This window comes from Anopheles nili, chromosome 2, assembly GCF_943737925.1.
Source record: "Anopheles nili chromosome 2, idAnoNiliSN_F5_01, whole genome shotgun sequence".
In the NCBI taxonomy this organism is placed as follows: Eukaryota; Metazoa; Arthropoda; class Insecta; order Diptera; family Culicidae; genus Anopheles; species Anopheles nili.
The window spans coordinates 21,430,033-21,574,211 of record NC_071291.1 but is presented as its reverse complement, the minus strand read 5'-3'; the positions used below and the strand labels follow the sequence as shown (position 1 = coordinate 21,574,211).

The window sequence follows — 144,179 nt, the reverse complement described above, 5'->3', positions numbered from 1 at the left end:
AGCTCGGCTCGGCGCAAATACAGACGCAAACGCACCCACCCCATAGTGCCGCCATAGTGTGAGGGGAAATCCCGGAGCACGCTTGTTGGGTTCGGTCGTCTTTTTTCTAACCAATCCAGCGGGCGCAATGTAGGTGGAGCTTAAAAATTCTCCTTTTTTGTTCCCACTCGCTTCGTTGTTTTTCTAACCGTTTCGGCCATGTTTCTTTTTTCCCTTTTTTCGGTCGTTTTTGTCCCGTGCGTCCTTCGCGAGGGTATAGGATTTGTCTCGTTTTCTCTTGAGCGCGTGCGCGCTCTCTCTCTCTCTCTCTCTTTCGCGTGTGCTACGCTTTGCCTTCGTACATGGTGCCTGTTCGGTCGCAGTTTCCATTTACTTGCCCCGATGGCGAAAGCTGGCAGAAGGATGAGACTAGCGCGGTTTTTGTTCCATCATTCCTTGTTCGCCTGTCCGGCGTTCCACCCCAAGTCGCTCGGACAACGGCGCTACCCCGTGCTCCACCTCGGTGGTCGCACGTTTTTACGCTATTTTTGCTCCTTTTTGCGTGAAATACATTAAGAAAGAAATTTATATTTTACCATTTTTCCCTTGGCAACCAGAACCGCGCGCCGGTGATGAATGGTTCAACCGACGGAGGGAACCGGTTGTTTGTGTATGTTTTCAACGTTTAGATTATCATTTTACATAGCAGGTGGTAGGGCGATGTGGTGTTTTTCCTGCTTTTCCTTGGCCCCATGGTACCCCACGCACACTTTTCCCAAGGACTGGGCTGTGTTGGTGTGCTGGTTTACTATTGCGCGGCACATAATGCTACCGCTAATGCAGGGTTAATGTTTGCTGCAAAAAATATGCCTCTGATCATACTGACGGGCTAGCAGTCAGCCATGGGTTGCTAAGGTCTATCAAGCCGCGCATTGTAGGGGCGCTATTCCAGCGACATAGCTGCACTATGGGAACGTGCCGATCAGTGCCGAAGGACTCGAATGTTACTGCATCTTGAATGTGCATGTGCATGCATCTTGATAACCAATTGTCAAATTTTATCCATATTCCATTTTCAATTTGTTTCATCGAAACATCGAAATTTCATCGAAAGAAAAAAAATCATCCTTAAAGGCCCAGAAAATCTGTTTAAGCCAACTAAACGTAATAAAATTCAATATTGAAATAAAATCCACAGTTTTCATTTTAATAACAGTTCTACGGGACTATTCCCAACGACATTCTAAGATATATGTCGAAAGTCGTAGTTTAAATAGTTTAAAAACCAACGTAACGATTATTTACAGTAGTTCATATAATATATACAGTGATGGTAGTAGAGTACTTATAAAAAGGGCTTACTTTTCAGTTTTTTTAAAATGTTCTCAATTTTTGTGATATGGTAGCCCATATCACGTAATTCCTAAAATAAATTGCAATCAACATTGCGTCTCGTATCGTTGTTTACTACAAGCTAATATCGTGTGAGGATGGTAGCGTTATGATAAGTATGTTTGTAATTAAGGATATTCGGTGAGCGGCTGATAGGAAGCATCATTCACATTGTGGCCTTGTAGGTTTCCTATGTGCCACCGAGTGATTGAAAATGTTGCTCTCCAATACAACCATGCAATTATAGCGGAATAGATATGTAGGTTCATGCTAGGCATATTTGTCAGGCGCTCAATTTTCCACAAACCGCGTATAAAGCCAGTAGTAACAGAATTAATAAACTTATATACCGAATACAGTGGTATAACAAGTATATAAAAATGTGGCATGTCTCATTATTGAACAAATTAATTGTTAAACATTCCGTTCCAAATATAATCTAGAAATGTGCGAAGAAATAGAAAACCATAATAGTGATGGAAAACTATCAAGAGATTTTCTTTACATTATTATCCACAATTCTGTTGCAATTGTATCAATGATGCTATCTGACAAGTCTTGAGTCTTGTTTCTTCTTCAAAGTCACCCTGCTCTTCGGCACCATTTTGCGTACGATATTTTTCTTAGCGCGCGCGTTGTTGGCGCTATAATAACAGAAAGCGAAAAGCCATGCTTCGGCTGCTAGACGACAGAGAGCGCTCGCGTACACCGACAGGAAAAGCTGAAGTCGATGAAAAATCTCGAGAAAAACACACCCCACAGCAAGCGCGCGAGGGTAGCAGAGATCCGCCTCACGGACGCGCCATTTTTCCGGCCTCAAGCCATCCCTTCGGGTGCCTTTAGCGACCCACATCGCTGCCTACACCGAGCGGCAACAACATTCTGACGGTCCCACTGTCCCTGTGCGAGGGTAAGCAAGTCCCAGCCGTACATAAAACCACCCCGGTGCCACACCGACCGCTACGCACATGACTGACCGGGCGTTTGCGTGTGGGTTATTTGTCCGCAACCCTCTCGCATGCTGTTGGCGAAGGGTGGGCGCACAGCAGGACCAAAATTCGTGCCGAAAAAAAAACTCCACCCCATCCATGCCGCGACACACACGTCGTGCAGGACACCCGCTTCCAAATGGGGATGAAAAAAAGGATACCCCCCAGAATGGTTGATTAGAAAAAAAAATGTGTCGGTATTCGGCGCCCGTTTCGCGGATACATAAGCGGATTCTGGCCGTGCGGATGTAGTTTCCGGGTGGCCGCACGCATACACGGCGAGCCAACAAACGCACCAAACCCTTCGCAGGACGATTCACGCGCGTTCGTGTGTTGGTGAGCGCGAAGCCGCGGCACTTTCGGAGCCCATCGGTGGCGATGCTGATGAGGTGATGAGCTGCTTCGCGATCCCAAGAACCCCGAATGCGCGACGCGTCGCGAAAATCGAACGCGTCCATAGAGAACCCCGTGGTGTTGATTACTGCATTTCATTTTTATAAGTTTTTCGGTGCGATTTTTTTGTCCTGCTGTGTGGTGTGTTTTAACCAGCGATGTAAACGAGTGAAAAATTCTATGGGAAATAATAATTCCAGGCGCCAGTCCGGTAAGTAGCGGTACGAGTGTGGCTCAAGTGTCGCTGGGTTCGTAAAGTGATCACAAAGTGCACGGCCGACGAGTTCCGGCCTGCCATCTCAAGCCAAAGGACCTTTTGCAAGTGCGACATTGCGCGCTAGCGTGGGCCGAAAAGGGCACCGGATCGTTAACGTGTTGCTCGAATGACGCTGCTGGGACATTAACGGCCAGAGCCACTGTTGCACGTGCTCTCGAACCCCGTTTCCATCGGTGTATGCACCGATGGTGCAAGTGGAATGGCGAGAGGAAATGAATAATATGTCGAAAAAAAGCATATCATTATAAAAACGCATCGTCTGGCGCATTCACTCCGCACGGTTGGCTCGTCGACGGAAGCGAGATGGCTTTTCGATGGCACGTCCTTTCCCAGGGAGCCATTTCCGTGAAACGACGAGCAAGGACGAAGCAGGGGAAGTGCCGTGTCGTATTATTTTTTTAATTATACATAATAATGGCGCGGAAAAGCGACGAAAATGAGCAAAATACTATGCAGCATTGTTCGGACAGGCGGATTTTTTGGCAATACGCGACGGCCCCGCCACTGGACGGTCCCTCACTCGGTGACCTTTTTTAACTTTAGTGGTTTGTTTTTTACCGTCTGATGGTTTATCAATGTGCCGTTTAAATTTTCACTCTCACCTACATTTTGCAATATTTGGGTGGTTTCGTTTTGCTTCTTGTTTCCCAGGGAGCGCATGTCACGCGCACTGCACCGGCTGATAATGAGCAGATTCTCACGATGGTTTTTGCTTTATTTTCACGGCTGGCGATTAACGTTGGTGCGGCTGTCGATGTTCGGGCTTCGATAACTTATGCTATTCTTTTGCCGAAATGATCAGCTGAAGGTCATTCTGCTTCGAATGGGGTGAACATTACTGACATTTTACTAGCTGGCTTGGAAACGGCGCAAAACGTCACGTCTTTGGGGTTTCATTGGGCTTGGGAAGCATTGCATGTAATTATCACTCCGTTTTCAATCATTACGAAACGTTTACTAAACTTGCAGATCATCATTTTGTATGCCAAATGATTTTTTAAATCGACAGCTGAAAATATAACAAGCATTTGCGTACGCTCAACATGGTGCGTGTGAAATAATAGCAAAAATTATGTTCCCCTCATCATTAGGCTTCAAAAGCCTTTAATGAAAACGCGTATTTACACTCGAACACTTGATGAGATAATTTCGGAAGCCATCGCGGTGCAATTCAAACAAATCTAGCAGCCCCATTGGACGGTCCTCGAACGCCACCGACATAATGCACCGTTCGGCCATTATCGATCATCAAAATTCAACCGAAAGCCTGCCCTAATCCCTGCCGCACTAATGATGGCAAAAACAACGTTCCACCCTTCACCCACGTATATCCTCTATTCAATTACCGGAAAGAGTCCGGTTCAAATATTAATTCTCTCCTTCCGCGGCGCTAGGTGGCCCTCGCACGCACCAGTCGGCGCCTGTGCTGGCGCTCGCGCGAGGAGCGTGTCTGGCGATTTCGAATATTCAATATCCACCAATTTATCGATCATCACTCTTCATAATTATGATTGTCATTATAAAGTGGCGCGAGCGGTGCACCTGTGTCATGGCATTGATACCGGAACGTTCCGACCGGAATGCGATATTGAGCCGAAAAATGTGCACACGCACGCAGCCCAGCCTCCGTCAGCAGGCGAAGCAGCATGCAAACGAAAAAGTGAGATGAACAAAACGAAAACTGGCAAACACTTTTCCAGCTGATAAACGGCCCACCCTGGGCTGGTGGACCGGAACCTTTCTAGCCAGCAAAATCACCGCTGCCAGAGCCAGAGCATGGTGGTCGAAATGAAATTTAATTAATATTGCGTACCCTTCTTTGCCGACGATTCAGCCGGGCTCGTCGATAGAATGTGATGAGCTCCGACGGGAGCAGTTGACCTCACGTGGTGATAATTGCGCTGGTTTCGCGCAATGTTCATGTGGTCAAAAGATTCTAAGCCGAACGCCCCACCTGCATTTTCGGACATTCATCCCATGCTACTCTAAACGAAAAAATCGAATCATATCACTATATTACAAGACGCTCATGCATGCTACTCAGCACAACGCAAACACTATGACTCGACGCTACAAAGCAATACAACACGAAGGCAGCGGTAGTTTATGCTACAAAAGCGTTTTATTTCAATTCATCGAAAGTCATCACCTTTTAATGAAATGCAGCTAGCAGCACGAAGATAGAGAGAGAGAGAGAATGAAAGAGAGAGAGAAAGAGAGAGAGTGTGTGGGTGTGTAGGAGAGTGTAGAGAATATGCTGCGGATGTTGGACGCAGTGTGGCGCTCGCAATATCCTGGAACAAAAACAAAAAAAGAAAATCATGATTAATGAACCTAAACGACATTCGAGCGGATTGTTTGCTGTTAGGAGCTGGTTAACGGTTCAAGAAAGGAAAAGTGAGAACGCATCCCAAGCGGTCGAGGGGATTCAATTCCTACGCCATTCGCGGCACACACGACGTCTCGTCCATTTTGGTCCCTCTAAGAAGAGGCTGTGTGCGTTTCAATTCATTTAAGGACCGCTGCCATCATGACGAACCCACACTACGCCGTCTGTTTTATCTTTATCGTCGTTATTGAACTGGCGCCTTCTCATGCAAAACGCAATCTTGCGTGTGGAAAAACTGGCCTTAAAAGCGTTGGCTTATAGGCTTCACAAGAGCGCGTGTGGTACGGTCGCAGGAGAAAATCCTCACGCATACGTACGCACGTACGGCTGTGTGTTATTATTTTTATCCGTTGTGTTCCTGGTTTTGAAGGCACATAAAAAAGCGCACGCGCACTTTGGCCCAGATTCACGCACGAACGCAGGCACGCAACTACGCACTACCTGCTAGGACGATGTTAAAAATGTTCCCAATCGGAAGCAGAAAAAGAAGAGTGAACATTCCACAAAGCACATCCGGAGTTAATAGAGAAAAGTGGCAGAAACCATCTTCTAAGGTTTTTTTCTCCCCCAAAACTCGCTTGTCTTGACTCCTGCCTTTAATGCTGTTTTCATACGCCGTCAGCACGCAGGCCTGGAGCCTGATACCGTTCCGCATAATGTAACACTGTTCCGTGTCCGTTTGACATACTTTTCTCGGTATTTATTTTCGGTCCGGCGTGCGGTGGCTACTCGTTCCTTTTTTTTCGACTTTTTGGCAAAAGAACCATTTTATTTTAATTCCAATTATCAATCAGCTGTGTTTTTCCTCGCGAATGCCGCCCGGCCACCCCCTTTGGTCGGGCGTCATCGCTTTCGCTTTTCATGAGCGCATTACCCGCGGGAGCCCGTCTGGTCGTCCGTTCGTTAATGTTTTGTTTTTTCGGCAACCAATAAATCGCCAAAAAATGACACTATAATGATATATGGAGGACTCGCGCAAACAAACACACACACACACATCAACGGGACGCCAGTATGGGAAACATCACTGTGCAAGGAGCATGTCCGTGGAAATGTGGGTGAATTCACGTGGAGTGATAATTTAATACCGTTTGTAATCGATTTGTCGAAACTTCCCCTGCTCTATCTCGCTCTCTCTGACGGGCTTCCCTTGTACCCTAGGGCAAAACCTTGAAGGGATGCATTCGCTTGAATTTACAAGTAAAAACATTTGTACAACTGGGATGGAGTGTGTGAAAAGCGTAGCCGATGTGACGCGTAATGGCACAGTTTTGCTAATTATCTTCTTGCTTGAGACCCACCATGCGCCTCCATCGCCACCGTTTATAAATTAGATTGCCAAAAAGCACCCTTTAAGAGCTTTTCGTTAAGCTCACGGCCGTTGCCTGCAGAACTCGGGCTCGGAACCAGAAGATCCGTGATCATAGCTTTTGCGTAGGTTGTTTAATGAATCGTTTCGACGGTACATGGTGAGAAAAACTCAGTTCGAATCACCCTCTCGACTCGCAGTCAGCACTTGTTGCAAGTGGGTTGGAGAAATTGGCCAGAAATATGGCGTCACCACGTGTGGGCGCTGAAGCAAATCAGCCTTCGCCCTGTCTGTTCGATCCATTTTGGGTGCTTTCAAAATCATTAGTGTAATTGCGCTTCGACCATTCCACCCATTTCGCCACCGATGATGGATTCAAAGCAGAAACACTCAATCTGGATGATTTCCTATTGGACGTAGCGCTAAATATAGCCATCGAGATTTATAGGTCTGCTGGGCTCGAATAAAAGAGGGCGGCATTCACCACGGACTCTATCTGCCAAAAAGGTCCAAACTATCGACGTGAAGTAGGAAAATTAATTTAAACGATATCTCGAAGTACATCAGCTCCAGCGTGCAACGGGACGCATTATCCGTCGCTGCCATCGTCGATGTCGACTCAGTGTAAATCCAACCGCCCGCCTCACAATGGACAGCAATTTGCTGAATTAAAACCCGATGTAGATACAAATATTTGTCCTGCGCACGTCGTTCGCCGAAGCAGCTGGAGGGCCGTTGTTGCTCATTCCTTTATTCCCCATCGCGGAAATGGAGCGAGCCAACCGAATGCGACGTGCGAATGGGTGAATGGATTGTGGCCCAGATGGATGGCTTAGTAAGACAGCCAGACGACAGGAGAGAAACAACGGAAAGAACAACAATTTGCATCATCGCTACACAAAACATTTAATTCATTTTCCATTCCCTCCGAGTATCGTTCGTCCCGTCGCGGCTCGCAAGAAAGAAGCCTTACTCGAGTTCTTTTCGATCCATGGAGTTGTCCGGAGGTCCGGCAACAACGGCGAGTTAGTTTCCAATGAATCCTGCTCCAAGCCAACGTACGAGTCACGTGCACAATCGCTCACTCGACCAGTCGGGGTGGAGCAAACCGCAACGAGCAGTTGAAGCCGTCCTGCAGTTCGAATTGAAATCCGAATTTAAATGTCCTGCATATTTGCACAATTTGATCCGATCACACATACACCCTTATCGCAGCAGAGGAATGACAAAAGGAAGCAGAGCTTCGTTCAAATGCTCTGCAATAGCCACGTCCGAATTTGAGATATTACAAGCTTTCCAAGATCCTTTTCTATCCGTACCGGTTTGACGGCTTAAAACAATGGTAAAAGATACGGAACCAGGATCCTCATGTGTGTGGGATTGGCGCCTAGCGGGCTCTCCGCTTCCAAATCGTGTGGTTGGGTGGGTGCACCATTGTTGTAATATTTAAATGAGATTTTTTTTCCTTCCCTTTCTCCTTACTTCTTTCCCGTCAACCCTTCTCGAGGGACTCGAAAGGTCCTTGCGTCGTTCCGTCATTGCAATGCCCAACGTAAAGTCCCTTTCCTCTCGGGCGCTTTCATGCTCACACGAATGCACATTCCTCGAGTGAGATTCTTCGAGAGAAAAACATAAAAACACACACACACACACACGGTGGCGCGCACATGCAACCACTCCAGTGCCTGCTCGGTTTCCTATGAAATGCATTTTATCTTTTCTGTTTGCTGCAAAACAATAGAAGCCTCTTCATAATCAGCGCAACGTCCGACGGAAGTGGGCGAAAGGGCCAATGCAACCGATGGCGAAGCGGGAGAAGATATAAAATTCTGCACCATATAACGATGAAGGGCCGGTACTGTGAGATTCACCGGGCACAATCTTCACCCTTACGCCGGGTGAAGAATCTCGTACACCGGAATCGTCCTGCCAGACCATCAAGAGACGTCCTCTGAGCCTCCGTGGTTTCCCATCTGCCCGGCACGTTCTGCTGGACATGGGCTGTCAGGGAGACGAGCACGAGCGTGTGTGCGCTTCATTTCGAGCCCGTTATCGGTCGAGACTGCAGCCACCCATGCAGTCTGGATCGGGGGAAGGTTGGACATACGTATGGAAGTTTTCCTGCATTTCGTCCCGCTTTGTGCTGCTCGATCATCGCCATCGTGTGGGCTATTGTTTCAACATTTGATATGAAAAGCGACAAACTGATGCCGAAACGGCGAGCGAGAGAGAGAGAGAGAGGCATGAGAATGACAGAGAAGGAAGAAGATGCATAATCGGAGCAGGCATTGCGTTTTTCTTTCATGTCGCGTCGGGATGAAGGGTTCCTTTGCTGAACTGTCACTCGAGACTGCACAGCAAAAGTAGCTTTTTTTTTACCGAGCACGTCATTACGATGGTCGATAGTAAAACAAAACAATGGAGGTTTGAATGTACGAACGTATAGATTTTAATCGATGCTTGTACGAATGGAATTGTGCAGAAGTTTTCTTACGCCGTACACCATGTAAAACATTCCTCCGTTTTTACTAGAAAATGATTTTTTTACCGTTAATCAAACGTCATAAACCGAAAAGTTTGCGCAATAAACACTACGTTTTCAATTTCCTCTTGCCGGTGGATTATCGGCAGGCTAAAATGCCATCCCTGGAATGCGTTGTATTCGAGCCGATGCATAACAACGGGCTAGGCGTAGCCAAGCGATTAAGCATAATATTCGTCCGGCAAACTTGGGCTTGCATTTTTATGCCCACTCACCCGGAAATAGAAGCCGTAAGGAAGCAAAAGTCATCGCTCTACGATGCCCTTCGTCGGGACGGTTTGGTTTGGCTTGGCGCCGAATGGAATAACGACCGTTTCGCCAGCAAGCTGAAGTATGTAAATATTAAACTTTTATGATTATAGAATTACCACCCGGCCTGCTGCCGGTACCGGGTCTGCAAGCCATTAAATGGCACCCGTCCGTTGCCTTATTGGCGGCGTGGTTTGCTAAAAACCTCATGCCTGGGGCTCCACGTTCTCTCTCTCTCTCTCTCTTTCTCTCGTCCAGTGCCGTCGCAGTGATGCTGAACAAAAAAGGACGATCCAGAAGTGCAGAAGAGCGACTCTAATTTTGGCCCAACATTCCTTCCCTCGATGGTGTCCGTTTCGGAGTGCCAAGAGCTCGAGCTCGAGCTGCTGCGTGATAGGCGGGAACGCTACTCGAATGGTCCTCAAATCTTTACGAGCCATAAACTTCACTTCATTCGGGCATTGACGATGCCACCGGGCAGCCGGCCATGGTTTGGCATGCCAGTGAATGGGGTTCAGGAATGAGCGAATTGTGTCATAAAAAGAAAAACGGAACGATGTTGAAAAGGATTCAATTTGAATCGCAGACTGAACGACCCCCACGTGATGCTGCCGTGGCGATATTCGGCCGAAAGGATTAGCCAACGGGTTTGGTGTGTCTGCGGTGCCAATGCCGTGCGAAGTGTCTTAGATGGACGAGATTCGGCAAAGGAAGCGAGTCACGAGACAAGCAACAATTTATGTTAAACTAGCTATGCTCGTGCATTGATTGAATATTGTTCATTAGTTTTATCAATTTGCAACGATATTGCTCTATGCTTTGTGTTGACACTACTGCCAAAAACGATTACAATTAAGCGAAAAAAAAAGAACGTTGGCAAATTTCTTATCATAGTTTGTGTCAACTTTTGCACTCGCGGCTTTTCTACAAGCACTACGTAAGGATTGCTTCTGATAAACAAATATTGATTAACGTTTGCGCACATAGTAATGGCACACAAACCAAACAAATCATAGCCCTTGGTTTCCCCAAAAGAAACCAACATCACTTTCCATAAGCAATGAATCTGAACGTACGGTCCTTTTCGTACCGCCAGCAGCAGCTATTAAAATACAGCATGCGGTGACCGACATGAAAAAAAGAAACTCCAGTTCAACTAAGCCCCAACCCTTCAGCGCCGACATTACATACGCCTTCTTCATGAAAGTTTTATACATTTTCCTGTCGTCCCACACACCTGTCGTCCCACACATCGTGCCACCGTCCAGGTCACGAATGGAAGCGTTTTTATCTTCGACCGAAGGGCCACGTCGGCACAAGCGACAGGAACACGTGGCCAGGCAGGAATGCATTGCATAAAGAAAAGTTAGTTTTCTCCAATATCCCAAACCAAACACACACCGCACTGATGACCATCACTTCCACCGGCTGTCTACGAGGGGTTGTCCTCGTCGTCCTCGTCGTCGTCGTCGACGTCGTCGGTGGTAGAAAACAAACCCTTTGGTAATCGTACACACTGAAACTTCATCATTTTCTGTGCCCGGTGCTCGGTCAATACTTTATGCTTGCTTTTCCACACCCGCTGGCTGCCCACCGAGCCGTTCCGACCCGCATTCGAGGGCTCTCCGTTGAAAAAGTTCATAAAAAGTATTACATTTTCCTGCCTTCCTGCTGGCGCACGGGTTTTCCCGGTTTCACCCGGTCAGTTCTCGCTCCAACCGGATAGTTTTCCCATTCGCCAACCCATCGGCGATGGCGAACAAGTTACACAAAGTGAACTAAAACGAATGAGACCCCGTTCCACCTTCGGGCGCCGTCGTAGCAAGTCTTTGGCACCGGCAGCCGGCAAGATGGGATTGCTTGACCTGTAGCGATGGAGGATTCCCTTTTATATTTATCTTCGGATAGAATAATTAAACATTTCGCAATCAACCGAGGGTGGTAGCTTTTCACTCGAGTGGGCGTACATTCGCCGGACCCGCATGGCGCTCATTTCGCCCCAGAGCACCCTGTCTTGTAAATCAAGCGACTGATGGTCAGACTTTCTTTTCGCTTTATCTGGCTGAGTAATATTTTCTGTGTACCTTCTGCGCCTGGTTGACCATACTCCATTTATGTGTGTGTGTGTGTGTGTGTGTGTGTGTGTGTGTGTGTGTGTGTGATTTCATTCAGCTTGATTGCAGACGGTTTAGTTGCAGGTTTTTTTTGGAATCTCTGGACTTGTTTTTCTTTGCCAAACCGAACGGTTATGGCGTTTTAAAATCATCTATGCAAATTGCACCACTACGTAAGACGTAAACCACTGTGCATGGAGTGATTGGAAGGCGGTTTATTTTTATATCAACTGATGTCCGCACTCGTGACTCTATATTTGTATTAAAAGCAAAACCATAGCCAGTAATTTACAAAGCTCTAAATGAATAAGCCGTAGGCTAAACCACCCCAACACGTGTAGCTCTTCCCAGGCGGTTCATCTCGCCAGTAGTCAATCATGGGACCGTCCATCGGATCGGTACCGAACCTACGTATTTTAAGCAACATCGACCCTTCTTCTAGCGTAGCTCGTCTACGTACTTAGTTTGGTCCACCCAAAAAGCCCACGCCCAGCTTGTCTTGCCGCAAAGACCGGTGGCTTTGGGGATGTTTCTAATTTCGTGGAGAATCATTAATTTTCTGACTTTTCACACCCGTGAAAGGCCATTTTTCTCCTGCCACAGACCCTTCGGCTTGATTTATTATTGAACCCTTTTTTTCCGTAATCGAGCACCAAGTAAGAAGGGCATCGTCGAGTGGACGTTATGGGTGGGTTATCGAACGAAGCCGATCGTTTGTTTTACATCACGCGCGTCTCAGTCTCCCATTTCTAAGGGAGGGTTTTTTTTTTGGAAAAGACATTAAACTCGGCAGCCAGCTTCGTAACATTCGCGCTTTAAACTAGCCGACTCGAAGCGCTCATTTCAAATCTTCCCACATCGGCCAGGCTGCTGCCTGGAATCGAACGCCCGGAGAAGATTCCACGGGCTGTTGGGAAGCGAAAATAGTCACCCTTCAGTAGAGAGGACGCGCAACGGACGGACGGTCGAACGGTGGTTTTGTTGGACGAACAAATTCGCCCGGGTGACCACCGAACACGAAAACCTGAGACTCACGGCTCAAGTTCTAACCCAACCCCTTTCTCGCCGTGCGAGCAGTCTAGGGAGCAGTCGGTGTGTTTCCATTCGACGGTGCCCTCGTACCGAGAGTGGTAATGTTGCAGAGAAAACTATTAGAAAATGAAGGGTTGCTACACTCCGCCCTACGCCGGTCGGACAATGCGAACCACTGGGAAAGGGTTGGCACTCGGTTCGGTTGGTCCGGAAACCACCACCCTCCTCGTAAAGGTGGCGCTTGTATGCGGCCCCCGGGTGCTCCGAATCGAGCGAATAAACGAAGCCCAACCCCGGTCGGCAGGAACTAAGCTTCGGTCAGCAACTGCCAACACTACGGCAACCGGAGCGGGCTGTGGCCTTCTTCTGCTGCCACTGCTAATGCTTCTGGTGTTTTTCGGGGCACTGTCAAGAAGGGTTTTGTTGTTAGTTTAGGCAAGCGTGCCCGCCCGCGTGTGCCTCGCAAGACTGCCTCAACGCTTGTGGCCAGAGTTCCTTCCAAAGCGAACGCGGAAAGGGCCGTGTGGGTTGTTCCGGAGAAACGGAACCAAGCCTGGCTAAGGTTCGAATCGCTCCTCGAAAAGGCCACCGTACTGGCAGGGGAAGGTGTGCGAACTTTGCGAAACCCCCGAAAGAAGGGCGTAAAGGCGCGAGGGCGAGTGATTTGGGAACATTTTCGAGCAGTCGGGTCGTTTGTTCGCCACCGACATGCCGGCCGGTAAGGCGGCGTGAGGAAGAAACGGGATGAAAACTCGGGCACCCCCGGAACGATAGTTTTCCACCGGCTACGCCCTCGCTTTGCTGGGTGAGTGTGGTTTGGTACCAACTTTCCAGGAGCAGGAGGAGTTAGCCCATCCACTGCCCGGTACGAAGGAGTTTTCGCTCGCCCCATTCGTGCACCACGGCCGCAGGCCCGATAGGTACTAAGAACGGTACGAGATTGGTACGATATTTTGTGCTGAAATTACTAATTTATAGTTTTAAAAAGTGGTCACTGGATCTGGTGCAATGGCCGGTGCCGGTGGCTGCGTGCTCTCGTCTGCCTGCCTCGGTCGACCGACGCCCTGCGCACGCCGTTGTAAGGCAATATATTTTCCTCGAAGAACCGCTGCAAACCGCCCTATGCCCTATGCTGGGTGCTTTGGGTGTGGATCGGTGGGTTGAGCGGTTCCTCGGGCTGCTTACCGAGAAGCCGAGCGCTCGGGTGAGTTGAGCTGAGAATATTAGAAAATTTTGAACCATAAAAGTTAAACCGCTTCGAGTAACGAGCTGTCCGGAAGGTTTCGTCGAAGGGAACGTTGTTTAATAGCTGTGAAGCGCTTTGAAAACTCATTGCGAACCGTGCCGGCAATATGGTTGGCGTGCTTCGAGCAAAGAGCAACGAGCTGGTATGCCAAAAGTAATATTGCACCCCTGGCTGGCAGGAGTAATGATTGTCCGTGCTGGATAAATATGTTACCGTACCGAAGGATGAAAGAGTACACTTTTTTTATTTATATTCGGAAAGATGAAATGTGAGCTTTTATGCATCACCCGCGGTCTCGAAGCCTCGCTACATTACACTCGCGGTCATAATGCACAGTCAACATATTTCACCAGCGGGTCACATTCATCAGATCTATGCTCAACGGGCGAAAAGACAATTTCTCGCTGGTCAACAACACTGCAGCCAACGCGTTGCGATTTCACACTTGCACATAAATAATACTAATGCATTTCCATACAGGCATCATCTTCGCGGATCGGCACGGCACGCGCTGCGAATGCAACAGCCACCGAAGTGCAGCTTTGAAAGCGCATCAAATGTCATGCACACCGTTCACACGTGGTGCATTACATCACCGCTAAGCCCACCGGGTGTGGCATGCAAATGCAGCGCATCCATCGCACGAAAGTATCATCTATTAATCTCCATTGCTGATTTCTGGCCTGTTCCGAATATCGTGCCCGGGCAGCGCATTATGCTCCATCTGCCTGACGGCTGTGCGTTGGCCAGCGTTGCACAAATGGAGTTGCATCTTCCCACCAACACCTGCTAATTGGATTTGATTATTTTGCGCCACTTTTTGGTTTGCTACGTTGCGATGCAGCAAAGTAAAAATGACGAAGTGGGTCAATAAATCAAACCCTCTGTGTAAGCTGCCCACGTGCTATAACACAAGCAAAGTGTCCTTTACAGTGGCCACAAGGCAATGGTAGACTGTGAATGTACTATTGTACATCATAAAGTGAACCATTTTACGACTGAAACTTATCATCTTATACACTGCTTTTGCCATTTGTGTTGAAATTTTACAAATTTCACACTCTTTTGAAATCGAAAATATCCATATAGACTGTTCGATGTCACCATTAGTTTATCAATAACATTTATCATACAAGTGTACATCTAAAACTGAAACTTCTATATTCGTTTAAATAATAGATAGTAAAATAAATACAAAACACAATAATAACTTATACCAAAGTCACGTGGAGTGATGTCAAAAATTGTCCCTTTTTTATAGCTAAAGCATACCACGAATTAAACCATGCTTTAAGAACCCCCAAAAGACTTCATATTATTAGCGAACGATAAAAAGTGAACCAAAAACACTACTGGCAAACGTGCGCGAACGGCAGCAGTTCTCATGATGTGCGAATTAGAAAGTCGTTTTAGATATGGCTCTGCTCTACCCAGTACCAGCACGAGCGCTCCGAACAACGCTGCCAATCTCTCTAGCAGCAAATCAATCGGCGTCCTTTCACCGGGACAATCTTGCATTGTGCTCATTAATTTATGTTGTGAGTCAACGGAAGCCGAAGCCAACGGCAGCACCACGTAAACGGTTCAGTTTCACGGTGTACACAGCGAGCGACCGGCAACGGAACGTGTCCTTAGCGGGAAACGATATCGTCCGGATTCGGCTTTCATCCGGTTGCATCCTGCCACCATCGATTCGTCACGTTCCACCAGCGTGCCAAGCTGTACCGCCTGCAGTCGGCACCAGCGGCACATTATCTGAAGCACCGTTAGATGCAAAACGCCCCTATCGCACCCATATCCTGCCAGGCTCCAGGATGCGTGCATTTTCCATCAAACCGGATGAAACGCATTAGTGCTCGCGGACGCGGACGCAAACGCGAATTTTCAGAGCCGCGAATTTTTTTTTTTTCGTTTTGCGATCCTCGAATCCTCGTATCGTCCTTTTTATTTTGCCTTTTCGCCCGGGCCCACGGGCCTGCGGGCCCGTCATCGCCAAGGACGCTATCGGGACCGATCTGCTGGACGCTGGACGGATTTCCACGGCTGACCCTTTTCGGCTGCTGCATTTTCCGGATCCTGTTGTCGAGCGGCGGCGTCGTTGATCCGTACACAGCAGTCCACAGCAGTGAAAGGCGCTGTTGTCGGGACGAGTCGGGTTTTCCCGGGCTGTTTAGGCAGCAGGCTTGGCGCTGCAGTGGGCCGTTGATAATGCTTGATTACATACCGGCCCACCGACGCACGGTTGAGGCGAAAATCAACCAAACTTCAGCCATCACCGGGCATGCAGAGTGTGCATCTAATGGTGCACGAGTCGCAGTCGCTTGCAGCATCGAGCACGCGAGCACCCCCCGAGGGCTCGGTCGGCATGTTAGAAAAGCGCGCCCATGGCACGTCGAATGCGATCTCTTCCCTCCGCACCAAATGCAAGTGCATATCGACGAGTGCAGTGCGAGTGCGTTTTCGGGTTCAAGCCGCCGTTCGCTCAGCGTGAAGCCTGCGTAGCGCAAAAACGGGCAATATATAACGGACAGCTTTCAGCCGCAGTTCGGTCCCGCTGCCGGCGCCTCTCTTATCGGTGAGCGTCCCGAATATTGCACCTGGATTACCGGGACCCCCGAATGCCGTAACCCCAAAGACCCCCGGAGCGGGTGCGGAGTCGAACCGAATCAAGGGTGGAATTTTGAATCCCTTTGGAATTGAATTTTTCACGTCCGCTGCAAGCTGGAAGCAACGAGGTCCTGTGCAGGCGGGTGCCCGCGGTGTGGGAAAATGCAGCTCCAAGCGCATCGGGCGGATGACCGGCCGGATGTGAGGTTGCTATTTGCACCAGAAACCTCGAAGCCTGCCCACTACATCGCACTTGAATGGGATGGTTCGAGCGATGCTCGAGAACGCACACCAGTACCGTGTACTGTGGGCAAAGACGATGGCCGTCGGGATGGTACAAGGGCAGCTTGCACACACACACAGAGCACACACACCATGGTGCTGGCCAAACATTGCATGGATGCAGCAAACGGTGCACCGAAAGTGCATCGTCAGGGAAATGCACCGGGGCGGAAAGCCGCACAGCAACGCACAGGAAGTCCTGGCGCTGGAAACACCGGGCGCGCTAGATGAATGAAGATGAAAAGTGCATGAAAATTGTTCGCTACCTTCCCGCGTCGGTGTGCGTGGGTGCTCCCTGCATACACACACGCAAAAATGCGCTGCACATAAATATGCATTTGAGGCTCGGAAAATTTACAGGCCTTTTCAATTTCTGCTGCTCACACCACGGGAGGGATAGCGAGTCTAGCGCTAGGCGAGGGCTGGAATGCACTCTGTCAAATGCATCAAAACGCATAAATTTTTCCCAGAAGAAGCGGGATAAAATTCCGCACGCACCATGGCACTCCTACCTACCCCATCTCATACCGGGTGGCGCCCGGAAGTCATTGTAAGCCTCCCCCCCAGTGAAGGATTTTTTAGATGAGCTACAATTTTACAGCACACCCGCAGCTGCGCGTTGACCTTTTGCTGGACAAAGTTTTTGTTGCAATATTCGCTAGTTTTACGTTTTGCCGCTCCGTAAAATTTAATAAATGTTTTTTCCTCCCCTCTCTGATGCAGCCCATTTTAAGGGTTGGAATGTTCGCGATGAACTCGAGAGGGCACGATCGTACTCGCGTACTCGATAGATAAGCTGAAGCAAGTTCAATTCTCATAGCAAAACACTCACATCTATTGCTGCAAAATCCACGGCTGCGATTTGGGCGCTTCTGCGTACGAACACTTCACACAACAGCGCTCCAGTTTCTGGCTGCCGCTAAGGTCACCGATCTGATCCACACTCTGCGAACGACTGATCGTTCGAGAGGATAGATTTTTCTCAAAAGCATCCGAAATGCCGTCACGCGCACCAAAAGGTCCACTCTAATAGATATCTCGCCTTGCAGCGAAGACACCGAACCGGTTGCATGCGGGAGCTTCCTTGAGATGCTGGCAACAAGACACCAACCGGTTGGTTTGCCTTCGAAAAGTCTCACGCGGTTAGGCGAGGGCTAACCCTAAGGGCCCTGCTGAACCCCGAGTGACCACTTTTCCAAACCTGTCTTGCCTGTGACCATCTCATCTCATTGCAAGATCCAAAGGCCCAAAGGCCAAGCAGCGAAGCGTCCTAATGCACGCTGAATGTCCTCGTTATACGCGTATCCTGCGCAAGAAAAGGGTTTTGGGAAGGCGCGTTTCAAAAAAGCCGAACCAAAAAAAAAAGCGGAATGTCATCTTTGGCTCGTATTTCGTGTTTGCTTGCCTTTTCTCGGCACGTTTGTTTGGTTTGCCCTTTCCGTGTGCTTGGGTAATGCGTTTAAAGCCGCTTTTCTCAAACACTCTCCGCCGAACGAGATGGGTAGCGATGCTGCACGTCATTAACTGCTGAAAACGTTCGCATAATAGCGCAGCTAGGTCGATCATTTAGAGCGGATACAATTTCCGCTCGGCTAAGGGCGCCTCCACACAAGTTGTTCTCGTTGGTTAAGCTGGACGACTGATTAGAGCGAACGAACTGCGTGCAGCGCCGGTTCCGGTTTAGCCCTGATAACATTTTACCGTGCGCAACGGCGAAAGGCAGCAAGAAAATTTCAAACCCACGATAAGGCTGGACGGACCCTGTAAGCTCCCCGGGCCGAGAAATAATACGCTCTAATGAGTTTCGGTGTAGCGTGTTAAGGAAACTTTTCTAAACTACCGCTGGGCAGCCTTCGGTCCGGCGTATCCTTCTCGAGGACAGCTAGGGCTGGGCTGGGCTGGCTATTTTCTCGGAAAAACTAGAGAATGAAAAAAAAATCAAAATAATAAAAGTTTCTCGTGCGCAACCGTGAGGCAACCGGATCCCACGCGTCCGAGCGTCGGCTACACGCCAACGGTAATTTCAAACTTTTCCTGCACCACAACGCCGCGCAGGTCCTAGCGCAAAAAGGGCTCGGACGATTGAGTGTTCGCGCGGACCCCAGGAGAAACTTTCCTTGTCGCTGGTTTGGCGTGAATTGAATTATTTATCCAGACAATTTGCCCGCAAGCTCATGCTCCAGATCAATGCGAAAAAGGTGAGCTTGCTTGTCCGCGTTCGCCTCCGGTCGGTCGGTCGGTCGGCAGGAGCGTTAATTGAAATCGTGCCACAATGGTGCCTGCCAAGCTCACAGGCCAGGCGTTGGGGTCTCTTTGGTAGCCCTCGGTGGTGAAACGTCGGTGCATAATTCGGACAGGACCCTTCGGAAGGGCAAATCAAACGCATTCCAATGACGAACAGCTCGACCCGGGATTCCGGATCAATACCGGCGCGAGGCTCGGTGGGTGAACTCGACCGGGTGTGTGTGTTAGTGCCACCTACGAGCACGTGTGAGCCTGCATACACACACATACACACGCACACACACACGCACAAGCTCCGTCGCAGGACTAAACCGACCGAACGCACCGCACCGCAAACCCATGGCCGGCTCGTGAGGAGGAAGGAGCGAATTTTTAAACAACTTTCGCCCCCATTTAAAACAACTACCGTTTTTTCATCTAATTCCTAAAAAAGAGGAAATAAATTTAATACTCTCCGGCGCTCGCTTCTCCTTCCTCGACAGGATCTCGCCCTCGTCCGGTAGCCGCCAAGTCGATCCTTGCGGTGGCTCTCATTTTGTTGTTCTTCGGCAAAGTACGAGCCCGGCCGGCCATCTGTAGGTGACGATGACGGTCCGGGTGGCGAACCCATTTCTTACAATGCGCTGCCACACGCCATGACCCCCGCCTTGATTCCGTTTGCCTGCTGCTGCTGCTGCTTCCACTTCTGTCGATTGCAAGTGCGCCTCCATCCACTGGCGAGTCCTCACATCCCTGCCCTGGAGGTCTGGAGTTCGGTTTTTGGAAACCGGAGGACAAGCCGGCAGGACGTTCAAACATGACTTTCTCGAGCATTCCGTCCTGAATTGAAGAGACGAACCAAGGGTGGTGCCAAAGGATGGTCGTAGCTTTTCAGCGTCGACTTGGCACCCGGATGGGGCCTCGGTTGTGGAGGCGTTCTTTTATCAAACCCAACCTTCCCGACTAGCTTTCCCGGCGCATCGGTGATCATCAGCACGATTATTGCTCACCACTTTAATCCCATTGTGATGGTACTCTGTCGGACCGTGCATACGGTTTTTTGGAAGCGTATTCGGGAACTATCAGGCCACAGTGAGGGTGCCCTTTAAAAACGCCGGTAATCAGGTTCTTTTTTTTTCCCCCCCGGTTCTGCCGTTTGCTACAGGAATGGCTGGTTTTTGTTAATCAATGCGTTCGTTGAAATGCGTGTGGCACATCAGTGCTGGACGGAATCGGGACCCCGTTTCCAGACAGCAGCGGCAAAAGTTAATCCCTGGACGGAAGCATTCAACCGAACGGATATCCTTAAATCCGGAGGTCCGTTAATAAAATTCCCATAATAAAACAATGCATATTTCATGCATTTAACATTCCATTAGCCAGCAATTGAAAGGCGGACCCTGATGGTGAATCGATTGGGCCGAGCGTGACCCCCGTCGTGAATGATGCGATTTTGCTTTGCAGCCCGGCGGATGATGGCTTTCTCGAAATTAGCAGCAAATTTCAAAATCAAAAATTAGCAAAAAAAAAACAAGAAAACTCCTAGTAACACGTCCTGCGCAGGACGCGGCCCTAAGCGTGCCTCAAAAGCGCCCCAAACCCAGGGGACATTTCTCCGAAGGGCACTCTGAATCTTAACGACGGGCGCGTGCGGATCCCTTTTGGTATTTTACAACGCACTCATAGGCGCCCGGGATCGACCCCGTGCTCGTTCCGGTGGATCCCGCCCGTAAGGCATAATAATCCGTAAATAAATTATTGTAATAAAATACTTTCAACCCAAGCCTGCTAAGCGCGCGCGCACGCGTGTGTGTGTGTGTGTGTGTGTGTGTGTTTGTCGTCCCGGCGAACGAGCATGGCACCGACCATTTACGGCCCAAGAACAAGATGAGCTGTCCGGAACGGATCATCCTGGGACCGGCCACAAGGGTGCGAGCGAACCGTGCGGGATAAAACCCGGGGTGAAATAAAATCTCACCGCCCGGGTTCTTTACCCGAAAGGGTTATTCCCCGTTGGCTCACTTAAGGACTCGTCCCAATGGCCAAAGTTCGTCCGTGGTCCTGCGCGGCCACGGGACACACGGATCGTTGCGATGGGGTCGAGGTCTTCTTCCTGCAGCTCCCGAGACGGTTCGGGGCTTACGGCTTTTGACCTGAGATGGGTTGCGTGTTTCCGGCGATTTTGGGACAGTGGGCGATCCCTCGTGAGGCCGGCCCTTATTGATGGTGCTGACGATGATGGTGATGGTTGGATGGTAACAAAAAAAAAAAAAAAAACTAGAGCTAACACGTTCTCTCTGCGGGCGACCTCTTGGCCTCGGCAGCCTCGGGATGGGGAACACGCGTCCGCCATCACGTCCTGCGCTGTCCTTCCGCCAAGCCCGAACAAAGATGTTACGAGCCTAATGGACCGTTAGGAATGGGACGAAAGTACGAATGGGAATAGTTGTTTTTTATTATTTTTTTTGCTACGGTGCGGTAATGCTACTGCGTGTTTCACGCGTGCCACTCCGCGCCAATGAAGATGGCTCGTTCCGATGGGATTTAAAGGGTTAAGGGATAACGGCGCCCTTGCAAAACCTTGGTGGTGTATTTCTGGCGGGTGTTACAGCACTTTCTACGGTTAATAGCGGCAACCCTCGCAACCGACTCTTGCCACGCCCGGTTTTTTTGCGAGGGTTTTATTTGTCGTTTGGAGGAAAGTAGGTAAAGCTTTGAGATGTCCTTTTATGATCGTGAATTTGAATTACTTGAAGAGGAAATGTATGTGTGCAATGCATTTTTTGTCCGTTTGTTAACACCACAGAATGAGTTTTTACGCAAGAAAACGTCGTCTATAATTATTTGAAGCTTACGTTTGTTGCAAAAATTGATAACACGAAGGTAGATACGATCTCAAAGACATGTTAATATGTGCAAGCCAAAGGAAAAGTCTTTTCCAATCGTAGCTAATTTACAATTTCCTTATGTGCGACTAGCTTTTGGCTTCATGAAGAACGCGAGCCCTGAAGCCATTCCTTGCCAATAAGCACCATTTTACCCGTCTTGTTCTTTACCTTAGAATTGGTCAACCTCAGCAGTTCCGGAAAGGGTCCACCATCAGAAGGGTCCTGGAATCGAATCTGCCTGGTCCGTGACTCTCGCAACCTGACTCTCGTGTACTTGATTACATCGGCCCTGCCCCGGACGGGTCAGGGCGAAGAATAAATTATCCCTTCTGCCGACAGCAGGGCCAGCAGTCAGTGATGGTGATGCTAAAAGAAAACCGACCCTAGATTAGTCTCGGGGCTATTTCGAGGCACGGGACACAAGTGTGTTTATTCATCGACGAACGCATATTCTTCGCCGGGCCAGTAATTTCCACGCGAACGAAAAAGGGACTGCGGCTATTTACATAAAATTTGATAGTCCGGGGCCCACGTTGACCGCATCGTACGCCAAGGGACGAAGAAGAAGTAGGGTCCCATGTGTGAAGATCCCGGGTGGTATTTAATTGAGTGTCCCTGTTCGGTAGGCACGCGTCCTGTTGTTTTGCGCACATGGACGGATTCCGTGACTTTTTATTTGCTGCCGTTTTTCCGAGTCTATTAGGCAAATTAGTTTGGATTCTAGCGCGAGCGCGCGTTTTAATTTCAAATAATTAGTCACCGTGGAAGCGCAGCTAGCGATTTTGCCAGCTCGCTAACGGTCGGTTAAAGTGTGCTAGCATTGCAGCGTTTAAGCTGAGTTTGGTAAGCCGTGAGCCACGAGAAAAAGTTGCACCGTGAGAAACTCTTGCCGGGTGGAACCTGCGCGACGAGTTTGGCTCTTTTCGGGGTCAGTTTAAGCAAAATCCAAAGGGTCACTCGGCACGGCCGAAAGACGCTGACAAGATTATACAAAACAAGTACAAGGGAGCTATCGAACAAGACCACCCGGGACCGGTTCGCTCGAGATGCTGTTGTGTTCGAGAACGCGAGCACAGCTGCCTTGTGTCACACGATGGAAATCTTGCAAAGACGTGGAAAATGTATGCATAACTGTTTGGATTAAATTTAAACGCCACTCTGTGCATATGCGAGACAACTCAACACGGAGCCTTTTTGGGAAGTGCATCGAGCGCAATTATAGCGCTTATTCTCGTGCAATCCTTTTTTGAAAAAAAAAAAACAAACGCGCCTGTATGAAGCAACAGATTCTACAACACGAAAACACACTTTCCCGCGCGACTGTATCTCTTTCTCTCTATCTTTTTGGCATGGTTGCAACCCTTTCTTTTCGTTCTGGTGCTTTTCCATTCGTCGAAAAACCATCTTCTGAAAGGCCGTTAAAAATTGCAACGAACGTGCATTTAGAGCTCGAGTCCGCGGGAAGAGAAATAATTTGCTGTAATTGTTCGCTATCGTTTGACGAAGCCGCCGTTCGGAAATTGCTTCCCGAAAGGACACGTGAAGTTAATTTGAGGAGGCTACCGGTTTTATCGTCGGCTATCGCTTCCCGACTAGCGAGAAAGCCACGCATCCGCGGTTGGCTACGCGGCCGCGGTTTTCATCGGATCGCGCACACGGACGAACGAGAGCGAGAGTTGGCACAAAAGACCCTACACGTTTTAATGAAAAAAAAAAGGATTCGCCGCTAAAGTGCACTAGCGCGCTTTCACGGATTTGGCCCGGCTATGGAGCGACGATCGATAGAGAGGCTGGAGCAAACGTAATCGCGTCGCACTATTTTGCAATTCAATTGCATTTGCATTGGAGATGCACTCGCGGAACTCTTTTCAATAGACTTCCCGTGGCGGATCTCGTTCAACTCGGTCCTGTCCGTAGCTGTTTTTGTCGCGATTGGTGCTTTTCCGTGGACCTGTGACCGCAAAGCAGACAATAATGTATCTGCTGCTATGTTTCCGGCTATCGGAGCGGGTTTCCAATGTCGCGGGTTATAATGTCGAGGAAATTTCGCACGGAACAATGATCGAATCGAAAATGCTTCGTCATGAGACTGATTTGATCTGAACTTTAAACAAATCTTTTTTGGTTGCATAAAATCACATTTCTTTTCAGTACTGTTCATTGCATCAAACACATATTAGAAAATGAACAGCACATTGAACTGACTAACATATCAATCGGATCCGAACCTAATTAATTCTAGAAATTACTTCTATTGAACAAGTTATGTACTCAAAAGCCACCAGAAACGTTGGCTTGGTCGTTTTGTATTTGAATCTAATTTAACATTATTCAATTTATATTGCAATTTTTTCCCTCGAATACATTCGTTCTTCTCGACCAATCATGAGTTTTCCTCTATTTTTCCCTACAATTATTTGCACTAGGACTAATTTCAAATCCCATTCCATCGATAGACGTCATCTCAAGTGGCATGTCGTCAAATTTCTACAAATAAAATTATGCTGCATCCAACCGTGTTGCGTCAATTCCCGGTATCCCCGATGGGTGGCAGCTGACTCTGGGGCGCATAATTAAAACCTTTCGTCAAATTATACCCTATCTGCCACGTGGGGTTTGGTGCTATTTTTTTTTTGCCAGTTTGAAGCTACCTTTACTAACCCACTCCCATCCCAAGAGCTCGGCCAACCCACAAGGCTGCATGGCATGTGCCTGGAATGCTCGGGTGGGTAATGCAATAAAGCACCATTTTCTCGCTCTCTTCATCGCTTCATCCACGACAACGGCGCCAAGTCACTGACGTAGCGAGTCCACAGTGGCGACGGTTCACCCGAGAAAAGGATCCATCAATCGATTTTTCATCCATCCATCATAATGAGTGTAAGCCAAGCTGATCACTTTGGCCTTCGGTTTTGGGTAAAAATAGGTCCTTCTGGCGGTCGGGGTGACTTCTCGCTTGCCTTGCCGCTGGCAAAGAGACGAACGGGTTGAAATTTCAATTTTAGCGGAGCGAGAAAAAATTTAATCAAGCGTAATGAATGGCATCCCCATGCTGGCGGGCTTCGTAACAGGCCGCACCATAGCCGGTAGCCATAGACGATGCCATTGGATCAAAGTCCTCACACGCGCAAACGGGCGCTCTAGTTACTGGTCTTAGATTGCCACCGCAGCTACCGAGCAGGGACATCCCAGCCCTTTAGCGTGCGGGCCATCGAACACGATCGTAAGGAAGTAGTACGAAATTAAAATTAGTTTCCAACGCAGGAAGGGAGCCACATAATTTATAAAGGGCCAAATAATTGGATTGAGCATTACACAGCTATCGGGGTGGAGATGTGTCGCACCGAGATCGGTTGATGGGTTCTCTCTCTCTCTCTCTCTCTCTCTCACTCTGTCTCTGCTTTGCTCTTTCAATATTCCTTTTGAACGTACAGCATCGTTGTCTCCGGCTTCTGCTGCTCGCATTACTTTTTTTCTACGACACTGGAAAACGCACAATCCGGATAACGAGCGAGCAATCTATCGAGGAAGAATTAGAGCTAATGAATATGTATAAGTTTTCCCGCTGGAAGGTGGAGATGTGTCTCTGCATGTTCTCTTTCCCCCAGGCCGAGTTCGCATGACGAAAAGCAATGGTTGATTGGCTCCCGGGTGTGCGTAGGATGGGCAAAAGGATATTGTAATTATTTTTCCCTCCTTCGTGCGGCGATAAGAAACAATATCTGCCAGCTTGATCAACCCCCGAAACGCGTCGCTGGGTGTGAAGAGTCGTACCGGCAGTTTTAAAATAAATTGCCCACATTTCGAGAACACTCTCGCCAGCGCTCGGTGAAATGCTGACGGGCACCTAGGCCGTTATTTGCGTGCGATCGAAATTAATAATTCTTCCAGCGAAGGTTTTCTCACGTCGCCCACTGAAAGCGGTCGAGGCCCTTTAGGGGTTGCCCATCCTCCCGAAAGGGGGTGGGCCACGGAAAAACTGTCCCTTCGTTCGTTTTGTTCGCTTGGCTCGCACCGAACAAGTCAATGAGCGGAACGGTTTGGGTGGCCCATCCTCGACGTCGGTTGGTCCGGTGTCCTTTGAAGAAATTCGGGTCCGGATCCGAAATTAACATTTTCCGGCCCTCCTTCCCGGTGAAAGGTCCGTCCCATCCACCCGCAACGGTTCCCGGATCATGGGACCGCATTGCCCGGGCACCAAAATGGAAGAAACCGGCATGGATTTATTTATGGCGGAATTATTGTTAGTTTTCTCAATTTTTATTCAAATGAAGGGAGCGCTCGGGTGCCCGGCCGTGGATGGGCGCCCCTTGCGAGAACACCGAAGATGCAAATGCGTGGGCTTACAAGTGTGCGCACCGATGTGGAAGCCCTTCAGCCTGGCACGGGTGTGCACGTGCCGTTTGTCCGTGGGTTCGTGGCGCAGGGATACGCGCGCGTGCGAAGGGTTTCAGACACCGTGCCCGTAAAAGGGATCTTCCAAAATGGCCGATAACCCTTTCCGGTTCGCGTGAGGTGGGTTCGTTCGTGGCACATTTGCTTTAATGGGCCTCGGCCAAGAAGAGGCACGTTCCCGGGTGTTTGCAAGCGATGGCAACGAGCGCCGGTTGCGGTATTAAGATAAATGAGGCGATTGTGTTGAAGGGAGCCTTAGCAAAGCCACGCCAAGGGGGAACAAGGCGAGCTGGGCGTTTGAGTGCGGTTTGAAGGAAAGTGGTGTCATTTTAGGAAAAATCGCCAGCCCATCGTCTACTAGAAGCTGGCCAGCAATGCTGGCTTTGCGTCAAAATAATGAGTTTGGACCATAAATCAATACAAGCTTTAGAGAAAAATGTTTGTGCATAATTGATTACTCTCACTAAGGAGCGGCCTCTGGTGAATAAAGAAGGACGAAAGCATTAAAATATGACCGAAAAATTAATGAAGAATAGCGATATGAAGCAAAAAAAGAAGAATTCGAATACACGAAGTGGCGCTTCAGCTCTTAAACATGCTGGAGCTGATTCGTCCGTTCAACTGAATGGCATCTAGGTGCCCAATCGTCGGCTCAAATCAAGCCGGGAGGAGAATTGCAATATTAAAAACGGTGTCCCCGTCGGTTTCCAAGGACCACGGTTACTAAAGCAACCTCAGATTCACAAACACTGCGCTGCGTAAGGTACTGGTGAAATGTTGTCCCCAATCCCCCGAAGCCCATGCCATACCAGCGGATCCTTGCGGCGAACATTTCAATAAATCACCTGCTGTCCGCTCTGTTTAGGCCCGCATCCGGACAGACCCTTGGGCACAGACCCTTTTGCACGAGGCTCGATGACCAAACCGACCACTGGCAGCCGTCCCGTTTCTGCACACGTCCAGGACGAATCAGCGACGTCACCCGTCAACGGTGAGGACTCGCTGCATCGAAAAGCCGTCGCTCCATAAATTGCATCCATCCATTTATCAAAGCCCGCGCTGTCAGTTGCGCGCGAGTCACCCGAAACATTGCGATGCACCGCGCTGCAGTTTGATGCAACGCCAAAGGGACCACACCGAGCCGCAGCACCGTGAAAAAGGTGCATGTTGTGGTGCCCCGGGACATCCCAATCTGGGCTCGGTGTGAGCGAGTGTGCGAGCGAAACCTCGGGCACTGGTGCATCGCAACGCCGATGCACCAACCATCCTGTCCAGGCTGTTCGAGCCCATGTTCATTCTAATCGCAAAACTTTACCGCTGGTCCGGCTCCCATGCTCTCTCTCTCTCTCTCACTCTCTCATGCCGGAAACGGTTGCACTGTGTGGGCGAAGCGGAGCTTCGAAGAACCAGCGAGTAAAGTGGAACCACGGATGATCCTGCATGCAGGATGCAACGGACGGGCGGCCATGGCGACGTCGCCGCTGGCAATGCAATTTGGCGAAAGGATAGAAATTTGCCAACATGCATTTCGGAGCACAGCAAATACCCCGCCACGTGATGGCGATTCCGCTTGTGGGAAAGTGCATCCGGCGGAAAGTCGACAGCCATTGTGCGCCGTTTCCCCACTAGGTGCATAGGCCGTTGCAGCCCTGCCCGGTCGATGGCGTAGTGCCCTTTTTTTGTCTCGTCTGTGCGCGTTTGACCGGCATCGGGTGAAAGGAAAACAAAAATGCAACGCGAAATGAAACGCATCAATCGCATCGCGCTGCAGTCCGCTCGAAGAGCTCGAAGCCGTTGGCCAAGAGTCCGGTACGGAATGGGATGAAGTTAAATTTTATCATCCCGCTGATGAGCCGTTGAAACGCGCCCCCGTTAGATTTCTCGATGTCGATTTTTCACCATCACCTTTTTCCGGCCGGCACGGAATGCCGCGGTTTCCATTTCTATAGAGCATAATTAATCCCTCATCTCCCCTTGTTTTGCATTGTCGAAGACGCGTTCAACTCCTACGACCAGCAGCGTAACGCAACGGAACTACACGCAAGCGCCCCAGCGATGGTCGCGGGAGTCCTAGCGATCATGACTCGTGCGTTGGAAAATCAGTCGACAGCAGACACTCCTCGGAAGCGGCCGCACGTTCCTGGTCATTGTGCGGTTCGTGGTCCGATTTTCCTTTGCCGACTGGCCTACGTCAAGGGTTAGTCGACTTCAGCAAAGCTTCATCCGAGGCCAAACCCGTACCCTACCGAGCCGGGCGAATTCATTTCTAGCAGCTCTCCGCTACCGCTCAATAGATGCCGTTGACTGAGGGAAGGAAAACTTCCAGCTCATTGCCAGCATCGTCCTTCCAGCGGCTCAAACTAGAAGCTAGCGTCGTCATCCCCTCTACCAGATTTTCCAATCGTCCTTGCGCGACAGCAGTCATCCCCTCCACTAGAATTGCAGCCCGTGTCGGTTGTGCAGCTCCCTTCCAAAATTAGCGCTCGGGTAGTTTTTATTATGTAGAAGAAATTCCCCTTGGCCGGGTGGCGTTGGAAACTCACTTGCAAAGGGGAAGAGCAGGGCGTGCGATGAATTAAGCAGGAGAAGCATTTCCCCTTTGAAGGAAAAATTTAGTTTTTCCTCTCCCTCGCAACCGCGACGTCGATGAATGTGAATGAAAGCCAGTCATTCAAGCGGCAGCGCAGCTCAATGTCACGTTGTTTACTCTGATCTGGTGGGCAGGGACTATATTTCGGTTCTTTTTTTTCATTTCGTTGCGATGACACGCTGGATTTGTTCTAATTCAGCCGGAGAATGTGAATTTTCCTTACTGTATTTTTAGCTGGTGGTCAAAATGTAAGTAATTGATAATTTTTTCCAAATAATTGTCTCTCGTTGAAGTAAATTTCAAGCTAGCCGTTTCATTGAGCGGTTAATAAATAATGTTTCACCCCCTGATAGTCTAAGCTAATTTGCAACGAGTTGGTATGACGAATGATGATGTCATGTGGCAGTTTTCGTGATCGTCGATTCAGCTTAGCAGGGAAAGGACATCCATTAACTCAACTGTTACTGATGGACTGTTTTTACTCAATACAAATACTTATAAAACACAACATCCATAAGCATATGATAGCAATGCAATAATTACAAAAATAGAGTGCAAATAATTATAGCTACGTGCTGAACGTCGAAAAAATAAAAAAAAAAACGAAATGTTGTTAATGCTTTTTCCATGAATCATTACCGCATTTTTGCAGATATATTTCATCATTTAAATTTCAAGTATCTGCCTGACCTATATACACTTTATAAAAATTTATCATTCCTAAAACTTCGAGCATTCTTAATAATTCGACAAGAGCTATTAACTTATCGCTAGTCGTTAAAAAATCCTTATAAATGTACTAAATTTAGTACACAGTAAAGTAATGCAGCTCAATTAATTATATCAAAAAAAAATCGTCAAGTTATACTTTCATATCTAGCCTTTAAAATCTAGCTGAAACATAAATATATAAATGTGATTGATATTCAATTTAGATGTTACTGATATGATCAATATGTTCAAAAAACTAAAGAACATCAATGAATCCATAAAAAAGTTTAAACATATTCAATCTCGGTGTCACATTTGTAAGGTGGATGGCATAATGTAAGGTGGGTAATATTCGCAACAAACCAATCGGAAAATCTTTTAGTCACATTGAGCCGCAAGACTGTTTGGCAAACCATATGGTATCTAAATGTTAAACGCGTTAATAAAAGAAAGAAACAAAATAAAGCACGCCCTCGCCTGTAGACCCTCGACTAACTCGCGAACTCTACAGGAAGGGCTAAAGCGCTCGATACGCCCTCCTCGAACGGCCAGCTCGTGTGCTGCAGAAACAAACAATCCACACATGTCTCCTTCACGATTCCGCGGTCACCCTTCAGGGGCCGTACGCCCTACGGTCAGCAACGGTTTGGTCGGGACACCAAGCGCGCCTTCGGTACACCTTTGCGTTCCATACAACCCCCGATGGACGGGTCGAATGGGTTGTGACTGTGTAATCACTTAAGTATGGGAAATGGCGGCGTGGAGCGTGGAGATAAGATAAAAATCTTTTTATGGTAGGAAAAACGCAACACGTTGCACGCCCTCGGGCCGGAAAACGCCACGAAGACACTAACGCTAATGACAGCTGCCGCTCGATATGTTGTGTCCGTGGCACCGACTCGCAGGTAATCGCTGCCGGCGACATGACTCCAACTCCGGGTGCGCTAAAACAACATTCAGCTCGATTTCTTATCGCCGATAGCACACCCGGAGGGCACCGGTAATAAACCGTCCATCCCCACGGCTATCCTCGGTCAGGACAGAGCGCGAAGAGATCGCTCCCGGCATTAACGTTCCTTGGAAGCGAAAACCCTCGTGGGGTCCCCTGGCGTTAGCGGACATATGGGCCGTTTCCACGCCGTCGCCCGATCGATCGATTGTGTCAATATGTGAGCGATAAGAACCGGGAACTGGGGCGATGGCAAACAAATTACAAGTGCAAGATGGTCTAATTTTCCACAGCACCACACACCGCTCGAAGCTCCATCGATATCGTCTAATCGACGTTTCAGCCGCACTTCGTAAGGTGAAAAATGTGACTTTCGTGATGCGCCTTATTGGCGATGGAAAAATCCTTGAAGCGTACCTCTGGCCGGGCGCGGTCGCGGTCGCGGAAGGATGTAATTGATTACATCCCGAGACCGGGGGGTGACGTCGCTTTTACGATCGCCCGCTGTCTTCGGCCCTTTATTGGATCCACTTGATTGACTTGAGTGTCAATCGAGGAGCGCTCTCGACACACAACATAAACTTGTCTCAATTGGTTGCAAGATTTTTATGAACCCTATGAAACCCGGTTTATCGGTGTCGTTGGGTGATTAATCGTGCCTCCATTGACCAGCACACAACCTGTCTAATTGGCTGGCGGAATTAACAGCCTGGCTTGACCAGTTCTCTTTCTTGGGTGACTTCTGGGTTTCTTTCGTCGGTCGGGAAGGTAAAACAATCCATTTGTTGCAGTGGTTGGGGTGTGCGCTAGGTGGCAAATGTGTTACAACCTTCCCAACCGCAGGGGAAAACCGCTCAAACAGCTCATCAGCTGCGGGTGGAATTGATGGCTCGGCGGCCTATTCTCCTGTGCCCACTGCCCGACTCGTAGCACCCTCGCAGGCACGCCAATTCAGCGGAAACACCGTTTGATGTCGGCAATCGATTTGAAAACCGATGCTGCAATCGTAGCTCGGCACCGACCGGTAACCACGGAGAGAAAATTCAAATTCCACCGCATTTTATGGTCACTTGAGACTACATTTCCATGGCAAAATTGCAACCTCGTGGCGTGTTTTATTCTCACACACATTATTCGCGTCTTGTTTTGCTTCAATTTCGAGCCCCCGCCACATGGCAGCGCTGGGCTGGAGGCAATTTGCAACAGTCCGCTCGCTAACGGTTACATATTTATGACCGCATGCTGACCGGGCGCAATAATCACACGATTAATAGTCCGTTTTCGATTACATCCATCATCGACCATGAAACGCATCCACAAACGCCCTTCGGCGTTTGTTTCAAAAAACAAAAAAAAGGGCTCGGATGGCCGCTGGCAGCCGTAAACATCGGCTAAGACGGGCAACGGCGCCGGGTTTATTGGCGTCATAACTCTGATAGCCGTTGTTACGGTGAGGGCAACGGCAAAGGACGCAAAGGACAGCATTGTAATAAGACTGTATCCTGGTTGCGAACCGGGAAGCATCCGCGCGAGCCATCAATGTGGCTGCTCGTTATTAAAAGCCGACATTAACGAGCCTGTAAGCCGCCGTTTCTGGATTGCTGGACTTATCTACGTACACAGAGGCACGAAAATTGTCTCCAGCAGCTCAACTCATGCCAAGAAGTAGTCAATGTTGGGCGGCTTAAGCGGAACGAATGAAATCAAAAGTTGATCTCGCTGGTGGGAATGAATTTTCTTCTTAGATTCTGGAATTCTTAGATAAATACGATTACAAATCTTCGTAAATCAGGCACCCGTTTTTTCACCTAATTTAACATATAGACCGTTCAATGGAATGGACTTATTCATCGTGTTGTTGAAATACAACACAGTAGCCTCAGATTGTGATGATTATTTTCTGCTCTCTTGTCGAATCTTCCAGCTAAGGAGCGCCTTTTCTAGTGCAAAAGCGGAAACAAGCTATCTTCGCCACGAGCTGTGCAGACGAAGAAGATGTAGCGAAAGACAGCCCAAACTGGTGGTGTGTTGTGTGTGTTGGACAGAGCGATACGAGCCGCATACGACGCATCAACTTCGTATGATGGAGTGTGGAAAGCGAAACCACATTACCGGTAAGTCCATCAAATATTTCTTTCGCTAGTATCAGCGCCATAACGCTCCCTGTCATTAGCCGCGTGTACGTTTCCTTGCCATTGGGGCCACGCGGAGCTCACTTTATCGCCTAATGTACATCAACATCACTCGCTGTCTCGTCCATCCGAGGCGCGGGTCTCAAAGGCTCGCACGGTCAGCCACTAATTTATTCATAAATCACGTAAAGACAATTACGCTCACTGCCGTCGCATTCCGTGCAAGGTTCCAATTCGTGCCGGGGTATGCTGGCAAGGCGAATAAGCCCACACGCCAAATGAGGCTTACTCACACACATACACAGCCACATGAAACACAAAAAAAAAGCTGGCTTCCCTTACGGTCCCCAAAACGCATCACGCGCAACCCCAGGAGTACGGGAAATCGCACTTTACCCGACCGCTTCCGGGTCGAGGTGACCGTCCGTGTATGATAAATTTAATAACAATTTTCCATCGAGATTTCCGGAAACTGATAAGTGTGGCTCACCCCATCGCGAAGGCTCGCACACCGTCGGGTGCTTTCTTCGGCGACAATGCCGCAGCCGAGGTGTTATTAGACCGCACCGTCACCGCTGCCACAACACGCTGCCCTTTCTAATGGTTGGCTGTAACGTGAACGTCGCGCGCGTGCAGTTAGGGTTTGCCTTCGTTCAGGACGCAAACGAAGGTGTTTGTACCACCGCGTGGTGTTGCATCCTCACACCATGTGCCGGAATTAGCGCATTAGGCTAATGTTTGTCTTCTGGCCCGTACGGTCGATCCTGTAATCCTTGTGAGCCTTGTGCCTGGTGGATGGTGTCAGGCGAGCGGGTCAACACGCACACATGCAGTGGGACAGTACAAAAAGTCGAAAAAAAACACCCCTCATGGGAACCGTGAGAGTGAGCAATCAGGTGAATTATTAATGCGCGCTTTCTCCCGGTCCTTGCGTGGCGTTTGACTGTCCTTGGCACGAACGGGACACACACAGTTCATAAGCTCACAACGTTTCTGCTGAAGAAAGTTGGGTTAATAATGCAACCGACAACTAGGGACACTAAGGACGATTAAACGCGTAGGATGGGTGGGATCGATTCGCGTGCCAGGATTTGAGGACATTCCGGACGCAATCGCAATCGCAATGACTCGCTTTCCATCCGCTGCACGTTTTGTTTTTTGGGTGCTCCTTAAAGTGAATTAATTATCCACAATCTATTACCCACCTTTTAACGCAAACGGACCCGGCACGTGGAACGTTCTTAGACGCTGGGTGTGGCTTAACGCGATGACGCGGAAATGAAACAAATGACCATCGTCACTCGCTGGGCTGGGCAACCAACCCCTACGGTGTGCTTCGTGCACCTTGAGAAACATTAACCGAACCCGCGCTTTAAAGTTTCCCATTATACGAGGCTCCGTGAGTCGCCCGTACCAGCGCAGGCTAGCTGTTGGGACTCATTTCCATACATAAAACCCAACCCAATGACTTCAGCTCAGGCACGGTGACGAATGCATGCACGCGTCTTAGGTGCGGCCCCGAACACGACGCCGGCTATCTTGACCACTGGCCGATCCTTCCCCGGGGAGATCCTTATGGTTCGCCCGTAGCTGTGGGCATTACCGATTAGCAAATTAGTTCGCGTTACCACACCAACCGAGCGCTCTAATCGAGTGGATGCGCCCCGGGTTGGGTGTGCGTACACGCACATAAGGACCCCACCGCCCGGCAAGACCACCTCGTCCGGAAGTCGCTTATCTGCGTGTTAACGCGCACCTGCGAACGCGTTACGCCCCAGGGAGCCTCTTCGACTCGGCTAGTAGCCGGTAGAGCCACACGAACCCAAGTGTGACGAGAACAAAGCGGGTGCTGCTTACCGAACCGAGCCGTCTTCACACGCACCGGAATCAATCACAGGCGCCACCGTGAGCGGCTCATCAAAGGCCGTCACTAACGCGTGTTTTCTAGCCGGATGGTCAAAGAATTAAGACTGAAAGAGCCCCGTAAGGCGAAGGATCTTCCGCTTCCTTCCGGAAGCGCCGGGTGGACTAAGGAAAGGCATGGCATGGCTCGAAGGGTGTATTTTTAGCTCACCCCTAGTCTGTCGGCAGGGAAGCAGCACGAGGGATAATAAACCCCTCAGCTAGCGGAAGGATGCGTATGTGTGTCCTGTCGACACCTCTCGTTCCAACTGTCCCCTTTTCTCGGGACGCTCGGAGAACCGGGACCGTGTGGAAATGGTTTAATTAAAAGGTGTTTACGATTAACTTCTTCCAGCGCGACGATTCACCGAGTCCTGGCGACACGGGAACACTGCGCTTTCCAGGGAAAGTGCTCAAGAAGCTACTGAAGCGACACAATTTGCTTTCATGCGACTTTCACGCTCAATCGCGCCGATTTATCCGTTAATAGGCCCTGGTTGCGTTTTGGGATCGTGCGTGCGAAGTTACAACTCCTTTTGGAGGGACCTACCGGTCGACCTGTTTGAATGCAACGCAAGAACGCCCTTCGGAATAGCATCTCTCTGCGTCTGACTACGGTAATCGTCATAAACGGTTCTTGGTGCCGGGCTAATGATGGTAGACTCCACACGGAATGTCAAACGCTGCTAATAGTCTCCAACAAACAGTGGCAATAACATTGCAGCGGCTTTTCTACAGCTCATCATTCGTGGAGAAATAATCAAGACACATTTTTTGCTGCCCCACACGTACGAGCTACCTTGCGTAACAGTTGCTGTTTCAGTTCAACTGCACAGGGTCGCTGTGTTGGAATGAAGCACATTTGCTTGAGAAGTTTCACACTCGGAACGAGCACTTCTCGGCCCAACGCCCGGAGTTCCTTTATTTGCAGGCAAACATGTGCCGACCAAATCGCCACGTATCACGTAAAGCGGCCCTCAAACAACTCTCATATGCAAAACAGCCGCCCTCTCCTTTGCTTCGTTGGGTTGGAACGAGCGGTGCTGAAAGTTCTTTTCACCAGCCATGGTGCAATCGACGGACCCAGTTTAAGACAATGGCACTGGGTGGGGTGCTTTGCCATCCTGTGAGCGCCACAGATGGACTTTCGAGCACATACACGGTCGCATCTTCTGTTGGAGCTGCCACCGAGGCAATTTACCATAAGATCTTATCGGCGTAGCCAAAGTATTTTATGTCCTACCGCCAAAGACGAGGGTGTCGCTTGAGCTGTCTTTAGCGCTGTGCGAATCTGGGAGCAATTTAATTTAGTCCAAGGATAAAAGACTACAACACGGGCACCCACCGGATAAGCGTTCTTGCTTGTGGTTTTGGTGGAGAAAAAAAGGACCTCAAATCCTTCTGCACGGCCACGTGGTGACATTGTACGGTCATCGATCGATGAATCGACAGCACACGCTTTCCCATAGTGTGGACCAACCACCCAGTTCAGTTTTCTTTAGTTGTCGGGCGCATTCGTGAAAATTCCATAAGAACCCCGAAGTGGGAGGCTCGGAAAAATAATTATTTTAAGCCATATGGTCCACCGTGAGGAAAGAAATGTGCCACATCTTGCTACACTTGCCCAGGAACGGCGTATTCTCGTTAGAATTTTTCTCACCATACACTTGTTGGGCTGAAAAGTGTTGTCCGTCGCTGCATGTGAAGTGTTTGTGCTGCCCAGGCGTCAATTATTCAACCACCATAAACACCACCGTCGAACAGTACAGCGGTGGCCGAGGTATATTAAGAAATTAAGGTGCCTTCCTTTGCTGGTCGATCGATAATTGGTCCTTAATTGCGTCGTTAATGAAGCCTCGTGGTACCTACACGAGCCCGGCCCATATGCCCCTGTGGAACCTTTTTTTCTCTCTTCCCTGTCATGTGTGCGGTCTCCGACTGCTGGCTTTCGTAAATATGTTTTGGGGAAAAAGCAATCATGCCTATGGTGGAAAAGCACGGTGTGTTTGGATTCAAGCACGCTCCTTGCGCCTATGATTTGATGGATTGTCAATCTTGCAGGTGGGGTATTTTTAACTTATTCATGAGTAAAGGAAACACCGTTGTATGCCGGCAGGTTCCCGTTAGGAACTCGTTCTGTAGCGTTACTTGCTGTTCCTGGCGAGGGCTACTGTAATATTTACATTTCACAGTGACGCTGTTCGTTTCTTTTCGATGACATGAGTAAAAAATAAACCCCTTAAATCGATTGTTTGAAGACATCTCAATTCAATGTATAGTCTATATTAGCATAAGATCAGTGGAACGTATTTCGTTCGTTGGTTATTAAATCAAATATGATAAAACACCTCGACTTAGCCTCCTCCGTTAGGAGAACATAGCTTGCCAAATACTAAAATATGCGTGCAAGGATAATGCCTTCAACGTTAAACATGTCGCTCTCTGAAATAAAACAACACAGTTCAGCGAGCAGAATGAAACAAAAACGCGCAATCATACTCGGAGCTATTATGTGACGTTCCTAGCATATCCCTTGATACTTTCTTGATCGACACTTTTTAATCAGTTGACAAGTGGCCCGACGTAGACGCCACAGAGCGATATGCATTGGACATCTCGGACACATGCAACTCCGCAGGGATCGGCTTGCAAAGTGCATAGCTGCAATCAGCGCCATTCCTGCACCGCTGCCCCGTACACGGGACGGCTTTCCACAACGCTTCTGAAAAAAGTGCGAAGCGTTGGCTTTTGTCGCGTAATTTTACTAAAATAACAAAAGGAACACAAACCTTCGCTCAATCGCATACCTTTCCATGATGATTCGCGGTAGGTATGTCATTGTTTTGTACTGTTGGTATTTTTTTTCCAAATTGTACGGGATGAAGTATTGAATTGGTGAATCAGTTGAAATTATATATTAGCTATACCTGTTGTTAAAAATGCCAACGCAATGGCTACCAATAGCAGCGTGAAATAATTTCAAATGTCAAATATTTAAATATTTTTAGAATTTTATAAAAATCCTACGAAACATCAAACACCCTGCGATGGATGAAATTTATCAATAATAAACAGCTGGTAATGCCAGCACGAATAATCGAATCTATCAGTTCTAGCGAAGGCTGGATTCCATCGATCCTGCGTGCCTTGTTACTAGTGGTTATTGATACCGGAGCTTCGGTTGCCATGAAATTAGAATTAACTCGAACAATCTCCGGGAATACCGTGCCGACGTTCGGGGTTTGTTTTATTTACGTTTGTTGGTAGTATTTTTTTTTCATTAGCTGCATTCGTTTTTTCATCGTTCCCTCGTCTCTACATGGAAACGCGCGACCACGAACCGTAGAGCCACCTGGGGATGCTGCATCACCAGGGCCTCGAGAGCCAACTTGAAGCAAATGCAATCAGAGATGCACCGGATGGCGCACAGCGCATTCCTGTCCACATTAGAGCCGCGGCGGAGTGAGCGCGCAAATATAATTTGATTATGCGGTGCGCCTATTGTTCTGGGAAGGGTGCAATTTTTCCGACTCTTGATGCACTTTTCCACCGTGCGTGTGCGTGTGTGAATGTTTCATTTTTTTTTTTCGCTTTTCATCTCGGTATTTCGCTGCACTATGCATTCGCGCCTACCTCGCAGCTGGACTCGAACCGGTGGTCGGTGGCGTCTATGGCCCACAAACGTTAACACGTAGTGCGTATTCCAAGCATTTCCCATGTACCAGCACACGATAGTGGTAGTTTTTTCTCTCTCTCTCTCTGTTTTGTGCTGTATTCGGAACCGTGGCTTTTTGTGTGCGGCGAATTTGCACTATCCGATGCAAATTTACGGTGTGCATTCTTTGGGCGATGCGCTTGCAGGGCCGCATGGAGCGTATACAGCCTGAAACTGGAACGCCCACTAGCAAAAAAAAAAAAAACACCCCAATAGGCTTCCCCCCAAACGTGTCCTTCCCATTGCTGCCGACGAAGGGATGGACAGAGCAGGTTGAACCGCGAGTGTGGATAATACTCCGCATTTGCAAGGTTAAAGGTATGTTAGTTTAGCGATATTATTCTCTTCTTTGTTGATGTTGTTTCTGTTGTTGAGGTGCCGGCACTTTCCACCCCCACACACGGGGTGTCGAGCGCTGGGAGGAGCAGACCGGAACAGACAATCGATTTTGAAAGGCGCACCGTTGTGCAAACACAGGCAATGCTCGGGTTGTACGCTGGAAGATGCGATGGTGTTGTTTGTTAGATTTTTTTTTTCAATTTTCAGCCCCCCATTTTCCAGTCTCCACTCGTGTGCAGCGTGCCGAGAGAGTATTAAAAATTCATGCCGACGTGCAAGGAACGCAAGGCATCAGTAGTAATCGGGTACAACCGTGACAATAATTTGCTTCCATTGTCGATTTTTGCTTCCGTATCGTGTGGAACCGGATGCGCCAAGTTTTGCCCTTCCAGCTTGTCTTAGCCGTTCGGTGTAGAGAGATTTTGTGGAGTTACATGGCCAGCTAATTTGCTCGTGCTTGTGCGCACCGGAATCATCAATTCGCTGTCTGTGTTCGACGATGCTGGATTGCATCTCGAGCAGAAAAACTGAAATGCTTTATTCGATTATCAGACACCAGAATCCAAGGATCAGATTACGCCCGACCGACACGGGGATTTTAAAAGCGTTAAACATTCATAGCGATATCGGTTAGAGAGTGTTGTTGATTTGAGCACAAAGTTACCTGTATTCATTTCACTTTCTAGAAGCATGGAAAACGAACTTATTGAACAGTTTGTCACCTCTCGAGTGCTGAACAATATGTTAGGCTATGCAGTGCGAAAGGCTCCCGTAAGTTGCTAGTTAGCCCAAACCGCCCTTCAACCGATCGAAGGAGACAGTTCCGTTAAATCGATAGCGAGCCGCTTGGCTAGGTGCGCCACCAAATTGACAGTTTTCTTTAAGGCACGAGTTCTTCAAGCCCATCGATTGGTGTCAAAAACACGGTACACAAACCGGGGCACAATCGGCGCAATAAAGATAAGAGTCCTTACGGCGAAAGTAAATTCGAGGAGATGTAGTCTCGGCTCGGCTCGGCTCGGCTGGGCAAAGGTGCCCGGTGCGGTTCAAAACTAACCCAAAAGGAAGAGCGGATCCCGAGCGGCGCGTATCCTTCGAGTCGGGGTTTTCCGTAAGCGGTGGCGCTTGGGATAACGGAAGGGTTGATATACGTTGTCAGGGAAAAAAGGTAATTAAAACGGATCAAATCAGCATTAAGATAGTGGCGCCGTGAGCGGCCGCTCGTATCGTCCTCGCACGGTCGTGCGTGCTGTGGTGCGACCGTTGCGCTTACGTAACCGAACGACTCGGCAAGAAATCAACACAGTACAGGGCCCGATTTGCGGAGCGAAACAATGACGACACACTTGGTACCCTGCCCGGCCAGCAAAGCAGGGTGGGCTTGTTTCTCTACCAGGGGTTGGCTCAATAAATTTCGAATAATTTCCGTTCGAGATAGCCTCTGGTCAAACCCCAGCGAAGAATAATGAGCCACCGTATGGACCGGCTCAGGCTCTCTGGGCACAGCTTTTCCGAGTGCTGTGGGTGGGCATTTACCAGCAAAGAATAAGACAATTGTCAGCCACCGGTGGTAATGGGAGCGGACGATTGTCCTGTCGACATTTTCCGACCCATTGACACCGGCAATGACGGGATCCCGGGCTGTGTCGTAATCTCTTCATTTCTTTTTACCCCTTTAATGGCCGCCGGCTGTGCCGCCTGTCCCTGAGTCACCAGAGACGAGCGATTCCAAACGAGTGATGGTAAGCCCTTCCTTAGAGCCCCGTCGGTCCGCAGCGGATGTCTGAAGTCCTTCAGCGATTCACCATTGTGCCCGAGCCGGCGGCATACACGGTTGCGGCACACACTTATTAGCATATCTCGTCTAATTATCTGCCGCTCCTTGCTGTTTTTCCCCGGCAATGACCGGCAAGGCCAGGATGGTGCGTCCCGTCTGTGGATAAGTAAATTAAAAAGATTACACGCAGCGCCGCACCTTCACCTTTAATATGGGCAAACCCGTATGGAGATATCCGGCAGGATCTTGAGCGAGCCACCCAGCAGGTGCTGCTCGAATATGTAAATGTTTTGCGCGAGCTGGGAAAAACTTTTGGCATGCTTAGCGATGGTTTTTGTTAGGTTAACTTCGCTACGAAATCCGACGCAGTTTCCACACGTGACGTTGCCTGGCCAAATTGCCAACCCATTCGAGACAGATTCAACCGTGTGCGTGTGTGTGTGTGTGTGTTTGCATGAGGCGGTTGGATTCGATATCATCCCAGCTCGTTACAATGCTGTGAGTGGCACTCGAACCTTTTTCCGCTAGTCCGCCGACATTAGACCTGTTGATTGCCGGTTGATTCGGGGTTGATTTACGGTCCACATTACTAGCTCGCTAGCTACGGTGACGACCCGTCCTGTGTGTGTGTGTGTGGAGGTTTTTTTTTAACGCCCTTTGCCCGGCCATGCCCTACAAACACGGTTTCAGGGTTGCACTTTGCCGCGTGTAACAGAGTGCACCAACACCTACGCCCGGGTTTTCATTAACGAACCACCAGACGGTGGCAGTGGCCTTAATGGTGACGTAATCTGTGCCCACACACAAACACAAGCCACCCTCCACGTTCCAGGCCCAGAACTGGACGGCCATGGACCATGGGGATGAGCCAGCAACCGGCAGTAGTAAACCGTAGACTCATTCAACGTTTCACGGATATGTTGGATTGTCCCAATTATGTTCCCCATTTTCCGGCGTAAACAGTCACAACACAAAAACAACAACAACAACAGCAGCGGCAGCAAAAAAACACAACGAAACCGAAACGAACCAACGCGATTCCCTGAACATCAACGACCTCCACGTTGTGGCCGTGAAAATTAAAAGTTGCCAAAAATGTGCACATGGCCCGGTTTCTGATCCGAATCTGGCGGGCTGTGCGAGGCCCAAAATATGTGCCCTCTCGCTCTGGTTCGTTTTTTTTTCCGAAGGACGCCCGCCGGCAGGATGGAAAAACATATGTTTTCCCACGTGCGCGGGGTTGTGAGGTTTGCGGCACCGCGCCGATGGTGCCGATGTGCGAAAGAGCAGTTAATAATTGAATCATTGCCCAATTTTCCCAGCGGGCCAGCTCCCGTCTCCGGCCCACCCACGCCAGGTGGCGTCGAGGGGCATAATCACGCCCTGTCCGGTTGGGCGGGAAAACCAAACGTGCGACCTTCCCGGATGGCCATCGGCATGATGCAACCGTCGGGACGTGGGAAAAACAAAACAAACAAAAGCAATCTTCCAAAACGCAGCATCCGAACAAACAAACAAAAAAAATGCAAACATCGAAGGAAAAACAACGACACCGACGACGACAGAAACAAAACCCACAGCCGGAACGCGGCAGAATGAGGCGAAACAAACAAAAAGAAGCAAAAAAAAAAAGGCACACACTCAACCATTAACCGCGCATTCAGTCGCATGATTATAGGTTAATGATAAGCTCCCGCTTACTAACACGAGCGTCGCGCCGAGAGCGCGCCGAAAACGAAATGAATGAATCAATGCGAATGCACTCGCGTGCCCGGGCCCGGGCCCCGGGAATCAAAACAAAACCGCCCAAAAAACCGACGTCAGGGCGGAAAACCGTCGACCCAAAAATTGGCCGTTCGTGGGTGGATCGGGGGGTGGATGCGCGCGCGCGCGTGCCAGGACGACAGGGTTGAAGGGCCGTGGACTTCGCCGAGCAGGACGGGTAAAAAACCGGGCCACATGTGTTTGGGTTGGACTTTTTGGGGAAAATAAATCCCAAAAAATTATAAACAGCACACGGCGCTTGCTGGCACGGTGGTGTTGGCGGTTTATTCGATGAGCGTCAGAAATTAAATCGACCTTATATAATCACCGATTTGCGACCTGCGTTCGATCGATAGCCGGCCGGCTACCATCATGGTTGTTAAAGTACGCCAAAAGGGGGTGGTTTGGTGTAAGCGACTTATCATTTTTAATTCTGCCAGTATCATGCACTGCTTTCAACCCGGAAATGACACTTCCGGAAGCATAAGGGCACTTCGTCGGATGGTTGCACTGCTTCTTCCCATCAAGTAGGGCTTCCCATTGATTAGAGCGAACCACTCAAGCAAGATCTATTCGGCACTCAGTTGAAGTGGCGCACATCGCGAACCGGGGAGTTTGTCGGCCCGATGTTTCGCGCGAAAATAGTGCAAGATGAACATTACACGGAAGTGCGCCCGATCGCGAGTCCTTCAGCAAGTCACCAGAATCGGCCGCCGGAAATGCAGCGAACTTGAGCCAGGCACATCTCCAACGCACATCTCCAACGGCGGTGTCAGTGGTTGGGTTAAAGCATCATTCCCGGTCATTTTTAACGCTGCGATGAGCGCGAAAATCGAATCTATACCACGATGTCCTTAGCTCGTGTGTTGCCGGTTTCTTTCGACCAACAAAAAAAAAAGGAAATCTCTCCGTCAGCGAATGAACGCCGGAAACGCGAAATGAAAATGCTCTTGGGGAGGTGGAAATTTGCATTTTCTTTGCAGTTAATCATTCATCGGATCGGATTTTATTAGTTAACAGCGAGCAGCGCGCGCTGTGAGCGATGAATGGAGGCCTGTTGTTGTGTCCTTTATTTTCATCTTTAATTGATCCTGTTTCGGGGGAAACTCCATCGAGCTACTTTCGACTTCCGTCAAGTTGCATCGTGCTCGGTGCATCCGAGCACGGGGCCTCTTGTATGGTCCCGCGCGTCGGTAATCCTTCATTATCTTTTCTTCCTTGAAGTGTACTTCAATGAAGGCGAGCTAAACAGAATGAAGCGAAAAACTGAAAGCAAACAAAATCGACCATATTGCATAAGGATACGATGATGGTTCGTTCCCCTATCCTCGGGTTCTATCTCTTTTAGTTGTAAATTTCATTGCGAACGAACCCCATCAAGCATGCCGGTCTGGAGCACTTCGTTACATTACGCTGCTGCATGCCTTCGAGTCTCTCTCTCTCTCTCTCTCTCTCTCTCTCTCTCTCTCTCTCTATCGTACACCGGACCGATCTGAATTCATCTTTCATCGGGGCGACCTCGTCGCAGTGCATGTCGAGGATGCAAAGGTGAAGAGCAACAGCAGCTGCAGCGTGTAGCAGGGAAACATAGATGGAAAGGAATTAATAAAAAAAAAGTCCTCCAGAAACGGGAAAATCCAAACTACGGAAACAACAAAGTCCTGCGATCCTGCCGCGAGGCCTTTTGCAGACCCGTGCCCACTCGACTCCATCCTACCATCATCGGCTAGGCGGATGATGGCAAAACGCAGACATCGATGCAATGCACAACGCATTCGAGCCGCGCTTGCATCGCTGCCTGGTCCGGCTGCCATAGAAGAAGTTTTTCCGCATCCCACCTGCCCACCTTTTGCTCTCTTCTCTCTCGTCGGCCCCTTTTTGGGCACCCCGCTCGTCCACCGACAGCCTGCTCGGCGTGTCGTGTGCCCAAAATGCAGCACAAGTACTACGATTGATAGATATCGCTGGTAATGATGACGCGGGATGCGGATCACGGTACCGCAGGCAGGCAGGCAGGCAGGCAGGCAGGCAGGCAGGCAGGCAAAGTAAACAGAAAAATGCAATTTTTCCCACTTTTTCCCTTTGCACCAACCCCCGCACTCACGCTCTCTCTCTCTCTCTCTCGCTCTCCCATCGCCCACGCAGCGAGCCTCCGGCGAAGTGGATGGAAACTTTGGTCGACTAAGAGGAAAAACTGCATTCGCTTGCAGTGCGTCCTTACCGGTCGCTCGATCGTCCTACCGCTCGATGGTCCACGTTGCGTGTGTGTGTGTGTGTGTATTTTTTGTTGTTGTTGTGTCCCTTCCCTTTCCCCAAATTCTCTCCCACACAGTTTCGCTCTAGCTCTCCTTCTCTCTTGCACTATTCCAAAGTTCGAGCCTGCCCAACCTGGTGCACTTGCATAGAATTAAATACCATTTTTTTTTTGGGGGGTGGGAAATGCGTGGTACATAGAAAGTCGAGCTAACTGGTGCATCGATGCGCTGGCAAGAGGATGGTGCGCATGGATGCACTTCCCTTCCGGTTGTGGATGCGTCTGGCCGAGTTTTTCGAGCACAATGCTTAATGCCAAAGATAATGCCGCTAGTTAATCATGCCAAGGAAAGCTACTTTTACAAACAACCACCCTATTAGCGGCAGCCCTTCAATGTGCGGGCCTGTTTCAGACCACGCACTCGCGTACTCGTACGCGAATAGAAACATCATTTTCGCGCCGATCGGAGAGCGTTCGGATGCATCGGTGGCTGCAGCGATGCACTTCGCATGGAGCAAATATGGGTGGAGGTGAACGTGGCGATCGTGCAGGCTCAAATATTGCGAATTGGAAAATCGAACCAAGGGGTGTTTTCATGAAGGTAAGCACGTATATGCACACCAACACAGGTGCAGCTGTGCCGTGGGTCCAGTGCAGTGCGTCCGTTGCACCTGCACCCCACGTGCACAACCACACTCGGACCGGTTTGGGGCTCTGTATTGAGGGCGAACACATGAGCACCGTAGAAATAACGGAAGGCAAAATAGACTAATGGCACACAGGACACACACGAAAAAAAAAAACAGCGAACAAAAAGCAGCGACATTCGACAGAAGCAACACACACAAAACAAAAAAAAAACAAAAAGAGAAGAGAAACAGGAGAAACCCCTACTCCCTCAGCTAGCTGGGTGGGTGTTTGGGTGGAAATGTCGGTTTCGGCCTCGGTGAAAGCTGGGGGTCCTGTTTCGCGCGCGCTTTTTTCACCGATTTTCCAGCGGGCGCACGCATACACCTACCTACCGGTGTATGGTACCGGGCAGAGTGTGAGGCAGCGAGCAATACAATCACAAATCGCTGTTTTTCGTGGACATTCGAATTTTCATCCGCGCTCCGGGTTGCGGCCGAGGGCCGAGCGCGCGATTGATGTGCCCAAAATGCACATACAGGCACAGCACATGAGCGGGGTTGGTGTGTTGCTTCTTTTTTTTTGTTCACCATCGCGAGCCTCTTTTTTGCACCACGTTTTTTTTTTTTTCGTTTCACGTTTCGTCAGCCCCGCGAAAGGATTCAACCGGCCAGCTGGTAGCGATGGCCAACGGGACAGCCAACGTCCTCGCTCACCTCGCAGTTTGGCGTACATGTTTGGCCCCGGAAAGCGGTTGAAAGGGTGGTTGAAAAAATAGCACGGCCGCGAGAAAAAAAAACGCCTGTCGCACACAGACACACAGCACGGCTGGATGCAGGATTTCGGTGGGTCTTTTTCTCGCCCTCCCACGAGCGGTGTGCGTCGGCCGTGTATACATGCGTGAGCGCGATACGGCTGTGTAGGTGCCCGCTGTTGAGCCGAGCTATATTTCCAGTTCGATACACCCCGGACCGGAGCGAGGACTGGTGCTGGTGCTGGTGCTGGTGCTGGTGTGTCGCACGATATGTGTGTCCTCGCGAGGATGCAACGTTGCCCCCTTTTTTTTTTGCTGCCGCGCCGTGGTCCGCCCTCGGTGGGCCACCGGTGGGCGCAATTTTTCCGCTTTTCCCGATGGTTTTTTCTTACTTTTTTCACCGCACACACATACACACACACACGGTTCCCGCACACCATCCCTGGCCTGCTCGCGCACGCTCGGGCATCGCGTGGGCATCGACTCGCGCCGTTTCGCTCGGCACCACCGCACCGGACCGGACGATGGACGCGTTCGGTTCTATATCATCCCCCTTATGTCAGTTTTTATTTTTTTCTCCCTCGCACTTGGCCGCGCGGACCGGTTTTTCGATTCGATTGCTGTCCCCGGGGTGAGCCCGGGCGTGTGGTCGTGCCGTACGTGGCCGGTGTACGTGTGTATGTAATTACCCCAGCGGTCAGTGTTTCTTTTTCCAGCGCATAATGACGCTCAGTCACGCTGTTCTAGCGTCGTTGTTAATACGCGTGTTATCGCCGTTCGTCGCGCGATGCCAAAATACCGGCGTCAAATTTCTTATTTTTTCCATTATAAGTAAATCACTCTGAAAAGTTTACCCAAACTCTTATCGGAAAACCCACGAAACCCCAGCAATCCCCGTTCAGGAACTTTCGGTCCCTCGCCAAATTTGCCTCGCCTGCTAGCAGCCCAAGTGACCAGCAAGTTCGCAAGCGGTGCTCCTTCGGTTTTCGGTGCAAAACGTCTTTGCGGTGTTCGCCCGAGATGCGGAATGCAAAAAGAAACCAGCCGTGATGGAAATGAAACTTGAAAACATATCGAAATTGCATCCTTTCGGTCGTCAAATGCCTTGTTGTGTGTCTCCGTTTGCCAGCCGCTGAGTCTGGCACGTCGTTGATTGCGGAAAAGAAAAACTTCCATTCTGCGTTTGCTTTTGCGTTAAGCCAAGTCGCTTGTTTTGGATTAACTAGCACGGTTTAGTTCGTTGGTCGCTTTGTTGCTTGTGGCCGTGTACTTGCGTGTGTATTTGTGTGTTTGTGTGTGTGTGTGTTTCACTATGTGACACTGGGTGAAAATGAAGAAATCCCCATCCAAGGCACATCTTAGCAGCTTCCAAGGTGCGCGCGCGTGCTTCTCAGCACGATCGTAGCCGGATGCAAGTGTTAATTGCTCATGTTCCGGCTCCATCGTCTTAAAATGTTCTGAGTGCACGAGGCATCCCGGTTTGATTATAACTTGCTTGGTTTCATCAACACCCAGCGCTATCCTACAACGAAACTAACATCGCACTGTATCACGGTACATCCTTAATTTTGGATATCAAAACCCTTACGAACTAAAGCAGGAGGACAAATTGGATACTAAAACTCAAGTGAAACATTGCATCGTTTCGCAAAAACCCTTGTGCTTTGTGCAAAAATGTGTGCCGAACACCGATGGCTGGTTTCGGCATTAGACAAAGGTGACGGATGAGCATTGATCATGATTTCGTTGGGTGGTGCTCAAGCTGCTCAAGCTGCTCAAGCTCGTATGCAAATTTTTACTTCATTTGGCGAACATCATCGAAAAGCTGCTTGTGACACGGCGGGCTGGCCTTGAGGTGAACCGTACTAAGACAGCTCCCAATCAGGCCTCTACAGAATGCGAACGAACGGCGAACGGTTCGTGCGGTAGACGGCGCAAGGCTTCAAGAAATTGCTACACCTTCCGCGATTCGAGTGCTGGTTACTTGCGTGAGGTGTTTGTTTGTTTCTTTTGTTTCGTTTCTTCCGTTTCGGTTTTCCATTCTTGAGTTTAACCCGTTCCATTGCAACCCATTAGTTGTACCTTCTCTGGCTGCAACCGCGTGACTCAAATGATCCAGACAAAGGAGTAAACGTGTGACCTTTTGCTTAGGTAAGCCAAGAAATATACTTTCATCTATCATTCGATTTGGTTCATATCTCGTCAATTACGAAGAAATCGGATTTATTTCATCATTTCCCAGTGGAGCAAAACTTCTCTGAGCACATGGAGGCGCCTGGTGGTTTGATCATGTTGCACGCCTTGTCTGTCGATACACAGTTTTATGCTACTAAAATATCAAACGTTTGTCAATTTATTCGTTAGGTAAACTGTATTTAAAATAATTGTTTGGATTGAATTTGTTTCACTACATTTCAAGTTTCTTTGATGGAATGTTTGCTTTTTTAAAAATGTCCAATATATTTTATGTAAATAAAAAAAATTAATTACATATGTAATATATTTCAATGATATTCTCGCTCGTTTTATTTTCGTAGAGGAATAAAATGAAATAGAATTTTGTCAAACATGAACTTAGCTAATTTTTGTGAAAAAAGCTTAAATAGGCGGACAATATTTTATTTGTTCTTTTGGCCATTATTTGGCATAAAACGACAAAAACAAATTAAAAGAAATTGGGTTTTACTTCAATCTTTGGAGGATTAAGTGAATAATCTAAGCTAAAAGAAAAAAAGCGGTGTTCTGAGTAATAAGAGTGACAGATTTCGCAAACTAAAGTAATACATTTGGGGCTGATCAACGAAAACTGAAGTCACCGGTTCAAATAGCAAATAGCTCTGCTACGAGCCAACAACTGAACCAAAAAACAGATGCTTAGATGCTTTTTGTGCGAAAGAAATTGTAAGCATATGCTGCGCTGGGTGTATGTGTAGCAGCACGCAACATAGAAATGAACGCATTGTAAAGCAGATGTTAATTAATTGAACCAATTGTACTAATTATGAGCCAAAACAAAAGCATATGCACACCGAAAGGAAACCAATGAACTCGTCCAAGGAGTAAGTCGTTGCGCTTGATGTCGGCGCTGTGGAATGGTATTGCAGAGCTAGCAGAAGAAACGTTCAAGTTCTCCAACGTCCAAGTCCGTTCGGACCGCGTGCCTGCCAGAAACCGAACGCGATGCTCTTCCTTTGCAAGGCTCCGAGGGCTACCAGAAAAAAAAGGAAACGACGGCTAATACATAGAGAGGCAGCTAATGCTAACACCGGAAGACGCCTTAGAGGGACAGAGAAACGCGTAGTTCGCACTACGCAGCTGAAGGAGGACGCATCCGCGAGGCCGGACGCGGGATCTGCGCAGAAAATAGAAAGTTTTAGTGATTCTAACTTATACGCACTGGTCCAGCCGAACGACACGTAAGAAGCCTCCCGAACAAACGGTGAAAGCCTGCTCGGGTAGATTTCCCAGTGCAAGGGAAAGAGAAAGTCGGCCGAACACGGTCGCACCCGGTACATAGAACAACCGGCGTTACTAGTGTGCGTGCTCGCAAGCCCCGAAAATAAGGGGTATGTGGTCCAGTTTTCCCTCCCGTCGTGCGTGTTCCGGCCGGGGAAAGTCGTGGGAGAGGGAAAACCCACGACCATCCCGCTTTCCCAAAGCCAACCCGAACCAAGGCTCGGAGGGGACAATCGCCTAGGTGAGTTGCGTTAGTGTGCGGCAGTATTAGAACTGGCGGAACCAGCGGGCTCGCGTGCGGAAAAGCGCATGAGCAGTTCCTTCACGGATGGACGATGAAGGCACCGCTGGGGAGGTAAACGTGTGCACGAGTGTGCGTGCGTAACCACACTTTGACGTCTTCCCTTGCACCCAAACCCAACCGGGGACAAACCGAAGATGTTTTCCCAACCCTAGTCGCGGTGAGTGCCTTTGGCGTGCACGAGGAACGCGTGCCAGGACTATGTACTAGCGTCGGTTTTCGTCGTTTTTCGTTTGGGGAAACCTTCACCCGGGTAGGTGCTCACCAACACGTGCGCAAGCCGTGCCGACGGGTCAGGAATGACGGTAGGCCAACGGAAGGTGATGAAAATGAGCCTGCCCGTACACGTACGAAAGGGACGACGGCACCGGACTCTGGACCGATCAGCGGCACGATTCCTTCCTAATGATGGCAGGCGGTGCGGAATAAAGCCGCGCTGGTTCTCCGTACCCGAAAGGAAAGGAACGCTCGGCGCTCCCCGGGTTCTCAAGTCGCCGTCGTCAGTCGTGAGCCAAAAGTCGAACGAGATTGCTGCAAAATTTAAAAACATCTTCGGTTGCGCGCGGTTTGAACGGAAACAAAAACAAAACTAGCGAATAGAGCCAAAAAACAATAAACAATTACTTTGCGTTTGGTTGATAAATAGGAGAAAAAAAAATAGAAGACTTGCTTGATTTTCCGTAACAAATATGAAAAACAAAACACGCAAAAAGAAGGAAACAAAAGCTCAACAAAAAGTGACATTTGTGACATCTTGCTTGTGACCGATGTTTCGGACCCTTGCGATGGAGTTTTCTTGCAGTGGTTTTTTTGTAGCACTGATTTGCACTGTTTGTGATCGGAATGCCGCTGTGTTGAGTGTTTCTCGTTCGGTGATTTAATTGGCTTGTAAAAGCCGCGAAATGCATCGATGCGAGCGAATCGTGGGATTTGCAAGAAACCCAAAGAAGTGTTTCCCCGTGCCGGTGTACCTGCATCCAAGACCAATTGCTTAATAACAACTAATGCGAAAGCGAAATTAGCATGCGGGGAAAATAGGGAAAAGAAGACAAACCCAAATGCGAACAGAACCAGTTAGCGCCCGTGGGTAGAGCAAGAGAACCCTATATACATGGCAGGATCCATTGAGTAAGAGCGCGAGAGAGAGAGAGAGAGAGAGAGAGAGAGAGAGTAAGCAGGAGAGTGGTCGACAAAGGACGAGAGATAGCTTCTGAAGGAGAAGACAATCTGAAGAATTCGAACGAGGAGTTCATCTCAAGTGCAGCATCCGACCCTCGCGCTTCACTTCCAACCATCGCACAAAACCCCGCACCATCGGTTCGCCCGGCAACAACCTGTAATGGAGCCGCCTGGTGGGGGTGGATGCGAGTTTATATGTATTATTATATATTTCTTCAGACACGCTCCCGACGTGACGACGAAGGATTCGCGGGGACGTGCGACGGGAACGGGGGGGGGGGGGGGGGTGGCAACACCGAAAACCACCCCTTCGAGAAATTTTCTCTATATAAAATTTAGTGTAATTTTCTTCTCCTGATAAATATTTACCCTTGCCCGCCTTGCGCTGGGCGTCGGAGCTGCTGGTTGGGGTTGGTTTGCGCAAGGATACGCGCGTGTGCGAGGGTGTGTCGGACGCCTGTGCGGAGTGCGCTTGTGTGAGTGTGCGGATGTGCATCGTCTGCTTGTGGTGGGATCTCCTTCGGAGAAGTTCGGCAGCAAGACGAAGACATCGCTCAGCACAGTCCACGTCCGTACAGTCAGAGCATCGGAGCGTTTTCTCCGCCGGGTGATTCTCCCGCCGGGTTCAAGGATAGAAGGGAAGAATCTTCTGCTGCAACGGGTGTGCGGGTGCAACCGAGAAAGCGCGATAGGGCGATGTGAGGCTTCGAGATAGTGAGTGATCGAGATCGTTGCGGAAGGGCCGGTTTCGTGCTCGGGCTGCTCTTGGCGAAACCTACTGGACAGAGTGGGTGGGCGAGGACAACCGACCCGGCCGAACGGTGGGCGGCCGGCGACCACGGGAAAAGGGCAACGCAAAGTCTTCGGAATCATCCTCCGAGGCTGGTGCGCCTTCGGTGTGGCATCGTCGTCGTCGTCGTCGTTGTCGGCATCGTCTGTCGTGGTCGGTATGTCTTCGAGAAAGAGAAGCTCGAGCAGGATCCGTTGAGGGAGGCTTCGGGTTTCGGGAGGACCAAAAGGAGTTGGTGGTGCGAAAGAGACCGCACACTGACCGGCTCCAAGGAGCTGTCGGACACTTTACACCTCATATTATCAGTTGGTCTCAGAAACTCTAGTACCACATCTAACTCGGCTCTCTTACGGTTCGGACCGGTGCAAAAGCGCCCCCGGGAAAGAATCCGTGTGGAAAATTTGAATTAAAAAAAAAAAAAAGAAAGCTTACACTAACAATCGGATCAAACGGAAAACGTCTAAAACAAAGTTTATGGAATAAATCACAAAATTGAAGCAAAAAAAAATAAATAAATAACGATATACACACAACCGGAAGAAACCAAACCCAGCAAACAGTTCTCTTGAAATTCCAATACCACTCTTTCGACACCACAGGCAGCAATAGCAGAAAGCAGTAGCAGGAAACAGCAAAACCAACAGTGTCATAATCGTGTTTGAAGAAGAAACCAAACCCAAACCACAGTGTTTACAGTGAATCGGAGAAGCGAAGAAAAGCGCGCGCAAATTCATCAAATAAATAGCACACCACAGCATAGCAGAAATCGAAACTCAGCTCAATCTACACTCAGTACTCGGAGAAGAAAAGCGAAGAAGCGAAGAAGCGAAGAAGCGAAGAAGCGGAGAAGCAGAAACTACAAAGCACCAACAACCAAGCGCACAAGGACGCACGTTCGCATCCTTGCCACGACACCAGCTCGCGAGTGCGCTAGTTGCAATTGGATTTTAATCACTCGATACCTGGACCAGCACAGTGTGTAACAGTGAGTGAGCGGTTGGACAGCACCGCGGCGTGTTGTATCTGTGAAAAAAGTCTGTGTTGTACCAAAGCATGTTCCGCAGCAACATCCCACAGTTCGGAACGGATTCGCCGGCCATCCCGCACGACAACATCGGTGATGATCTGGGTGGCGGCGCATCACCCAACGTCGAGTCAGTGTTGCGACGTTAAGCAAAGCGTTGTTCTTGGTTTTACCATACCATACATCAGTTTACCAATGGATTTCATTTCGAACTTTTTCGTTCGCTTGGCGCGGCCCAGTAGGCGCGCCGGCCAGTAAACAATATTATAAAACGACTATATAAACCGTGTGTGTGACATGTTCTCCAGCGAAGAAGGCGGACTCTTGTAATAAGAATATTGTATAAAGACTCATATAAATATAGCCATATGCATACCGTAGTACCCATCGTGTAAGGCGTCCGAACGAACGAAGCGAACGCGTATCTCTTTGGATAGCCAAGCGCCTTATCGTCAGTAGCACTTCGCTTTTACATCTGGCTTTAATCCCATCAGTACGGATCAAAGTACCGCCAAAAAAGTACGGAGAGAATCTGCCTGCCCCTGCTATCTGACGCTCCCGATCCGGCAAGCTATGTCCAGTGGGCAGCCCGCAGCAGCAGCAGCAGCAGCAGCAGCAGCAGCAGCAGTAGCAGCCGGTCGGTGCGTCGCATCAACAACAGCAACATGCCGGCAGTCTCCTTGGCCTTTTGCGATTGGAAGAGGCAGTGCAAGCGTTCAAATCTGTTGCCAATGTTGCGAATCAACGAGCGCCAGCGGTCTCGTGAGCGCGTGAGTGAAAAACTATGTGAAACTAACTTAACCGCTAGCGTTAACAACAAGCGTCGACGAAAGAAGCAACCGCATCAGCGCCGACAATGTGTGATAATGACGGTTGATTAGGCTACAACACGGTGCCACGAATCACGAATTACCAGTTCTACCACGGACACGTTCCCCGGAAGGCACAGTGCAGAGTGGCATGGTCGATCGACGTTGTCCCGGCAAGCTGCAAACGTACCGGACAGTTGTTGTCGTTTTGCCGCGTGTGATCTCAAACCAAACCGAACCATGTTATTCCCCCACACGTCACGACACCCACACGAGGACGTGCGGTTCACGCGGTGATGCACCGGTGTTCCGGGTCGTGGCGTGTGCGATTTCCTTTCGGAGTAACCCCCGAGGAGTTTTCGTTTGCGAGTAACCGAATACTCGACCATTTTTTACTACTGCAAAAAGCCATACGCCTCTGGTGGGCGGCCCGAACCAACATCGCCGGTGCCGGCTCGAGCTAGATCTGAGCTTGTGCCATCGCCACCGGCACACAAACAAACATACACATACACCACACACACACACACACCACCGGTTATGGTAAGGAAGTGAAAACTCGATAGCCTATAGCGCGGAGAATGCCATCCGACCAACAAGCGCATCCCCGCGAGGGCAATTCCTAGTGATGCGAACGAATCGCAAGCCATCACAGTGATGATAACAGTAGCAAAATGTGGGATAAAAAGCTTGGCATAGTTACATACTACTGAAGTCAATCGTAAATTGAATCGAATCATAATAATAATAATAATAACACTAACACAAACAGTCTGAGTGCTAAGTCAGCTTTTCGACGCGAGTGTGTGCTGACGAGAGTGTGTGAATCGAACCAACAAATCGAACAGTTTCTGCGTGGTTCGCGTGAGCCGATCCACCGGCAGCGCAACGTGCGACGAGTGAAATTTTGTGTGTAGAGCATGAGCGGGTCGCGAATTGTGTGGAGCTGTTAGAAAAGCAAAAAAAAAACGCTACCGAACACTACCGTGATGCGTTGTAGTGATGCGTCGACGAGAGAACGCAAGATGAGATGTGCAAGGTGCACCCGGGTTCACTGAAAACTTTCAAAACAACCGCGTGCGTGCGTGCGTGCGTGAAACCGTGCAAAAGAAAGTTAGGTTAGGCGCGATAATGCACTAGTGCGGGTCAGTGCTCAACGCGATGAGAACTCAGTTGGAAGGAAACTGCTGACCGGTTGGATGTAAAGGATGAACAAATCATTCCAATACATCTTATAAGCAGCGAAACCAGCGAGCCCACGTGTGTGCGCGAAGGTTTCGAGAAAAGTCGCGTACCAGTGTGGGTGCGAAGAAGATAACGCCAACGAACAAGGCCACGGGCGCATTAGCCCGGCTAGTGCGTAAGAGTTGGGGGAGTTGGTTTTTAGTGCGGAGGAATCGTCCAGAAATTGGAGCGAATTTGCGGAAATAATAAGTAACAAAGTGTGGTGTTGTGAGCCCAACCGTGCGTGCGAATTTGTGTGTGTTTATGTGTGAATCCATGCTCGTTCCAAGCGCGCAAAGGACAGCCAGTGACTGTGCAGTGCAAGTGAATGTGATAAAGTCTCTTTACCACCGGTACGTGCAAGTCACAAAGCTTTCAGGTGATAATTATCCATCCTAGCAGCAAACGCCACCATCGGGAAGTCGCGCTTCGGCTCGTTTCTGCTCTTGCAGACGGGCAGTCCTCGCAGGTCTGTTTTTTTTTCTTCGTTTTTTTGCGTACGTCTCTACGTTCGCGAAAGACGTAGCTCTCGTCCGGTAGGATACAAAAGCTCTGCTTCATTAGTGACGAGCTTGGAGAGCCCGATGTACCTTTCTCGTCACGCCGATTATCTTCATTCGCGACTGCCAGGTGTTCGAGCGTAATTCAGCGGTCTTGGCGCGGTTGTGCACGGAGAAGATCACCTCACAAAATCCTTAAAGCCCGATTCAGCAGTCAAAGTGCTGAAATTCCGGCCAACCGTTTTCTTTTCCGAATATACCATTCAGTTGTTGCCAGCGGGCCCGATGGCGAAAGGACGATACGTGTCCAATGCCATCCCGACAGGCCCGTTACACTGTTTGGCGGGTGTTGCGGGTTGAATGGGTCGTAACCTGCACGGCACCAGCTTCCGGTAGCCTTCTTCTCCGTCATAGCCGGGAATGCCGTGGTCGTCGTACCGGTAGTGTCGCGAAATGTGCCGTCTTCGTCGGCGCAACCGTCTGTGGGAGCATCGTTGGCATAGGTTGGGTGGTGGGCGCACAGTATCATCGTATGCGAAGAAAGAAAGCAAGCATTGGTGGAGTTGTCGAGTTTTAGATTAAATATATGTCGAAGAAAACGAAGAAGAAAAGAAGAAAAGAAGAAGAAAAGAAGAAACATGTTTGTCGAAGAAACCGACCATCAAAGTCTAACTGTGATATAATGCATACCGGCCGTTTCATAAGCCATGCGGTATGCGCAGAGAGGAGGAAAAACTGTTTTTTATTAGTGTGAACGGTTTCCATATGGTGATGTATCATTCAAGAAAAACAAAAAAAAACAATGATAATGAAATTTACCAAACATTACAGCTTATTTTATTACACCGATTGGCTGTACGGATTTTTGAACTCTCTTTTTTTTTCGTATCTGAATTGTTATACAAGGATGTTGGATTGTAATTTACCTGAACTCGTGCGATATTAATTGAAAAAAAAACCTCACATAAATTGTTAAATAAAATTAAGTTTCTTATGTTTTGGGTATTTTTTTTTGCGTTGACCCTACATCTATGCAATACGCATACCATATTGGATAAGTTTTACTACTCGCCGCCAGAGTGCGCTACTGCGCAAACGCGTTAATGTCCCGAATACCGTGTTTAACCCCCCGAAACATGAAAAATAAAATAAAACATGTTTTATCTAGGCTTTTGTTGAGTTTTGCTTTCAAAAATATCGTATATCATTTCTTTATAATATTAGTATCACAGATATCGTTATATTTTAGCTCTACTTTATTTAAACCGTAGCCCATAAAAATCATGCCTGGCAACAGTTGACTAATTTGATTTACAATTGTTACAGATACTTCCACAAAATATTACCGATATTCGACACCAGACCGAAAATCACCACTAATGCCAGGTAAGTGCTCATACAATCGGTAAGGAACAATTGTAACAAACGGGCGCACCACGAACGCTACAGCTCCTAGAAAAAATCTCGTTCTCACGCAGCTCCGTTTAACGCGAGAAAAACGCACCGCAATCAAACACTTGCAGCGTACACCAAACTGGCGTAACGTTATTCATTGCATAAAGCGCACATCTAACGCGCTCTGATAGAACGAAGGCAATGGAGACGCATTCAACATTGTTGTGACATTTTCGATTGACAAGATTGGTGGGTTCTAGCTGCTGTGTGTGTGTCTGTGCTCGTCCCGGTTTAGAGGCAGCGTGACAGCGTTGAAGAACATTGCGCAGCGTATTCAGTTTCCCGTCATCTTAGGCACACCACCGGGTTCATCGAGGTTATTTTGGACTTTTATTCGCACGGGAAAACAAGGACACACTCCATCCGCGGTGGCGAAGCACAACGTTAGCGCCACATTCTACCACATGGTGGCACCGTGTTTGGGTCACCTGCACGGCGTCGCTGAGGTTGGCCCTATCGGCACACACTCACACACACACACATACATCCCTTCCTCCCTCATATGGGTGCACGGCTGGGTTGGGCTGGCTTGTCGTCACTTTCTCGAAGAGACAACCCGTAACGCTGATGGCTCGAAGCTTTTCATTTCGTCCCTGCTGCAAATCACTCCGCACGCCCGCGGCCATTTGCACACTCTCGGCCTTCACCGGGGCTGCTGATACGTGTGATGTGCGCTCGATGACAAGAAATAAATTATAAACCACTATGTTATCGTATTTCAAGTACGATTTCGCATTCATGCTATCGAGTTTTCGCCTGCTTCGATAATCATTGCTGCACGCGAATGCGGTGCACTTCGGACGGGTGCATTCGACGTTGCCACTGATATATATATACATAAAATTTTTTTTTCTGCTCTTTGGCAACACCTAGCCTAAACAGCGGCAATCGACCAAGTTATAAAAAAAACACACACAACCCACACCCACATCCACACCGATGTGTAGCTATATCATTTCAGGCTGTTTCTTCGCAAGCGTTACCCGTAACATGCGATGACAGGTTATGTGTGATATGAAATCGGTCGATAAGGAGCAAACAGCCACAGCACTGGCAGGCATTATAAAAACATCCCCCTACCAGGAGTCGTTTGGGCAACCACACCGGTGTGCAATCGATGCGCATTGTGCCGTGCGGCTCGATTCCTTGGTGTTTCCTTGGCGCAAGAACCAAACCCCAAGTGAATCTCAAAGAAAAACGGCCCTCGTTCGCTTCCACGCTCGCTCCGTGCGTTGTGCAAATTAAAATTCCCGTTCCGTGCGCTGACGATGCGTCTAAATTGGACGTGTTGCCCTCCGTTGGCTAGGGCATTACGCGGTGTAAATCGCGCAAGTTGAACAGAAAGTCAACAATTACGCCCTGCAATCGCCCTGACAATGGTGCAATGGTGGTGTGTTTTGTGTTTGACGAACCATCGCGCTGCCACGGCCTGCAATGGTCCGCATGCACTTGCAGTTTTCGTGCCCAACGGGGCTTCTAGCAATGCACAACGTGCTAGCGACCCAACGTCTATCGGTACTAATTGGATTCTTGTCTTCTTAAACTCAGCCCCTAAGCACTCAGGCCAACTCAGCCCAAACCAATGGGCCAAAATCTACCCATTTGATTAACTCGGGCGGTATTGATTTTCTTTTCCGAAAAATATGAAAACGAAAAAAACGAAAACGAATTCTCATTAATGCTTCCTGTCCCACAGCGGCTGGCTGGCTCGTTTGCGCGAACGCCGTGCTGTTAAACGAGCCATGGCCGAGATCAATAAATCGGTTTTTTGCACGGCTTAAAACTCGTAACGGAGAGTTCGAAATCTCGACCAACCCAGCCCTTCATTTGATGTTGTGCAGCTGGTTCGTGAAGCGAGCTAAATTTATCGCATCCTTGCGCTCCATCCCTAAATCTCGAAGCGGTCTTAACAGCGGAACATTTCACCGCAGGACACGGCGCTAGTCGCGCGCTCCATCGATGCATCGGTGCACTGGCGATGCATGGCGCGATGAGGATGTCTGCAAAACTTTGATGATTATGCAGCAAGCTCTTCGATGGCGATGTGGATGCATTTCGTCGAGCACGATCAAGAGGCTACGGGCGGCCGGCTCAGCTAGCTCCATTGTATGTTCTTACAGCGCTCAAATGGAGCCGCCCAGTATGGGCGTGTTTGGACTGTTTTTCCTCGCCCATGGATCGACTCTCGTAAGCTGGGAAGGAAACCCAGCTACCGGATGCGGAAAACGAACGAAACTATCGATAAAGACGTGCATCCGAATCCGGAGTTGGCTGGGGGTTTGCGATGGCGACTTTGTTTGCCTTCAAAAGGGCAGTCCACTCTGCAAGCGCTGGTTCGCTTGCTGGACTTTTCTTGCCGACCTTACCACAAATATTGCATGCTCCAACTGCTATTTCACCCTTTGGCAATATCGCGAGTGTTTCGACGATCGGCGCCAGCAAGCGTCGGGGAGGAAAGATGTGATCGTTCGCGTGTGCCGTGGGACGGAACGGCGGATTTTCAGCGAATCGTAGTTCGCAACGGCACTGCCGGAAAGTGTGTTGAGAGGTGGAACACGACTCGCATGGAAAGCGTCCAATGGCCGACCGGCTCGAGAAAAGAACAGACAAATCACAGTGAGGGTGGAAAGCAGTGGGTGTTGTCCCACCACCGCATGCTGCCTGAGAAGGGGAACAGATCTCTTTGGTCGATCTATCCAACGCTCGTCGTAATATCTGAGTTGGGGCTGAATTTGTATCAGCGATGACGTTGTTGCCAGACGCTTTTGAACGATTGTTTTGTTGTTAAAGCATAACAACTCGACAACACCGAATGAAAGGTGCTAAGAACATCTTGCGTGTTTTCGTGCTCTCATGATTTAAGTTAACATTTTATTTATTTTCCCGATTCCATTGTTGAACGACAAGCTAGAATCAAAAGTCTTTAGTGTTTTGCTACTTCCCTCGCGTCATCGACGCTTCTTTATTTCCCGCCACCACATCGATGGCTATGCTGAACGGCGTGAAGATACATTTTACCATCATTCACCCCTCGGTAGTAAGAACAGCCTAATGGAAGCTCGTAAGCCCTTCGACGGTTGCAACACCTGACAAGTGAGAGAAGTACCAATTTCGCGTTTCGTCACGAAACGATTACAAAACGTCCCTTCAGAGCTGTGGAGAGCGAAACTTTCCTTGCGTTTCCTTCCGATTGATTCGTATCTTGGGCAGCTCGTTTCACCACGTCCCGTTGCGTGCTTGGACCAACGACACGACACCCGCAGCAAAGGGCCGTGGCACATGAAATCCAAACACGAAACACCTCAAGACCGTGGGTCGATTAAATGCTTCAATCGTGCCTTTCGCCGCACGTTTGTCTGCCGCGATATGTCTTACCAAGTGACACTGACGCGAACCGGAAACCGAAATACCGGAAAGGGGGTCCTTAAAATGCTGCTCACGACTACGGCAGGTAGTCCTTGCGGATGAGTCTCACCTTGAGGTGATGGTTGCAAATTTTCTCACTCGCTCAAGGATCGATAATTGCGTGTGTTATTTTTTTATTTAGTTTTTAAAACATACCCAGCAAAAACACGAGACCCCAAGCAAATGAGAATCTAACTGGTAATCAATGAATTCGATTCGGGTTTCGAGTTTGCCGAAGAAAGCTTCGAGTTGATTGATCATGGCCTGCTGTTGAGCAGCTTTGCGTTCTGGTTGCAGAAAAGGCATCCGATATCGAGGGATGGTAACTAATCCAGAAGTTTTCTAATCATCCAACCAACCGCAACCCGAGTCATTACGAAATGGATGTGGCAGAAATAGCCGTTTGATTCTCGGTACGAGCGTACGAGAGTAAGGAGCAAAAAAAAAAGGTCCATTCCTTCATTCGACTTCGACCACATACCCACACACCGTACCGAGAGCCTCACTCTCGAGAAGAAGCCACCCGTGGATGCATGCTCTTTTCCATTAGCATATTTTCTTCATTACTTCCAAATCTATCAACTCGGTGGTGGTCGAAGAGCGAGTCCGGACCAGTTCCAGTTCGGAGCAGATTGCAATCATCAGAATAGAACCGCTTCCAGCCCCGGCTTCTATCCCACCGGGTGTCCTTTGTGTGGCCACCCTTCGGGGGCGTATATCAATGCGATAACAATCGGAAATTGAGCCCGGCAGAAGCATTCCACCACCTTCGGTTATGGTCATCTGCCAATATCTTACTGGACCCTGCTGGACCTGCTGGATCCAATGCAATGGTTGCAGCAATGCTGCGAACCATCTCAGCTAAAATGTTCAAAACCCCCTTTGACCATGTCGATAAACAAAAGCGATACACCTTGCCCACCGGCATTTGGTCTCTCTCTCTAGCTCTTCGTGGACCGATGTTCGTGAGTGGAAATGTATGAAGGGCTCGGCCCGTGGTCGCAATGTAAACGCACAAAGGTGCAGCAAAGGGTTCAGCGCCCGAATGCACCGCCCGGTCCAGTCGAGCAGCATCAGCTAAAATAACGAACGGAAGAGGAGCTTATTAGCTGTGACTGTTCCACTCTGGGTCGCCTTTTGTTTTCGAAATGTGTAGAGAACCGCAGCAGAATGGTTGAATGTCGTTGCTTTGGCAAATGCCCTCACAAAAGCATGAGGAAGGTGAGCCATAGGGCTTGTGGACGTTGGAAAAGGGCTCTGTTTGTATGCCTTTTTGCCAGGGAACTTTACGAACGCTCAGGGAACTCTTAGGTGTTAATTATTGTAAATCATACAGCCACCGTGTCGTGCAACGGTGGTCTGCCAGACCACAAAAAAGTAACCTCTCGCTGACGGTGGGTCTTAATAGATAAAGAAGAAATATTGCTTCCGCATTCAAAACCGGCTGGTGACAACTGCGACGCTTTCGTTCTTCACCGAAATGAAGTTTATTTTCCTCAAGAGGACATCGTACGGCTAGGGCATAATTATGGCGAAAAGTTTTGGCCTGAAATCGACGCCCACTCGATCGGCGTGGGTTATCTGCTAAAGCCCCCCCCATCATCGTCGTTCGCACGAGATTGAGCCCTCGATTCTTGAGGCTTCGATTACCTTCCGGCGATTCCCTTGACGGCACACTAAACCCAATAATGTCCACGGCCCGGTGGCCCTTTCACCATTCCCGCCCGTCAACCACGACGGGAAATGAAAAGAAACTCTAAAGCCATAATTTACTTCCGATTGCAATTTCCGAACTTCCGAAGCGGTGTGATGTGCCCTTCCTGCCAGTGGAGCTCGCTTCCGAACCACCCTACACACCTGGTCCGGTGGTGAAATAAAAAAATAAAAAAGGGGAACAGAAACTCAGAGCCACCGAGGGACCCTCTGAGTCGTGGCTCTGTTGGCGCGTCATTTCGTTTGACGGTGAAAAATGAAAAATGAAATAAAAAAAAAAAGCTACACGCAAGGGGAGAACGACATAACGCAACAGAAACACGGCTCGAAAAACGGAACGAATTCCGTTTCGTTCTAAATACCTCGCCCACGTCCGAGGCCGGGTGAAGTAATTTTCCAACCCCCTCCTCCTCCTTCTCCTCTACCGACCTGTTTTTTTCTCTCTCTCTCTCGTTCTGCACACATCATTTCCATAAGCAAATGAAACGACGAACCCATGAAAACCCAGGGTTTTGGGGAGGGAGAGAAAAGTAAAAATTGACCGGAACTACTGTCGAAAGATCATGACTCCTCGGAAGCTCCCGGCCGGAACCAACTACTGAGGGTGACCGTTTGACGCTCCGCTCTCTAGCCGCCCACCCCCCCCCCCCCCCCCCTTTCGCACAATCCCCACACTTAAGGGATGAAGCGGAAGAAATCGGAACAAACCCCACCACACGCGACCGGGTGGGGGTGGCGATGAGCCTCAGGGTGACCGATGACAATCAAATGATGTGTGGATATCTAACTGTGTGTGTGTGTGTGTGTTTCACCCCCCCCCCCCCTCCCAAGGCGCGAGCGGGCGCGATTTGATTGCGCGTATTTTAGCGGGTTTTTCTCCGCGCAAGTGCACGCAAACGCACCGGTTCGCTCGCTTGCCCTCGATGTGGGGCCCTTGAGAGGGTTTGGCCGACCTGTCGGTCACCTAAAGCGACCCCACCGGTTGGCCAATCAGGGCGTTCCGCGGGTGGTACAGTGAATTCCGTGGGCCCCCCAACCCTGGGGCGCAATAAGTCAAGTGGGAGAACTAGAATAATATGCGCGTTGATTCGTGGCGAGCAGCGATGCGAAGCACCGACGGAATCGGAAGTACCCCCTTCGTGGTGATGGTGGGGGTGGTCGGAGAGAGAGAGAGAGAGGGACACAGACCGGACAATGGTGTCTCTCGTGCCGCACCCGCCGCACCGGGGTCTCCGGGGGACGATGCCGATGTTGGGCAACACAAAACACCGGATGTGAGGAAGTACTCCATGATGCGATATGATTCTAGAGATTTGGTCGCCCCGCGAAACGGAACGGAACTGCGTCCATGCGCCAACAATGGTGACGCAAACTAATAAGAGACCGTGCGAGATCGCGAACGAGGGTGCGATGCCGTGCCATTTCCTCCACGGTGCATCGATTTGTCGGTGCGACCCGGGGTGGGCCGCGAGACCGGCTGATGAATGTTTCAAATGGTAATTACTGGCATGTGGACGGCGAGCGAGATCAAAAAAAAGAAAAAAGTAAGCGAAGCATTTCGTGAGCGCAAACCACGTGCAGCTCGAATGTTCGCGCGAGTTCGCCGCGACGCCGTGCCGGGCTAGATAGCTCCGGATTGACTTGTGCGGAACAGCTTCAATTATTCGCCTCCACCGGAAGTGGGGAGTTCCGCTCGGATTGTATAAATTAGATAAGTGTTTGTCTACGTTCGTCGCGCGCTGGGTGCTGGAGATGCCACAATGCGTGGTTTACTGCGCTGTTGCTGTGATGCTGTGCGATGTTTCGAATGCCAGTCCTCTGATGATCTGTCTGATATTGGCTGCAGTGTTTCGATCAGCGCCATCTTGTCTTTGAATGCAACTCCACCAGCCACTCGATGCACAGTTCGAACAGTTCGAACGGTTATCCTTATGTTTTCTAGCCCCCGTTTTGCTGGACTGCGACCTGCAGGACACATGCAATGCCTTCGCAGGCTTTCACAGGACATCCAACGAAGCGGAACCACCACACACTAGCAGCCCTAGGGAGCGGTTTGTGCGAAGGAATTTCCCATGATTTCTTGTGACTTACCGTTTCCGGGCACAGGGCAAGCCTTTTTTTTTCTCAGGGTGACTCTATCCTGTGCGATCGTATGTGTGTCCTGCGTCCTGCGAATGGGGAGAATAGCGTGTAGCCCTTTCTACATGCGAGCGACATTCTTATCGTCATTAATCAATTTTGCTCTGAGGGAAGATAATTAAAAATTTGAACTCATGCCCGCCATTCCCAGCCCACCTGGTATCTGGGGAAGGACACACTAGCGAAGATCGTCAGGACGCTGTGGGAAGAAAAAACCATGTGTGTGTGTGTGGGTGGGACGGTCGAGTAACGGGGCTGATGCGGGAGCAATGCGAAAGTTTTGCGCAAAACTTTAATTGATTGAATTTTTCCCTCACTATCGGCTCGCGTGCGTGGGCCTGAGGATGAGCAGGACAAAAACCAATCATTAAAACATCTTCCAACCCCACGCGGCCGGCCGACAGAAGCCACTTTCATGCTTGATTGGTCGAAGGGAAAAGGATAAAGTAGCGCCGCAGCAGCAGCAAAAAAAAGGGTTCACTCCGTCTGTGTGGGTGTGTGCTCATACGGGAAAGTTTGGCTTTTTCCTGCGGAATTTCCCACACTGCGCGCGCGAGTTCATGAATAATTCACGGAAATATTTAAATTCGCTCACCCAGTGCTTTGATCGAAGCGCTGAAGCTTGAGTTTGCTGTTTGTTGTTTTATTTTTTTTTTCAGCAACACCTTCTCCTGCTAGAGGGTAGCCTGCGAAGCGTGAAAGAACGCTCCCACGTGATTTTTCCACCATTTCAGGTGCATTACGACAAATCACGCAATCACCGGATATGTCCCGGATATCAACTACTTCCGGAATTTTCCCACGAGGGGTGGCCCTACGTCTGCAGAGCAACACAGCTCATTACCACCGAGTGTCAATAGTCTTTCACACGCCCTGGGCAACCTAACCTAACCGTAAGCGACCGAGGGGCTAAACTTGTTGCACTGTTCGCGCTGTTGCTTTCTTAAGACGTGCTGGAAACGAGCAATATACTACCGCCCAAGCTAAGCGATCTGATTTGATACGTACGGCAAACACGACCGACGACCCTCTCGTTTGTGTTTGACGTTCAAATAATAAGGACTTGCTGCTCTGTCTGTTTTCTTAAGACCGTCAGCTTCAACCATGATGGGGTGGAGGATTCTGATCCTTGCCATCTTTTTCACAGCTTCTTAAGCGTACCCTCGTTGGGGGAAAGTTGCTTCAAGGTCGAATCGTTCGTTCGTTAGGCTCAAGTTCCTCATGAAGGATTCGTTTACGTTAAAGAGTCATTATGGGCTGTCATAATACAGCATGTTTCCAAAAAAACTGCCAAATTTCATTATTTATTTAGATCGTTGTTGTATCGCTTATCTAGTTTACACTTGCATCTCTTGGTTCACTGTAAATTATCCCCATTAATAGCGTGAAGCGCAAGCTGCCAAGAATAAGGAAAATGAAGAAACTCGCACCCTTCTCGAAACGCTCAAGACATCTTCACGCTTAAAACGTTCAACGATTTCTTCGACGTTGGCGGTCTTTCCTTCTCCCCTCAGCTAGAAGTTTGGCTTCCACCCGTGAAAGAATCTGTTTTCACCCCTCTGAGCAGCTTCTTAAACGACAGAGTTCTTTCATCGTTGCGGTGCTGGTTGGGGATGTTCAACAGACGATTTCACGCTCAGCTAAAGTGCCTTTCTTGCGAAGCAATCTTACCGTTTTTAGCGCGTCTCGAGAGCGTGAAAGTGGATTAATTTCTTCAGCGCTGGACCGTTTCGTCCCAGTGCCGGACCGGACCTAGCAGCCAGCATCCCTGGCCAGCGGGTGTTGAAGCGAAAAGACAAAGGACACACTCACTGCGGCATTAGCAGCAAAGAAACAAGCTCCACCGGGACCGGAGCTGGTTCACTTTTTGTACATTTTTTTTGTTGTTGTTGCTGTTGTTGCCCTTCGCTTGCACGACGCCGGGCAAAAACTTATCGACATTGTTTGCGCGAGCTTCATGGTAATTAAACCATCTCAGCTCGTGGCCGTTGCGGTTTCCCGTCGAGATTCTGCGTTTACTTCGTGCCACTTTTATGCTCGCAAGAAACTTTTGTCTTCGCGGGGCAACATCATGCTTGCGGCTGCCAAGTGATGGTACCGTTGATCGATCGCTGATGCCCAAGATGCCCAAGGATGGGACAACTGGACAAACAAAAGAGCCACCATCATCTTAGCCACCCGCATCATCATAATCATTGTGTAGTGCAAGGAGCGAAAGGAATCAACAACAACAAAAAAAAGGCAACCAAAATCGTCCTCGTGAAGCGAACCGAGCGCGTCCGAGATTGGTATTCGTTCAAAAGGAGGGGTGAAAAGTATGAATAACATTTTCCCAAAATCGAAAACGACAAACTTCTTCCTGCGCCGTGCACAAAATGCTGTGCAAAGTTCGGTGCGAGTTGTTCATCTAAGTAGATTTATTTCGTCTTACACTGCAATCTTCAACTCGTTCACCTGCGCCCTGCGTACCAACGCTGCTTCAGCATCACTCTAGGACACTCGTGGGCTTGTTGCCCTGTGAATAACGCTGCTTCCGTTCTGGAACGGCTGGAAATTATTTCGAAAAGTTTCGCCTCTTTCCTTGTGTCCCGCAAACCGCAAACCGTATCGGTGCAAACCCCTACCCACTGTCGGCTTACCTGATATGACCTTTTCGCTTCGGTTTGCTGGGAAATAATTTTAATAGTCGGTCCGACTTGCGACTGGCTGGATTCTTTTGGTATGCCGTTTTCTGGGTAGATCTCTTTCTCGCTTTCTTAAGCTTGATAATTCGCCTTTTATTTTGCTGCGGCCTTGCTGCTGCTGCCCATCTAGCGCTGCATATATGCACCGTCTAGTGCGTGTGATGTGGGTCGGAAAGCTTCATTGACATGTTCGATTTTTACACCCTTTCTATGAAACGCACAATGCGAAATGCACGGTCGACGGAAATCGGTCGTATTTATGTCCCGCGCAGCTTCTCAGGTCAGGTCTTGAAGCGGAAACACAATCGTTCGCCGTGCTTTCTAAGCAAATACCAAGCTATCCTTTCCTTCGAGAATTGTTTTCTTTTTGAATTTTCACGCGCTTTCCAGGTGTGCGAGAGTGTGGGAATGTAAGGAGAGCAAATCTTAATTATATCCCAACTGAATCACGGGGAATCAGTTGTGTTGAAGCCGAGCAACACCCGCTGAGGTTCGAATGAAATATATTCAATTATTTGTAAGTTGTCGATTTGTCACAGTTCGTTTGCGCGGTATGCGACAAACTTTAGTGCGTCTTTTCACAACCGATTCGACTTCCTTGCTTCGCATGATGCCATCACACCCATCCATTAGCTGGTTGGGGCAAAAGTTAGACGCTTGCTTTCCGAAGCGCATCGCTGTGGTGGTCGCGTGCTCGCCACGCGACCACGCTGCCGGTTTCCCGATTTTCCAGGTGAGGAAGCATCGCCTTACACAGAACAAGAAGAGGAAGCCACGGCAGAAAAAAAGAAGAAGAATCTACCATAAGCAACGCGCTAACAGACGCCGTCTCTCTCGACTAGCTGCATGGTAACGCCGCAACCGGCTGCAATGTGGTCGTTTTTCGTCCACGGAATACAGCGCGTTACGGTTGCTTCCCTTAGCTGGATGGGCTCTTCCCGGGGCTTGTTGTAAAGGCAGGCGATAAGAACCCACATTTACCCGTGGAAGGCTTCGTGCGAGGGGTGCTGGGCGCATTTGAACGCGGGCACGCGCCCTATTCCAATGTGCCCGGGGTGTCCCGAAGTTCCTGCACACGTAGGTAACGTACGAAGAAAGTGATGCCCAAATGTTGTCACCATTGCGAGCGATCTACTGCAGCACCAGAAAGGGGGCTCGCTGTGTTCCGCAATGATAGCTTGAGCAGCAATCAAATAGCCGACAGCTGCAGCGGTCGCTTCGTAACATGTTTTTTTTTGTTGTTTAGCATGTTCAGATATGGCTGGTGGCGAATAAAATGCAACAAATTATTCGGGGAAAATTAGGCAAGAAAATGAAGATTCAAGAGATGAATCGAATTTCATTTTAACCCGTTACTGAAATATTTCATACATGATCGTGGCAAAGCCAACCATTAGTCCAAATTGACGAAGCCCAAGATACGCAGATTCTGTTTCAACTATTTCAGCTGGTGTAGACGTAAATAATTAAAGCATTAGGCATTATTTCTATCATGCGCCTTTGGAGATGTCTCATTAGAGTTCATTATTTGATCCGGCTAAAAGGTAAACCCTTTTACATAAATTAAATGTTTCATAAACAAAAGGTAGTTGAAAAATAAGTTACATTCAAAACACAGCCCGTTCCCGAGCTCCTTGGCTCGGAATTATAAATTCCTCTTTGCCAATTCACCACCCATCCGGTCGACGATGCTACAGAAGGGCAGATGCACAGAATCGCGTCCCTTAGCTGAAACCCCGGCTAGTAGTCTAGCCCGTCCGGTCTTAGTTCCTGTATGCGCGAATGCTCCCACTGTGATAGCAACATGCGAGGACCGTTCAATTTGCACACACCGAAAAAAAAAATCCCCTCGAATGATGGTAGGGTCCTTCGCGTGGCCTAAGCCGTGGCCACCTTTACAAACATTCTTCGTCATCGTGCTACGCACACCTTCCCTTCGGTGGCGTTTTCCAGTGGCTCAAACAAAAATCTTCCCCATTAATACCACCGCGGTCGATCTGCTGCGAATGTTGCGAATGAGAGCGAACGAATAGGGAGAAAAAAGCATACGCACACACAGGCGGCAAAGGCAAGCCAACAACAATTGGTACCGAGCAAAGGCTTCTCGGCTGGCGTCCTTCGACCCTTCGCACGGACCCTATAGGCGAGTTCTGCGTGCTGTCTTCCCCTTTTCGAACGGCACTCCTTTACGTCATAGATGCAGCTGCAAGCATCCTGGCAAGCCTGTCTCGCAACACACACATACACACGCGGGTAGGGCTCAAACCGGCGTGGCGTGTCCTTTTTCCAGTCGCTCACCTTTCCACGCACACACGCGGTCACCCCAAAATCGTCGCTCGCCCTTCTCGATCGGGGAGGTCCTGTGACGCGGGGTCCGTTTTCTTTTGTCAACCAACGGTAAAGATCGTTGTCGGAGGCTCGTTGCGCTGGGGTGAGTACGCTGCGGTGCTTCAGCGCACCCTTCCGAGTTCCGTTTTAGGCATCTAAGCCGTGCTGGAAAGTTCAAGGTCCCAGCACTAACTATACCCGTATGCTCGATGGGTCGATCCTGCCGCAGGATGCGTACGCCAGGCTGGCCGTCGAGTGTGGCTTGACGAGCGAAGGTCCTGCCGCAGGATCGCGCTGGAATCGAGAAATGGAACTGGTTCAAGCGTGCTGGCACAAGGGAGCAAGCAAACGCTCAATCCACTTACCAAGGGGTGCCGGCTAACGGCTCATATGGCACACGGAACCGCACGTTCGTCGCATCGCTGACTTTCGATCGCCGATGCGCGCTCATCAACGGTGACATCGCGCAAAAGGACTCGTACGACTCGCCGACAGCTGCCACAATAATTTGCTTAGCGCTAGTGCCAGCTGACGTCGTTGCGGGAAAATGCGGCCAGTCGGCTGACCACGAGCACCACTACACTCGTTGAAGTCTCTGATCATTCTGAGAAAAGCGCGAGCTCGCGCAAACGGCACGCACGGCGTTAAGAAACCCGACCTTACTTTTTCCCAAGAAAATCGAACCATTTCCCCTCGGTTGGGCGGAACTCAGTCGGGTTTTCTTGCCGCGTCTGGTTGGCTGGTTGGTTTCCTTTTCCCCAGGGCACGCAACCTACCACAATGTGGCGTGGCGTGGCGTCTTAGCACCACCACGACGACGATGACGACGACGGTTCGTCTCGAGGCATTTAAACGCGTCAATGACGTAACTGCTTAGGGAAGGCGGTCCCGATCCGGCGTCTTTCGAGCCAAGGGCGTGCTTTCTTGCGTCGTTTTTGTGCAGGAGTGGGGGTTCGAGCGACTTCGAGTCGGTTCTTATAAGAATCGTCTCCTTTCCTGGGTTTAGTGGTGAATTTCGAAGGGCATTACGCTGCACCATATGTTCACGTTGACCTGAAGATGCTTATCGACGAGGACGGGACTCGCAGGAGGTCGTTTAACTCTACGCAACCGGTGTTTGGTGGTGGCGTTGGGTTTGTTTGCTCTTGTGCTCTCTCTCTCTCTCTGTCGCAGGGAAGCGTGCATCACCTTCTGTTCCGTTGGCCCTTCGATCGGAGGGATTCGAGCTGGCTGCAGATGGCTCGAAGGATACGGTTGTGAAGGCGTATATTTTTGCACCTTCGGCTGGCTTTTGATTCTTCTTGTCGCAAAACGAAGGCGAGATGCCTTTGCGGGTGGTTTATTCGTTGTTTTAACATTAGTTTTTTTTTGTCTCACTCTCCGTCAGTCTGCTGCCAGGAGCATCCCTCTACTGCACGTCTTTAAACTTTCAGATGCTCTTAATTTTTGTTTTTTTTTGGTGACTCGACACACTTCCGCCACACATTTCCGGAAGCTGAAGGAAGTTTGATATTTATTTGTCTACGAGCGCACCACCGCTGTGCCTTGCTTGTGTGTCTTGTCTTTCATTAGCGTGTAGGAAGCACACACACAAACAAAAAAAACGACTCGCCTTGCTATCCTTTCGCTGGGATCTTAAGCTTACACCGTAAGCCAGCCAGCCAGCCTTCGTGACTGCTCTGCTTCTGGCGCATTGTCACCTTGTCGTCCTGGAGGCTTTTGTTTATGCCTGCCTGCTTCTACTTCTCAGTAGGCATCTTTTCGCCTTTCCCGCATGCAGTCGGGTGTCCTTGGAAGGATATCATGCTTTCGTGTGCATCTTCCGGTGGCACCGTACGTCCTTCGCATCCTTTGGTTGTGTTTTCCGGCGTTTTTTGCTTCTCCGAAACGAGCAACCAGCACCCGGTGGTGGAGGTGATTTCTTGTGCCGTTCCTCGAGCAAGCATGAAAGACCCTACCAAAATTACCATCCAAACCGGGTGCGTCAACACACTCACCGGAAGCCCACCCGTAGCCGCACGGTAGTTTGCCGACGTTGCGTTTTGCGTCCGTTGACCGCTGCGACTCATCTACCGGGCTGAATCGTGCGCAACGGGGCAGAGAAAATAGAACTAAACCCAGCCAGTGAAGACGTTCTCGCCCCGGCCTACCGGAAGTCACTATTGAGCCGTTTCGGGGGCAAATTGAATTATAATTGAACGTCATTATGAGCAGCGCTTCGACAGAGGCAAGGTGTGAAATTGCCGCTCACCGAACCGTACCATTCAACGGATTGCTCGATGGATTCCTGCCGCGAACTAGCCCTTCCTATTGCACCAACTGCATTCGCACTGCTTGATCGATGCTTCGGTGCTAGAAGGTGCAAATGGTAGGAGATAAGGCGCCAGAATATGTAGCAGGCTGGCGTAAGAAATGGCCCCAGCTGAGTTGCAGCCGGTCTGGGCCGATTTATTGCTTCGGTGTTCGGTTTCGGAAATCCCTAATAATGTTTCGCTGGCACGAGTGTTGCCGGCCTGGTAGCGCCTTTATTCATTAGCGCACGCCCGCATACGCCAGCAGCCGGAGATTCCTTTAAGGATGCGTTTGCAGTGATGGTTTGCGCTTTTTTTTTCTCTCTTTCTATGCTTCGCCACGCTTCCACCACACCGAGGCAAGCTGCGTTGGTCGGTTCGATCAATGCACACCATACGGCCTAATTCACTCAATCATTTCTTTCGTGTGAATGAATGAGTGATACGTTAAAGACGCTCTCCGGCCCGGTGGTTTTCCCGGCTCTTATGTAAATGCCTGAAACCGTCTCGTCTCCGGATCGAGACATTGGCACGGGTGTTCGATGGGCATGCGTCTAATTCACGGCTGTTTAGAGGGCAAACATGATTCAGCAGGCCCACCATCACCATGCCAATTGACTTTTAGCAGAGGCAGCTCGCGGATGCAGCCCCGAGACACCTGGTCTAGGGTCTCAACAGCAACGGCAACGGCAGCAGCAGCAGCAGCTTTACAGATGCCTTCCGCCCTAACGTATGCCGCATGTTGCGGTACGATGGCATACCGCACCATGAGGTGTAGCATTTTTTCCCCCTTCTTTGAGCCAAAGCTATCTCTGGTGCACGCTTCGGTTCGAGCGTTGAGTGTGCCCGTGCCGGTTGGGTTGTTTCCCCCGGAACCGGAAGAAACCGACACACAAGGGCCCGATACCGATATTTTCGCTTAATGCGTTTTTTACGTGATCGGCATATTTTTACGCGAGCACCATTCAACCGGAATCATCTGAGCCAAAGCGCATCATCTGGTAGAGCCTCTCTGGTTCATGATCTATCCTCTTTCGCAAGATGCTCTAAAGCCGCTTGAACCTCAGCGCATTTCCAATCAACTTCTGCCACGAGCCAAATGGCCACCGAATCACATCGCAGAATCGCGCGCGCGCTCGACCAAACCCTGGACGGTGGCCATTTCTGATGCCATGAAACGGGATACTTTTGCGGTGGTAAGACAATATTGCAACCAAGATTGCTTCCAGCCTGCTGTAACCGACGCACAGCCTCTCAAGAGCTCCCGGGATTGTAAGGATCAGTGCCAGATGGTCCGAAACCGGCGGTACGATCGAGCAGAAGATGATTAATGCGAAACCGCACCAGTGTGCGAGTGCGTCGAAAGCGCATGCGGTGCGAATGAGTAAACATTTACCAAACAAAGACGTTGACCACTGCGCCGTGATCACCAGGCTCGGTAATCCTTTGGCACGGTTGTGGCCCGATTGGCGGGAGAAAATTCTTCGGAGTCCTTTTTCGCGTCCCTTTTTGGACCAGGTCAGAAGCGATATAGTCGCCCGAAGGAGACCGTTCGATGCGAGCTGAGTGTGTGTGTGTGTTGTGATAATCCTTCCAGTCGCTCCAGTACGTTCGTATGCAAAAGCGAACAAAGCCCAGCCGGCCTTTTGTACCTGTGACAACGGCAAGAAGGATTGCAGTGGCTTTGTGCCGTGTGCTGGGTGCGCGTTCTACATTTCTTCCTTTTTGGCCCCGGGTAGCTTTGTGGTAGCGAAAGGACATCCCTGCGATTCATCACGCAGCCGTCAATGGTGCACTGATTGTCACATGAAGGGTTTCGTTTGCAAGCGTTTACGAAGGGTGTAATCGCATGGTGGGTGTACAATCGAGCAATTGCTTAATTTCGACATCTTTTTTTTTTTTTTGGCATCACCTACGCAGATGTCATCGACAACCATTGAACAGCATTGTCGTGCGGCAAGCGGCGAAAGCTGCAAAGTCAGAGCTTGGTACCTTTACCAAGACAAAAACCGGCAGCACGCCACAGAGCGGAGAAGGTGAACAAACCGGGCTGACTAATAAGTACCCGGAGATTTTCTGTGGCACTCTGCCCCACCCAACCGTGTGCTCGGAAAACCTACTTTCCCGGGGAAACCAGCATTTTGTGGCATCCCAAGCCACTGGTGTGCTCACAATCATCGTGTGCTTCCATTCGTCGGGCTCAATGTCTTGAGGGATTTCTCCGACCATGCCATGCCCAACCAGTTGCCATTATCGTTGGGTTTGACGATTCGTATTTGCATTCGTATCCACCTGCATCTTGCAGCGTTTCGCTACGAACTGGTTCCCGCCGACGCCCCCAAGAATATGGCTGCCCTCTGCGTGTTTCTTATCATTCGCTCACGCGTACTGTGTTTCATTTCTCATTCGTTTCGACCCAGCGTGGCATCCAAGCCTCCGTCGAACACAAGAGCCCTGTTCATGAAGCCAGTGAGCCAGCCGGGTTTTGCGAAGGTTTCGCTATGCTTAAGAAGCACCGTACCGTCGCTGCATTATGACCGCAAACGAAGCTCACAACTGTGCAATGATGCATGAAGGCATGTGTGTCTTGTCAAAGTGAGCTTATTCCCGCTGGTGGAAAGCTGCCCGACGTTGCCCGGATCCCGTTCTTGCGGGAAAGTCTCCAGGACACCAAGAACCCCACCATCATCATCGTAATGGCCAACCAGGGCCTCCCTGTTGGGCCAGTGCGTTCGTGTTCGTTGGATGTGCCCATTTGCTTTCTTTGCAGGGTATTTGTTTGTTGTACCTCACTGAATCTGGCTTTCTTGCCCTTCCATTGCGGATACTTGCGGGCGTATTCGGAAGCGTACGGCAGTAACGCACGTGGAAATCATTTTCAAAAACAGAAAAAAATGAAGAAAATATGCAAGCACACGGTGCGGCAGCGTGAGCCCTTTTTGTACATTTTTGCTGCCGGGTACACTGCCGCTGGAGGCCCTTCCGTTAAAAGGAGCTTACTCTGCGGACGGCGACTGGTTAGGAAGAGCCCTTCCTCGCACTGAAACGGAGCCTCCTACACCTGCTCCATTCGCAACCGGACGCACTGTAATGAGTTGCGGACGTCGAACAGAAATCAAAAATGGAACTTTGACAACATCGAGCGGCTCCGGCCACTCCGGACTGGACGGTTCTAATTGTAAAACAAAGAGTGAAAAAAGTTTTTTCTTTGCCCACCACTCGCCCATCGCCTTCGGTTCGGTCGGGGAAAAGGGTTGAATTTCAGGCGGCCCAGTCATCCACCCACATCCCTCTGCTCTGACTGTATTGTTCGCTCCCGTTCGAGGCAGCTTCAATCGCAGCACAAACCAAAGCGCATACACATTGCGCTGACTTGGGTGAAGAAATTGGTAGCGATAGCGAGGGTGGTGGGTTTGTTGGTTTTGGAGTGCTCAAAGCCGTCTGGCAGGTGGGAGTGGGTGGTTGGTTTTCGGTTAATTAAAAGAAATGCCCCGTACGGAGGTCGGCTGAATCAAAGCCGATCGATGGTTGTGCTGGAAAATTGGTAACTTTTTCAATTGCAAATTAGATTGCTAGTAAACCAGCCCCCAGCGAGGGTGGTTTTTTTTTTCATTCGCTCGCTCTTGGTTAGGGTTAACCCTAGGGTAACTTGAGGCCTGACCTGGCCGAGAGCTTCGTAGACTGCAGTAACTCGCGAAGGGATTCCGCCCATCACGTGCAGCTCATTGGGCAGCTCAATGCACCATAGCGAATGGGCAAGAAAAGTGCACCGAAGCCAGCTCAAGCGCACCGATGCAGTTCTTTCGTGTACACGACCACCAAACGACACCTTCAAGCGCATCCGCAAGTAATGGCGATTAATCAACCGAATTATGTCTCGTTCAGCCCTCGGGTCGCGATGAAGCGCCATGCTTTTTGCAATCCCCAAACGTGAACCAACGGCCAAAACGAAAGGCTATGCAATTTCGCCAAAATGGACGCCATCGATCGATATTCGAGCACACAGCCGCCGCCCTTAGAGGAGCCTGGGAATCATTTGTGGTTTGTTGTTTAGGGTGGCGTACATACGTTTGGCAAATGGAAGAGTGAAGGGCTCGACCACCGCCTGGCTGCTGGCCCTGAGAAACCGAGGAATCAAAGCGAGCGTTCGCCAATGTGCTCGGCCTATGTGCACATAAATTGAATCATGCACCGTACCAGCCATACGGCATATGGCCCGAAAACAGGCTTGCGAAGCAGCCCCCAAAGATTTTGCTCTCGTCCGGTCCACTCGTCGACCTCTGCACGCCGGAAGGATCGATCGGAAGCGACAGACGGACACATTGCGCTAACCCACGGTCATCGCGCGCGCGATGACACCGACCACCGTGGCCCCTTTTGCGCCGAACGACCAGAATCCGCTGCCCATTTGCCTGGAACGCTGACAAGATTGACAAGCTGTCGCGCGCGCTCGTGGATCCGCTGCATCGTTGCACCTTGCACCGCAGCATGCAACTCCCGCCCACGGTTTGGGAGGCGAAAAGGGCGCATATAAACGAACAAAAAAAAGCATGCCACCAAACCGTAACAGCGAACGGCTAACGAGCTTTTGGCTTGTCTTCTTGCGCCTGCTGCCTGGTGCACTTTTCGTTTTTTGCTCGCAGCGCGACTGGCGCGATTTTGCAAAAAAAAACAGCCACCCACCAGCAAGCGGAGCGAGTGAAGAAGTGCATCTAGTGCAACGGCATGGCTGCTAACCCGCGAGTCTGCATCGGTTCCACCCATCCCAAAAGGATGCGCCCAGCTAGCGCTGACCAATGCGAGTGCCCAGCGCTTTGGTGGTGTGCACAAAAAGTGCATCCGAACGCGCGCGCGACTGGGCGAATTTGACGCGTATGTACGCTCACGATGCCGTGCTTGTGTGTGTGTGTGTGTGTGGGTGCTTTTTTTATGCAAATTCGCGAACGTGCGCGAGTGCGGGGACTTGAGGGATGGCTAAAAATTGCATTTCAAAACGTTATTTACTTCGAGTGGTGCGTGTGAATGCAGGTGGAGGATGAGTTGGTGAGTTGGTTTTATGTACGCGAACGCAACATAAAATGCGATGGCGAGTTTTCTTGCTTCGTGCGTTCACACTTTGCGTTGGGAGACAGTGTTCTTTTAAAAATAGCCTCATTTTGCTGTGGAAAATCGTGCCCTATTGGTATATTGCCAATTGATTCATACACACGATGGACCACCATGCAACGTTGATGGGAAATCAAATAAGTAATGCTTGAGTCAGTCACAGCGAGTGTTTCGATTTTCGAACAAACTCTAAGTCTCTAAGCAAAAAAGGCATTAATCTCCCCCAAAACACGCACACAGCCCAGTGCAGTGGGAAGAGCTCTGGTCAAAACATGGAACCCTCAGGGCCGGAGTGAGCGCACAAACCGGACGGAAGCAAACGGACAATGCACAAATTCATTCGACGCCAGCCGGAAGAAGCACTAGGAGGTGGGCGCAGCAAAAAAGAAGCCCAGTCTCCACCCGAGTCGCTACCACCGAGTGTCCTGAAAATCGAGATCAACTGGGCATTATTGGCCATGCGTTTTGCTTGCAAAAGCGCATTCATCATCACCATCGCAGCAACCATCACACCAACCTCCCGGCTGCATTCTGCACCGGATGCGTTGGGGATGAACTTTGCGAGCGCACCAGCGCACCCGGGGATGAGTCCTTGCTGCCGGCCAACCTTGCACATCCTAGCCGACCAGCCAGCCCGCCCTTATGCAGCCCTGAGTGTCGAAGAAAGCGCACAAAAAATCGAATGCACGCGGAATCGAATACATGCAAGGATGGGTGGCAAGGCAACGCACCAGCACCGTCCAGCGTCAGCGCCTGCCCTAGGATATGACTCTCTGGCTGATGCGCCTGGAGTGCGGTACATAAGTCCGGTGCTCGGTGTTCGGTGCTCGGTGCTGGATGCACCTAGCAAGTCTCTACCGTCCGTGTTCGGGTTTTTGTTTTGTTTGAGGAACCCCCCAACGCCCAGAAGTGTGTGCGGAGAGCGCGGACGAGAGCGAAAACGTGCGAGTGAGCGAGAAAACGCACACGGCACGGTGTGGGTTGTCCACACAAAACTGGACAAATGAAAGGACGAACAAACCAGGATCCTGTGCTGCTGTCCTGCTGGGTGGTGGAGATCATTAGAGACGCGCGCGCGCGCGTGTGTGTGGCAAAAGGGGACACGAGAAGGGCCACCCGCACGAAAAGGTTGCATTTGCAGCCCACCAAAGTTAGGTCGCGGAACCACCGCTAGGGGGCGCTAGAGACGCACTGAAAAACTGCACCGTTCGAATTGATGTCCAGCTCCTGGCAAGGTATCGATCCGATCTCGCGAGCTCTGGCCCCGGGGGCCGCCAGGCTTGTCAGATGCCATTTGATATATGCTATGTACCGCACATGCACTTCTGATGGAGTCCCCCCTTCCCCCCCCCCACCCACCTACCCACCTACTCGGTCGAGGACACCATCCCACCGATGTTGGGTGGGCTTACGCACGCATTGCACGTCTGGTGCTGTGTGTGGGCTCGCTAGCCGGACGTGCGTATGGACAGGAAGCGAGCCCTCGCGAACTGGGTGTGTGTGTGTGTGTGTGCTGTATCGCTGCATTCGAGTGCATTCGATTGCATTTATGTTTCACTGGCCAGACGGAAGGGCTTTGGGATTTGGGTGGAATCGTGTGGGAACGCATGGGCGGGCAGCAGAAAATAGGATTAATACCTCGTAGGCTTTATCAAGTTTTTAGTACGAAATTGCACCCCCTCCCTGCGTGTGTGTGTGTGTGTGTGTGCGTGTGGAGCTGCCCTGTACTCGCGGACCCTGCGGACGTCTTTCTGGTCCGTGCTATTCTCGATGGCGGGCAAATGCAAACCAGACGAGAATGTATAGCACGGAGAGATACAGGGAACAGATGAGGCGAAAATAGCGCTCCTGCCCGCGCCACAGGCTGAGGCCGAGGCCGAGCGGCAAAGTTTTAAACAATCGACAAATGTGCACTCCCTTGTGCAATTTTGTGCACTCATCTGGCCGGATTGAACGCTGAACGAAACGCGCACCAGATTATCGCTTCATTGAGAGCCGCTCTAGCCTAGCATGGGAAATTATTTTTAATATTTAATTGCTTCTCCGGAAGCACTCACCGGCTATGGCGAAAAATCGAATAAAGTCAAGCGTGGAGTAAATGTTTTAGGTCTAAATTTCTGCCGTTTTATTCGAAGCTCGTGCTACCAAACAAAAAATCGGCTTTTGGGAATTGATGTGGAATGTTTGGCGCTAACTAGTGCGCATGCTCTTCAGTCGTCGGACTGTAAGGCTGTTTCGTTACCAGCTGGAAAAGTATGCAATCATTATCTTCTTTATTTGTTGCTTGCTTTCTCAATTTTGTATGTTTTATGATGGTTCCTCGTATCGTACTATCAGTATTTGATAGACCAAAGCAAAGCATCGAAAACGCCCACCACCGGCACATGGTGCTTCTTTTTCGCGTGGAACATTAAGAACGTAACGACAATGAGTAACGTGCAATGTTGTTCTCGAGAATAACTCCAAGATAAGCCAGCGTCACTCGATGGGTGAGTTATCGGCTCGTTCGCAGCCATGTGGAACCGGTAAAGATATCCGTGAGACGCCCCCGATTCAAGCGTCAGTTACGTGAATTCGTCTGTTGCCCAAGACACTGCCCACCAACAAATTCACGTCATGTCAAATTCCTACACGTCGACAGCAACCTAATGCACTCGTCGCTCATCCGCATCGAAGGTGCTCCTATCCTAAGTGTACGGTCCTTAGCGCAATGGACTGGAAACATCTCAAACAACAACCGCGAAACAACAAACGGCGTCGATCATCCTCTGATCGATCGAGTGTGTCGAGCTGCGACGACAAACGATACGCATTTACCCACAATCAACTGCTTTTCCAAGACGATGCTTCACCCGTCATAGGGCAGCACGTTGGTTCTAATGAACCGCGGACCTCGGAGCGCAGACGCAACCGATGTTTTGAGCCCACAACGCACAGTTTGATGAGCGAAGCCGTTTTACGATTGCTTAATTGCTTCATCTCGTGCCGGGGAAAGGGCAAGAACCGGACCGGACCTAAACATATGCACTCCGCGCCTTTGCGCGATGTTTCGACCCTCGACTTGTGCTTACTTTTTCAATAATGCTTCTTCCGGATCACTCGCGAACCGCCAAAGGGGCTACGTACCGTAACGCCATGTGATGTGTATAGCTCACCTCGCGACCCTTTCGACCGAATCCTTGGCGCAGGTTTACACGTTAGGAAAATACGTTCGATCACGCGTCATCTTCGAGCGCCCTTTGGCCCTTGGTTCTCCTGGTTCTCCTGTTCAATGTGCTTCCTTCTTCCCAGTGCCCAGTGCTTCCTGCACCCAAGCGAGCGAGAAACGGAACAAGCAATTGATAAAATTACTCCAAGCGTGCTCAATATGCGCGGGAAACTGGAAATGAACCGGCACGGAGTGAAGAAAAAAAACAACCACAAAACAGTACCCACAACTTTCATATTCTTCCGCCAGCTCATCCGTCAATTGGTCGTTTGCTTGCCACGACCGTCGTCAATCCGTTGGGTACGAGCAATTGTTTCCTCGCTCGTACATTGTGCAGGGCTGCAATCCAACTGCGGCAACAATTGGCCGACAGCACCCACTGGCACGCTGCCCTTTATGATTCTTTCGCATACGGATTTTGCCGCACGGGATCGTCGGGCATCTTGCTTCTGGAGTAAGCGAGTAAGCGTTCCGCAGGGCGTAATGTCATTTCCGGCCAACTCCCGGAAGAGTGCGCCAGCACTACGGGTGAGAAATTTGAATCCTTTCGTCCGGCCCGGGTTTCCACGGATCCAAGTTCCCATAAGATCGGTATCGCTTTGCAAAACCCGTACCGCTTGCGCAATCGCCCAACGGGTAGTGCCTTCAATTAAACTCGGCCACTTTTGCGACCGTGCCAACCGTTTCCCAATGCTTCACAGCGCAGCCCGGCTTAGCGGCTCGAGCATTCACGCGCGTTTCGTTAATCAACCAACCCCACAAGGCTATCGCGCGAACGTGGAATGCATCAAGATGCAAATTAATTAATCGCACTGCCGTATGACTCACACCGAGTGATCGGCCACATTTTCACACCAGAACCTTGCGTACGATAGAGCCCTGTCGGGGGTTGTAAACGCTTTTCTTGGGTCTCGTTTTTTTGCGGTTGATTGAATTCCCTCACCAGAAAACGACGGTTCAAGAATTAGCCACACTAGAAACGCTTTCTCGCTTTGCGTCAACGGATGACTCATCAGAAGTGCTGCCTCGGGGTGCTCGTTCGACTTCCTTCTTGTTTTGTTTCCTTGAAATGGGCCTTAAGTCATACTAAAAGCATTTCGCTCATCATCTGCCAGCAAACTGAGCAAACGGCCGTGAAGAATTATCGACCGAATTCCGCCGACCGTGCCACCCGTCGAAATGAAGCCGAAAACTATCCTTTACTTGCGTGAAAAAAAAAGAGCTAAAACAAAAAGAAGAAATCAAAATGCACCACCGACGCTCATTTCCTTCCTTAGTCGCACCTCGGCAAAAAAAGGAACCAAAAACTCGCAGCCTTCCTTTCCATTCTGCAACGTGTGGAACTTTTGCCGCTATCCACCGGTGCACCGCCGAAAGTGCATTCATAAGTGCATACACAGCGGTTCGGCCTATCTGTGAGCGCATAGGAAAATGCCACCACCACCTCTATCCTTATCCCACTCGCATCCGCAGCACACGACAGGTTCATCTGCATTCGCGCAGACTGGCACTGCCGAAACACGGCTTGCATTTGGGTAGGGTTTAACGGCTCCTTAAAATTTTTCATTATTTGTTTTCGTTTCCCTTTCCCATACGCGCCATGCCGGCAGCTCTCGCCATTCGTGCAGCGATGGCGGCAAGGAGAATCAAATAATAGTCCTTATCAGGCTTCGTAGCCTCGCGGAACGAGCGCGAATGAGCCACAACGACGGTACCGGTTGGTGGCTTGCGTTGCATCGTTGCACCGCGCTGCAGTCAAGACTAATGCCTGCCCTTCATTATTGCTTAATATGTGATTTTTATATTTTTGCGAATGAAAACGAAAATGCACTTTTTTAAGTTTCACTCATTTGTGCACCGTCCTGTGCTGGGCTCGTGAAAACGCCCATGGTGCTGGCTGGTTCGGGATGGGCGCGCGAAGAAAATGCGAAAAAATAACACAAAATGAGTTCGCTGAGGGAGCTACTTTATTCATTTGCTGAAGCCGTAAAGCGAACAGGCAACCGTGGAACATCGTGGAATGGATTGCTTAAACGCGTTTCGGGAGCAAACAAAATTGTAATAGACCTTCGACAGACAGACAGTGAGCAAAAATACGCTGAAGATAGACAGTTTAAAGTACGATTTGTACCAAAAAGTATAGCTTACAACTCGCACGAACACACACACACACACACACACACACTTGCATCCTGGTGCATCCTTTTTCGCCGATGCATTTTTGGTGCTAGGCTAGAATGGTAACTGAAAAAGTTGTTATTGCACCACGACTTTCTATAGAATTGCTATTGACGATGCATAGCTGTTGTGGTGCCTTTGTTCACAACTGCCTTAAACAAACACGAATAAGAAGGATCCGTATCTTGCCGCGCATGTTTCCGCACCATATCGACATCCTAGTAGTCAACGTCGTGTATGCACAAGCCGGTTGCAATTTTATTTTCCACCAAATCTACGCAACCGCAACCATGCGCACGATGCAGTACACCCAAGAAGCACACTCATTAAACCCGTTCTCAAGGATGTGTACAAGATGCACCGTTCGTTTCCGTACTCCGCGTGCGGTTTCGTCATTCTACAGCCAACGTTGCGTGCATTTCACGAATGCACTTGTACACTCCACTTCCAAGGTGAGGGTTACCCGAGCCTGCGTGTATCATTTTTCTCCGTTTGGTTACGAGAAGAAATCCCAACGTAAGACACGACCACGGTAATGTGCCAGCCCGGGGATTGCATAATTTGCCGTCTAAGACCGCATGCAAATACCCGCTCCCGAGTGGGAAACTGCACCCTTGCAGCAGTTACACCCTGTCTAAAACCGACGCACTCGACACGTCGAGCCCTTCGAGGGTGGTCTGTACTGCGGCCGCAAGAAAACGCCGAACGGACGGTGGAAGGATTTTTGAGAGACAAAAGCCGAATCCTCCCCAAAACCCAAGCGCGTCGTGTTCCATTCGTACGCTTGCAAATTTCCACGTTTCCATGCGTTTCATCTTTGGCAACGCTCGGTGGTAGCACCGAAAAAAAAAAAAGAAGCGAAGCAAATAGAAGGGGACCGGCGCTGGAAGGAAATCTGCCCCGGCTTTGTATTAATTTTCTCCACATCTCAAACATGCTCGCACATACTTATTCGCTTCCCTTGCGATCGGGCAGCGGCTGCCTTACGCGTGTGCTTCATCCGTCTATGGGTTTGTCGGGATTTTTGTTTTTCCACCCCGTTCGGTTCGGTTTTTCCTTCCCCACGCGTGGCTTTGCTCGAAATTGTCTTTGTTTTTTGCGGAAGGCATGAAGGGGTGGCTGGGTTTTTCCTGCAACTTGGCGCAAAAGACGGACCCCGAAACAGAGGCACGGCGTTGTTTCTTCGCCATCGGGGGCGAAAGGAAAACAAAAAAAAAGCAAGGAGAGAAAATCCCTCCCCACTTTACCGGCTCATGCTTGGCTGCAAGGTGAACGGGTTGAGTTTTCATCAACTTGCTGCAGCAACTTGAAACGGACCGGGAACTGATCATGCCGGAGCGGAAAGAAAAAATCGATATTTCGCAAGTCCTGTGGTTGTTAAAAAGTAGGAAAAATCGTGTGGTCGCTCGCTGCTTGTCTTCGGGGCACTTGTACCACGAGTACTTTACCCCTTTTTTTCGGTAATGAAATATGCATTTTCACCACCAGTGATCTCGTTTGCGCAGGGATGCTGCCCGTAATGGTGAAGTCAGCGTATGTTACTAGCACCGAAGCAGGAACCTGATAAACGGTACCAATCGAATCATGCAATAACGCGTAAATACCAGATTGGAATTGATGTTAGCATCAACCTCCGAAAGCTGACCAAAATTAACGCAAACACCAGACAAAGCCATTTATCAGCTCGTCATCATCGGCGACACCAACTTAGTCAGCCTTGCATTAGCCGGCGGCATCAGTTGTGCCCTTCGTTTCCACGGCACGTTTCGCATTGTCATCGGTGTCGGTGCAATAGCCGAATACGTCCAGAATTCCGTGGGCATTGTGCTAGCCTGGGCATGCAGCGCCTGATTGCAACGCCGAACAGCCGAACGGTGACCGGATGTGACAGGCCGAGATCCTGTGACATGACCGCGACACTCTTTAATAATGCAAATGTCGTTCGAGGCGGCCGAAAGGAGGTGTATATAGAAATTTATATAAAACAACCATCGCGTCATCGGTGAAGCGGGAGTAGGTTGAAGCAATGCGGCGGCAAATAGAGGAAAAATGGAAAAGCAAAAAAAAAGAGACTCGGAATCCACCGCCTCAGCCAGCCATTCAGTGGTGCAGCATTTTTTGGTTGCATTTTCATTTTTCCAGTTCTTCGATTTCGTACCGCCGTACGCAGGATTATGGGTCCAGATTTTCCGACGCGAACCATGGCATGCCGGTTCAATCCTTGTCCCTCGGCTACAGTAGGTGTGTGTGGGTGTGTGTTTGGTTTGGTTTTTTGTACATCTCTCGGTCATGAGACCGGCTGGTGCAAATAAAAACGATAGAAACGCATTTTCCAGCGTGGAAGCGAACCAAAATTGCTATCATTGCATGGGGGTCATGCTGCAGGGAATCGGCGTCGTTTTTGCATGGCTGAGATGGCATTTGCAATTCGCTGCTGCATCTATTACACCGAGGGAGATTGATAGCATTAAAATACGGAAGAGATTTCGGAAATGTAGAAAAAAAAACAATGAAACGCTCGTGCACTGGAAACGGAAAGCTGCAATGGTTTTGAGTTGGCTTATTGCTTGACCAGGGCGTAGACAGTACACACGAAGCCGTAATTTGTATTGTGCCACAAGTACTTCAGGTATTGTGACTGCAATACTTAATATTCAAGCGTTGCATCAAGGCGCCGGTAGAGCAAGTTTACTCATCAAAAGTACAGCAGACACCAACATTATCAAACCTGAAATCCGTCTGATGGCAACATAGTGACCTGCTCGAAACCTGCTACAAACTGCAAGTGTGGTACGTGTGTAGCCAGACTATCATGCCTAATGCGGACGCTACACGCCGTAGCCGTAGCCGAATGCAAATAACGTGGAAATGAACGTAAACACGGGCACATTAGCAAAAAGTTCGTAGTAATAATCCCCGCCCGGATGCAACACGCCAGCCGCAAGCAGCGTTGCCGAGGGATGTAAGAAAGCTAAGGCGAAAAGATGCCGCCTTTCATGAGCCAGGCGCCACGGTGATACCGAGAATGGCGCACAGAAGCGAGCCTGATGTCCGAGGGTCCTTGCCGTGCTGCCCCGGTTGTATAAGAAACCTCATATGAATAGCTCAGGAGCGATGTGTCCTCCCGATCCGGTACGGGACTCGCCGAGGGTGGAAATATTAATAGCTCGGTTGGTTGAGACGTGTGCTGAAATGTTGATAACCAGCGCCGCAAAGATTCAACTCAAATACGGCTAGCTGGAAGAACTTGTGCATATTTACCATCTCAGTTTGGTTGCTTCCTTCTTTGCCGCCACTTCAGACCGAGACCGTCACCCCCGGTAACGGGAAAGGGTTTTGAGGAAATGGCGCTAGGATAGAGGCCGAGTGAAGATGGCGCTTTCAGCATTATTGCTCTTGCTCTTACTGCTGATGTTCCGATTCACCGCTGCATCGAGGCGATGCAATAATTTCCTTCGGGCTTTTCTTCCTTTCTGCAAACGGCTGCATTTCTTACGCCATCCCACGCCATCCCCATGGACCGAGTAACCACGCTCGGGCATCGGGGCGGTCCTTGGCGCAAGGATTCAACGGCGAACACGGGATAAAGATATCGTTTGCGCGGGTTGCGAGCGCACGGCCTCAGAGGCGTCCTTCTACACATCGTTCACGAACGGGGGGCAACGGCGTACATTCAACAGTCAGCATCCCGGTGGTGCACAGATTACGAAGCGAAGAAGACGAAGATAGGGCCCGACAACAAGGACAAGGACGACAACGGCGCCCACGACGCCGAGGACGACGAGGACGATGACGACGCTGAGCAAGAACCGGGACGATAAATACGATGACGATGATGTGATGAATAAACCGTGCAGAATGAACTTATGAGTTTTAATTACTCGCTTCTCGCAATGTGCAATCTTTGGATGATTTCCGTCCCGAGTTCTGGCTGGCGAGTTCCTGGCGTTCCTTAGCTCCAGCGCCATAGCACAAAAGGGGCTTTTGCAGAGGCGAATGCGCGGCTCCAGCACGAAAAGGGGTTGCTACCCTGCGAGTCATGGAGTCGATCAAAGTTCACCCCCTATCGACCCTGTAAGGGTGTGGATGGAGCAGGCAGGCCACGAAGCCGCCCCTGTATGCAATCCATTCGTTCCTCATCTCACACCGAACCGCTGTATCCGTATTGTATCATGCCGCTGTAGTTGGTCCCGATCAACCAGCGACGGCTTGTCTGGTGAGCAACGTGGAAAATAAAACATCCTTAACCTCTGCCAAAAGACGAACCCCGTACGCGGAAAGGATTCGCACGCAAGACATTCGCACAAACCGAGCGCGGACGATCCGAGGTGACGCGTGTAGTGGTAGGGTTTTTGTTTGCCCTGCATTTGTGCAGCCGGAAGAGAGACGGATTAGAAGTGGTCTAGATTTTTTTCTCTCTCGTTAATTTAAAAAATCGATCTCGCACTTGTGTGGAACCATCATGGATCAGTAGAAGGGTTGTAAAAAAAATGAATAAACAAGCCACACTAGGACGTTATGCGTTTTGCAACGCATTGGTATTCCCTTTTAGCGCATGTAACTACGACAAACGCCAGCCTCAGCCGGACGGGCCAACATTACGACATTGACATCAAAAACGTACACGATGTAATGATAAATGTTGTGCGTGCATTCGACAACCTAACGACGGCTTCTATTCGAATACCAACCCAAGGGCAGACACGTTCTCTTCCGACAACGAACGATGAACTAGAACGGAAGACCCACCATCGGGGCAGTGACTTTGGGACACAAATTGAGCTACAAATATATTATGGGTAATAAAAAAAAACTTCACTCTTCTCGCATGATGTTGCCCAAAAGGAAACGCCTCGGAAGCGAAGCAAGGATGAAAAAAAAGGAAACCGAAATCTGTCATGCTTCCTTTCAATTGAAGCTAATTGAACTTGAAGATTTGTACTGACAATGCACCAGCACAAAACAATGCGTGCAGTGGATGCACTTGCTCAGAAGACGAAAAAAAAGGGTCCAAATAAACATGACCGGTATCGAGAGAAAAAAAAAACATTCACCAACACGCACATATGCTCGCACCCACAAAAGCATAGAGCATTTACAACCCCACGCTCGTACTTTGCTAAACAAATCCCGGTCTTGGAATTTAATTAGCCCTAATTGATAATTGTTTGCAGCACCGGGAATGCAACCCGCCGGCAGCTAGTGGAGTGGACTCCTTTTTCCGAGTTCCGAAGCAAGCCTCTTTACCGCTCGAATTGCACAAGCTGCATCGTACTGCACTTTTTTTTGTTTGTTCAAACATCAAACGCACTCGAAGGCGAGCCTGCGTAGAACAAGGCAACCAGCATATCTGGGGAATGAGACACTATCAAGCTGAGATGGAGCGAGTAAGCGATAAATCCCAACCAAGACCCCGATTCAAGGCGATTTGTTTTGGGCGTAACAAAAGAGACGTAAAATCAACGTGCATAAAATTGCATCCTTTGCGAACCGAGCGCCCCGTGCAATATTCACACGGCCCACGTTCTTCCGAGCGGAAGGAGACGGCGTTCGGCGTTATGATACTTCCTTTCGCACGATACCTCGGTCGATGCTTGCGGTTTTGCGAACGGTATCTTCGTTCCGTCGCCTTGTGGGAGAATTAATAATAATCAACACTTCCGGAGCGGATCATCATATTACACGCACTTTGCCGTGCGCGATCGGCGGCTCAGTGCTCGAGGCGCAGAGTCCCTCGAGGCCTGGGAAGAAGTGACCAACGTTTAGGCGAGTAACATCTTCAACCGCAACGAGCATCCCGCACGGCCGATCGGAAGATATCGTGTGCCATGGGGCGGAAGGATTCCCGAAAAGGAAGACACACAAGTGCACCCACGGTCCGGAGAAGCGTACGCCAGATTTCACAGCGGTCTCAAGTTCGTCTCACGGGGGTGCGCTTGATGTGTGTCGTTGTGGTTATCTGTGAACGATCACCAGCACCGCAAACTCACCAGGAAAACAATCACATTTGTCGGGAGCTCACAGGGAGGAAGCATATAAACCACCGAATCACTGTTGCAAGTCGTTGTCGAAAAAACAAACGGACTTACCGAGAAATGCCACAGTAGCCGCGTAAGGGAATGTCATTGGAAAACCGTTGAAACTCAACCCGGAGTACTAGGCGAACGATAAAGATCTATGCCGTGTGCCAGGGGCCAGGGTGCAATTATTTCATTTCCGTCAAATAATTCCCAGCTCCTTGAAGTCGTTGCAGCGCTCGAAGTGTGCCATATGCGGCTTTTGCGAGCGAATGTGTGTACTCAGGTACACGAGAAGGAGTTGTTAGACACCCTCCGTGGGTGAACCGGAGCATAACGAAGACGTTTGTGTGACCCTTAACGCGTTAACGTCTTGAAGGCGCTCGAGCGCCTTCTTAGCGTCCCTTTTCATGTTTGCTTCATAACCGATAATGCACCTTTCGCTGTGGCGACACATGCCGTGCGTTACAGGGCCAGCGCTCAGCGAAGCGCGAACGTAACGGTCGTTTTAGGGTGATTTTTTTCTCCATTCTTCAAGATTGCCACTTTCTTCGGCACATGGCTATCACGGCGGTAACGACCTTTTAAAGCATCAGCCACCGGAGCGTGATCGGTTGATTACAATTTCGGTCGGTTGGAAGTGTGGAGGTGGCCGTTTTTTTTTTCAAATTCAAATGCATACGCAGTACACGTTGAGCTGATATTCTCGATAATTGTAATAATTTTTTTCTCCCCAAGAGTGTTAGAACATTGCTAAAAAAGAGAGTATTACAAAATTGTCAGCATTTGCGTGAAGCATCGATGCTGCAAATAATACCACAGCTCGTTGCGAACAATTTGGGCCCGTAGATGAGTCATTGCACGATGGGGCAATTCCCGTGCATTTCCATTCCACGCCAGTCATCTGAACGGCGTTTGCACACAAACGAAGGCCGCCACACGAAGCGATCAAACGTTGGGCAGGCAAATAAAAAAGTTACCCACATTATCGTCTACAAGCCAATTGTCAATTACTGTGGGGTGGAAAATCTTGGCGGGTATTTGGGCAGCGCAGCGAAGAAGCTCCAGGGCGTGATGATACCATTAGGCGTCAATCTCGTTACGAACGGCAAGATTGCCGCTTGACAAAGTCCAGAGCCGTTAAGATGGTCCCATTGCCGGAGCACGTCTTCGACGTACGCAAATGCTGCCAAGAATTGCGTGCCTCAGAGAGAGTGCCGAAGCGCAAGAAGCGTTTTATTATCCAATTTACGAATGTTTTGATGAGTTTCGCGCGCTCAGCAGCAGCAGCAGCAACAGACAAGGCAGTAAACGCCGGCAGTGATGCCCGTTCAGATGAGATGGAGTGGCGTCACCGTCACCAACTACTGCAACGGACGCTAGCTGCGGCGATGACCGTTGCCTGTTCGAGCGTAAGTAATTAAGTTGCTCCTTGCGCTGCGTTAAATTGATATTTATAAGACACATCATTGGGGCACAATTAGAAGGCGCCGACCTTACAGCATCAGCTCAGCAGATTCGCTAGCCAAACAGCTGACTCGCGTGGGTCGCGTGGTTGAGAAAATCGCATCGCCCAAAATCCATACCGCTCGTGGTTCGAGGCATTCGAGCAGGCTGTATCCTTGCGCGTTGCTTTTCTTCCCTTTTGCGCTCTCGCTCTCCGCTTCGCTTTTCCTATGCGTTCTCTTTCTCTCTCTCTCTCTAGCAACCCCGCAGGACATCGGGGCACATTCATCGGCCGGAACCGTTGCCATTATTGAATGCGCCCGTGCCCCGGTGTTCCAGGTGTGCATCGGTTAATTTATTTTTCCCTTGCAGTGAAAAGGGACGCGCGCGCGTCTTCGGTGTCCTGCGTGCTTCCATCTGGTCCTGCCGAGACGGATGGTCGGTACGGTTGCGTGTGGGAAAGGGACAGCAACAAAACATTGTCGCTTGCTCGCTTATGTCCCTTGTTGCGATCGAAGGCGCCCGTTGGAGATCGTAGATCACACCCAACAGACGACCCAGCCATAGTTCTCTAATATAAATTGTTAATCAAAGGCGGCCGTTTTCGAGCGTCCAAATGCGGTTTTTTTAACAGTGTCTTCCACTGGTTAGTGGTTGAAAATTGGAACATTTTTGGGGACACAACATATCGTTTAGTTTAAAGAGACGGTTAACTTAAGAGGCTCGCGAAGGATTCAAACCTCGATCAAAGCGCACCGTTGAGCTAGTTCGAATTCTGACGTGCGCGACTTCTCGCAAAGGATGCTTCGCAATGGGAACAAACGAGACAGACGTAGCGTTCGTGGGCCGAAGAACTGCTCTAGCGCGCGGAAAACACTTTTCCAGCGGAAAAAAAAAACACACAAACATAATCCCCCTTTCCAGTAAGGACACCGTAAGCAAGAGAAGAAGCAAAAAACACTAATCATCTACTGTCTTTTTCTCGTTCTTTTCTCTTTCTTGCATGAAATTTCCCGAACGCTCCGTTCGTTTTGTTCGGATTTCTCCTCCATCACGCCATCTCTCTCTCTCTCTCCTTGCCTGTGCTTGCTGTTTTTCTTTCCATCTCTGCTTTCCACAATACGTGCAGGTCCATGCCATGGAAGGGGAAAGCTAAGTTAGGCGAGTGGCTTCGTGACCGTTCGGCAATTGGATTGAACGTAGGGGAATTGCCTCCGCGCGCAGAAGAAGGGCGACAACGGCAGCAGCCAGAAGGGAAGCCAGAAGCAAAAACCGCTGGTAGTGTGCGTGAAGGGTTCGGCACCAGGGAGGGGAGGTTTTCCCCCACCCCATCGCCGTCGTCGTCGTCGTCGTCGTCGCCGCCGTCGTCGCCGTCGTCGCCGAAACCGCCGCCATCGCCGCCGTCGGATTCGTGGACTGCCGCTTATGATGTCATCGGAGGAAGACTCTGATTCTTTCGGTTTGTACGTCGATAAGTTGCTAAAGAACGACAACCCCACAACCACAGTGACGAACGCCAGCGGCTGCAGCAACGGCAGCAGCAACAGCAACAGCAGCAACGGCAGCAGCAACGGCAGTAACGGCCACGGTTGCAAGCGCAGCAGACAGCGCGTAGACGCGGGCGAACCAAGGAACAGCTACTCTTCGATACCCAGCTTCAGTTCGCGCCCGTCCTTCATGAGCAGCGGTCTATACGGGGCTATCTTTAGCCAGGCGCAGCAGCAACACTTCAGCGGACTGTTCGGTCCCGGCGGGTACGGTCCTGCGGCCGCCAGCAAGATGCTCAACGAACTGCTCGGCAGGCAAGTGAAGCAGGCCCAGGACGCGTCCGATCCGGACACGATCAGCATGCTTTCCGCGATCGAGGCCGCCGCGGCCAGCATCAACAGTGCGGCCAGCAGCCTCGCCAACAGTGCGGGCCCAGATCAGTGTGCGGGCCTCTCAGTGCAAGATGCAAGTGCAGTGAATGGTGCGAGTGGTACCACCGGCACGGTTGGAGCCGCCGTCGTCGCCGTCGGCTCCACCAAGCTCGGTTTCGAAAGTGTGACCAGTTTGAGCAACAACAACAACAACAACAACACCAGCACGAACAATAATAATAATAACACGAACAGCGCCAACAGCAACAGTCCCAGTGCGTGTGGGAAAAGCGGCAAACAGAGTGGCAGTGCTGCAGCAGCGACCGGTTCCGCGGAGGTAACGATGGGCTCGAACCGGCGCAGCAGCAGCTCCAGCAGCACAAGCTCAAGCTCCAGCAGCAACAGCAGCAGCAGCAGCGCGAGCAGCGGCAACAGCAGCAACAGCAGCAGCCACGCCAGCAGCAATGGCGGCGCGGCGAATACCAACGGAGACAACAACAACGGCAGCAGCAGCGGTGGCGGCGGCGGCGTCGGCGGCGTCGGCGTCGGCGGCGGCAACGTTGGAGGTCCTAAGCAACGGATCGCGACCACCAGCAACAGCGTAGTGGACAACTCGTACAGTAACGGGCTGGGTGGCGTTATAGACCTTGACGGTGATTCTACAACGCCACCGGCTCCGAGCGAGCTGGCGCATCACATGTTGCGCAATATCCTGCAGGGCAAAAAGGACCTGTTGGCGCTCGATCAGGAGCTGCGCAGCACGTTACAGGGTGGTCGGTTGTCGCCGGACAACAACAACGTGATCGGGAGCAAGAACCAGAACAACAACACGATCTTCGACGTGGCCAAGCTCGGTGAGCCCGGTCTCGGTGGTATTGTGAACGGGGGTGAGCTGAGCGACTCGAGTGATGCGGGTGTGGCCCACGGGAAGAGTGCTTCGGGCACAAAGCATCGGGTGGTGGCCAACAGTGGCAATAATCAAAATGCGAAGGCGACCCACGGCGCAAGTGATAGTACGAAATGTGATGATCTGCTGGGAGCGCAATCGGACGTAGGTCGGTTGTCGAACGGTAGCGTGGATGCGATCAATCCCAAGCAGGAGAAGCGCGATGTGATCGATGAGCTGGTAGCGTCGTTACCGGACGAGGTGGATGAGACCGTACCTTCACCAGCGTCCTCTACCGGTGGTGGCAGTAATGGTGTGCTAATTGCTAAGCAGGAACTCGACCTAGACGACTGCTGTCTCGACGATAAGGATCGCGATGAGCGAACACCGACGCCGAACGGTAGCCTAGTGTCCGGTCGGGCTGAACCGGAAGCGCTGAACATGAAGCGCGCGCGTGTCGAGAACATCGTATCGTCGATGCGCTCCAGTCCAGCAATCCTGTCCGCACAGCCTCCAGTAAATGGGTGCAAGAAACGAAAGCTCTACCATCCACAGCAGCACGATAACAGTGCGGCCGAGCGATATGCGGCAGCAGCCGCAGCTGGCCTTAACCTTGGGTTGACCTTGCAAAACTTCATGCTAAGTAGCAGTGCGGCGGCGGCCGCAGCAGCCGCTGCAGCTTCGACGGCAACGGCCACCGCTACGCCTGTCACCGATCCGGCCACAACCGACGACGACGACGATCTGGTGGAGACGGTTGCGACACCACACATCCACCAGAAGCGCGTGGAAAAGGACGTACTTAAGTCGCAGCTTCGCTCGATGCAGGAGCAGCTGGCGGAGATGCAGCAGAAATACGTGCAATTGTGCTCGCGCATGGAGCAGCAGTCCGACACCACGCAGGAGGTGGCCGACGACAGCTCGTCGAGCGACATCATGGAGGATGACATCAGTGGTCCGGAACTATCACCTGAGAAGCCACATCTCGCGGTTTCCAGCCCGGCCAAAGACACGGCCGGTAGCAAGGGCCAGTCGAACGCGGCGGCTGCGGCCGCAGCCGCAGCAGCAGCAGCTGATGCCTCGAGCATGTTGCAGATGATGAGCAAGATGATGTCGGCGAAGTTGCACGGTACGCTGCCACCTACGCATCCGCTGCAAGCGAGCGGTTTCAACGGTACGCACCCATTCCTGCAGCACATGCAACAGGCGGCTGCAGCGGCGGCTGCTATGCCCCACGAAGGTGTTAATTCGCAGCAATCGCAACCACAGCACCATCTCCAGCAGCAGCAGCAGCAGCAGCAGCAACAACAGCAGCAGCAAACACACAGTCAGCAGATTAGCAACGCGGCGGCAATGTACCAGAAGCTGTTTCTCGAGCAAGAAGCGAGGCTAGTGAAGGCGGAACAGGCTGAGCGAAGCTTGCAGGCTTCCAACCAGCAATTGCTGCAGCAGCAGCAGCAACAACAGCAGCAGCAGCAGCAGCAGCAGCAGGCTCAGCAACATGTGCAGCAACCACAACAGCAGCTAATGCCGCATTCTCATCAGCCGCATGCAGTGCCACCACAGCATATGGCAGATCGGAGCAGCAGCAGTACTAGCTCGTCGTCACAGGTAATACAATCGCAGGTACCGTTGCCGCATCAGCAGCAACCGCCAGCACAAACTCAACCTTCGCAGCCCAATCTGCTACAATCGCCTGTTCAACATCCGCAGACGCAGCATGCACAGTTGCAGCAGCAGCAGCAGCATTCGCCTCCACACCCACCAACGATCTCGCAGCAGACCTGCGGACTAGTACCACCCAACGTCCAGCAGCAACAGCAACAGCAGCAGCAGCAGCAACAGCAACAGCAACAGCAACATCAGCCACCAGTGACGATGGCATCGCAACAGCTCTCACCGACGCACGCGCCAATGCAAACTGCACCACAAGTGAACCACGTGGCACCAGCTACGATGGGTGGTCATTTGCCGGCAATCCCGAAAGGTTCGTCCATTCCGTCCGACCTGACGAACCGGCTGAACATGATGCGCTCCAGTGTGAGCGCCGTGGCGCCGATGTCCGGCACGGACCTGGAAGGCCTAGCGGACGTGTTGAAGACGGAGATAACGGCGTCGTTGTCCAACCTGGTCGATTCGATTGTCACGCGGTTTGTGCATCAGCGCCGGTTTCTTGGCAAGCAGTCGGAAGCGGCCGCCGCAGCAGCCGAGCAGCTGAACAAGGACCTGCTGATGGCTTCGCAGCTGTTGGATCGCAAATCGCCGCGAACGAAGATCAGCCAGCCGGATCGAGGCGTCAGTCAAACAGGTAACGCACCTATGCTAAGTACACCTAGTCTAACCGGCGCACCATTAGCGATGGGCCCAAATGGCATGTCCTCGGGCAACCCCGCCTGTACGCAACAACCCGCGATGGCGCCGGCCATCAACGGATGTGCTGGAACGCGACTAAACGGAAGCGCATTTCCCGGGTTGCCAGGTATGCCTTCCATGCACGTGCCGGCTGTGGGTTCACTGCACGATCACAAAAGCACCCAGCAGCAGCAACAGCAGCAGTTGCCTTCGCAGCAACAGCAGCACCAGCAACAACAACAGCATCAACAGCAACAACAGCAGCAGCAGCAGCAGCAGCCACTCAGCATGCCTCCTCATGTTCGTCCTTCTCCCTCTACAGCTATGTTCCAAGCGTCGAAAACGCCGCAGAACATCAACTCGGTCGCGGCGGCTGCACTCTACAACTCGATGAACCAAGCCCTCGGTACGCCCAGCCAGGTGAACCCGTTCTGTCTGCCACCGCCGGAACCGCGCGAGCACAATCCCGAGCAGAATGAGGCGCTCAGCCTCGTCGTGACGCCGAAGAAGAAACGCCACAAGGTGACCGACACGCGCATTACGCCCCGAACTGTGAGTAGAATCCTTGCCCAGGACGGCATTCTGCCGGCCTCGAATCAGGTGCCGCTTGACTCACAGCAATCTCAACAGCAGCAACAGCAACAGCAGCAGCAGCAGCCATCGCAGCAGCAGCAACAGCAGCCGTCTCAGCAGTCCCAGACGACCCAGCAGCAGCAGCAGCAGCAGCAATCGGCCGCAACGCAGCAGTTACCCTTGGGTGGGCCCAACGCCTGCCTTGGCAACACTGTCGGTGGCAGCAGCAGCAACAACAACAACAACAGCTGCAGCAAAAACAACAACAACAACCTGAACGGTCAGCAGCAGTCGCAAGGACCCGCATCGGGTCCAACCCAGCAGCAACAGCAGCAATCGACTCCATTCAGCAGTCCTTCGGCTAGCGTGGTTCAACCGCCCGGTCCGACCACACCGACGGAGTGCAAATCTCCACGGTCGTCCTTTCACGGTGCGGCCTCGGCGATGCTGCCCGTCTCCCTGCCTACCTCGGTGGCAATCCCCAACCCATCGCTGCACGAGTCGCAGGTCTTCTCGCCCTATAGTCCCTTCTTTAATCCGCACGGACCGCACGGTGGCCCACATGGGCCTCAACCGTCGCAGTTTCACCACATGAAGGTGTCATCAAGCCCGCCCGGGATCAACGGGATGCTGGATCCTCGCGACTCTCCACCGCTGCCCCACCCACCCACGATGCTGCATCCGGCCCTGCTGGCGGCCCATCACGGCAACTCACCGGACTACGGACATATCAGGGCGTCGATGGACGTCACCGATCGCGGCTCGGACTGCACATCCGCCGACATCGCCTACAACGGGATGGAGCCTACTATATCCTTTTCAAATCGTGCACTATTTGAAAATCCTTCCATTGCAGCGTAAGCCTTTGAGTTCTTATTATTTTCACGCCGTCGCATGTATCGCAACGCCTTCCGTGTACGGTCGTCCCTTCGTCTTTCGAGCATCGAAACCTGCCACCGCCTGGGTTTGGGTTTGATTTCACAAATCAATACAACACCCTTTTGGTACAAATCCTTTAGCCCAACCCACTCCCATCCCTGGCGATGGCGTGCCTTCGCCCCGGTTCAAGGGATAGGACGCGTGCTTGCGCGAATGTTAAATAAATTAAGAGATTTGCATCGTCTCATGTCGCTTGCCATCGCATGTACCGTTGCCGGCTCAATGGCTCGTTTCAAACAGTTACAAGGTGTGTCTTAATCAGATTTGTACCACCGTGGGAGTGGATATCCTTTCGCTCAGTTCCTAATCCCAGCAGGAGGCGTTCTTCGCGCGACCGGCCGGTCGGCGAGGTTGAACACTTTTATAGTTTCCTTCGCCGGTCGGGTAGACGCGTAAGATATCGATGTTTAATCCCTTCAAACCCTTTTTCCTTTCGGCCCAGTCGCCCAGTCGGGAGGTTTCGGTGCTTACGAGCGGCCCAGTACATTGGCTGGCTGCGTATACGCATACGAGCGTAATTTAGACTAGCGATTAACGATTCACGCACCCAATTCCAAACCAGTAATCGATCCTTAACTCCGGTGAACTCGTCAACCCTGACGCCGATGCACCTGCGCAAGGCGAAGCTGATGTTCTTCTGGGTGCGATACCCGAGCTCCGCCGTGCTGAAGATGTACTTCCCGGACATCAAGTTCAACAAAAACAACACCGCCCAGCTGGTCAAGTGGTTCTCCAACTTCAGGTGAGTACGCTGGCATTCCATTTACTTCTATTTCCCTTTTCCCATCCGTGGCCTAATGTGGCCCGTGTCGTGCATTCCGATGGAGCGACCCTTCGCTGTATGATTGTAATTGCCTGACATTCGGTTCAACTGCCGGAAATGGGTTGGGCATTGGTTGACAACGCCACCGGAAGTGGGAAGGATTCGTTTACGTAGCGAAGGCAATCCCCGATCCGCAAGGACGAGTCACACGCGTGTGCGGAAGCTTTATTATTAACAAATTAATTATTATGCGCATGCCGGGGGAATGACTTCAGAGCGCTTGCGTTCTTTTCGTACGATCTTTCTGAACGTCCTCGTCGGCATGTGGATGCATGGGGAATGGAAATGGAAACGGATTCATGTCGTCATTTTGCTTTTTTGCAAGGGAGAGAGCTGCATTAGATTTGCTCGTCTAGCGCTCAAATATTAACCCACAATCGGGAGCACCTTTTGGGACGACGCCAAGCCAAACATAATATCCCGCAAATCAAACATCGCGCACCATTGGCTCGGACAGACGGGGTGCACGAAAAGATGTCTCTCCATTCAGTAATTGATCGAACGCAAATTTACTTTGTGTTGTACCACAACGACCGGGTCCCCGAGGCAAACCTCATCCGGTGGGGAATTATTTCCACCCAAATTGACACGCCAGGATTGGCGAACTCTTCGAGGCGCCATTGCCGCGCTCGGTTTTTGGACCATAAATTATTCGCAATATGCTATCAATCGATGCAGCTGCAGAATCACGTACTACTGCCGGCAGCCGGACAAGGGAACTGCCACCACACTCTGGGAAAACTCGCGAAAATCGATCATCGTAAACTAATACGGCTTCGTGTGGTGTAGAGCCTTGTTTCGCTCGGTTCACCCTTGGACCCTTGGGACCTTTGGGAGCTAGAGAATCGCGCACTACGCGCCATCATTCCCTCATTCGTCACGCCGATTTGTGTGACGATCGTGGTGGTAGCTGGGCATTTTTTTCCCCAGCTCTTCATCATCAAGATCGACGGTATTGTTCTATCTCTCGCGCCTGTGCCATCACCATGGCCACCTCCAGCGTCCTATCGGCGAGGGCCACGGTGTTTAACCTAAACCGTTTATGTTGTGCAACGGTTGCCCTGAAAGCTTGTGTTCGCCCGTCGGCCCCCATCCATACACCCTTTTCGCGTTCTCCGCCAGGACCTGCTGTTTTAGAACCAACACGAAGCATATAGCCAGCCTTCCGGTGTGTATGGGTATGAGCTGAACAAAAGCAAAACCCCCCAAAAATATCGCAAATCCAGCCCATTCAATATGCCTAGCCATTGTCCAGCGTGACTAGTCCGTATGAGGCAGAGGTATGGCGAAACGAAAAGCGAACGTCCGCTATGTGCTGCACCTCGTGGCAAGGATGGGCCTACATACGGGAATAAATTGCGTCCATATTCGGTTAGAATTAATAGCATTTGTTATTATGTCTGCTTTGTCACTCCGAAGGCTTGCTCGTGTGGTGTAGAGAAACCATCCGCTGGACACATAGAAGCCTCCACCTAATGTCCTCCCTATCGCGCTAATATCTCTAAGCCCCCGCGGGTCGCCCGTCTGATGGGACGGGGTGTTGGATTTTCGGGCCTCTAAAGCGCAGCTGGCGAATGATGTCCTCTGTGTTCCGCTACCCGGGCACATAGCGACCATTCGCGCACATACACGCCAGTGGCGGTTTTGGGCGGTTGTGCGGTTTTTCGGCAAACTTCGGTGCAATAGATGCATTTTGTGCGTGCACGGAAATAACTGCCAATGCAAGCGGATTGCACGCACCCTCTGTTTCTCTCTCATTCTCGAGTGTATGTGCCACGGTGGTACTTGCATCGCAAAAAGAGGATGCCGATTTCGTGCTGAGCCCTTCCGAATTACGGCCCTGTCCGGGTGTTTTTTGGATGCAACGAATCACCCACACGTGTACGTGTGCCAAAAGGGTCGGCGTGTACGTGTGCCGGTGCATCTCGGGGTGGCTCAAATCGGCAGAATGATTTGTGAGAGCGCGCGTACATAAAATGCGATACATCCGGTGGGGTGGCCATTGCGTTTGACAAACGCACACAAGCGCCACGGTAGCCGCAGATGCGCCCGATTGCCTAGCGATACCACACCCAGAGCAAATTCCGATGCACACGCCTCGTGTTATTGCATTTTGATGTTTCGTTTCGGTGCGTATACGGAAGTGCCGGACTCCTGCAGGCCCTGCGGATCCCTGCCAGTGGGTGGAGATGCCTTTTTTTGGCACAGGTTTGCACCCTGTGCTAGCGGGAAATGCGAAGCAGTTTGTTCTATGTGCAGTGCAGAATAAATAGCATAGAACAACTAACACAATCCTCCCCCCCGCACTCGCAGTGGAAGCTGACGCAGACGGTCGTGGGTCTCGATTATATGTTGGTAGTGCGATTTGAATGTTAGACGGCTGCTGGTTTTGCGTTCATGTAGTCCCGCTTGTATACCGTCGATGCACATGGAGCAAAACTACATTGCTAACCCCGGGAGGGATTTGTTCGCTATCGAGCCCGTGTTTGGCCTTTGGCAAACTCGGACGCAACTTCTTATAATTATCTTTTTGAAAACCATGTGCAGTTCCCAATGGATTTTCCACCGTCAAATGAGATACACAAAAAGAGAGTGCAGCAACGTTTATCGTGGAAGATTATTGCTTTCAAATGTTGTACATCAAACGTAGCTTTTGCGTAAACTGGCACTAAATATTTGTTTCCAAGTAGTGCAGGCGAGTGTCGAAAATATCATGATTACAAAAACGCACAAACTCTGTATGCATATTTGGTTTTGCTTACAAGCTAGAAGCGATAGAGAGACAGAGGAAAAAAAATCCCCTACAACGGCAGGACCAAATTCGCCGGTATGCGCTGGCAAACGGGTAAAGCCTTGCGGGCTCGAGGCTACGCCAGGACATTCGTCTTAGCATGACGGAAAGCCACGGTTCTCCACAGCGCTTGAAAAGTAAGTGATGCACGAGAACCGTCAGCACAGCAGAAGACGCTCGTTTGTCGGGCAATTGTGAAAATCACGACAGAACCAAGCACCTCCAGTGCGAAGGCACTCGGTGCCGGGAGTAGTGGATGCTATGATTTCAAAGGACAGTTTTTGCATCGGGAATGGATGGGAATGGAAAGGGTATGATGGTTGAAAAAGGACCTCAAACCAAGGAGCTTAATTAAAAATTGCTTAATTAATGCAATTTCGCTAATTAGGAAGCCAGACAAAGCTAGCAAGGAGGGAGCAAGAAAGAAAATGTAAGATGAAGCACATGCGCGTCAAATAAAGAGAGAAAGACGTTTTGGAAATTTGATGAAACAGCAAGCTTTTACCTTGACTTTCAGACGGAATGTGAATAAAACTGAAAAGAATTTAAGGTACATTGCTACTTTGTTGGAAAGTAAGGAAAGGTTAACCCATCAAATGTGCCATTAAATCAAATATATTACCTATTATTCTAACTGCTACCGGAAAATATGATACGCAAAGAATACCACATTTAAGGATGACGCTTTAGAAATTCGAGCTGATTACCCTTTCGTGAACGATGAGCATCGGGATTCAGAGATAAGCTTGATCGTAACAGGTACCTTTCACCACACTGGCAAATGATCATCCAAATTATGAGTAAAATCGGTTTTAAGGATAATCGCTTCTACCGTTGAGATTTTCAATGCTCGCATCACTCTCCTTGAGATCCTGTTACCTGATGATCCTCTGCACGGCTTATCGAGACCGCATGCAGCCGTTTGTGCATCGAAGCCGAATTTGGCGGCAAAAGTTGGCCTGGTACAGCCGCCGGGTTGATGTTTAACGCACGCGGTCGTTGCTGTATAGAAGAATCCGAAGGACCTAGCATTGCTTTGCCTCGGTCCGCTCGATACGTTGATCCTTGGAAGTGAAACGAAGGAACAAGAGGCAGCCATCCTTTTTTGCCACATCGTTTGATCGCCATGTGGCTCGGCAGCTTGCCAGCGTCTTGTAGACGGGATTCTTTTATTTGGAAAAGAAAAAGAACCGCCAACCAGCCGGCCCGGTTTCTTCTGCCGATGGGATAAGTCGTGCGCGAGCCCTTCCCGGGCGTCTTGGTGCCGTACCCTTTGTGCGCCGTTTGCATCCGGAAGTTTACGACCGATCCTCGACCGCTGGAGTCGCTCCCTCCTTAGATGCTTAAGACGGTCGAGATGCCGTTCCCCTAGGGTTGGTTTTGGTTGGCGAGCTTTGTCACCTCTTGCCAAACCGGCAATTATCATCAGCAAGTCACGCTGGAAGTCGTTGCAGCTAGGGAGCGTCAATGCAGAAAAGAAACTTCTTACCCTCCCAGGCAGATCGAACGTAGGCTAGCGAAAGCATGGAAGAAGAAAAAAAAAACCTTCTCCAGAAAGCATGCTTCGAGGGGGAATTATAAGGGCATTTAAATTTTCCCTGTGCCGTGTGCCATGCATTCGGTCGTTGCATTTTGTGCGATATTGTTTCGGGGTTTTCTTATACAAAGTGCGGGATATAAAGAAGGGGGAAACGGTCGTTATTCGTGCGCTAGTGTATGTGGGCCGTTTTTCCTTGTTAACATCTCCAATTTTCTTCCCAGCAAAGGCTCTCGTTCGTGGTGCCTGCTGTTCCTGGGCCTCACGGTGTCTTACGGTGCGTGGCGGGCTTTAAATTTCTCCACCGGTAACGTTCGATTTTCGGTGGGAAGCGAGAAAAGTGTAGGGTTGATTATTTCCCAACACCGACCTCAGCAACGACCATTTCGTTTGTCTTTCCGTGTTCAAAACGGTTTACCGTGTGCGTAGACCGTTGTGGCATATGCGTGCACAGGCAGAAGAAAAGCAAAAACAAGCGTTTGGTAAACGGAAAAATTAGCGCTTCGCTGATTTCGACCGTTGGCGATGCCTATATGGCGCCGTACAAGAAGTTAGGGTCAAATGGATTCTTGTCTTTTTCTACCAAGGGGACAAGTTGCTTGGATGAAGTATCGTGAGAAAACGAAAGCAGCAAAGCGTGAGCCTTAGATTTTGTATACGGGTTCGGCCCGACATAGTGGTACGTCTAACGTTGCTTCCCAGCGGAAAAATTACCATTCTTTTGAAGTTAGTTTAATTAAGAACCGTCAATTTAACCGTCATCGTGAATATGAAAGAAACCCAAATATTATATCTATTGACAAACTTCGCTATGTTACTATCGTGTAAAAGCATGCTCACAACCATCGTCAATCTTTTCTTTACCAATTAGTAAACGGAATTGATGAACGAATTAAGAGGAAGAACAAGCAAAATATTAAGTATCTTGGATGTAGAGGATGTGCAGAGGATAAACAAAACCATGATTTGTGCACATAATAGTATAAAAAACTCGTTCGGCCTATTCCCATAAATTTTCCGCTCTTTTGACTACACGCTCCGCCGTCATGTAATATTCTCGTGTAACTAAGGATGATTTCACATTAATGAATATACTTGACAAGCGACTCCTGTGCCACTGTACAGCAAACGCGACATATTCGCTCGTCACAGTTGCCAAAAGGACAGTGTTGGGCTCAGGCTTAGCACGCTCACAAGAACCGTCCGTTACAATAACCTAACCCGTTGGCTCTTGTAGTAGCTGCAAAATCTCTTGATACAGAATTGTGATGCATTTTTGATGACATGCATGGTTGGGAGTATCAGGACGCGATTCTGCGACTTGCGCTTCCGACGAGTGTGACATTTCCGAGCTACGTTATCACTGTGCTGGCATGTTTTATATATTAGCCAGAATAATCCACATACGTACATATTGGACGCCCGAGTTGTGGCTGTTTCGCTTTGCAGACTGTTCTCACACGTCCCGTTGGAGTTAAATCGAAACGAGTGCCAACAGAAAGAACCACAAACCAAACAACAAGAAGGACATTATCTCGCATAATGTGAAGTGGATAAATGGCAAAACAAAGCCCAGCCCGAGTGGGGCGAGCGATTATGATTATGCTCTAGTGTTGATGATGCACTGCGAGATAATGCAGGGGCCCTTAATTTCACTGTCTTCTGCGCGCCAACCCACCATGCATTGTGCTGCTATCAACGGTGCTCAGACCTGCGTGTGGTGCAACAATACCGGATAGCCGAAGACCGACAGAATGCTATGCTATTCTTTGCAGCAACGTCCTAGCAGTGCATTCTCTTGGCTAGGCGCGGAGTTTAAATTTCTCGCACATAACAAAAGAAGCAACACACGTTCGAGTGGTGTTGTGGAGGCAGTGTTTGCTTTACCGCGCTTGTACGGCCGATGAGGATCACACTCGCACTGCTATGCACATGCATCGTCGATGCTGCTGAAGCTCGTTCATTTGTAAGAAACTGTCTAATTGCTCGGGCAATAATGAGCTGATTTGGATGCTTGTGATTAACGATCTTTTTGTGTGAAATCGTAAAGCATCGTTGGTGTGCGCGTTTATGAGTTTTCCTATGTAAAAAAAATGTAAAATGGCTTCTTGACGAGTGTTTCGCATGCCAGCACCTGTCAACAATGATCAGGAGTGCAGCATTTTACGCTAAATTGCCGCACTACACATGAGCGTCCTCGCCATTTCCGTTGTCCTTTGCCGATTTACGATGCAGCAGTTGAAGGACCGGGTGCCGGCGCAGCAGCATTGTGAGTTTTCATTTGCATAGACACACTATACACACTGCATTTCCGAGCAACCGTAGTACCGTGGCCCACGAGGCCCATGTGTACGTGCCGTGAGGCGTCAAGCAAGACGGGGAAAGCATAATATTTACATGCAGTGGCATAGGAAATGCCTGACAGGATTCGTCGTGCTTTGACGCCTCGCAGAATAGAGCTGACGACATCAACGTAGGAGTGTGTAATCCTTGGGCTGCTGTGAAACCGTAGACCGTACGTTAGGAACCCGCTCTGGCACCTTCTGGATGCTGGGAAATGCAACTCAAGTGCACTTCTAGCGAGCATTTATGCCCGTGGTTGCTAGAGCCTATTTGCCACTTTAGGTGTTTGAAAGCTGTGTTGACAAGTTCTTGGCACCTTGGGATGGTAAAATACTTTTACTACACGGAAGACTGGCCGATTCATCTGGTACGTGTGCGAGAGGTGCATATATGAAAAAAATAGCCATTAAAACTGAAATCACGGTATCATCAAAGGGTCTTGACAAATTTAATTGGGGTGCTTCTATCCTTATGCATCGTGGGCCTTACGATGCTCATGTTGTAGTAATAAATTTAATTACACTTAAGATGAGTGCTACTTTAAAGAAATTAAGCAGCTAAGTAGATGTGGATAGTTTAATAGAATTTGTTTTTTTTTTTCCACAGGGAATTCTACTACATTCAAATGGAGAAGTACGCCAGGCAAGCGGTCAGCGAAGGTATGAAGAATGCCGATGACCTCCATGTAAGCAATGACAGCGAGATTTATCGCGTGCTCAACCTGCATTACAATCGGAACAATCACATTGAGGTAAGAATGGTATACTTTTTCTTTTCGATCCATACCGTAAACGGTCGATTTCATCATCCATCCGTTGACTGAGCTTGCACAGTCATGCATACATTTAGCACGTAGCTCTGATTGGCCTGCATCTTGAACAAATTATGTATGAATTATTTACATCCCAATACTTTAGGTGCCCCAAAATTTCCGATACGTCGTTGAGCAGACGCTGCGCGAATTCTTCCGCGCGATACAGAGCGGCAAAGACACCGAGCAGTCGTGGAAAAAATCAATTTACAAAATTATTTCCCGAATGGATGATCCTGTGCCGGAGTATTTCAAATCTCCGAACTTCCTCGAGCAGCTGGAGTAAGTTAAGCAAGCGTTACTATTGAGAAGCTCTCTTAGAAGCAAGGAAGCACACAAAGTGGAAGCTAGCTAGAGCATGTCAACCAACCAAACTAATACCAAAAAAACAAAAGGCAAGAAAAATAGGCCCAAAGGCGTGACGGAATTAAGACACCGAATCAATAATAGAAAAAGACAGAACAAAGAAACAAAGGAGAAAGTAATATATGAAAACGAAAAAGAGAGTAATTTTATTATTAAAATTAAAGTAAATTATACAAAATTGTTATCTTAAAACAAATTTATGAAATATGGGTACGAAAAGAGATAAGTAAAACATAACAAACAAATACGAGTGAGCGAGAGGGAACGAGTAAGAGACTATATTGTTTAACGAAAAACCTATGCGAATGGCGAGCGCTAGCATCGGGAGAAAAATTAAAACGCGAAATCTACTAAACTAAACAAAACAAAAACAAATAATGCAAAAGAAAACATTTGTGGTTCCTATAATGTAGTGCGCTTCTCCCACAGAGCGTCTGCAAACAAAGCACAGCACAGAACTTTAACACAAAGTACACAAGATACGCAAAGGGCGTCGATGTTTTGCGGATTCTTACGCATAACACTCGACCTGCGGAGACCATACCAAAGCAACAGAGGGCTATGGTATTCCGGACTCTTACTTGCATGTGCAATTTGTGCAATTAATCCGCGGGAAAGGCCTTCAAATTTACCACATTTTGAATGCAGAAACAACAGAAGTGCAAACACGGGAAATGCTTTGAAAATGAATCAACCCTTTGCGGTAGCACTGTAAAGATTCTAGGGCGTTCAAAAGTATTAGTATTTAGATGGAACAAAAATCGAAAACAAAAGCAAGACACCTACACGGCAAACCTCAAAATTTACCAATTTTTAGTATATTTAAGCGAAATGGAGAGATAAAGAGATGATTAATCAAGTGCACGTTGAGGTGCACCAAGCAAAACGAATGAAATTGAAATGTGTCTAGACGAGAGAGAGAGAGAGATAAAATGCTGCCAAAAAGGATGGAATTCGTTAAGATCGTTCCCGTGGACTTTTTTTGCACGGAAACAACAGAATTAGTGACCCATTCGAAGCGAACTAATGCAGTGTTTCTGATCGGGTCAAAGCAAACAACCAAAAAACTGATGTAAACTGTATTGCGCATCGTCGAAGTATGACTAAGTTAAATCGGCGTCTAAATTACCATTCACATTGTGGTGGAGTATTTTGACGGCGGTATAGTTTTCACCATCGGAAGCTATGTCTTCAATTGATCAAGTGCCGTTGGGCATCCCTGGATTGGTATATATTTTGTAATGATTCTTTATTTCTGTATAGTTAGAGATTAGTTCTACAACTAGGTTTAGAATTCGTTAGAAAGTATGAGATGTGTACAAATGTTTAGGAACTGGTTAGAACCTACACTCTTCAGGTCGCGAACTCCAAGATTAGTCCTTGGGCAGATCACTCGAAGCAACTGAATCTGAGGCGTAGAACACTTCAAATTGTTCATGTTGAGCGGCTGCGTGAATGTACATATGTTTATTTATATATTTTTTGGCACGCGCTCTGAAAGCGAATGAAATGGGGTTGAAAATAAAATTATGCTTACCCAGCACAATTTGATTGCTAAACAAAATTATCAAAATTCCAAATTTAATATCGACTGGCAGTGCAGCGTAGAACCCCACTCCGGTTGCATGTTTGATCGTGTTTAGGTAGTGAAAGTGTTTTTTGTTGTGTATGATTTCCAATGGTTCCGGGGAATTCTCGTAAGAAATTTTTTGAATATTTTTAGGCTAAACCTCACCTGCAGTCTGCGGCGAGAAGCACAGAAGAGGAATGTTTTATTCTTCCACTTCTGAGTGACGAGCGGCTTTTACTGAAGGTGATCCAAATTATAAAAAAATTGTTACTTCTGACGAACGCAGAAAAAAAGTCGAGAAAGCGTATGTTTTGTTTATTGTTTTGGCGTTATTTCGGCATTTTAGACAAAAAAAAACGGTAGAAAGAAAACGGTAGATCACCCTTTAGAAGAAGAAGTATGACGAATGCCCTGATCCATGTTGCTTCGAGTAGATACGAATACTGCGTTCGTACGATCTAGCTCTTTAAGCAAGTACACTTGTGGTTGGAGGATTGTATACGTTGACGATAATTCGAATGCTAAATTTGTTTCGATCTATGTAACGGGTGGTTATATTTCTTCGATTCTGGGAGTTTAAAACTTTTGAGATAACTGCAACGCATCTCGTGTACTCGTGACGGTGCGCGTAAGATTTATAGTCCTTTCATTTACCCCTCTTCATTTTATTGTTCAGTGATTTGAAAGTAAACATTTTCTGCTGCAGTTCTCTTGCACATTGCGTTTGTGAACTTTAGATTGGCTTTGGGTGTTTTGGATCGTATACATCACAAATATTGTTAGATTAATTCCACTGGAGCAAAAGTATTGCAATAGTAACGTCGTAAGAAGAAGAGGAAACGATCATCAATCTATCTGTTCACAACGCGCAATTCAAAAGTGTGTAGCATGGAAGGTTTACCAAATTCACAGTAAAGTTTGTACTTTTGCTAACCAAAGCTGAATTTAAGACGGGCAAACGAATGATTAGGTGTGTATAAAATGTGTTGTTTGCTTCTAGTATTTAGGCGTACTGTAAAAGGAATTCGTTTTCAATCGTTTGCATACCCCGAGACAAAAAAGGTGCCTCGAGAAAAAGCGAACGATTACAATAAATGCCTGTATGTTTAAGTTACCGAAAGCTATATAATATAATCTCTGGCCAATGATTTATCCGTGAGTTTCCTAGTCGTTTACCTGCCACGAGATACCGTATGCGAAAATAATATGCAGCAGGGGACAGAAGCGCTAGAACACCCAGTGGGCAGTGACCACGAGCGCCATCCGGAAGTGCTGCTTGAAAATTGAAATTTATCGTTTTGATGTCTCATAAGGTGAAGGGATGAACACCTGCAAGGTAGTAATGGTTTAGCTTAAGACAAATATTTTTTCGTCCTTATCAAATATTACCGTTTGAATAATGAAACATTATCTATAATTGGCTTTATATGAATACCCTTCTTGTATACGAGGAAACTGAGACAACGTGACATATCGTCATGTTCCACCGGTTAACTAGTATACAAGAAGAGATTGTACAAAAAAAATAAAGAATACTACTATGAATCCAAAAACTATTTAATTATTGTGAGCAAAATTTGTGTAACGACCTTTGTTGCGTATGATTTGTTGTGTGTTTATATTTTCATTGTTTCCGAAATCAATAATTCGAACTGTTATCGTTTTTAGTGATATGGTATATAATTTTAAATTCGTCCAAATTAGCGATTATCGATATTTTGTCATTATTTTGTTTATGAATACTCTAAAACAAAATTTGAACACTGAGGAAGAGAAGAACGAAAAATCCTATTTGTATCATGCCTTCCAAAATTACACAAAAACGACGAAAGTAACTGAAATTGTGATATTAAACATGTAAACTCACGCACTCGCCCGTCATGGCAAAGGCTAAGCAGGTCTATGAGTGCACTCCAACAAGATATTCCAACGTAAGCTTGTCGGACCCGTTGGTGTTGAGTTACCTCAAGATTTTGCAGCATGGCCAAACCCATGTCCGGGGTATTTGTGACGAGATGCAGACTATGCGTTGGTGCTAGTTTAGAGAATAGTTGTTGAAAGCACGAACTAATGAAAATTAACTTTTCGGCCCATGGGACAAACGTTTTGGCATCTTTAGGCATACGATATAAATGCATCATCATCATTCTTGGTGCACGGCTGGAGCAACCCGTAACGGTTGCTCCAGAACATGACAAACTTTTCGGCGACTATCTGAAAAAGAGTACTGTTACAGAATATTTGTTTATCCTTATTGTTTGAAGCGTGCTGTTCTGACGGATCAACACTCATGCTTATGCGTTTTGTTGAACGTTTTACAAGATCTACGTTTAGGAAGAAGCTTGTCGGCGATCAAAGCTGGTGGATACCGCGTGCATGATCTAAGACCGCGGACTTCGGACCAACATTTTAATGTCCCCGGAAATGAGCATAACGTTATCGAGAGTAAGCAGTTTTGATTCGATCACGAGGACGTCGCAGTATTGTGGGCAAATGCTTGCTTCTCTTCTGGAACCCGGTGGCACAGCGCTTCGCTTATGCCGGTGTGACCATCTGCGCTGAAGAAGCAGCATTTAATAGTACAGTATAAATGGATAAACAACGTACACTTAGTTTATAAGCAGCAACGAGATTCCAAACAGGATCTTAATACACAGATCACACGAACACGTGTAAACACATTCACACCAATATCATAGCGGGGAAAAGGATATTGGCCATGAATGGTTTGGCCGTGGCATCAATGTCTACAGCAAATTATTAAATGGTAGAGCTATATTACAGTGCGTGTGTTTTAATTACATAAAACCCAGCAAACCAGCAGTAAACTTTAATCAATTCCATATTAATCAGTGTGATTTAACGAGCAACGCAGCAACAGAAGTGGAAACAAATAATAGTGCATCAAGCAATAGCCAGATAATTCAACATTTTTCAATTCTACTTCAAACCATCAGCAACTGCAACTAAATAACCCAAATCACATCGGTATGGGTGAAGGGAATTGCCGAGCGATTCTAGTTGGACGCTGTGCCGCGGGCAAGGTTCTGAATACCCATAGTGTCGAGTTTGTTTCAACAGTTTCAAAACGGTTGACTGACGCTGCTGCACTCGGGGACTCACCGAACGCCAAAATTTGCGTTCATTGCGAAACCCTGTGGACGCTCAATCTACTTCAGCCTGATGGTCTCCTGTCAGCCTTGTCGGGCTGCCATTCCCAAGCCCATACAGGAAAGCCTCCGACGAATGCTTGTCGATCTCATTCGGCACTTGGCATCGCTTGACAAACAGCTAACGCTAGTGTCGCGAGACAATTTGGCGAATTTGCGCCAAGCAACCGTAGCTTTTGGCATACACGGGTACCTTCGTCACGGGTATCGTGCATATGCGCGCCGCACTTGGTTGTACGCCTGCAGTTGTTCGTAAGGCAACTGAGGCCGCAAGTCTGCTGGAATCCTTGATTTTGCGCGATTTTCATCACGGGCTCCAGGCAGACTTGTTTCAACCCGGCTACTACAACACTCCGTAGCAAACGCTTGGGCCTCATCAACGGCAACGAGCGTGAGTAGGTGTGCACGTGTAGTTCCCGATCGATGTGGAGGCGGCTTTCCTGCATCGCATTGCGTATTGCGCTTGGAGAAACATGGCGCAAGCGAAGGACATTGCTTTGCGGTGCAATGTGCTGGCGAAACAAGATGTGACGACGTTTGCTGCTTCCCTGGAGTGCGCCCGAGGTGGCGTTTGAAAAGACAAATAACTATTGGAAAGCGTGGTAGAATTCTTCCAGTTGTGAGCTGGCTGGTAGACACACTCGATGGCGCTGTCTCTCCGATTCACTGCGACTCTCGATAACGTTGCCCAATGAGCGGGTGAACAGTGTGAAAATGTTTGGATTCGTATCCCGACGCTCGTCGTCTTTTGTAAATATTTTGTATTCCCACCTAAGTCCAATGTTCTATTTATGCAAATTGTATAAGATTTTTTCAACTTTTGACACAACTAGTACAAGTTGGCGTGCTAAGTTTTAACTTATTGAAAAAAAGGGGGAAAAAACTATTGAAACTAATTCATCAGGACAATGCTTCTGCAGCTATTAAGCAGGTGTCACAATATGATTTAAGAATAGGTTTCTAAGGCATTGAGTAAGTTTCACCAACATTCATCAATCGTCAGTATTCTTTCATCGATGTACGCTCTTGTCAGGTACATAATTTTATGTACTTTGTGACTAAAAAGCTTTGCTTCAATTATCAACATTTGGTAACGTAGAAATTTGATCAGGCGTTAGATATTTGTATTTTTTTTAAATTACATCATGTGTTTGGAATATGAACATATCATTTGGACAGTGAACGGTATGTGAACGAGCGCATGGTAAAATTCGGAGCAGATCAAGCTTAAGCTTATTTATTTCTGTCAAAGAGATACAAAAAAAAACATTTTGCATCCTATAAAAACTTAATTTAGTCACAATCCAGATCATTCATTCTATAACCACCCGTAGGTAAGATTTCTATTGCAGTATGGGCAGATTAGAAAAAAATAAGCTAAATTAACACGACGACTGAGCCAATTGTCGGATTTGTCGCAAGCAAAAAAACAACTCCTCCAAGCGTGTACAGTCAAAAAACACAAGTAAAATAATGTTGAACGCATCAAATTTCATAAAAAGTTTGCTTAATAATGACGGAGAGTTAAGTTACATGTGAAAACTCTTGACAATAGAACGGCTAATGGTATACCGTAAGTTGGATATTTAGTTAACATTCTTGTTCTAACCAACCATGTTTAATCACATTAGAGCATGTTGATTTAATATTCTATAATCAGTATCAATGACATCTTCTGTTGAGACAAACAGCAAATTGCTCCGTCTGAGATGATGAGATGATGCGAGGGATTTATTCGATTTACGATTTTTATTTTACTTCATTCCACCGTAAAAATGTTATTTATTGAAAAATGAATGCAATACAGTTTACAACATAATCAGAAACCCGGCACAGCAATTGTAAAGTCTGAACCTAAGAACAATTCTGTACTTAAGCACTATGTTACAACAACATCACACCACAAATATATAACTGTTGGGCGAGTTTATTTCGGGAGATATTCTTTTCATGTTTGGCGTCATTTTAACATGTTAGAATCAAGGACTGAGACATCAAGTAAGCATCGCTTTATCAAACAATTTAGGATCATGTTTCGGCATATATTCAGATGAAAGAGTGAATGATAGTGCTCGGTTGACATATAACATCAGTTATAGCAATAAAGTACAATACAGGATAGATGCGAAGAAACCAACCTACAATCTACAGCCAACAATAGCAACAATCGCACAAAGAGAATCCATCAAACAGGATAATTCAAAGTAAATTGATATTTACCAAAACTAAAATCAAATGATTACTAACATAAAGCACCTGAAATAGACTAGCAAAGCAAAAGACAACAGGGGTATAGGCAACATACTCAGGGAATAGTCTTACACCATTCGATAGTTTTCATATACTGCAAATGTAAAGAACGATACTGTTTTATTTGACTGAATTAAAACCATCAGTGACGGTTTGCAAGGCATGTACGACAGCCTTTGAAATTGTCAACAAATCTTCATGTAAGCGAAACAGTCATAAACAGCATATATAATCATTAACCGTAATTTTAATTAAATGCAAATAAGATTCATGAATGTTGTATAAAACCGCTTGACCATGAGATCGACACCGGAACCTGATATACTCCCCCATATTGCCAATTCTTTGTAAAAACAGCAACAACAACCAGATATCAAAAAACATCTTTTTGAGCTGCAGTAGTCAAACTGCAGTCGCTGATGAAAATAGCCACTAAACGCCTAATTATGATCGTAGAAAAAGAACTCGTATCTAAGATTTCATGAAACTCTCAGCTCCAGTGCGGAAGAATCGTGACAACGACAGTTCTTCTGACGATTACCATATTTTCAACCATTAAAATGTTTGTCTCTGTGGCTCACGGTCGGGCCGAGACGTTATGTTTTTTTATATGATTTAAGAAATGAAAGATGAAGACCGGTTTTTAAAATGTAGCAGCATTTTCTACATCCGCCAAGCTAATTTTCAACGCGTATGTGCTGAGTACGATTTGCCACATTGTGCAAGCAGCAGCTCACGTTCGAGAATCGTCACCGTAGGCATAGCATAGCACGGACGAACAAGCTGGATGAAAATGCTAGAGAAGAATTATCTAATTTATGAAGTGAAAAAATGAAATGAAAATCTAAGCATTCATAGAAACGATGCGAATAAGCATAATGAAAATGAGACACTATAAAATTAAAGCAAAGATACATTGATTATTGAATTAACATCGATTGGCTACAACACGATACCAATACTGGAAAAAATTCACGAGCAACTTTACGTATAATAGAGCAACACAATGATGGAACCATACACTAGAGTCAATGGATTTTATCCACTTCAGTGTGTCTTTATGCTGAAAAGAAATCATTTTTCTTTGCAATCGAGCGTTATTGGCTCATTTTTCAAGTTTCATTGTAAGACAGTTACAAAAGAATGGTACTATAATCCGTGAATTTTCGGAACTTCGAAACGTGTTCTCCTGTTTACACATCTCGACAACACCAAAGGACACTGGTGGTGTCATGAAGTTACAGAAGGGTGTTTAATTTGAAAAAGTAAACACCTGCATTAAAATGTGAGGTGACACTATTGTTTCTTATTACCTTTTCCCTGCGAGTTTAATTAAAAGATGATAAAAACGAAGGACATGAAATAAATCTGTATAAATTTAGCAATGAATGCATGCATAAGCTCAGCATTGCTTTGGAGCTTTGAAAGATACAAACAAAAATGCAACATCGATGACCACTTGTATATGTTAAAGATCGCATTCTATATGATTCGTTTAAAGTAGCCCGATTAAGAAATTGATCAAATTGTTTGCTGCGGAACAATTTTTATTACTTGAAATTTATTCAAAGAAGAGCGAAAGCCGCGCAGCAGTTCCTATTTTCAATTTCACAGAAAACGGAATGCTACTTCATGGTTTTTTGTCTAAATCATAAAAATTAACCATTTAAATTGTAAGAAACTCGAAACCATTTTTCTCACGCATCACCAATGGTTGACACGAGTACTGGTGAATCGTCACAACGTGCAAAAACGAAACACATATTGATGGCCGCATTCACGCGTGATTTTGAAGTCTATTCGAAGAATGCTACTATCAATCCTTCTGCGACTGGTCCGCTCTAGCCCACCGATTTTCGGAGCTAGCTTCTGAAAATAAAGCTGGGAGAGTTTTTCATGACGTCAAAAAATCAACAAAAACTATAAAATAAATCCCAAAAAAAAGTTGAATGCACGTATTTTTTAAACCAGGTCTGCACTGCAAAGGATGTAGAGAGCAATCATGAATGCCGACCACCAACCAAGTGTGCTATGCAAGTTCGCTGCATTTCACCGGCTTCTGACGCCAGTAAGCCTTTCGGTCAACTATCGGTGCCATGCGTGTTAGCTACTTTACATACACCGAACAAACTAACACAAACTCGCATGCTAATATTAAAAAGAATTTTAAATATTAAAAAAGAACATTTGACAACATGAAACATTTATAACAACAAAAACCAAAACAAAATCTGATCACAAAAAATAACAATCAAATTGTACCAAACATTGTCCAAGCAGCTACCATACGATCTTTTAACGCTGCTTCGGACTAAATTACAAGTTTGCTCCCGAATGATGTTCAGGACGGAGAGCCCTACATTCCCACAGCACCACCGAGGGTAAGTTCTCGGGCCTAATCATCATTCACCACTTATATCAGGAAACGCGTGTTGCCACTGATTGTGGCAACAGTCGTTAGGAGGAGCAGCAATTGATTTTATCAAAAATCAAACTTTGGCGAATCGTATCACTTTTGAAACAGTCTGGCTAGAAAAATCTGATCACACACAGCAACAAAATGAGAAGAAAAATCCACCATCAAAAGTGATCAATGTTACGGACATTCAATTATCAGCTGAATAATGAACACTTACCTTTAAAAAAAATCCAAAACTGAACAAAAAGGCAATCGTTTCGACAAGCGGCGTATGTAGGATGCCAATTTCAAAAGATCAACTTAATTCAGTTTTAGTTATGACACAAGATAAACCGGCTCTTATTTTAAGTGTTACAAAAACTGGCAGTTTTGTAGCAGTTTAGCGGTGTCAACCGAATTGAAACTATTGTTTATGTTATCTTCAAAGTGTTTTATTTTATTTTACATGATTGGCATTGATTTCTTTTATTCAACCTATTAAAGCTACACACTAAAAAGCAATAGAAGATTCATACAGATTGCTGAGCAGATTTATGGGGCTAATCTATTTTTTACTTTGGAACATTAAGTTTTATCCTACAGTCTTTTTTCTCCTTAACAAAAAAATATTAATCGTTTTAAATCAATCTAAATAAATTCACTGCATATTGTTCGTATTATTAATTGTCAATAATGGGTTAAATAGTACAAGATGATTTGATTATGTACACACTGGGACATAAAAAATTTTATGATTTCAAATTACATTCAGATAAAAATTTATGAATTCAGTCAGATTATAAGTGATTTTCTTTTACAGTTAGCTTCACAAATCTGCTCAGAATAAGGAATATAAAATATACTGGAATGATTTTTCATCTTTGAACCAACACCAAGTCAAGTTTTATTTCAAATTGAATCTCCATCTTGTGTTGAAGAATAGTAAAAACGTAATAAAAATAAATCAATACACATTTCGTTGAATTCACCGTATTCCAGAAAACGAGCAAAATTCAGCTAAAAAGAGAATGATTGAATTTGAATTCTCTCATAGTATCGCACGTTTATGAAACAATTAAATTGCTCTCTAATCTAAACCAACAGAATCAACTGCCAACGACGGCCCCATGGCTGAACCGTGGCAAACAACCAAATAAGCAAAATTCAAAATTTGTTGATGTATGATATTGCATAGCCAACCATCTGAAGAGCTTACCAACAGGAAAGCTTATCCAATAAATATCTAATCACGTAAGGATTGAAGTATACCAACATCACCGGTCTGGAAAGACGCTGGAAACATCAAGAAGAGAACAAAAATCAAGAACAATGATGATGCAACTAACAACAAATCACAAAAGAATTTTCACTTCTATTTTTGCAATAGTAAAAAATATATTCTCATTCAACTCGCAGCATCCTTCAGCTGCAGCCACTGGATGGTAATATATTGCACAGTTTTTAGTTTACAATAGAAACCGGCAAAGCACGTTCTGACCCGGGGGCACAGGGCCCAGCAAAACTTGGGATGCCGGTGGCAACCAATTTTCCGAGCCTGCTCTACCGTGGCAGCGTGCGATTTTCAACTAGTATAATAAACAAATAATCACATCAGCAAAGATAACACACCACCACCAGCTGAATAGCAAAATGACAATTTTATTTCTCATAGTTTTTCACTCAAAAGCAACAGAAAAAGTGGGCAAACGAACTCCATCCGATGTTTGCCCGGCATGCACGGCAGAAACGCAAGACATCGGTGACACTGCAGGCACACTATTCAACATCCTTGCCGCGTGCATGCCAACTAACAAATGAACGCAACCAATAAACAGTAATCACGTAGAATGAAGAAGTCTATATTTTCCATTTCATTTGCAATAGTCACTACCACAACCGTACATACAAACAGGCGATAGCAGAACAATTTGGGGTGATATTGTCAATCTCTTGTTAGCAACACACGAGCAACCAACACCTCACTCATCCCCTGATCCACCCTTCCTGCCATAGAACAACAATAGCAACAATAGAACTAACCAAAATCAATCCCTTCAAACAGTCGAAGTGCCTGAGGTCATGCCTCCGACCGACCGATCGGAAGTGACTTTCTAATCATAAGTAACCGAAACTAGCAGTGTATATATAGTGACACGATCGGACGGACTATCGACCTTCGGCTGTTCCGATATAAGTGAAACCGTACAATAGTTAAATAATGCAACAAGAAACATTTAATGGTAAGCTAATGATATAATCAAAAGCACCGTGTTGAAGCAGATTGACGATATCACTCCACAGGATGAACTCCAACAGAACAATTGAACAAAATAGCAGAACTACTCAATAGGCTAAAATAAATGAAATAAACCGGAATGATTTAAAGTACAACACAAACCACTTTTTTAACGATAATGTATTGAATCAAAGCAACAAGAACTAATCGCAACAGATCAAAGCAACCAACCAACCAACTTACTAACATACAAACAAACAAACAAAAAAACAGTAAAAGTCAGAAAACCAACAATAGTAATAAATGCAACAAAGATGATATATTTATATTTTTATACAAATCTTATTACAAGAGCAAAATGACCGCTGCAGGGCGCGGTACTGGTCCCGGCCAGGTACGAAGAACGATCGGAGAATGCTAGGGGAAATATTTAAGCAAAAGGTTCTTCTAAGCAACAAACCATCTGTAGGCCCGACAGCAGCGTACAAATATGAGCACAATAACGAAATGCGGTAGGCGCAGGCACCCAGCGACCTTGTATGGCTCGTGGGTGTCAGGGCATTCCAACATTCGCCCGCCTGGCGCTTGCCGTTATCGAAGGAAGCAGAACAGTGAACACACACAAACCATATAGTCGTTTTATATATTGAAATCAGTAAAATTTACCATTAAACATCCTTATTTTTCAACATTTTTCTTTTCCCAAACCAACAACAACAGCAACAACAACAACAACAACAGAAGAAAAACCAAGCAACACAATATAATGAAAAAAATAGAAATATGCGCGAACACTGACGACGAATCAACAATTTGAAGCTTAACAAAACCCACAAAAAAATAAGCAAAACATTGAAACAAGCCAAAAAAAGATACAACACGTAAATCCAATTCTCAAAGTAAAGACAACACTCAGCAGACTGTTAAAAATGTGATCAGATATATATCATAAAAATATATATATATATATATATATTAATACATATATACTATGTATTACTAACGTAATTAAATCAATAGACAAAGGAGGATGTGAGTAGAATATTTAATCGCAATCAACACAACATTGCTAGGGACAGTAAGTAGAGGTTATACAAGTGAACCTGAGTCGAGCACATGTTTCCCAACATAGGATCTATCTCGAGGATCTTAATTTTATCGGGGAGCATTTACGCTCTTCCATGCAGGGCAGGTAGCAGAGGGATCGTTGATCTGCCAGGCGAGCCCAGCGTGGCCGTCAGGAAACAAAGGAAGAACGGAATAGGAAAAAACTACAAGTGAATAATTTACTTTTTCTTGTTCTTCTTTTTTTACAAATTTTTGCGAATATTCGCTGTTTAATATTGAAATTTTATATACAAAATGTTTTTATATATACAGTGTCAGTGCACACCATGGAATAGGAAGTGCCGGAATACCTAACGACTGCAGAAACAAGAAATTACCGTAGGAAAGGGCGGAAATACGGCAAGAAAAATATTTATAAACCGAGCAGTACTGTTAAATGTGCGTAACAAAATGATAAGACCCACTCGAGTGGTCTGGAACCGCGACAAACAGATATATATATACATATATATTTATACAGAGTATAATTTTACACACAATATAGAACAATAGAGTAAATGCCATTGCCAAAATCCAAGGATGCATTTTTCGTCCGCCTCTCAGCAGCCTTTTGCTAAGGGTCATTGGTGAGGTGGCATTAAAAATGCACTTTTTGGACCCAAAAAGAAGCAGCAACCGGGTTAATTTGAATTTTACCAGTTCAGTTGAAATAGAGTTCGTGTGCAGTCTACAATTGATTCATCTGACGTTGTACCTCCGGGTTAGGATATGTGTTGAGTTTCGATCAGCGGCACAGATCAAGCTAAAGAACTTGCAAAGGAGGCCCTCCGATGATGGGAAGTTCAAATTTGTGTTCAACCCAGTAGAGCTACAACGCGATACTATCGGGCGTGCTTTGTGCGAGACTGAATTTTTTCACTCAGAATCGGATCACTCTAGCGAGTCTTGCGCCTGGATCGAATAGAGCCAATTTTACGGCAGAAACCACGGATGGATCAATGCAATAGGCAGTGCACGAAAACACAGGGATATCTTCTTATGGGTTTTAAGTGAAGACAAAAAACATGTGAACAAAACCGCGAATGCGGTTGGAAAACAAATGTTTGTGATATTACGGAGACAAATATAGGATTACTACACGAACGGAGGTTCAAACATTATCGGTGTAAGACAAAAATCCTTGTATGTACCATGAACATTTTGTTTCGTGACGCATGAAAAGGTGGGACAAAACACACCTTCTGCAGGACAAAACCAAACTGAAACGAATCTATTTTCATCGCAACCGATTATCGTTTACAGTTTTCAACAACAACTTTTGCCTTATTTTGAAATATTATTGGTAATCCAAGAGCAGCGAGTAATACGCACTTGCACAACGCACCCATGCACGTTGTTCGTCAACGGGAACCGACAACTCCCAGCCTGCAGCCGTTGAATCATAACTTGATATAACATAAACGGCCGGGATTCGAAAAGGGCGCTAGCGCTGTACCGCATTAACACCGACGGTCCTTTTGAGCGCCTCCATCAGCTTCCAAGAGCATCAGGATGCTGTGCCTCTCCCGGTACGATCATGAGAAAAGCTATACCGACGATTTTGCGTCTATTCCGGTAAGCAGATCGGTTAAGTCGGCAGCTTTCTTGTCTCTGCAGCAACATGACACCCATGTGGCGTTAAATCCTATTCGCTAACGTGATCCAAGCACGCCGTTTCTACGGTAACGGTTGAATTCGTGTAGCACTTGGTGCGAAACAAAACGATGAGATAGCAATCGTTTTGGCATGACATGAGCGAGTCCGTCAAGGGAGTCACCACCAAAAGCAAATGTTGTACGATAAAATTTAATATTCGGCGATATTCCAAACCAAATGCACCAGAGGTATTCGTGGCACGAATGCCTTTACTCATTCTGCGAGATCATTGCTATCGCATAGGCATGGTAAGTGAGCTTCGACGAGTAAAAAACGATTCTTTCGGCCAATCTTTGAATTTGTAAAATTGGAGCACAAGCGCTAATCACAATCTCTGATGCGGAAATATATTTCAAAAAGTCTCAACCAGAATTTCAGCAAAAGGCACTTTTTCATTTGGTATTTAACAAGGTATTCAAAACTTCGAGGAAATTTGTACAACCATGTGTCGTGAACCATGCCCTATAGCGTAGCAATGATCTACGATGAATGAATAGCTCATATATTGTTTCAACTACAACTTGTTACAAAACTACTACAAACCCTGGTTGGTAATGCATGTCAAGGCTTTTGTAAAATTTCAACCCTGTTTTTCTCGTTAACTCATACGCACCATGCCAAAACGAAGCAAAACAAAACCAACAGGATAAATGCAGGGCCTGCCGGTGGGCGGTGAACGCCGCGCGGGCAACTACATCACAACAAGGAATCAATAATAATTTCAACAATAGTGCCAGAGAACTTTACCAATGTAACAATTTTCACAAACAATACAATCTTATTTTCGATTGCAATAAGTATTTTTACCAGCAATGGAGAGGACGAGTTTACAATAGCGTTTAACAAACAAAACTGCAACAATACAAGCGAAGTATCGAAGATAACGATCAATGATCAGTGTTGAGTTGAACAGTGAAAGCCAATCAAATTTAGCAGTACAGAAGCGTAAATCGCAACTAATTCTAGCCACACTCGAGACGAATTGAAGAAGTTGGGAAACATTTTTAGCATCAGTCCCAGGTGCCAACGCGAGACGTAAGATCATTCGAAAGGAAGCGTGAATCATTTACAGCAGCCCATGTAGGCTAAGCAAGGGAAATGTGGAAGAAAGTGAGCATAATATTCCTTCAATTTGTACAGCCATAGCGTGTAAGGTGAAATGTAATGAATTTAAATGCCACCACGTGACACCATATCGAGTAGCAGAAGGTGGCAAAGGTGTATCATAGTGTATATAGCATAGCAAAGCGATACGATGCATAATATAGTGATCATCGCACCGATCACATAATGACACTGCGAAGCAAGAGAGTTTCATGAAATCGAATACCGTTTACTACGATTGTAGTCAAACAGCCGCCATCACAGCAACATCGTCATTTGAAGTATGTGAATATAGGCCAAACTACTTACAGTAGATTCCGATCCGATAGCGCTCCGGTTCCATCTCGTTGCACAAGCTTTAATGATATTGGATCATTTTGAACAACAGCAGCAGATTTGTTTTACATTTTATTGATTGATCGTAAGCAGAACTACTTCCAACCGAACACAGAATGTACAGAGTATAAGCCGTGGAAGAGATGTAAAGCTGATCCCGTTTTTACCGAAGCGAATATCATTCGCGAGCGAATGTAACCGAAAGTGACATAACGGCGGCGCAAATCATACGAAGCTTCATCAGTGAAGCTATCTGATATCAATACTACACCGGACAGTGACAAAACCGAATCAAGACGAACATGGGATCAGCTCTGACAGCATCCCGAACCGATAACCCGCGCGCTGGAAAGCTTCCGCGGACTTCAGAATCACCAAGCAATAGACAGTCTCGACGAGTGGAGGCACAGGTGGCTTCTGCCTGGCCACACAAGATCGATCTTGTATAGAACTAGATGCCAAGTAACGAATTCCCTTGATTCTTGTAATCCTCTCTATTCCTTTTCCGTTGCACTGTCTACCGTAGCAGCGATCGAGCCACTGTTGTGCTGTTTCTGTCGTCCGCCGAAAAGCGCCGGTCGTAACTACAAACGCACAACCTTAGGCAATTCGCAGTCGCTAGGCTTACTGGTGTAACAGCAACACAACTATGATGTAAAAAAAAAACAAACAAACAGAAATACAAGCAGTTAATCGCAGTATCATGAAAACTATCGAATGGGTGCAGGCTAATCCTAGCACAATTACTTCAACAAAGTTACTACCATCGCGTTCGCACGTGCGCAGCCATCGTCGGTGGATTTGAAGACGGGCACCTCGAACTACACCAAAGGTATCGGGTCCACCTGCGTGAGCTCGCCGTGCGAATCGCGCCAAGAAAGGTACAGCTTAAGATAATACTATCTTTAGGGCGGCCACGTCAGCTCAAGAACAGCATGTCACCCCGGCTGAAGGGCTGACTGGCCGGCAGAATGTGAACACAGCATCTGAATGATGGAAAGCAAAACAATCGTTTTCAATGCCGAACATGTAGCACGCGGGAAAACAGCAATAAAGCCGTGCAAGTTCATCGTTAAAGCTTAATCAAACCCAGCAAACGAAGCGTGCTGTCGGAGAGTAACCGACAAGGATTGAGCAGACGCAAAGAATGCTTCCTTTCGCAATGTTAAACGATTGCGGAATGTAGCACGCTGATTGCCGTCGCATATAGCTTCTCATAATCATCTCGTATCGAAAATGAAATAACAGCTAGCCAAAATGCGAACAGAGCGCACGCGAAACACCAATGCGAGCAAACCACCAGAGCAAATAAGAGGCATTTTCGAACGGAGGCGATGAGAGTATTTGGGTGGGATGGACATTTCGCTAAACTTAGCAGTGTTGCTATTCGAACCGCAACGGAAAGATGATTACTAATATAAACACATGAAAAGCTCTTTCGATCGCGAGATAAGGGACCTAAGCCCGAAGGCTTGGGTTCAGTTAGAGTATAACGCTCCGATAAAAAGGTAGGAGATCAGGAAGCAAGGAGTGTTTTGAGCGTTTGAGTTTATTCTTTTGATCACGTTGCACCATTGCTATACGTTTTAGACCGTTTAAATAGTTTTCATCTGACATTTTGTGGAATCTAAAATCTACCTCATATTAAGATATATTTTTAAGCGAGTACGATGATGCTGGCGAGCAATTTAGCACGTGAGAAGTAAACTACTCAAAACGGCACACCAACAGTGTACCACAAAAATGCCCAAAAACGAAGAAACTATTAAGAAATTGTACGGAACTATTTTAATAACGATTAGGATCATACTAACATGATAACATCTATAACCGATTGGTCGGTTTTCGAGCGACAAATGTTGGAACTGTTTGAAGTACATTTATGGTCGTGTTTGATAAAAGCCAGAAAAAAAACACACAAAATCATTATATTAAGATTGGAAACCCTTTCGAAGGCTGAGTAGTTTACGGAAGTTTATATTCAGCTAAATATGCGTTCGTAGGACTTCAGAAATTCAACATACTTTAAGCATTTCCTTCTGCAGCACGCCACACTACCAGTATATGTTTTGGCTTCTTTCGAAACCACATAAAGATTCTGGATATCATCGAATCTGTTTGGCATATATACAGCCGGTTGCATTGTCTATTACAAATGAGAAAGTCAGTCAAAAATTAATAAGATATAAAATCAATTAGCTACATCAGAAAATAAATGCTATTTCAAACCGAAAAAGAACTTTTAAAACATTTAAGTTGATTGATATTCATGTTAAGGTTAGTTGATGAATGATTGGCTCTGCTTAAACCCTCAGCTGGTTTATTTAGCGAAGCTAAAGCGACCAAAAAAGGAACCCATTATTGGCCATATTATCAAAACTGGCGATGTTTAATTTGTACAAAATTCTTTACCTGCTTTGCTTTAAGCAACAATTGACGAACAGAATCGTGGATCCCTTCTGATTGATAGAAAATATAGCAGTTTCTCATCACAGGAATAATTACTTTCAATGTTATGTCAATAGCAAACGATCTTCAATTGGATAGTAGAAAAGCGATATGTAAATTGTACGCAAAACGAAAGTAATACACAAATAAAAGCGTGCTGCAAAAGTTAACCTATGGAAAATGCTCATGGTAGCAAGAAAAGTCTTCAATTCGCCTCCAGAAATTGCTTGTAGCGCGTTTCAAAGAAAATTGGTACATTATTATTTCACGGATTACATTGAACAGCATGGACCATCAGAGAAGAACATGAGTCTATCCATAGGAAACCGCAAGAATATTGGATAATCGTAATAAGTGCATGCATATGCATATGCAGATGCAGAAAGAAACAACAGCAATTGAGCAACTCTAGCGAAAATTGTAATTATTCAAATGAGTTGTTTGATTTGATATTACTTTGTATCTGTGGAGCCGGTTTAAGTACAGCTGAGAACCGAAGCCACCGTTACGTATGGAATAATTTGTAACCACATTCACAAACCGAAGTAACGAAGCAACAACAGAAAAGCGAACGACAAAATCGCTACCGTTTTGGCCATATTTTGGATACCATTATATCAAATAAATAAATATAAATGTATAAACCTTTACCGGGCATTTAAAAAAACACTGGACCAGGTGGCTCCTAGCATGAAAAATGGAGTCACTGTAAAGTGTTGTCTACTTTAAGTTTGTCGGAGAAAAGCTTACTTTGTGGTTAGATAGATTTTTGTTAGTTACACACAAATACACACATTCGACAGCAATGGTAAGAAGCAAGCAAAGAAGGATAAAAACATCTAAATCAGTTCATAACAGCGTAAAATCAACTGGTAACATTCGCAACAATAGCTAGCGAGCTACAAATCGTAAACCAAGTCTGAGGTAAGGTGCTTACAAGAGAAAAACACAATCAAAGCTTACCTTAAGTGACAACATCAAAAACAAACTCGATAAAATAAGCTAAACGCGGTTCAAAATCAAATTCAAAATTCAGAAAACGTCAAAAATTATGAAAAATGGAAAGGGAAAGCATTGATTATTGTTGATTTGCTCAGACAAAATTTAAAATCCAAATTGTATGAAACGATAGCCAGCACAATACCAATAACACGCGCTACCAATCGATGTTATGCCAGAGGTTTCCATTATCTAGACTTTGCTGACAAATAAGCCAAAACTCTGTGAATGATCAGAGTGTCTTCACGAATTCATCCAGGCATTCGGATAATTGCTGTAAAGTAATAAATCAAATATCAACTTTAAAATATTCGCCTTCTATTGGCTAAAGCTTTCGAAAAGGCTTAAAACATAACATTATCTATTGGATAATGGTTTCGATGAACTGGACTTCGGCGCAAATTCCGTATAAGATCCTAATAACACTTCTCAATGCAATGGAAGCCTCTGCAGCATTCACCATTTGCATTATCTGGTACGTGCCATGGACCAAAGCGTGGAAACAGAAGAGGTTGAACTTTCGTTTCAAATTTTCCGGTCTCTTGTTTAGGAGTATTCTAGGTCAATGTGAGGAAAAATTAAATGCAGCAAACAATGATAACAATAGAAAGCAGAAGAAACCATGGAAGAAGTTATAGGAATCAAATCAACAGCAAGACAAAAGGTAATAAGAAAATTTGTTCTCGGCAATGTTTTTGGGATTTCCGGTCTAAAGATATAAAAATATCACGAAAAAAGTACAAGCTTATTTGAAGCACCTTCGCGCCTTATCTTTAAAAAATTAAAACAAAAAAGTGAAACAAATCTTAAGAAGTGTAATTAAGAAACAATTTTAAAACAAGCATCAGAAAATGGCGATAGTGGCCAAAATCCAAATGTAACGAATGGAATGTGCATGAACTGTGTGTAAAGGAAATGAATCATACACGATGAATTACGTTTAATAGATCTTTGGACACTGTATGGATGAAAAAAGAGCAAATCAAGCGAAAAATAAGCGTATTAAGACATTGTGTGTAATTTTACCAAAATCTGCCTTAACTTATATTTTCTTATATACAAAAATGAAACAAAGAAAAATTAACAATGTGAAATATGCGATTAGAAGCAGAAACTCAATAAAATACGAAACAAGCGGTCGACAGTAGATTCTATATTAAGGGAAGCAGCAATGGAAACAAATTCAGGTCTTAAACGTGAATAGGATTCATATTTTGACTACTCAACGGCACTATTTGTGCAGTTCTAGAAATTGGTTTATTAATATAAACTACGAAACAATAAATGGCAATACGTCATGCTGAAACAAAATATTCATCGCATTACGAACTAGTATCGGAGCTCACTCTTTTAGAGGACGTCGTAACGAAGCGTTTCTGCTTACTAGTAGAAACAGTAACGCAAATCTAAACATCACAAACTGCTATTAATTAGAAGGAAAACGTATCATCTATGCAATCCAAATTGAGTGTACAATCCGTGCTTCAGAAAAATGTTAGCAATTTTGTTAGTGATCTGGAATTTTTAATTTCATGCTGGCAAACAAATATTTGGCAGAAGTCGGTGAAAAACACTTGTTCTCCATTTATTTCTAAGAGTTTTGCCCAAATTGAAAGTAAAAATTTTACTAACAGTCAGCCGAAAGTCCGAAACGAAAGGAAGCATCTTCAAAGGAGAGAAATCATCAAGTTTTTTGAAATAGGCATCATATCTAAATATTTATCGCTTCAATGGACTGTAAAACAACAACAACTCGAGCTAGTTAGTTCAGGAAACATGCCTTGCTCTCTTTCCGGCGATATCAATTTCAGCGCGAGATGTAAACATCATATGAGAGCTATCAATTCATGTTAAGTAAAATGGGAAATTATTAGGAAGCTTACGGAAGCGCCACCAGCGGTATTGCGAGTACAAGGAGTCAACTTTGTAAACCGCAAAATCCATCAGAGAACGTCCGAAGCATAGCCATCAATCACACTCACACGGATCAAAATGGTACGGTGAACAATATCAACTTTTAATGGAGAGAAAACGATAAAGAAATCAAATGACGACGATCTCAGACGCGCCCATACGCTAGAATCACATCTGGAAAGTGTTTTTTTAGTGTTATCCAAACTAAATCTGGGAAAACAGAGCGAATATTCAGTTTTGAGGGCGTTCCAACAGAGCAGAATGTTTCTCAAATTTTAAAATTATTCCTCATCTGAAATCAAGCAAGCTATGCAAGCTAACACGCCCGAATAAAATAAAAAAAATCAATGGTCTAGCAAACAAGCGGCAATGGAAAAATATTTTTTTAGTTTATTCATTATAATCGAGGGATGTAGTATAATGTAAAGTTATCTGAAGTGTAAGAAAAACACTCATGCTTGCAAAAACACTCACAAATATAGCATAAATGGTGTGAGAAATCTGCAACAAAGATTGAACAGGTGCAATCGCGAATCATAAGCATGGAAAAGTCTGCAGGAATAGTGAAGGAAATGCGGAAACAGCGATAAAGAGAATGGCTGATCGAACGGAGAAAATAGTGTCAAAATCAGCATTTACGTGAAGCACTATGAAAAAGGGGAAATAGAGAAAAATTCACATGACTATTCAAAAAACCAACACGTATAAGAAACAAAACTAAACCATTGTAATTTAATTCCTTAAAACAGAAAAGTGAATCCCAAAATAAGATAAATCAAATGCTAGTTATTAACGGAAAAGAAAAAAAAACACATTACCAAACCAAGAAGTAAAATTTAAAAGTAAAATCATGGTAGCGGTTATTTCTAAAATATATGAAACTTTAGGCCAACACGTTAGTGAGCAACAAGCAGCACCAAAAAGGCAAAGCGAGATCGATTTATGAGCTGAACAAATCTACAACCAAACCAAAACCAGAGCAAATAATTAAATTCAAGGCGTTATTAGGAAAAACTGGCCATTTGTTTACCTTTGCGAAAGCATTGGATTTCTATTTCTGGAAGCAGAGCCTACGGCCTTCGTCGCCTTGTAGAAAGTCCGGGCGACGAAGGTTGGCGGCAGTACAGACAATTGGTATACTTTTCTTTTTGTAGTCCTTCGTTCGGAGAAACAGGTTTTCGGTTAGTTATTGCATGTACCCACCACAGGAACTACAACACACAGGCAGTCGCGGTCACCTACGGAGGAGAGTACCACCCATCGAAAGGGGGGCGCCCCTGAATTCTTAGCTGTTGGTGACCCCTCAACAAGAGAAATAATATTTGAGATTTATGATTTACAGGATACTTCACCACATTCGCAAGTACATCAAAGCACACACACACATAGCAATACACAGTGGCATTTTCGGGTTCGCAGGATTTCCTGGTGACAGGAGGTGCCACGTTTGTGCTTAGTTAGTAACAATCCTTTGTTAACGAGAAGTTAGTACGATCGAAGCATTTAATTTGAAACCGTAGAACACGAAATAAATCATATTAGAAAACTGTAACAGTCCGCAAGTAAATGATTGTGAATCTTCAGAAACCGTTCCTGATTCGATGGCTGTTTGCTGAAACGGGACAAACCCAGTGGTAGGAAGCCCGTGAAGGCGGATGGGGCAGAAAATTTACAAATTTGTGACAAAATAAGCTGAGATGGTTTTCCACCGTCTTTGCAAGAGAGCAGGTGCTTCTGGAAGCGATGCATCGTCAATTAGTTTTCGGATCTACATTCGGATGTTTCTAGTTTGGCCATCAATGTGGTTCAGGTTCTCCAATACAACGATACTTGTATATTGGTAACCAGATGTGAATCTTCAGCATCGAAATTGCATCACACTGCACTGCGGATTATCCGACACACCATGCTCCAGCAAGGCAAAGGCCAGTTCTAAATAGACATTGCACGATCCGCAGCGTCAAGCAAAAAAAATTTAAATTTGAGAAATATCGCATCTAAAACATTGGAGATTTTTTGCGAGCAAAACTTCCAACTTCAAGACGTACACAAAAACGCATCTCATTCCGAAAGGACGATTCGACTCTAATTGAGGCTAGGGGCTCGGAAATCTGTTACCATCTGCAAGGTGCAGTGTGATGCCAGCTCACGAGCAATTCATAATCGTTTTGGACGCGTATTTTCAATATGAAAACATCATTATCAATACCATATCGAAACACTCACACCATACGGAGCAAAGGCACGTACAATTGGGATTAAGTTGTGATCGTCGGGCGAGTAGCCGAGCATTCTCAAAACTGAAATAGCCACGTTTTTTAATCTCTGACATAATCCAAAACCGTTCTTACAATAGCAAATGAAGGCAACCAAAACGAAATAAAAACGGAACATTTAGATTTTTTAGTTTGTTTTTTGCAGTCTGCTGACGCCATCGCATGCCTTTCGGTGACCGATCGGTTCGCGCCGTGATCTCGCGAGCTCGCGAACGATCTGGACCGAAACCAAAGACAACCTTTTTAAGAACAATGGCAAAGCAAACGTCAAACAGAAAATTACATCCTTCTGGCGTAAATAAAACATCTTTTGGCGATACTAACGACGGTACGTTATGGCTGCAAACATCTACCAAAACTTGCGCGCGCTAACACTTTACCACCATCTGGTCTGGAACAATTTGGCATTACAAAAATCATGGCAAGACCGAAACAAAAAACCCAACATACTATACTCGACAACCAAACTTCAACAAACACACAGTCACTCGCAACAACAAAAACTTGAACAACACGAGGCCAACATAAAATTGCAAGCGCGCCCACGTCTTGACAGACGTGAAACAACAGCAATTCTACACATTTAAACCGGCATTCAAAAACAACACAAAAAGGTAACACTTGGGCCACCACGTCCGATCTAAAGTGCCTTCAAAAAGAATAATAAAGTAATAATGTTGATTTTTACAAAAGGAAAAAGATAAATAATTAATAAGTTTTATATACGAAAAAAGAGAGTAAAAAATGAGCAAAAAAAAGAATACGATGGAGTAAACGATGAAAACGACGAAGCGGAAAGAAGTAGGAAGAATAAACGGGCCCTTTAATAGACTTCTCGCCCCACCAAAGTGCTCGGCTACTCGGGCGCGATCCGGTGTAGTTTTTTTCAGTTCAATTTTTCTATCATATGAGAAAAAAATGATACAATACAAAACCCACAACAATACAGAGTATACTGTCACAGCACAACAGTGGCAGTAGCAACAGCAAGCCAGATAACAGATGCAATAGAACTACTGGACATTTTTGTTTCGATCCACCCAACAAACACAACCACAATCGACAAAAGATAACAGTCATTGGAAAGCTCAAAATCATGTTTAGAAATAACAGGAAGGGACAGGTATGTAATGCCACTTTTCGTGTATGAGTAAGTAGAAAAAACTAAAACGCATTAATTGCGAGGCTAGGAGAAAACGGCAAGGTAGCGGAGAGGGACTAAATTTAAGTTTACTAATATATAATTCAGAACATGAAAGTATAAAGAAGCAAAACTGCTAAGCAAATCATAAAACTACACTGTTACGAGCTGAAAAAGCCGAATAGAAAAAAAGAAGACGAGAAAAATAACAAAAAAAGTATACTAGTATCGGTAATAGCATTACCATGATGGAGATAACTATCCAGAAGAAAAACAACTAAACACTACACAGCATATGGCAATGTTTGTCGTCGATGTAACGATTTCGCGGAGAGCAATGAGCACTGGATGCAGAAGTGTAATGAATTCCACGGTACTACAACTACAGAAACTGCGTTTTGTGGAACCGAAGTATAGAAATCCAGTACTCATCCTATATGGGAAAATTAAAACAAAAAAAAAACACACACTTACACTAGTACGTAGTAACAAGAGAAAAGTAACATTGAGCATTAAACACATCTAACGCATCAACCGAGATGGCATACTCTATGACAAAGTGAAACCGGAAAAAGGATCCTATTTACATAAAACATGTAACGAATTGTATTAAGAAGAAGAAGTTCTCGCAACGAGAAGAAACCTACCAAATTAACCGCTTGGTTTGGCTAGGTTCAGTTTCGGGAATGATCTTTCGCGTTTATTTTCACATTACACCGCGAGATTGCGAAAATGGTAGGTCACCGGCAGATTCCGGGCAGCCTTCGATCTAGCAGCAAGCGTTTTGGGTTTATTATAACGTACACTGGAATTCGTTGTTTTCGGCTTGCAAAGAAAACAAACCGAAAAAAAAAACACTAACACAATACAAGCTCACACATCTACTTTAACATTAAGCAACCATTTAAATCGAAGAAGCAAATGAATTACTAATAAACAAGTAACAGAACTCAAACCAATTAAGCAGAGGTATTCAACCTAGAAGAAAAAAATTTCCAAAAACTTATCACTAAAACGAAGGGTGTCCAGAACTAAACAATATTGTTCTGCTGAGGGAGACATGAACGATCAGATGGAAAGTAAGCAACAAATCTCCTATAGTCCATGCTGCTTATTTAATATGTCACAAATGTTTTCACGTTGAACAATTTGAAGACATCTAAAGAGAGGATGCAAGTGAGAGTGGAACAAAGAAAATGAGGGAGCGTGAGATAAAGGAAGAAAGAAGGCGCAATTCACGAAATTACATGGAGTGCATATTTATTAAACACGATGTAACGATGATGTCCAGAGCTCAAAGTATTCCTTTTGCGTATTGGTCTATGTTTCTACAACTCCTACCAGTAGCTACATAACAACTGATAACCTGATCAGATATTCAGTTTGATAAAATTGATGATTTCCTTTGTTCTGCCTAACGATACAGCATCAGCGATCGACGCGTATTAATCTGAACATCTCAGTTTTGCCCAATACTCATCCATGGGTGAGTTTTCCTAGCAGTGCACAACCGAAATGCACTTACTGAAGCATTCAGCCAAATAGCTTTCGCCATCATTTATCGCCACACGAGTGAAGGCGATCTCGTGGCTTCAGTTTAATGATCATTTGAACTACGCATGGCAGAACGGTGTGATTGTCTGATCGAGGATCTGCGCGACGTTTGCAAACGTCAATCGTGCCATCCGATGCTGACGGGCCGAGATAATATAGGCCGAGTTTGTAGGACATGGCACCAGCAGAACGCATCCAACGGCAGAGGGAGGAATGGCAGGACGTCGAAAGACTGCAGACAAACAGCGGTTGACCTTTTAATTTTGCGGTATCCGTATGGTTTTACCCAGTACGCTAAGAAATATATAATGAGAGCACTCAAAGCAAAAAAAAACAGCAGATAGCAGCCAACTACATAACTAACGAAGCATGGAAGGAAATCACAATTTAACTATAAACAGATAAACCTAATACCGCACCGAGAAGATGTCGACGATGATGAACAAGAGAAAACAAAATGCATAAGCCCCCCTCATCAACCGATCCAGTGAGCTTCGAGGCGACCGCCGAGGACTGACTGGTGGATCACAACTATTTTCTAGTAGATTTAAGTGATTGTATTGGACCGTTTGAAGTGACGCAGGCGAGCCCCCCGGGATCGACCGGTTGGGGTTGTCATCGCAGGTTCCTTCCGCCAGCCGATAGCGATGCCTCGAGGGAGCATCATTAAATTGCCTAAAATGAATATCTTCAGCCACCACGCGCCATGCGCGGGGTGATTGGGTGGAAATTTGCGTCCGGAAGCTAGTTTTGGCCTGATCGATACCAAAAAATCGCTCAAAAAATGATGTTCATGACCGTTGGATTGACATTTGATTATTTTTTTTCAAGCAACAACTCGTGCACTCCGAACTCCGGAGCGTCATTTGTCGCGGGTTGACTCGCGGGCACCGCTGGATGCGGATGGGACCGAGGGCAGAGGGTCGATGATTCGAAGAGATTTTGAACCGATAAAGGACTGATGGTAATTGATGATTCCTACTACTTGCAGCACTCACATATAAACTCAACCGATCCACCATGCAGTGTCCGGAGCGTGCGCCGTTCTCGGTCTGCGGTCGGTGTGAGGGGGTATAACTTATTTTTTGTAATCTAATTTTAATCACACAAACACACCACAAGCATATTGTATTTATTCTCTATTTAAATGCAGCAACAAGCAACAAAAAAAACATAATGAATGACGAAAATTAAATAAACACAAACTCACAGTAAATAGTATCGAAATAATCAGAAGTATTCAAACATTATTTCTCAAACAAGAAAAAAAAACCAAACAAACAGCATGCAAGAGCTAAGATACGCAGTAATTTCTACCAAGTGAAAACTAAGCAAAATGCAAAATGAATTAAACTAACATTAACACAGCAGAAAGGAAGTACATACGAAGATCATCAGCAGTAACTTGAATGATATTACCATCAACGAACCGAATCTGGAATATCCATAATTTTCAATTGGGAAATATGTACTTGTGCAGCGGGCCGCACGGTTCCTGCACCACCAGCGGAACCAGCAGCTGGCCCAATAGGGCATAGGGCGGTGGCACTGGTGACGCGCTGTGGCGTGAAAAGTTACCAACCCCAGGGCCACTGCTCACACGCCCTCCGAGAAAGCACACGCAGTTATCATTCCAATACCAGCACCGAAGCGAAACCGAATGAAAAACGAAAACAAAAAAAAAACCAATTATAACTACTACTCATTTTCTTGATCAGTTTTTTGAGTTTCGCCTCGAGACCTTTCGCAAATGTCACCAAACCGAACCAGCGAACAAAGGCAAAACCCAAAATGCATACTAAGCATACATGAAACAAACCAAGTGGAACAACGTAAAACTTTTGGCACAATTTTCGCTCAGATTGGACACCACAAAATTGGCAGAACGTGCAGGGCACCAGGCCTAGCACCTAGGCCCTTTGCACGCTGGTGCAGGATGCTGTTGCGATCGAACGAACGAAACTGTCTTATCCCGACGCAAAATCGCGAGCATGCAGACGGAAGCAAGAGGAACAAAAAAAAACAAACGAGATTCAAATGACCGGCACATACATGAAACACGCATCGGCACGAGGGCAGCGGGAACGACAGCAGATATATTTCGGTACTTCTTGGGAGGATTTGCTCTGAGTTAAGTTTTCGCGATCTGTAGCCAACACATTTCAGTTGCCATTCGTCGAATGTTTTGTGAGATCGCCCCCCGACGGGCGGACGGGCAGGCAGAAGCAGGCAGAAGCAGGCAGGATCAAGGATCACGGCCGACGGAAGGCCACGTGTGTGTGCTTTGCACCGGTTCCGATGATGAATCCCACAAACACACAGCAACACAACCTTTACGTTGTAACACCCACAATAGACCAACATGGCGCGTTTGGTGCGCGTTTCTCGATAGTTTCCTTGTTTAATCTCATTTACTACTCTCCAACTCCAAACGAGTTCAACAACGCACGCAATGGAAACGAACGATGAACACCGACACAAACACACCCACACACACACACGCAACCGCACACCGGCACACGATCACACGAACAAAGCACAACCACAACCATAACCAATAGTACCACCACCAAACAAGCAAGCAAACAGGCAGCAGTGCGAGGAAAACTCGCCAACCCCCAACGTTCAGACGGCCAGACTAACCAGACAAAAAATCAACCACGAGTTAAACAATAGTAATAAACAAACCTTCCGCTGTGGGCCAGCCCGCAGCAGGAGCAGCAAAGCGAGAAAAATAAAATAGAAAACAAAACCCAAATCTGTAAGATATCAAACATGATCGGTTCACACCCCCACAGCAGAAGCCCCACAGGCAGAACTGAACGCGTGTGGAGTTAGATGTACATACATTAAACACACCGTTTATTTCTCGGATCCTTGCGTTCGATTTATGCGGATATTTCAGTTGTTCGTTTCCACTCGGTAAGCAGCATTGCCACAATCACAATAGACCGAGACCGCGGACCCAAGTCGGGCTCGGGAGCCAGACGCTTCCAGTCGCCGGATGCAGTCGCAGGGCTGGAAAACGCCCGCCCAGGCGAGTGTTTTTTTTTCCGGCCAGCGGCAGCTTACGGCCGGCGAAGCAAAGATGTATTTTTACGTTGAAATAGGATAAAGGTACCTAAGGATATTTCACAAGCAACCAAGAAGCAAGCGAACGGAGCAACGGCGAGATGCAAGAACTACTGCTAGCGAGCGCGACAGCAGGGAAAGCAGCAGCTATAGGCACACACACACACACCCTAACACACGCACACACATACACAAAGAAGTAGCCGAAGTAGCCTCCCTCAAACCAGCAGGGAAAAGCTTTCGAACAAGCAGATCGAGCAGCCCAAAGATTGTTCGTCGAAAAGGCTAAAAGCACAGACACACACACACACACAGACACACTTTCACCACAATGGTGCCGATAGGGGAAAAGCGAGGGAAAACCTCCCGAAAGCATCTGGCCAGAATGCGAAAGGAAGCAACAAATATGAAACAACCAAAAAAAAAGAGAACAAGCAAACAAACAATTCCACAGCAGAAGAAACGAAACATTTGTGCCAAAACTTTTCGATTGCAAAACACACTCCGTGAAATTAGCAGTAAGCTGAATGTAACCCACTACTACGGCAGCTGGCGGGCTTCCCTCGAGCTGGAAGGATCCCGGCAGCCACTACTAATGCCAACACACACGCACAAGCACACACACACACACACACAGATGCATCCAGGATCTAATCACGAGATGAAACCAACACGAACAACGCAAAATAAAATGAACAAACAAACAAAGAAAAAAAAAACTTGGTAATAATGACACGCTTCAGTGCGAAATTCCACGTTTCTCAACTTTCCGTTCCACGCGGCCACGCGCACGTGCGCGGCGCAACAAAATCTCAACACTGGAAAGGTTCAGGTTTTCCCTCAGTTTTCAGCCCAACCCGGGGCTCGGGTGGGCAAATGAGTTCAAGTTACAAGCGAGAGTCTCAACGCTCGGTGTTTGGAGGGTCCCAAAAGCGTTGGGTGCGTTGGTTCCGGTGGCAGAAGTTTCGCGAATCGCACCATCTTTGACGCGGGCTTCCTTTGGCCGGGCAGATCCTGCCACGATCGTGTAGGATCTTCGCGCTCGTGCCCCGTCCCAAGCCATCCGGAACCGAGGCCCCTTCGCACCCAGTGCGTATCCTTCGACCGGCGAAGACTCTCGGTTTTAGTTAAACCTTCACCACAGATCATGGCAGGCGATGCAGGTAGCCTCGAGGCCCAACCAGTGGGCAGAACAACATGCAACAAGTGCGCTCGGAATGCTCTCGGGGTATATTCTACAAGCAAGAACTTCACACACACACACACACACAAGCACACAAACACACAAGCACTCAAACTCACACACCGATGCACACCGAAATGCGAGCCACCCCAAGTTTTGGGCTCGTAGAGCAGACGAGTCCCACACCACTGCAATATTTAAGAAAATAGACGGGTTGAAAATAGAGCCACCACTCAGACGCCACCGCAGCAACACAGCAAGGAGCAGCACGAACACCATCGAGTGCGCCACAGCAAATGCGAACGGTTAGTTTTGTGCACCTCCACCTCATGTGAACGCCGGGCAAATGGTGCAAGGATCAAGGATCTCGACCAGGACCTTCACACCCTAGAGGCGATCGAGAGCTCCAGGCACCATTTCGCGGCGTTTGTCCTACGCAACGCAAACGAGCAATAGACAGGATAACAGTATAGCGCAATCATAGCGTAACGAGACGACACACACACACACACACACACACACACACTGAACACTTTTGGGATCGCTAGGCGAACTCTTTCGGACGAACTGTGTATCCTCTCGATGACAGACGATCGGAATGATGAAGAAGAATTCTGGATATTCCTGGGAGCGCAGGACGATTTAGTGTTAGGAAAAGCGAATGAAAGCGAGGAGTTGCGAACACCTCGGTTTTTGTTTTCTCTCGGTCACGGAACACTTTGGAACACGGACACGACCCGGAGGCGAATGGAAAAAGAATAAAAAAAACCCCTCACGAGCGGCGAGCCTTCAGCAGGGACACCGGCAGGCGCAAGCAGGACATCATCAACCTGGGAAAAGAGCGAGCGCGCCCGCGGACGTAGCGGTTATGTTTTTGGAAATTTTTGGATGTAAAATAACAGGCGAACAGGCGAGCAGGCGAACGAAAACAAAAACCGAACTCAACCAGACCACCAGACCAGATCATCCGCCCGGTCAGACCGGCGACAGAAATAGCCAGGCGGCACGAAAACGAAGCCCCCAGGAAAAAGTGGGACACATTTAGACCGTAAATATGCACTTTTAGAAGGCTTTAGCGAAACGGACGCTCACTCCTGGGTTGGTGTTTTCATTTTTGGTTGTTTTTTCTTTTTTGTTGTTGTATGTTTTCATTCTCATTTCTCGGCCGATCGCGCGATCGAGCCGGACTCAAGCGATGTTTTGGATCTACGAAAAACGAACAAAAAAAAAATGAAGAAATCCCGACAAAAACAAGGTAGTTATTCCGGGGAAAAAGTTTAGGAAAAGCGAACCAACGGGCATCCAACACGCGCGATTCCACACCGACAGGAAGCGTTCTTCGGAGGATTTGTGTGCTACTCGGTGTATTTAAGGCTACGACGTAACTAGGCATACTCAAAATTTAACCGCTTAACCGCGTAAGCGAAACACGTTAGGTAATGGCAAAAAGGAAATCCAAAACAAAAAGGGTGAAAAAATCATGATAACGTAAGCAGCTATCTCACCGGCCTCCTCCGGAGGGGCCATTTTGGCATAACCAAAAAATAAACAAAAAACAGAAAAAGGGAAACTAAAACGCGCACAAATTAAGAGGGCTACCCGCACAAGTAGGCATGGGCGGCCATTTTCGACAAACCCCTGTCAGAAAGAATAAAAAAGGATGAGACCTGCGCGACAAAAACTACGGAAAACCGAGGAACTGTACATAAGCAGACACACCAACCCCAATGATGGAAGCGTCGAGGTTTTGTACGACGAATGGTAGCCATGGTAACCGATCAAAGGCACCGATCGATCGAACCAAGCACGCATCCGATCGCGCCTCTAAGTGGGCTGGGAAAGCGAAACAGCGAGACGGCGATAAACAAATCATGTATTTACCGATAACTTTAGGCATTTTTTGATACGACAAACACAAAAAGAAACCAAACGTATGAAAATCGTCACTTTCGCGTATCGTTTCGATCGCTTCCTACTGGATCGTTTCCCAGCCGGCGAAGGGCTCGGTTTGGAGCGCGAGTGCGAATGGTCAGTCTGCTTCGGTGCAGGCCGACCGAAAGGATGACGCAAGTGGCTCGTACAAAACAAATAAATGGATCGCGTTTTAGTTGCATTCACCCCCGCGTCCGGAGCATGGAGCAGAAATTGCGACGACAAAAGCAAAAACAAACCAAACAAGCCAGCATAAAAAAAAAAAAGAAAGACGAAAAGAATCACGCTGAGTTTTCTAAGGGAGAACGAGCCTGAGCGTCGTGTTTCGCTTCATTTCCGGTTTTCATTAGTCGTAAATTAAGTCAATCTTATTCTATGGTAAATCAAAGCCAAAACAGCCAAAAGAAAAATCAAGCTAAACAACGCAGGCAAATTGCTGGCACGCCGCCGCAATGCAACCGACCGTTGGGTGAAAGCAAGAAATGGGGAGCAAACGAGAAAAGTGGATCAAAAGGACGACAGAAGAGCATATGTTAGGCAGGCAGGCAGGCAGGCAGACAGGCAGAAAGCTTTGAAATGGCAGATCAAAAACCAAACAAAAAATGAAAAACAAATCGTCCCGGACGAAGACGGAGACGGAATGATGTCCAAACAGCTGGTCGAAAAAGGAAAACTGGGTCCGGTGGGAGGGAAAAATTTCGGCAAAACGCCCCCAAAGCGCTCGAATGCACGACGGGGACGAGCGTACGTGCGCGTGCGTGTGTGTATGTAAAAAAAGGGACAGCCACGACGCAAGCACGCAAAATCACATTCACGGCAAAACGGACAAAAGTTTGTAAGGGTTTTTTGAGAGCGAGAAAGTCTCGAAATTGCTATCTAAATTACGCGTAAAATTTAAGACGACTAAAAAAAAACAAGCCAAAAGGAACGAATGAATAAAACAAAACAAAACTAAAAAGCTAAAGCATACGAAGAAGCCCCCGCGAAACCGGAAGAAAGAGTAAATAGGGGAACGAAAGCAAAAAAAAGCTCTAAATCTAGGTCCGACGGAGGAACAATGCAAGTGGAAATTAGCGAGAGCAAAAACACAGAGAGAACGAAACAATATTACCTTTAAATTTAAATAAACCCGCGGACGTCGGAGGTATAAGTCAAAAATGTAAAAAAAACGACAAAAACACACACACACCCACACATTTACACAAAAAAACACAAGCAACACGCTAGCGAAAGCGAACGAAAGCAAAAACAAACAAACAAACAAAACGATACAAAAATCTGTAAGATATTTAAGCGACTAAACTAGGGTCGATTTTTAGAGAAAACAAGACCTGCGCACGCACGTTTGATAAGCCCAAATTGAACAAAAACGCCGAAATGAGCAAACGAGGACAGGACGGACACGGAACCAGGGAAAAGGCAGGGCGCTGGTTAAAAGGAACGGGCGCGAAAGGTTCCTGAGCTTTTCCCGGAGACAGCGCACTTTCGAAGGATCGCACGATCGCGATCGGGAAAGCTGATCGGGAAGCTCGATCGGGAAAGCTAACCGACGAGGGCGTACAAGCTGCGGTGGGCGCACACTAGGAACCGTTTCTGCAGATGCAACGGTATTCGGGGTCCTTCAGAACAGAAGGTCCTTTAAGGATGAGTGGAGAAGCGAAGCGTCAACAAGGACCCCGGCAGTGTGGCGTTAGTCAGCGCGAAACGAAAGAGACACGGCTACGAGGAAGCGCTAGAAGAAAGCGAAAGAGAGCGTTGAGGAAGACTCACAAACAAACAAACAAAAATATGAGAAAAGGACAAGAAAGAATGAGAGAACGATTGGTAGGAGCAAAAAAAAAACGAACATCTTACACACACGGTGGTACTATTCATGTAATTATATACTTACGAGAGCCGCAAAAAAAATGGGGAGAATGGAGACGAAAAAAAAACACACATGGTGAAACTTAAGAAAAATTATAAGACAAAATCACACTAATTGAAAAAAATCTACATTTTGCATAAACAAGAACACAAAAAGGATATTTATGCTTATTATTTTATCTCTGTAACAAAGCGTGTCATTGTCCATACATGTTATTAGAAGTTTCAACTGTTTGGTGTAATAAAAATTAAAACTAATGAATAAAGAAAAGTAAAAATTATTAATAAACCGCTGTATTTGGTTCAGCTTCCCCGTGATGACAGTTTTCCTTTCGAGCTTTTGCATCGAGTAAATTTGACCAACGACCTTGTTTTGCCTTGTTTAATTTGATTAATCAAAAATAGTTGATCAGTTCACAACAACGTATAGTTTTATAGTTTATCGAAAAACCACCGTCAAGGGAATTTTGAAATAAATTTTATCATTATTTAAAGTTTTAGAGTAAGTTTTTTCTCATTTTCACGCTAAAAAATGATATCAATCAGTGATTCAATGATATCAACCAGTTGGAGCGATATTGAGTACGTTAATCCTTGATGACCTATGTTAGCGATTCATTCAAGTGAGATTTTATGCCCTCTTGTAGCTGATAGTTTACTTACTTATCTAAAATGGTTCGATCTATAATCTATATTTTTATTACCAAATTCTTACGCTAAGCATAACATTTGGATTGCTTTTTCTGAAACGCGTTATGTTTCGAGCTACTGTTAATGGAGACGCCTGGTACTTGCAGTCAGAATGTTATTTCACAAACATTACTACAGAACCATCCTGGAAAATGAATGTAATGGTACAAATGGTCACTTTTTTTTCCAAAAATCATTCATTCAAGTGAGTTTTTATGCCCCCTTGTAGCCGATAGTTTACATTCGAATCTAAAACGGTTCGATCTACAAAATGAAAGGAAAAACAATTTAATGCAGTACTTCACGCCGTCAGTGTGCTACCATACGTTGTGGAACCAAATAAATCAAAGAATAGATCCGAAACAGAGTGGCTACCGTAGCATGTTAAAACATTCCCGCTCTTGAATAGTATTATGAAAAGCGTAGTGAAAATTAATCACGAAACCGTGGAGCTTGCGGTAATTCGTCCGCAAATTCGCCACTACGACAGCACTTTCCCGCGAGAGGAAAAACATTGTATAGAATGAGAAAATAGTTCAGCAAGCCGAAGAAACCAACGATCATCAATTTGACCCAAGCGCTTCTAAGAACTTCGGATATGTTCAGCTGCAGCCTAAACAGTACCACGGAAGGACTCCGATGAAGAATTTTTCAAAAAACATGAAGCGGTAAAGAACCCCAAACATCTGCTTCAGCCAGCAGCAAATAATTCGTGCCAGTTATTGGATTACATCTCTATTTGTCTTTCCAAAAACAGGCATATTAACGTTGATGCAGACTCAAAAAGCACTTTTTAAATCAGTATTCGGTGGTGGTTGCATTTTAGAATAACATTTCAAACTGCATTTACAGGAAACAAATCAACAGCGTGCTTCACCGCAAAGGACAGCAGTTTTCCAGCGTGCCTTTGCGTGTACTGGACCTGACTATTTTGGCTCCATTCATCTTAAAGTCCGAGCAATTCATCTTTCAGCTGCGCATCAATTTTTTCGTGTGTTTTAGCAATCGGTCGCTGGCTTATCCTGGTCCTTTGGAGCTCCTTGAATGCTCATTAATGATCGAAGACCTGTCGAAAGCTTGAGTTACTTCATTTATCCAACAATTAAGGTACTGTAATTCGTAAACGAAGATCGTAAATTCACGACCTTTAGAATACCACCGTTTCAAGAGAATCTAGCGTCCTTTTTTACACTTAACTAATTGCTTTTGAGCAGCTCAGATAGTAGCAAACCCTCTGCAAAAGTTAATTCTACAGCACCAAGTAGCAACAGATCTGTTTTAGCGAAAGTGAGAAGCTCAATGCCACTCTATGTGCAAGACAACGCGGATCCTGCCAACGAATCCTTATTGGGAAGTTGACATAATCCTGATCGCAGCTCGATCCCGAACGTCCTTGCCATAAACTGCTGGCCAAAGCGAAGAGCAATTCTGAACGTTTGTAGGACCAACACCGTTTGTAAGGTGGCTATATGAGGTTGCAAAAACAAAATAATGGCAAAAACCACCATAAAAAAATAACATTAGCACTGGTTTTGATGGTTTGATAACCGATAAGAAACGTTGCTTACGAGGAGCGAAAGTGGTGGCGCAAAAAAGAAATAAATAATTTCGAAAGTGGTAGGATATCCGTTCCACAACGAAATTAAAATGGAGACAAAACAGAAAATTTTTCACAAAAGTAACAGGAGAACATGAAAGGTAGGAGGAAACAATGTGCTATAAAAATTTCATTTGAAACATTTCGCTAGAAAATTTCAACACAGTTGCTAAGACTCACTCATAGATGGCGCTAAAAGCTTGAAATATTTCAATCTAAAATTTGAAGTGTGTCTATGGTTAGTACAGCGCCATCTATTGGCATGTAGCTGTACTATATTTTCTTTTTGGCGTAATTAGCGCCATCTGTTAGAATTTTATGGTACCAGCTCAAAAATTTTAAAGCGTTTCATGCGCATGAAGCGTTTAACCAATTTTAAGCGTTTGAATTTTTTAAAAATGATACCTCCTGGCTAGTATGCTCTCCTGTTACTTTTGTGAAAAATTTTCGCAGTTATGCCCGAAAAGTTCACGGCAAGTTTTTTTTTCCGTTTAATCAATTTTTTATATAGATTTTCACATTGTATCGCATGTTCTTTTAGATCTAATGAGCATGTTTTTTAGAAATGAATGTGTTCGCAATATCGCGCGTGAAATGATTATTTGAGCCATTCTCAACAGTTTTTAACTTTTGATTAGATTTTGACTCAAGATTAGCTCGGAGCATTATTTCACTTGCTGTTTTAGAGCTTGACGAAATTAAGCCAAGCTTCAATCTAGAGCACGGTAGTAGTACAAATCTAAAAAACGTTGTCAACAAAATTTTTTATGAAATAATAGGTAAATTATGTCAAGCTTTCATAATTTGTCTTAACATTATTTTATTTTATTTTTCCTGTGTCTTATGTATTTTCATTTGCTTTGTCGTCTATAGTTTATAACCAAATTTTTACACTATGAAGAACATTTAGTATTAATGGAGACGCGCTACTATTAATGGAGACCCATGGTACTTGCAGTCAATATGTTATTTTAGCAATATTACTGCGTGAAGAATAGTGAAATAAAGCAGAACGATCCAAACAAATGGTCACTTTTATTCAATAATCAAACGTTATCAAGCCATTCAGGACAGAGCTTTTGATAATAATAAATTACTAGATGCAAATTTGTGCCAGTTTTGAAAAGCGAATGGCATTTGAGCCTTTTTCTCGCTACTTTTCTGGCTATTGCTCACTAAATATTAGCAGTAAGTATCTTATAATGCGATTTGCTTCATTTCAGTGACATCGTACGACCTGGTTTACCTTCTGGCGAAATTCAGCGGCAAATAAACGAACACAAGCTTAAACTTTTTAGAATCTTTGTTATTCTTACTTATTTAAGAACGACCTGGCCGAATTTAGACTTTTAAGAATCTTACAATTCGCGCTTTGGGCGAAGAGAATAGGGAAATTTCTTACGATCCTCGATGGATTTCGAGGATAATTATCAATATATTTGTGAGCAAATACAATGCTAAGCATACTGGAAGTTCTCCAACAACCTTAATTTGGTCAAAGCAGCTGGAACCCAGTGAGACTTGAAAGGGTTAAGATTGCATCATCCAAAAGGTGTTAATAAATTTCTTGAGCTATCTGTTTAATAGCAAGTTTCGAAGTTCGTTTCGAGTTTTCAAATTCGTTCAAATGCATGTTGACTTCAGATCGATTGCGAAAAAGTTACCTCTCAGCAGGTATGATCTCTTGTTGCCCTTGTGCAGATTGTGGCCCTCTCATAGGATTACACTGTAACACTTATTCTAGTGTTCTCTCCATTCGTTGATGCATGTTGTAGTTGCTGTTTTCGTCGAATATCAAAGGTGGAAGATCATCTTTAAAATTTCTTTCTTTTCATTTCAATAGGAAAACTGTTTTATATCGTGTCCTTTTTGGATTGCATCATTTATTATTCGAAGAACACATTATGAGACTGATGATCCGTAGCCTTTCGTTGGCCGGTGAAAAGTAATGTAACTAAATATAGCCCTTTAACGTCAATCGCACGCAACGTCCTAGCAAGCAAACGATTTGTATTTTCACTACTTTTCTCGTTCACACTCTCATCCGTTTGTGCTTACTCCTTCTCATTTCACCGCCAATTTCTTACATTATCCTTAATACATTGTTTGGCTTTTCTAAAATTTGTATCTAATCTAAAGCTATTCAACTGAAGCTATGAAACCGCTTGTCTTGCTCTTTTTGGTGTTTAAATTTTCCACTGTTTCATTGGCAATTTAAGATTCAATTCGTCGGATTATCTTTTACATTTTTACTCCAAGAACAAAAGCAGACATTTTTCGAGACTTATTTAGTCAAAAACAAAACGAAACTGCTCATCACCCTATGCAACGCAGTGCACCGAATGTGCAGCAAGTGCAAGCACACGAGAGTGCAATGCATATTGCATACCTTGCAGGCGCTGTAATCCCGGTTCACTTATCTGTGCCACAGAATCAAAAGAACTTCTACCCATGCGGCGACACTTAATCACGGAAGGAAGTTGTGAGGGACGCGTTTCCCTTCCGGAAAGAACAGAGCAGTTAAAGTCAGCTTCGATTGATAATTGACCGCCATCGCACATATCACAGCTGATTGATACCCGCTCGCTGATTGATGATTTCCGACGATTGGTCAGCGTGTGCCGACACGATAGCCACGATATGACCTGCAATCCAAGCCGAACAGATCTAATCACCTCTTCCGACACGCTTTTAAAACGGCACCTGAGCCCATCCTAGGGTATCAGTATCGTTCAAAATGTTCCTCAAAATCACCGTCATTTCGGTGCTCTTCGCGTTGGCTGTGGTCGCGGAAGATGATCGTGCTCCAGTGGGCAGAAGTACGCGCCTTCTAGGTGGATTGCAACGGCACCTAGCCAAACCAGCAATCACGCAGGAGTACGTTTCGAGTGGATCACGAACCACGGGCGATCGCTTTCGCACAAAAATCGATCACTTCAATCCGCAGAGCCGGGACACGTTCGAGTTCAGTTACTTCTCGAACGATGAATTCTATCAGCCCGGTGGTCCCATCTTCATTTTTGTTGGTGGTAATTTCCCCTTGACTACGTACTACATCGAACATGGATTGTTCCATGAGATAGCCGCTCGGGATCACGCGTGGCTCTTCACTAATGAGCACCGGTATTACGGCACCAGCACTCCGGTCGAGTAAGTACACAAAGGTTGCTTCCAAAAGCTTGGTATTTCATTGACCAACAACGGTCTCTCTTTGCAGGGACTACTCGACGGAGAACCTGCGCTTTCTCAAGTCCGAACAGGCGCTGATGGATCTAGTGGAGTGGATCGATCACCTACGCCACAATGTGGTGCGTGATTCGAATGCAC

At 47.3% G+C, this 144,179-nt stretch overlaps 2 protein-coding genes across 2 annotated transcripts in view; both read left to right on the top strand.

Annotated features, from left to right (window-relative positions):
• Positions 1–55,164: 55,164 nt before the first annotated feature.
• LOC128720380 (homeobox protein prospero) lies at positions 55,165–105,854 on the top strand. The gene is made up of 8 exons (XM_053814048.1): positions 55,165–55,871; positions 56,430–56,489; positions 90,203–93,060; positions 93,106–94,126; positions 94,493–95,600; positions 96,245–96,424; positions 103,783–103,927; positions 104,094–105,854. The coding sequence occupies exons 3-8, from the start codon at positions 90,499–90,501 to the stop codon at positions 104,271–104,273; spliced, it is 5,196 nt and encodes a 1,731-aa protein (XP_053670023.1). The 5' UTR covers positions 55,165–55,871; positions 56,430–56,489; positions 90,203–90,498; the 3' UTR covers positions 104,274–105,854.
• Positions 105,855–143,589: 37,735 nt separating this feature from the next.
• LOC128720789 (putative serine protease K12H4.7) overlaps positions 143,590–144,179 on the top strand; it is a 1,567-nt gene continuing 977 nt past the window's right edge. The window contains exons 1-2 of the mRNA XM_053814484.1: positions 143,590–144,002; positions 144,070–144,179. The exon at positions 144,070–144,179 is cut by the window's right edge and continues 977 nt beyond it. Coding sequence (XP_053670459.1) covers positions 143,590–144,002; positions 144,070–144,179 — 523 coding nt within the window. The remainder of the gene's footprint in view (positions 144,003–144,069) is intronic.

Coding starts and splice junctions, on each gene's coding strand:
- LOC128720380 (XM_053814048.1), top strand. CDS start 90,499: ATGATGTCATCGGAGGAAGACTCTGATTCTTTCGGTTTGTACGTCGAT. Junction 93,061..93,105: donor CTGCTATGCCCCACGAAGGT/GTTAATTCGCAG, acceptor CTCCAGCAGCAG/CAGCAGCAGCAGCAGCAACA. Junction 94,127..94,492: donor TCGAGGCGTCAGTCAAACAG/GTAACGCACCTA, acceptor CTCCCTCTACAG/CTATGTTCCAAGCGTCGAAA.